This window comes from Atractosteus spatula, chromosome 21, assembly GCF_055471065.1.
Source record: "Atractosteus spatula isolate fAtrSpa1 chromosome 21, fAtrSpa1.hap1, whole genome shotgun sequence".
NCBI lineage: Eukaryota > Metazoa > Chordata > Actinopteri > Semionotiformes > Lepisosteidae > Atractosteus > Atractosteus spatula.
Window position 1 is genome coordinate 2,100,130 of NC_142726.1, and position 133,780 is coordinate 2,233,909.

At 40.0% G+C, this 133,780-nt stretch overlaps 4 protein-coding genes across 6 annotated transcripts; 2 read left to right on the forward strand and 2 right to left on the reverse strand.

Annotated features, from left to right (window-relative positions):
* Positions 1-650: 650 nt before the first annotated feature.
* Positions 651-87,612, reverse strand: cep89 (centrosomal protein 89). 2 transcript variants are annotated; one of them, XM_088939241.1, is made up of 20 exons: positions 87,557-87,612; positions 86,303-86,409; positions 85,430-85,585; positions 84,633-84,831; positions 78,254-78,356; positions 77,597-77,631; positions 75,348-75,396; positions 73,878-73,979; positions 72,189-72,407; positions 70,085-70,224; positions 64,935-64,985; positions 64,097-64,180; positions 63,542-63,645; positions 59,811-59,926; positions 59,333-59,513; positions 58,217-58,384; positions 56,766-56,907; positions 51,892-51,981; positions 20,607-20,776; positions 651-6,016 (listed from the first exon to the last, which is right to left on the reverse strand). In XM_088939241.1, exons 1-20 carry the CDS (start codon positions 87,596-87,598, stop codon positions 5,659-5,661), a joined length of 2,616 nt encoding a protein of 871 aa, XP_088795367.1. In that variant the 5' UTR covers positions 87,599-87,612; the 3' UTR covers positions 651-5,658. The 2 variants fall into 2 exon arrangements, with proteins under 2 accessions (XP_088795367.1, XP_088795368.1); XM_088939242.1 differs by lacking the exons at positions 86,303-86,409; positions 87,557-87,612 and having other exon boundaries at positions 85,175-85,482.
* LOC148816983 (E3 ubiquitin-protein ligase RNF182) lies at positions 33,380-36,123 on the forward strand. The gene has a single exon (XM_088939243.1). The coding sequence runs from the start codon at positions 33,386-33,388 to the stop codon at positions 34,106-34,108; it is 723 nt and encodes a 240-aa protein (XP_088795369.1). The 5' UTR covers positions 33,380-33,385; the 3' UTR covers positions 34,109-36,123.
* Positions 87,613-88,192: 580 nt separating the features above from the next.
* On the forward strand, positions 88,193-91,860 carry faap24 (FA core complex associated protein 24). The gene is made up of 5 exons (XM_088938646.1): positions 88,193-88,310; positions 88,877-88,990; positions 89,836-89,975; positions 90,654-90,806; positions 91,537-91,860. Exons 2-5 carry the CDS (start codon positions 88,891-88,893, stop codon positions 91,795-91,797), a joined length of 654 nt encoding a protein of 217 aa, XP_088794772.1. The 5' UTR covers positions 88,193-88,310; positions 88,877-88,890; the 3' UTR covers positions 91,798-91,860.
* A 3,224-nt stretch (positions 91,861-95,084) lies between these two features.
* rhpn2 (rhophilin, Rho GTPase binding protein 2) lies at positions 95,085-129,115 on the reverse strand. Of its 2 annotated transcripts, none has more exons than XM_088938645.1 (15): positions 128,913-129,115; positions 121,387-121,502; positions 114,452-114,580; positions 109,147-109,222; positions 107,735-107,812; positions 106,947-107,071; positions 106,475-106,641; positions 104,356-104,543; positions 103,650-103,806; positions 103,035-103,154; positions 102,373-102,567; positions 102,019-102,065; positions 100,441-100,587; positions 98,083-98,238; positions 95,085-97,381 (listed from the first exon to the last, which is right to left on the reverse strand). In XM_088938645.1, exons 1-15 carry the CDS (start codon positions 128,979-128,981, stop codon positions 97,127-97,129), a joined length of 2,025 nt encoding a protein of 674 aa, XP_088794771.1. In that variant the 5' UTR covers positions 128,982-129,115; the 3' UTR covers positions 95,085-97,126. The 2 variants fall into 2 exon arrangements, with proteins under 2 accessions (XP_088794771.1, XP_088794770.1); XM_088938644.1 differs by having other exon boundaries at positions 101,989-102,065.
* Between the last annotated feature and the right edge of the window lie 4,665 nt (positions 129,116-133,780).

Below are 133,780 nucleotides of genomic sequence, written 5' to 3' on the forward strand. Positions count from 1 at the left end.
TGTTTTAAGGGACCATATATCCCGTTCCTCTTATTAATCCTGAACAGTCCATGTGCCTCTTTACGGGTCTATGAGCTCTTGCTGCCACAGGCTGTCTCGATAAAGCCGACAGACCTGTGATGGGACTTGAGTCTGCTGAAAGGGGAATCTGTGGCATGCTTACCGCCTTATCATCTGGCAAGAAAACCTTTGCGACATGAGCAGAATATCGTCAAAGGTTGGCAGGTGAGGTCCTGTGTAGCGCCACGTAGTCATAAGTAGACACTCCTGGCCAGATCATAACACTTTGGCCTCCCCAGCAATCCTAGCAGAGAAGCTTGACTCGTGATCTCCCACGGTGGGCTGGGCTATTGACGGACTGAGCTAGACTGTAATGCCTTGCCAGGTTAGAAATTGCTGCCTCGGACCGGGAGTCTGCTTGCGGATGAGTGTCCCAGCACACTGATGGCACAAAGCTGTTGTCTTTGTCTGGCTAAGAGGGGTATAGTGGTTCCTTTCCGTCTTTTCTTTCCTTTCACAAGGCTGGACGTTCAGCAGGTCCCATCACCTGTGCCCAGCCATCTCTCTCAGTAGTGATCTGATTCGTGTTTATGAAAAAGTCATCATCACCCAAGTGAATCACAAATAATACCAAAAATACTTATTCAACATCCGTATATTTTTATATTTTATTTGTCCAGAAACATACATGAGTAAAATGGGTGATACATTCCTTTTAATGCTTGATTGTATGAACTCTTCGTAAAATCAAATCAAAAAAGATTTTTGGCACAAGCTGGTAACTTTGGCTACTCATATCATTTCTTCTTTCCTCTAGGCCTCAAATCAGTGTGCTATTGAAATGAGTCAAAGACGCTTTTTAGGCCTGAAACAGGCCTTGTCCCTCTGTAAGGTAGAACACATACTGTGCAGCACTGTGTATGTCTAAAGGTAGACTCCCCAGCCCATCAGTTAAGAGCACAGCTTGGTTTCTGATAAATGCAGTAGCAGATTGGAAATCATAGACAAAAAAAGGTTGTTGAGTCTCGTACACAGATTTGAAGAACTTGCTAAACCCCACGAGGATGGAAGAAATGACATCGAGGGTGACTGAGTTTCTAAATATGTAGGTTATGGAAGATTGCACAATTAAAATATTTACTAGCAGGTCCCACCTCTTAGTAGTTGTGCTAAAGCGTGATAGAATAGGATATAGTGCAACGTCTTTTTTAAGTTAGAAAAAGTTTATCCAAACCACTAGAAATCAACATATGTTTTGTTTAACTGACACTGTACAGAATTTATATATAAAATCAGTTAAAAAACATGTACTGATTGCTCTCTTGTTTTGTCTTTTGTATTTTACATATTTTTGACAACTGACATTAGTTTTTTTTATTTTATTTGTAAATGTCTTTACAGCATATCACTTGTTGCCTCGTGTGGACAAGCTTCTCTGTGAAAATAAGGTGCCTAACACAAAGCACGTTTCTTGGTTAAATAAATGAATCTTAAATCGAGATGCTGGTTTGTTTCTCCCCTGAGTGTCTATGTATAGTATTTCACTTCTACTGCTTGTAGACAAAAAATAAATCTCATGTGCTGAACCTCTGAAATATAGAAACATCTTCATCAAAGTGGAGGGGTGATGGCATGAACACGCACACAGCTTGCATATAAGTGCTTGTTCATTCCTCAAAATACAAAGGCAAAGAACTAGAAAAACTGAAGTCTTCATAAAAATAGACCAAGCCATTCAAACAAGAAGAATATTTCACACCAGGCTAGGCAGTCTCAGTTCACTTAAGAGAAGTGGGAAATGTCTACACATTCCAGTGGTTTTCATATTTTATTGCACCATGTGCTCCCAAGGACTGCAGTATCATTTTTCATTAACTACGTGTGATTTGTAAAAGACCTTCCTTTTATCATGACTGTGCTTAACAACATCAACATCCGCCTGCTTTCAGAGAGCTGTGTCAAACCACAACCAGTTTTTACATGGCTGTTTAGCTGTTGGCGAAAGAGGCACATAAATGAAGAGATCCCGGAGTCTGAAGTCAGGCCCTTTGCGTCAGTCCTAACGATTACCCTTTTATCCTTTACCGCTCATCTGAAATGCAGTCCTCCAATAATTCCTCCACGATTAGACCTTCATAACCAAGGCAAAATCTGAAACCTATCATTCTCCAACTACCACATCTCACTACGACATGTCTGGGTAGCAATGCCAACAATGACAGGAATTAAGGTAAAAGTATTGCACCTTAACATGTTGGAAGATACCAGAGAACACACTAACTGATGCTAGCATGACTACCAGTTGTAAAACTAACATGTTGTATAGTGAATAGAAAGCAGACAATGGAAACACAAGTCATTTAAAGCATAGACTACAGACCTTCAAAGCTCCTCTAAATGCCTCAGATCAAATATGAAACTCATACTGTATGGAGGGAGAAATGCTCTGTGACACTTTAATGTGAGTAAACTAGCTAGTTGAACAGCTGTTAGAAGCAAACGTATTATTAAATCTACTTGCAGCAATAAACCAGCAACAGATCAGTAAATATGTGAAACAAGATCAGGGGAGTAACTTTGGTAAAATAACTGATGGATGAAATTCATTTTCAAAGTAAAAAAGTGCTTCTTAAATTTAACCTTAAAAAAATAGAACAAAAGATGGTACGATTTGTTTCTTACATTTCAGGGGCCAAAAGTGACTAAGACAAGAAATAAACACTTGGGATTTGATAAGATAATGCAGGCCCTAATTTTACAATATTATTAATTTATTGTCAGGGTGCACAACTATGCAAATCAAGAGAATGTGAACAGAGATCTACATTAGTCACTATTATGTCAGAAAGAGTCAACCTGAAACTTAGCTCACAGTTTCAAATGCCACAAATGTGTGTACATCAAGAAACTTAACACTTGGGTCCATGGAGCAATTAATTGCTGAGGTCTTGTGGAAACCTGGTAATGTTCATCCACGCTCCTTTGAACCACTTCTTCCAATCCAGAATCACGGGGGAGCCAGAGCTCTTCCCAGCAAGCCATCAGCACAAGGCAGGACACACCCTGGACAGGATGCCAGGCCACTGCAGTATACACAGGCATGTACACCAGGACCAGTTTTTCCAGAAGCCAAATAAGCTAAAAGTATTGTTTTTGAACTGTGGAAGGAAACTGGAGCACCTGGAGGAGACCCACGTGAACACAGGAAGAGCATACAGGCTCCACACAGATCGTACCCCAGGTACACTTAATACAACATAAGAATTCTCTTGGTGAATCTTGAGGTGAACATCACTCTGTCAACTGTTTCTTTGTGTTGTTTTTTTGGACACTGTCAGTATTACTACAAATGGGGCACGTTTCCAGCCAGCCAGAAGCCAGAATCTGTTGAGCCAACTTTGAAAGTAACTCCATTATAGTGCAGTAACACTAGAGGTCAGAGTGATATTTTTTTAGTTTATAAAGCTCAGTAAAATAAGATGTTTTTGTAATCGCACAATATTAGCCTTGATCGTATTTATTTTATGTATGTGTTGTAAAAACTGATTTACAGAAAAGCAAATGGCTCAAGACTTAATTTGCAGCAGAGGATAAGGAAAGATTTAACATTCATGTTGTATTAACTGAGTGAACGTGATGCATATCTAATGCATTCATTACGCTACTAACATTATGAATTAGAACATCTCTAAATCCTATTCCACACGTGACTTCTGTTGCATGAATACTTATTATGCAATGTTTTTAAATAATATATTTAGGGTTACATATAATATATAAAAAGAAAACTAGGGCATCTGATTTCTTCAACACTGGACCTATGATGTTAGGGACTGTATCACATATGTATTAATCACAATAACTAAATTAAATTATATTTGGAAATTATTTAATAAATTATTTTAATGAATTCATTTCTTAAGTTATAAATTCTTTGTACTATAAAAATACTTTAATTTGGTAATACACAATAACCTAAAATTTACAGTATCCATGCAGTTTGTTTTACGAGAGCAACATCTTTATGAAACGACACACATTTTCAATAGTGAAACCATTTTGTATGAATGGGTAATCTCACCTAGTGGTAGACTAACCACAGGTGGAATCCAGCTCTGGCCATCTTCTAATGGCTTTATCCCATCCAGTGACACAGGAGCAACAGGCACACGGCAAGACACGCCCTGGATGGGAAGCCAGTCCATCCCAGGGCACACACAGACACATCCGGAATCAAACCAGGGCCAGTTTTCCAGTTTTCCCAGAAAACAATTAACCATCCAGCATGTGTTTGAACTGCGAGAGGAAACCCACATGAACACGGGGACAACAAACTATCTGCACGCAGGGAGCGTCCAAAGAGCTGAACCCAGGGCCACAGTGCTAACTGCTGTGCCCCCTCGAGTGCCACAGATACAACCTGAGGTCTCCCGTGACCACGGTGCACCATGACGAAAAACAGACTGGAAACCCAGCTGTCACCTTGACCACATGACAGCTGCACGTGGTTCTCATTGGTGTTACAACCTTCGCATGTCTGGATTAAAGACAGTCATCTGACCAATAGAAATCTGCTCTCCTTTCAAATCACTTTCGGAAAGGACTTGAAAACAGTGGAGAAGCAGATCTTTAAGGACAAAAGAGAAAGGAGATATCATTCATAATACGAACCCAAAAGATGTAATACATAACAATAAGTGGTTTTAATGACAGAACACTCTTGAAGAGAAGGCTTAATGGCTAAATAGAGGACTCATGTCCCGTACTCATCAAAGGTGAATGGATATAATATGTGGAGGTGCTTTATGGCTGCATATTGTAGTCAGTAGGGCTGAAAAGGCTGGAAAAACTCCTTTTTCCTTGCAGGCTTCAGACAGTTAAGTGAACAGTATGAAGAGCATCGTGGGCTTGAGAGCCTGTTGTGCCTTTTCTCAGCTCGTCTGATGGAGCAGTAATTAAGAGGCAACCCCAGAAACCCGATGAGGCCTCTGTGACTAAGGTGCCAATAGACCACCAGCTCTCAGCTCTATTAGGGAAAATGGCATGCTAAGAGCTGTGATCTGAATTCAGTCATATACTCATTACTGCTTAAATTTATGCAGTTTTATCACAGTAAAATTATTGTGGTATTTTCGGACCTTTATTTTAATTTCAGCCTTCTATGTATTTAACATGCTTTCACTTATTGCAAGGGATCATTGAAATATCGCAGCCTGCCATACTGAAATTGTTTCTAAGAAACACTATAGTACACTGTGGCTCACTCGCGGATCAGGGCAATAAATCACAGTGAAAATACGGTAAAAGCTACAGTACAGGAAACCGTGGCAAATAAAGCAAAACCATGGCAGAAGTGTGAAAGACGAATGGTAAATACTTTGCCATGGCAAGAGCTTGTCACTGGCTTGAGGCTGAGAGACTGGGACTTCCCTGAGCAGCATGTAGCAAAACTGAACTAGGCAAGGACTCCAAAGAAAAAAAAGCAAAGAATCCTCATTGCACGGAATGGAGAACACAAACTTGTCTGCATGAAATATGTTATGTAGGATTAAATTGATTAATTTATGCAAAATAGAGAAAAATGACACCCCATCAGATTCCTAGGGTTTAATTACCCTCTCGCGCTCTGGGGGCACGCGCAGACAGCACACCCATCTTCTAAGAATAGAAGTCCAGCCCGTTCTGCTCGCTCTCATCCGAGGAAGGGCCCTGCTGCGGGTCCGAATCTGATTCAAACATGGGGCTCCGCTGGAGCCCGGACTTGCCACCCCTCTGCGTTGCTGTCAAAGCCGGGGAGGCGGTTTTCCCCAGCTGGGGCTCGGGGGAGCCCCTGCCTTCCCCCTGCTGCTCGGCGGCCGTCCGGGGGCCCCTGGGAGAGCCGAAGCCCAGCGCCTGCAGCCTGGGGCCGCTCGAAGCCGGGGTCCTTCTGGAGAAGCAGCCGAACAAGGCCTCCTTCATTCTGCGGTTCTCTCTGCAGGCCGACTCCCAGACCACCTCCAGCTCACTTTCCACGTCTCTGAGAGGAGCAGCAAAGGGGGGAAGAAACAGAGAAAAAACAAGAAAGTGTAATTTAATTCTCATCTCTCATCTTCCTAGAGCACCTGTCAGATTAATAAATGTCATTTTGTGGCCATAGGCAAAGTAAGTGAACCTGAGAACTCATTGCAGCCAGATACAGAAGTTTGGCCAATCCCAGGCTCCCTGAGACTACACCCTGAGCAAACCTCAGGACAATCAAACTAGTGTCCCAGTAAAGGGTGACTGCGTCTATACTCCTCTGCAATGTAATTAATTACTGCATTAGAAAGCTGTGCTCAGAACCAATTATGCTGGATGAAAATATTCACTGTGCACTGCAAATGCAGTTCCACAAGCAATTTCACATCACAGGAATTTAGGGGTTAAAATATGACAGGAATGGTGTATTATGTAACAAATAATACTAATTCATTATAAACAAATGCTACAAAAATTCTCTGAGTTTGATTAACTCGAAGCATAAAAATAAAAAGCATAATTTTCACAGTAACTGCAATAAATTAAGATACAAGCGAGTGTAATAAGAAATTACATAGCAAACTACAAAAAAGCAAAGATAAACACTTAGAAATGATCACCATGTAATCCCACACATGTTAACAAGCTATGATTTGCATTTAATCATCTTCCTTTTATTTAATCATCAAACCTTGTTTTTTCCCTTGTAAAAATACAATTATCCAACTCATTTCCATATAATATGCATATTCCTTTCACCCTTGCGGATCTCTTTCACAGGTATTGAAAGGAAGAGCCATTAAAAAAGTAATTTCTAAATATTATTATAGTAGAAGCTTTAATGCCTGAGATAAACTATTATATTTAATCAGTTGTTCCTCAGAAACACCCATCATAAAGACACTCCTTTCCTTCTGAGATGTGATTAGCAGACAGAGTAAGGTACAGTAGTAGTAGGTCTGACATTTATGAATATCAATACTCATCTCACCCCCTTAAAAATCACTGTTTTCAGCCCATGATCAACATTAGTTATGATTATCACTGAACCCTGGAGTCCACTAATGAACAAGTAATAGGTTTATTCCCTGCTGAAAAGAGAAAAGAAAAAACACAACGTTTCGGCTGTGAAGCCTTCTTCAGGTGTGAGCACTGGAGTTCACTGTCAGATGTGGCGTTGCCCCCTAATATTCTATAGACCTCACTGATTCACCCACCAGCATCCCGCATTTCTTTATTTCTTTTCAAACTGTAGACTGATTACCCGTGTTCATTTACACCACAGTACACTATGACAGAAGTGAAACGTGCACATTTGTACATCTGGCCTCTGCAAAGCGGTGAAAGTCAAATGCAACAGGATCTGGGATCAGACCTATATAGAGAGCAGACAGTATTGACCATTCTTATTATAGCTATGGACTCATTCCAGCTCAACTGCTGAAGCCAAGGGTGACAACATTAACCTTGCTGGCTTCTTTCACCTCCCACCAGTGTTATTTAAGAAATTCATAGCATCATTAAATAAGCTACTGAGCATCAAAAGACACGTATTACTCTATTAATGCACATACAGTATTTTCTAGAAAAATAAAATATATGGATTTTGAACATTGATTAAATGTTCTTGGGTCCATCCTGTATAACCAATCATGACAGTTCATGACTTACCGTACCATGAGGCACTTGAGTGGCTCTGTTGTATAAGTAGTAAAACTGAGTGAGGTAGGTGAGGAGGTGAATAAACTTCTTCAGCATCAAACGTGATAAAAATCAGAAACACAGAAAGGAACCGATATGACCCACTTGTGAAGAGTTGACGCTTTCGTTCTGGACTGAATCGCCGCACTGTTGCTTGATGTGTGGAGTGTCCACATCCAGCCGTGTCTAACCTGACAGGAGTTGCCAGTGAGCTAGTCGGTCAATGGCAGGGCACGATCTGGGAGACTCTGAGACGTAACACCTTGCCAGGATGGACAGCTGAACGTGCTCCACCTTTATGATTGCGTCCGGACTGCCAGCTCCACTGCGGCAGAAACGACAGCTGCAGTTCAACACTCGTTGCTTATGGGCAAGGGGGCCACACAGTCAGTGTGGAAGCAAAAAAAGATATTGTATTTTTATTTCTGATATAATAACTTTAATTAGTTGCAGCTGTAAGTCACACCATTGTATTAATGTAAACAAAACTTTAACTCTAAGGATGTAGCTTGAAATACTTGAAAGACAAAGGAGGGCAAACCCATACTGAGGACTGTTAGAGTGTGCTGGATATATGCTTGGGCTAATTCAATGGGTGCCACACTGGTGCAGTTGTTAGCATTGCTGTCTTGTGCCTTGCAGCTTGACTTCAATTCCTGCTGTCTGTGTGGAGTCTGTATGCTCTCTCTGTGTTCGCGTGGGTTTCCTTTCACAGTCGAAAGATATACTGCTGGTTAATGGACTTCTGGGAAGATTGGCCCTGGCGTGAGTATGTGTGTATTTGTGTCTGTGGTGCACCTTGCCTTGCTCCCATTGCTTGCCGGGAAAGGCTTTGTCTACCCCATGAACCCGGAATTGGATAAAGTGGCTAGATAATGGCTGGATTTATTAAAATGGCCATGCCATATGATTATTTAAAAACAAAGGCATAAATCCTAAATTCCCGCCGTTCTTACACACAAGGCATTTGGTTCATTTGACATTCCTTAACTTGTTTTACCCTCTGCAGCAGCACGATGTGGCATCAGGTATGGTATCCTCCTCAAGTCCACGCTCAGCTGAAGTAATTCCATATAAAATTGAATGGCGCTGTACAAGTGTATGTGGGAGTTAGATTGTGCTGTTCTGTTGTAAATGCTCCAGTCCCCAGGAAGCACAGCTCTCTCTCTGCCAGCCTTCAGAAGAATGGACAGAGCCCCCCAAGGGAGATGGGATGCCATGTGACTTCTCACAGCTGGAAAACCTCTTTATTTCAAACAGAAATGGCAAAAGGACTCCAGGCCACTATGCCATACAGCCAGAGAAGAAAGGCAGTGGTTGGAGAAAAGTTGACACCTGGGGTGTTAGGAAATCAAAAAGGTGCAATGACACTGAGCTTTACCTTTTCTGCAGTTGACTCAATATTTTCAATGGAATAAGGCCATTGGTAGGAAAGCTGAGACAGTATGACAAGATTCAACAGCAGCTACAATTCACAATTTTTGAAAACTGTCAGAAATAATATTTTGCAAATGATAGCACACGGTATTCAATAAACCAATGCATAAGGTCTACATAAATAATTAAGTACTTCCAAAGTCTTTCCAGTCATCTCCTATTTATAGTCACCTAAGTGCTCCTCTCTCTAACATTAACACTTCCATTACATGTAATTTCTGACCACATCAATGCAACTCCACTACACCAGTGGATGTCTTTGCACTGATTTATTGCCTTTCCCATTTATTTTCCTGGGTATCCTGGTGGATATCTCCAGCAAGCATGCCTGGGTACTGCCTGGGGGCGCGACGTGAATGCTGATCCTTGGACTGACAATGGACTTCCTCAAGGCTCAGTCTTGGCTCCCACTCTATTGCATCCGTACATAAATGACCTCTCTAAAACCACACCCTGAAAGTTTACACATGCTGGTGACTTCCGTCTGGCAACACAATCCTCCAGTTCTGACACCTTGGACCAGGCCCTAAATGAGGATATACAGTATCAAAACAACACCTATCCTATTCACCCTGTTCACCTCTACAACACAAACGGCATGAAGGAGCTCAACATTCAGAACTATTAGAAATTGCAGCACCATCCTTTTTCTAACATACCTTGGAGTGACCCTAGAGAGGACGCTGACCTCCCGGGAGCACTTAAAGAGAACAGCGGCCAAGGTCACATCAACCTGATCTCCACCATTGCTGGTACAACATGGGACACTGCCACTACCAGCCACCCCCCCGCTGTTTGCTTATCTTGGCTCCCCATCCTCTTCTCCACAGGCCTGGTACTGGAGCACGTCAGTCTCTCGAAACTTCAAGTTTGTTTGCTTTTCCTAACAGGGAGTGGAAAAGTCATGCAAACTAGAGTACTAGACTATTATTAAAATGTCATTAAACCTATGTGCTGCGTCAAGTTTCAGTAAAGAAAAAAACAGAGATCGTTATCTTTATTTGCTTAAAGTTTTTGCATCCTGACATAGAATAACTGCATTGCAATTGAGAGCATGGATGAGCTCACGCTTAACTCTCAGTATCGAAACCACATGTAACCCCACATCTGAACCAGAGCCAAGGAAAACACTTCACATCTGTAATGATCTAGCCTCTGTTACCTTGGATTCAAGTATGACTTGGAGCTGGCTCAAGACATACCGGTGTGCTCTCACCTTCAAAGGTAAAAAACAAGTAGCTCTCAAAAATTAAAACAAACTCTGGTGGAAAAATGCCTGGGTGACTGATAAAAAAACACATAAATGTATCGTACAGCATTTTTCACTTCAAAGGATGCTAGAGTGCTTTTCATAGAGGAAGGGAACTATTTCATCCACTGATGCCTCCAGAGCAGATCAGGGGGAAAAGAGGAAAAATCCAATATCAATTGAATTAAGGGGAAAATTTGGAGAAGCCAGACTGAGCAGAAAGGACACCAGGGTTAACACCACTACTCTTACAAACAGCACAACGTGAAATCTTTCATGACAAAGAAGACAGCGACATGGTTTAACATCTCATCGGAATGAGTCCTCCTAAAAAACTGAATTAAAAGATAACAAAAATTATTTTGTGTTATTTTGCTCTCCCAGAAAGAGTCTGACGGAAATCTGCATCTACTAACTAGAATTTTTTAAGTTTGTCACTTCTTAGCTTGCAAAAACATTGCACAAAATGAAAGTCCAGGATCTTTTTAATTAAAAAATCAGAAGTACCTCTGTAGTGAGAACCAAGGTAATCCCCAAAGTCTACATGTTCTAAATACCTCTTGTAAAATCAATTACTTAGGGGGTTTTGCTGCATTTAAACATGTGTGGAGCACAGTGCTGTTCACAGACACTTTGTACTGTTACAACCACATCACCCTATACATGGAACTGAACGCACATCTACAATCAAAGCACAGCAGGAATATTTTTTCTCAGTGGTTTCATCACTGAGTAACCAAACTCACAGTGTAGTAGTTTTTAATTAGCAGCTGTTAATAGAAAATTTATGTAATGCATAAGGCAAAGGAAATTCCTGATTGTGGTAAAAAAAGTCGGCGTATAGGGAAATAAAAAAGATCACACTACACAAGCTCACATTATTTTTTTATTTTTCATACAACTCCTAAATGTGGTCTCATCTCCCAGACCCAAGCTCTTCAAAGTATTTCACAATTGTTCCAGTTTTGTCTTAACAATTGTGATCATGTTTAATTTATATGAGTACTGCCAAAGCTTTTACGTAAGGAAGTTAAGTGGATGAAAATCTTTCAGTGGGAGCAGGCATCTAAGACTCAAAGATATCACCCTCCTAAAAGGGACTGTACCTTGCAAATGTGCAGGAATAAAATATTCTTCTTCCACCTTATTACGATCTAAGGCTTCAAAAGCCACTTCTGCAATGACCTTTTTTCTGAATGCAGAATGCACAACACTGTGTGGCAACCTCTGGATTTTAAGACTCTGTATACACAAAAACGAGTATGGGTCACGTTAGCAAATGGAAGAGAGAATAGCTCATGTTTTTTTTCTTTCATTTTCATCATTGGGCCTTAAATGAGCTGTCAGATTAAGCCTCCCCTCAGAAACAAAGCTGTGATTGCTGCTTCAGGATGTTATTCCTATTCAATAGCTGACTGCATTAAACCCCCCCATTCATCTCTCAATCAGGCCACGTGGCTGATAAGCAATTAGTGACCTGTCAGAACTAGTATGTGATTGTTGTGTGCAATAATAAGTTAAAGACAGCTTGATAGGAAACGGTGGTGCAGGTGTTAAACAAATGGAAGGAAGAGAAAACTGGGAAGACTAGTGCTGCTGAATAATTACAACCCATACCAATCATACTCCTATGGTTACATGTGGGTTCAGACAGCGTCATGGAAAACGTAATTCAAGTTAAACCTTAGTCTGGCACTATGTAATAGGTCTAAGATTTATGGTGGTTTTCCCTGGGCTGACCAAAAAAATGGTCTGTTCTGGATCCAAAGCAGTAGGAGGCTGATATTACACTGTCTCTGTACGGAATGCCAAAGGTCAGGAAAAAAGCTGTTGCCTAGTTTAATCACACCACAAACCACATTGTGTCTCTGCATTTTCACGTGGCTGATAATGACAGGACTGTGAACATCTTCACATCCACCTGAAAACTCTCTGGGTTGAAATATCTGAAAACAGAAAACAGACGGGAAAAAAAAAGCTTTGCAGCCGGTATGGTGAAGTCTGAGGACTAGCTGGGGGAGTCTTTGGTTACATCTACACTTGAAAATCAGACGATACTGAATCTCGAGCTTTAAATTCAGTCTGCCCAGATTCCGCTCAGCCTCACATGATATGAATCTGTGACAAGTGAGGAATTAATCTGAGGGGTGGCTGCCTGCATTTGTGCAAGGCCCCGTCTGATCAGCTCCCAGCCCCCAGCTCAACTCCGCTTTCTTCATCCGAAACCTTCAGGTGCAGAACAAATTCTCTAGACATCAAATGGATGCAAGTGTTTGTTTTTCCTGACTCGAAGTTGTAAATCCTCTGGGGACTGTACACATACTGTGCATACAGTAGTCCACATGGCCCTGTCAGTACTTTCATTTGCAGTTCAATTCCATTGAAAGATCTCTCTACTTCCCTCGGTCAAATCAAATATTAATTTATATTTGTATCTAAAACAAGGCTATTCATTTAGTATATAAAAGGTGTCAAACTGTCATTACTTTTCAATGATATAGCTTTGCAGTTTTACAATCATTCATCCAATTAAGAGACAGTTAAGATGTTGTAGATGATTAACATAAGATGTAGAGGTCCAAAGCTTGAGTTTCTAACCACATTAAAGAAAATGTATCTTATTTAAAATAAGAGCCAATGGGCCAAATATTCTGAGGTGGTGCAAATAAATTAGAGAGCTTAAATTGTGAAAATTGTGGATGTGACCATATAAATGTCATTTTAATTTTTTTTATAAAACATTCACCATTAATCACCGGACACCAACAATGCATTCATAACGTAAATTAATGCCACCAACAATACAGTGCATACCTATTGGGATAATCCACTATAAAAGAAAGGAGCATCTGGATAACCCAGCAGGACAGTGGCTGACTGTGAGACTTGCTGCAGTGGGATGTCTGAACAGTAGTGATGCAGGGATACAGGCACTATTCTTTCCGGAGAGGAAAAGGAAAGTGACTGCTGTTGAGGTATGCCCTTACTGTACAAGGTCCATGACTTCCTTTCACTTCTGAAATACTACCAAGAATTTACAAAAGACTGTCTCCAAATCTGATTTAACTGGAGGTAAGAAATGTTGAGAACAACTCCAAGCTCCTTTGTTTCTTAGCCTTGTCTTTTGTTGCACATTTTTCAAGTTGGGCAGCAGGAAAGCACAAGAAAGCAGGGCCTGTCCTGTGTGAAAACAGGGCTCACTTAATACAACTAGAACATTGAGACATTACTTTGGTATACTGGCTGATATTTTTAAAATAGGAGTTAGTGTTGTATAATAATAAACATAACTAAAAAAAGGCCATTAGAAGAATTCAGCAAGAGTCTTAAAAAAACAATGAGTAGCAAACACAATAATACTTGGAGGACACTTCAACACTCAGCTTTTTATTTCACGTTATGCTGTTAACGTTGAGCTTGAAATGAAATTTGAGAATTGGCTTACGTTCCCAATAATTTAAAATAAAAAGTGAACTACTAAGTTCTTAAAATGTCAATAAAGTATGCCCTTTTCAAGTTACTGTGAGTGACAGGAACAGTACTTCAAATGGTAATGTAATCAAAACTCTAAGAGTGGTACTGTAACATTAAAGGTTTGCCTGAAGCCCAATAAATATTTCAGTATTTACAGTATTAAAATTAAATTGCTTGTTGGAAGGTTACACTGTGGAAGGCCATAGACTACTATAATATTTAAAATATAGCTGCCCAGAATTCCATTATAAAGTATTTGCTTTCTTAGTAAGCTTACAATCCTTATCAGCATGATCTAGCTCTTCCAGATGACTAGATATTCGTCTCCTGAAGACAAGACTTTGCCAGAAAGCTGAGAGACATCTCAAACTGCAACAGGCCAGTAAGGAATCCAGACTCTGCAATCAGAGAATACGGCAGCAGAAGTACCACACTTGTCCTGCGGATCAGTCTGCACACCGTATATTGTGTTCATCATCTGGATGCTGATCTAGCGTGTAACAGGGTGTGCAGGGAGAGGAAGGCTTCCACTGTCAGGATCATGCTTTCAGACTTTGTAAGCGGCATCAAAAAGATTCACTAAAAAATATGTGGAACACAAGAACGTAACCGCACACGTGAGGCTTCCGCAAGCCACCAGCCGCCTGAAGACAGTGTCTGCCTCTTTCACAGTCAACTGCCTGGACATCCAGGGAGATAAGGAGCTGTGCACTCTTAGATGAAAGCTGACTGGTGAAGCTGGACTTACATTAGCAAGCAGGCATTGCCAGGTGGCAAACCAAAAGGAATCACCTTTAAGTGTAAATGTGATTAATAATAATGTCATAGGCTACAGGAGAAGAACATAATTACAAAAGACAGTTCATTGTAGACTTCCTCGCACTGCTTGTGAATTAGACATGAAAATTGCACACACACAGAAAGTTTTTTTTTGAACTTCTAACAAGCACTCGGAGATAATTCTGCAAATACATCAATATATTATGGATACACACAAATATGAATGACAGAACTGGCCCAGGAGAGGAGGAACATCATGTACATGAAGGAAACCGTAACAGAGAACTAGGAGAAACACTTGTAGACTAATGGAATACACCCCAGTGCTCTATTACTTTATGGTCTGTTACATTACCTACAAAGGAGTGCCATGGTGTTTCAAACTGGAATTAGCAATTACACACTACTGTGGAAGCCAGAGATACAGTGCCCAGGGATCTGCTGGTCATGAATACCTCCAGATTCTATAAAGACTAGTACAGAAAATGTAAGCAGATTTTGGTATCTAACAAGTGAAGAATGACTCAGTCTTAATTATTTTAAATCTGCTTTTATATTACATTTCGATGCAGCCTTTTCATTTAGAAATCCCATTACAATTTGCTTTATAGGTTTAATCAATGAAGAACAAACCATATATTTAGAATCATTCTGTGTGACATGACTTGACCTTGTGCTCAGTGTGACATTTTGTCCTGTGGTCCTGTTTGAGGAGTCTGGAGAGACTAAGCAAATGTTCCCTTTCTGTTTCTTTTGACAGGGAGCAGGAGACTCCAGGCTATTTTCAAAAGGGAATAAAGGAAAGGAATGAGCCTTCGGAATGATGACAGTGACCTGTCAAACTGAGGAATGTTGAAACCTTCCTGACCCCTCTCTGCCAGCCCACAAAGCTCTTCCGCTTCAGCCCTCTGGTAAATACCCAGGGGCCCCTCTCAACTCACTATACTAATAAAGGAGGGATTCAGTATTAACTGGGCTTCAATTAGCTGCACGCACCATGTGCTGTTCACGTGCACATCTCTAATACAAGGGGAAGAGCCAGGGCACAGGAGTGCAAGTTACTCGCCTGGCTGTTGTGAAATACCGAATCGTAGCCTCTCCTCATCAGGAAAAAATTTCAAAATAAGACAAGAAAGAAAATAAAAGAGACAAATAAGAGAGAGAATAAAATGCCAGAAATGAGAACTCACAATACTGTAAATGAATGAAATATTAATACAGATTCTTCTACCTGATAAAAAAAACCAAAAAGCCTCCCTGAATTCATAAAAATTTGAAATACATAACTCTGCTCCCTCGCAGCTGTGTTTGAAGCATAACTGAGGTTGACATTCTTGTAACAAACCAAACTAGACAGCTGAGAGAGGGAAAAATGTCTCATGATACTCCATAACTTCAATGCATCCTCAGGTACAAGAAAAAAAGTTGTGGGTTAGCTACTCATGTGTTGTTCAAGAGGTGAGGAAAACTAGGTCATATTTATTTACTACTTTTTACACATCTGACAGATTACCTCCTTACATCCTTCAAATCCTAAATCTGTCTGCTTCCTCTTTAAAAGTCCTTCAAAAATGCAAATTGCACCAATATTCTTTTAAAATGCACCATGGAATGCAGAAGCACACATAGAACATTTTATGTAAGCATTAATATTTAAACTTGTTCTATAGGATGGCTGTTTGACCTTTAAAAACCTAGCGTGATTTTCTTATTATGATTACTTACTGACCTTTTAGATTATCTTTCAACAACGGATAACAGAGGGCAGAAAAACTGAATAGCAAACTAAAACTGAGGTTAAATTACAGCAAACATATAAGGGTTCACAATGAATCTTAAAGGTCAAAATGTAAAATCAGAAATACAAGAAAAGCTGTTATAAACCAGGCTGCATATGTACTAAACCTGGTAATGATTTAAAAACATACTTTGTTCTTTATAGTTTAAAAAGTAACGCACTATTTACAAATATGGCTTAGTCCTTAACTAAATCCCCCGTTATACCACTTTTCTTGCAGTTCATATTTTAAAGAGACATTTACAAACTGTCAAGTCTGGCTTTTTTTCTCAAAAATGTTAAACTGGACCCATGCCATACAGAGTGTGAAGTCCCACTGTTATATAGGAGAGTGCCATATTATCACACATACTAGGACAATGCAGATCAAAGCTTTCCTCTTTCTTTCTGTTCCAAGCCAGCTAAACAAACCTTTGGAGACCGTTTTTCCTTTTCCCTCTCTTTGCGTATACAGTGTTGGCATTTGCTCCAGAGGGCAATTCACACCCAGTGCCATTATCACTCATGCACGGCCAGAAATGCCGGTTTCCTTTTCTGTAGGGGCCAAAAGCAAACGAATACTTCTGGAATACACCCTCTGCTTTGTTTGAAATCGAGCTGAAGAGCAGTCTGAGATAAAATCTTTTGGATCTTTCATTCAAAATCCTCGTCCACCGCAGGAATACCAACCCGGCAGGGGGGTAGAACGTGCTCACCTCGTTTCCAGAGGACCTGCATGCCCTGGAGCAAATGCCTCGGTAAGGGAAAGTGAAGGCTTGGTGGATATTTTGAAATTATTTCTGACCTTCGCAAAAGTTGTTTTAATAAAGTCCTGGACTGATAAGGTCAGATCTGTAATAATTAGAAAATGCTGGCTTTGTGGTTTTTTAAATCTTGTCATTCAGATTAGAAATTCCACATTAAGAAGTGACGTCAAAGGGATGAACTTTCAGAGAGCTTGTCACAGTCATTGCTTTTGTTGTTTTGTCTGCTTGGTGTTGAAATGCAGAACAAACAGGAGGGTTTGAGTCTGCTGATTTTTCCCTTAATTGTAGCAGAGGGAAGGGGGAAAACCAGTCCTGGACCTGGAAAAAACAGTTCAGTAAGTCTTACAGGTCTCCTGACATTACCTGTTTCTAAAGATTTGGAACAATTACTCAATTAGTTATTGGATAATAATTAAGTCATTGATCAATTAAGTAAAGAATATGGTTGACAAGGGATCTTGAGCTCTATGAATTTCTTGGTCACAATTAAACTGTCCCAGGTCTTTAGAAATGGAGAAGTAATGGGTACCCATGGAGTGCCATGCTGCTGCTGTGGTCAGCATTGCTGCCTCACAGTGCAGGGGCCCTGGGTTCAATTCGTGACCTGGGGTGCTGTCTGAGTGGAGTTTGCATGTTCTCCCTGTATCTGCATGGGCTTCCTCCCACAGTCCAAAGACATATTGATAGGTTACGTGGCTTCTGAGAAAATTGGCCACAGTGTGAGTGTGTGACTCTTTCTTGAGGGGTATCAATTTCTTTTCCAAAGGATTTCTAAATCACTTAATTTAAACCTAAGCTGATCACGACTAAATTGTGTTAAGTCTTTATAAATTGAGATTTCATTGTTACCCATAAAGACTCCCGAAGAGGGGTTACTCATAGGGTCAAATTACTCATAGTCTCATAAAAGACTCATGTCCCTGAGATCAGTAGATTTTGTGTATAGACTTTAACAAGGTGGGAACTGAGGACAGAATCTGCAGTTCTTACACTCATGACAGCAGTGTGTCTCAAGTCAGCCAGAACCACACAAGTCTGCTGGACCCTCACTGATTTCTAGTTCCCCTGTGATGTCCTGTGGGTAAATGATGCTTTAATCGGGCAGTGCAACTGGGACAGGTAAGGCTTTGTGTGCTGTTAAAATGAGATTTGGTTCTAATGATAAATAAACTAAGGATATTTTGAAGTTCAAAGCCTGATGATAGAAGTCAATAACATAAAATAAATTAAAAAACATTATTCACAAACAATCTTCAAATTGCCTACAGAGTGCTACAGGCCACATTCTTAAAATGTGCTTCATTAAATCAGAATATTATTTACACAGGGAGAAAACAAAAATGAATGGAATGCAGATTCCAATATAGTGAACAGTATAAGAGGACACCAGTTTCTTGAAGTGTTTCACTTACAATCGAGCCTCTTGAATTTACAATAAAATAAAAAGAATGCAGTGTATTAAAACTAGCTGCAAGAATGCACAGGAGAATGAAAAATAAACATTGCCATAATGAAAAAGCAAACTATAAATACTGCATGGCATTTGAAACAAGCCACCATCAACATGCTGTTACAGACGTTTTTCAGATCTCTTTAGGTATGACACACAGCCACGTCATATGGTACAGAACGGCTGATCTTCAAGTCCATATACTGTAACTGCTGCAAGAACAGACACAGGCTACAGATAAATTACACCTTTCATATTTGACCTTAACCAGTCATCTACTCACACTTGATCTTTACCTTTTTATTAATTAAATGGACTATTGCATCATGCTCCGCATGCTGGTGAAGGAACAAACTTTGGTTTAGCGAAGGTGCAAAACGTCCCTGATTTCCAATCTCTTTCAGATTTAGAGCGACTCGTGTTCCGCCTCTTTTCAGATGTTCTGGGAGCTTGTGAGGCCCTGCCCTCTCGGGTTGTCTCTTACTTTTCCAGAGACACTGTGTATCAGCTGCTGTTTGAGGCTAATGGCACCACGACAGCAATGGCAAGAACTCCCTCCCTGAGCAGCTCAGGGGGGTGGCCTGAGGGAGCTTGCGGTCCCCTTCTTCTGACTTCAGGATGTCGTCTGTCAGTCTGTCAGAGAGCCACCCCTGCTTAGGGGTTTGTCGACTCCTCAGCTCCTGTTTCCTCAGGGTGACAGTACAAGCAGCATCTGCTCCACTCGTTTCGAAAACCACAGGAAACTACAGTAAATGCTTCATGCTGCTTGGGATATTTATTGAGTGGATATTCAGTCAAAATAAAGAGAGTTTCACTGATGTCTGAAAGAAATAGATCACAGTAATAAAACATGCAGGTGCGCTACTGATGCTCGACTCAAGGTGTTTAGGACAGACAGCACTGTTGTCCATCTGTATACGGACTGTGCAGCTGGTAACTCTCTCTGCTGTACCTGCTGCATCGTACATCTTATCTGCGGATGGCACCTGATTTGGATTCTATTCCAATTTTTTCTTCCTCATGTCCTTGAGGATAAAGCAGATGAAAACTGTCAGCTGACAGAGCCTGTTTACAAAACCGGCCTGCACACTTCCAGCCTTTTCACAAACAACACCGCGACTCCATGTCAGAGGCTCTACATTTCCCAACATCACCCTCACAGATATACAGGAGAACCTCTTCTTTTCTTAGAGGGCAAATAAAACCACCACTTAGTGTGCAAAAAAAGGAAGAATTTAAAATACCTGCTAACACTGGACCATAAAACTGGCAAAATCCAAGGTGACAAAGGTGTGTATGTATGACTAAGTGATCTGTTCTGTTTTCAGAACATAAGGATCCTGGAAGAACAATATATATAATGTTTTAAGCCATTACCATCTGTACTGTCTGCTATTTAAACTTGGGGCTATTAAAACAAGATGACTACAAGAAATTCTTATAGGGGAAAAATACAGTACCTTTCTTCCTCAATGGATTAAAGTAAAACAGTGTTTACCCAGGAGCATATTAACTCACAAATTAAACCTCACAAAGGTAAGGAATACCTCCAAATTTAAAAAAAAAGTATAAAATAAAGGACAGCATGAAAAGCAAAAAGAAGCATTTTACATGGGTTTGATGAACGCTTGCGTTTCTAACCAGTTAAGAAGGATCTTGCTATTTTAACCCAGAAAAATTACAGATTTCAGACAAAAGCATGTAAATGCTAACCAGGTCTACAGGTTCTACATTATCTGCACCATACACATACACATACATGTTATTTTCCGGAAAGAACAGTCAATACAAAGACAGGGCCCACTGGAGTGAGGAGAGAGAGCCTCCCGCACGGCTTCGAAACCTGACAGCCAGCAGCAAGCGAGAGGAGAGAGGGCAGAGCGAGAGAGGGAGCGCCCGTCTGCAGCTGTGCAGCTGCCCCCCCCCTTCCACCGGTGGCCTCTAATTGGTTTGTTTTGACTGCGTCTGCCTTACCTCTTCTGCTGCAGCGCTTGGTCCAGCACTTCCTGTCTGTCTCGCAGCAGCCGCTGGAGGTGTCGGATTTCTCTCTGGTAGGAGTCTGCCTTCCCTGCGAAGTCCTCCTCCTGCTCCTGCAGCCGGTGCCCCATGACTCCCAGCCTGGCTGCAGCTTTCTTCTTGTACACCTGTGAGAGCCGGAGAGGGGGGCTGTCAGGCACGGGCACACTGCTGTTTCCTTGCTCCCCGCGCAACATCTGGAATGCGTCTGGGAATCCCTGCATGCCAGGATTCAGGCATGAGTAGGTAAGTGGGCAATCTGTACATTTCTAAGAGGTCTATTTGTTCATATTGCAAAGTATAAAAAATGGTCTTTTGCCTTACAGCACAAGAAAAGAACGCTAAGATCATTTAATTGGATCAGCAGACAAGTTTTTTTCTCTTCTGTGACTTAAGAATGCTAACCATCTGAAAGCAGATTCAATAAAGATTTTTTTTGTTTGACTAACTATCTATATATATGTATTAATATATATCTGAGGAGTTTCAACTAAAAAAATCAAGGAGCTGATTTCAGAAACGGAATGATGCATTGCTTTCCCCTTCCACAGTGAGACATCTGTTGCATGATTAAACCAACATTATCCAATACCTCTCTAAAATCGCTGTTAACCTCTTATCCAGGAGGCTTGGGGTTTAAGTCTATGATATTTAAAAGTTACTGGATTTAAATCTGTACCAGATTCCTCTTGGTACACAACGTAGTTAAATTCTGGTTAACATGATGCTTATTTAAAACACAAGAAAAATCTCTCCGGGGTACTGAATATCTGTAGTGTTAATTAATTTATCCCAAACATCTTCTTCCTCAATTAGAAGCCTTCGACAAAAGGTATAAAGCATCTTCTGAGAGCATGAAAAGTGTGCTTTGCAAAAACTTCAGTTTTAGAATTGTATAGATACATGTCTTTAAAAAACATTTTACATTTAGAAAATTTCTGTGACCTAACAAACGCTCAAACACAAACACATGAATCACTAGAGAGGCTAGAGAATTGTTTTTAAATTGCTGAATCTAGCCTGAAAATGACAGTGGAAAGGTACAGTCCTTTCCTTATATTCAGGATTAAAAAGAAGCATATGGGCACATATCACTTTTCTTCTCTTTCAGTAGGTGGCTTCAAGTACGAAGGCAAATTTAAAGCCAAAGACTGCTCAGCCCCAACCCCTGCAGCGTGTGCACTCAAACTGGCAAAAAAACAAGGTCTGCTTGGCCTCCCAGCCCCCTTGGAAATAGTAACTGACAGAAGCAGGTTGTACTTCAATACAATGCAATACAAACTTTATTTGAAACATTCATTTCTGATTTAATCCAAAGCAGAGGGCAAGGTTTAAAGAAAATGGGATGACTGAAAAATAAACTGATGGGTGATTTTTTAAAACTGCAGACGTTAAACATATTGCTGTTTATTATTTGTTTATTATCAAGTAGAGCACAAATATTTAAGCATATATTCTCTACTTTGAAGGGAATGATTGGGAATATTGTTCATTGTACATTTCATGATACCAGACTAACTGTGCCCTATGACTGGAATTCAACATAAAAGATCTGAATTTCTGAAGCAGTTTGATTCATCAGTGAAATCATGCAGACTCTTTGTAAAACCATACATTTTAATGATAATAATAATCTTAATTATTAAGTCAGAATGTAAAACAGCTATTTACTGTAAGCAAAGGCACTGTTCCAAAATTCAAGAAAATCCTGTTAAAATACAGCAACACCCTGCTCTCTTATCTCAGCTCTCCAACACATTCTCTTTCTCGATATTTATTTATTGCTGGCAGAGCATCACAGTCATGATGTAAGCACATGAACCGAGCACATAATTCCCTGCGGTTACCTGTAACCCGTGCAATTTTCCATTCCCAATATTTATGTATTTGGCTTCAACAATTCTGCTAAAAAGCCCCATTTTCAAAGAGATGCCCAGCAGAAGAGAGGTAAAAAGCAAGTGTTTTTTACAGTGGTGGATGGTAGAAGAATAAGTCTCATATTTAAAAGAAAATCAAAGACAGATTAGAAAGAAAAACTTTTTTATCTTCTTATTTTACAACTGATCCTGTTCTGAGACCCAGAGACATGTGTCTGCCTTAGGCACATGTGTGACCTGCACAACACTACAACAATCCAGCCTTTTGATTTAATTATTTTCCTTTATTCTATTTATGTTAACCGAGAACATATGCTTATTACCAATGATGACCTGAGGCTGCAATTATAAAACAGATGCATTTGCTGGAGTATTTTGTGTGAAATGCCTTACTAATACACACAACAGAGCAGCATCACACCAAGAATTTGAGCCCATGATCCTCTGCTCTGGAGTCCAGAGCATTATTATTGTGCTGTGCACTGGAATGCAGTGTATGGTATGCTATTGATTATCCACAATCCATAGTACCAAACCCCCAAGAAAGAAAGTACAAAATATTAGAAAAAGAAAATGTATTGATGCAGCCAAAATAATTAATTGAGATCAGCCACTTTGCAAGATTACAGAAAAGACAGAACTAACCTTGAAAACAATTTAATGTACTGATTCATAGCCCAAATTCATACTAAGACAGTGACAATATGAAAGGTCACATAAAACTTTTTTTTTGCCTTAAATATTTTTTTTTCTTTTCCAAGGGCATCATACCCATATAAGGGCTGTGCTCATCTCCACTGTATTCTGTCCCAGCGTAAAGATGAGGGAGGTTACCTCTTTTTCTTGGATTATTGTCAAATATTGTCACAGTACTACAAGCTCTAGCTTAGAGTATTAAACGTGAAGCTTGATGACATTCTGTTAAGGTATAGCTCAACATCAGTACTGGGCACCGTATGAAAATGCAAGACTGTCTGATCTCTTGCTTTATGACATGGAAATCACTTAATTTTGTAGATGTTAATGGATAAGAACGTCAGCAGGGCTATGGGCTCATTCGTCAGTCTCAGGGTTCAATTGCAGCTCGAGGTCATAATTCAAATGAGCACAATGGTCTCAGGTTAGCAACCGGCAGGCAGCAAATCGCAGAATCACCTTAATGCTGATCATGACTTGGAAGAAAAGAGAGAGCTTTAAAATTACACTCAGGGATTAATTGGCATTAAATATCAGCGCTGAAGTCAGAGGTTTTCTCTTGGCACCCACAAGGTACTCTGGTACGGCTGCATGTGTGAGCTACTTTATGGCTTCAAGTCCCCCAAAGTCTTCTGCCACTCTTGCCTCAAATATGAAAAAAAGGAGCAGCTGCAATTTAAATGCATCCTCCACTGGCTTGCCTGGTGACGTCTATTAATCTCATTTTAAGGACCTGCACTGGCCTTTCATTCCACTCCGGAGGCCACTTCCACCACCAGCAGATTAATACGTGACTCATAGATCCGTCGCAGATGAAAATCCTGAATACTAATTCTCCTGTGCTTATGCCCACACACAACATCATTACCACCATCGCTCCAAAGAAACATGCAGGTCACTTTCTGTGCTCTTCCCAAACTACATGTCTCTGTTTCTGTCTGATTAGACCCAGAGGACCTGGAAGAATGCTATTTTTTTTATCGGACAAGCAAAACACCTCCATTTCTAAAGTGGTGCAAAGTCTGTGTTTTTCTGATTTTATAAGAAGGAACTCTGTATGTTTGCTGAGCAGTCTTCTTCATGGTTGTGTGTTCTGAGCATGTGAAGACATCAAACCACATTAGTGCAAGTCTTCTGAGAACTCCTATCAGCACAGGCAGTTCCTAACGAGACAATGCAGGGAGATCAAACACACCAGTCCAGAGAAACTCTCAGGGCATTGTTACTGTAGTTGTCAGAATTAGAGAGAAATAAAAAAATCATTTTAATTGTCATGGTTCAACAGTTTGGGAATTATTCAACTTGTAGCCATCTAATTGACAATTATTTTTATTTTTTAGATAAGCTCCTGAGTTTAAAAATAATAAGTAATTAAATTCTGAAACAAAATGTAACAAGATCTTGTCCAAAGTACTGAAAAATGATTGAAGTGTGGTCTGTTTTGTGGAGCTGCACTTCTTGTAAAGGTGTCATGCACCACAGATGGTATGAGAAATTTGGCATATTTTGCTAATAGAGGTCATCATGTTGGAATTCAGTGAAATATTATTATTATTATTATTACTTGTAGTGGTGTTTTTTCCTCCCTTGCACTGATGATATATACAGCTAAATCTTAAGTGGCGTTCAAGATCTGCAGCCTAAAACAAACCTAGTCTTGATCATATATTTTGATTTTGCACCATTAACTCAGACCATTCTCTTAACCATTGCCTTTGGAGATACCCACTGTGGCTCACACTTTGTAGCTGGAATATATGTACAGAATGCCTGAAGTTTAAAGAAAGGCACCTCTAGCACTTTGAAATTCAATGCATTTTAGAAAATAATAAAGATGTTATGCTGAGTATGTAGGAGGACACCTGGGGAAAAGCAGAAGGTATTATCTGAAACAGTTGATGTGATTCATGGTATAATGGAAAGTAGAATCACACATCATAGCAGACTAGTCTGAAGCCTAACATCCTGCCTCAAAGCCATTACCTACACTGGGGTTGAAGGCAGATCAACTACCACCTTCAGCTGAGTTTGTAACGCATGTCTAGACTGTGACAGTCTGGAGCAGGCAATTACAGATCATCATTTCTTTACAATACACTAGCCCAAAGAGGCTTATCTTCTTCTTCACCCCTCTCTTTAAGAAAGCATAGTCAAAATAAATTGCTTTTCCAGCAGGTTTTATTGGTTTGGTTTTACTTCACATTACAGAGATGCTAATTTTCTCATCCCCTCTAGACAGCTTGCTCACTAAAAACTGTCGTAATGACTAGATGAGCACCCATTCCTTTGTCAGGCCCATAGAAATGTGCAAAGTGATTTATTCACCAGTAATAGCACTACAGTACATCAGATGCCTGTGAATGGATAAGAATTGTTACATGATATATATCTTTGAGTGTCTGACCACCATCTGAGCTAAATTTACAGTGTAATACAGTGGGTGGGATTATATTTTGTCTCGGCTTACTGATTACCTTTAGTTTATTTTGACCATTATCACTTTTCTGCAATCTCTTAAACTTCTCTAATGTTAACTAAAATGCTTGCTTATTAAAATCTCTTGGGACATCACAAAGAGGGTCTTTAAAGTTATAAACCTTTACAAGAATGTAAACCTGAAGGATGTAGTCAGATAAATGCAGAAATCTAAAAAATAATTAAAAAATAAATCCGTATGTGTGTTTATGTCATGTTCAACTCTGTTGGAAGCATTTACTCTTCTTAAAAGCATAGTGTTAATTGGAGCATGACCTAGAAGCCATTGCTCAATGTGTTGTGCAATATAGGAAGACAAGAAATCACAAGACTTGTTTTACGTTGCAACTGATTACATATTCAACAAGTCAAGGGTGGAACCCCAGAGATGGACAGAGAAACTGGAGAGAAGCACATTAACTTCAAATTAATTACAGCTTAACAAATCACCTCTGATTACTGTTTCCCTGCTGATCCACATCCCTGCATTATTCCTGTGACGTACATAGAATATAAATCAGGAAATAAACCCAAGTGAGTTCATTTAGAAAATAAAGACATTTCATATGCATCTATGAATCAGACTCTTACAACAATTGTACCTTCCAACATATAGCATCAATGCTAACTGGTAATGGTAATGTTACAAGTTAATGTTTGCCAGGTAATTAAAGGCAGAGGCTTCTTCAGGTTATGTTCATCCACAGGAATACTATTTTTGCACATGAATTAAGAAGGGGGACCATGTACAGTATTTGTTTATGGGGGTGCTTCATGTAGCAAGGGGAATGACATTCTCCCCCAGTCTGCCCCCTGCTTTGTGTTTCTCTCAGGGTGTGTACTTGTATAAATCGATTGCATCTAATAGATCATTCCAGCAGAACAAAAGCCTGGTCTCTCTGTGCAGAGTCTCATATGTGGAGTTGAAAGAAGGCCAAAGTCAAAAGAGCACAGATGATATGCAGGTATATAAAGGGTTAATGGTTCACCACTGTAGTCAGAAAGCAAGCCTTTCAAGCCCTTAAGGACGAGCAACAGTGTATTCAATCATTCTGAGATCCACAGGGAGCCAGTGTGAAGCAGCTAAAAGAGATGATGTATGCTCACGCAGCTTACTTATGGTTGAAATCTAAGCAGCTGAATTTGGAACATTTTGGAACTTGCAAAAACATATTTGGATATGCAAGCATTGCACTACAATAATCAAGCCTGGAAAAGACAAAAGCAGGTAAAAAAGAGGTAAAAGTAAGAGTGCAAAAATGAAGTGCATTATAGGTGGGACTATTGAAGAATAAGCAAGCTGAGTGCCACAGAGTTGGAATGTATATGAACAGTGATGTACGTAGTGTAACTAGAGCGTGTCTGGAGGACTGTTCCATTGCCTGGCAGCAAAGATTCAGGGGGATGAAGGATCGAGTGAGTATGATGGACAGGAGTGGGAGAAGAGTGAGGGAACCGACTCAGAAACAGAAGGAACCTGTTCAGTCTTCCCCTGAAGGTGAACAATATGAGAGAGATAGGATCCTAGAAGGGTCTGAAATAGAATAACAGAGTAAAGACAGGAGAGTTAAAACACCAAATGGTCATGTGACATTAGCCATGAGTTGTCCAGGCTTGCCAGAGTAACGACTCTCCTTGTGTCAAGCAATTATTACCAATCCCAACAAAGATTGTTTCTGTACTATGCCTTCATCTGAACCCAGACTGAAAAGACTTATGCAGCTTATTTTCAGATGTATGGGCTTGTAACTAAACAGCAACAGTTATTCTGCTGCAGAGCTTTTGCCAAAAAGGTAAGATAGCTGTTGGTCAATAATTACTGAGTTGGCTGTTCTCTAAATTCTGCTTTGTTTTAAAAGAAAGGTAATAACCACAAGTATAAGGGTAATACAAAAAATAAAAATATAACAGTCGTGGCATATGGAGAACAGCCCTGCAAAACATTCATTACCTCACAATTGTTTTCTGAAGGGCACCGTCTGCTCTTTAAAGTGCTGTCAAATTTCTCCTGCTGATAATGCCGAACCTCCCCCGTGTTGAATTCGGAGCAGGTCTTCAGGGCCCCAGCTGATGCTGATCCAGCAGACATCGCAGAAATTGCCCATTGTCATGTAAATAAGCCATTAACCTTTATGACGGCACCGAAGAACAAGCACAAATCACTTCACAGTTTACCTAGGAGATGATTCGTCTGGTTTGCATTTAGCATGAAAGAGGCAGCTGTGAGAGGACCAGCTAATGCACTGTGGCACATTAGGAGAATCACTCTCTGAGGGACGGAAGGACCTGATGGCATTTTTATCAGTGCCTGCAGAACGATGACGGAGGGATGTAAAAATACCCACTTCTGAAATTCTGCACATGGGAAAGAATAGAGCAATAGATCTAACCCTTGGAGTCATCCCATATGTTTCAACTCCAGTCATGTACAGTAGATTGAACTACCCAAGGACATATAATATAGTCACCAGATTCATGGCATCACATCAGTACTAATACAAAACAAATGGAATATGTTCTAATTACTAATATGAAAATTACCTGTCAAACCTTTATCCTAGCTAATCTAGGATTTTAAAAAGCACAACAACATGTTGTAAATGATTACACTAATCAATACTCCCTAGCCCTTTTCGAATATTGGGGTAAAGAAAATAAAAAGTTATGGTGGAATCGTAAATGTTAAATAAAGAAATGTGATAATAAGCATTGTATTGGTACAAAGTCTTTTAATCTGATCTGAGAAAATCTATAAAAGATAAAGCAGTTCTGCTGCTCTGTCTATACATGTGAAATATACATTCATTGTGTTCTCAGCATTTGTGAAATACATATATGTGCTTAAATTGAAAACTGTATCCAGTTAAGTACTTTTGGGTTGGGTTTGGGTTTATGTCCAACTTCGGTGATGAAACTGAAAAACAAAATCTTTAGCTATCCACAATCAAACAAAATCTTTAAAAATTGGAAAGGTATTAAGTTAATATGAAAACATCTGAAACCATATCTGACATTGAACACCAAAATAGACTGAGTTTAGACAGATGGATAGATCATATTTTGACAGATTAATCTTTTAATGATCCTTAGAATCAATTTTTTTAAGATATAAAGGGAATTCAGTTATCCCAGCATAAATATCCCTGCTACCCTGTAATATATATGTTTTGAAGGTGATCTTACAAAAGCAGGAGTACACAGCTGGAATAAATTGATTGCATATATTTTTTACTTTTCCTGTGCACCTCATCATTTGTCACACACAGAAAGAAAACCATCTAAAAAACCTCAAGCGTTCTCCCTGTAGTTCAATATACATTTCAATATGATTTAGCAGAGTCCAACAAAACCCGAGAAAGTAAATTTTCTTTCCTTGGCAGACATATTTTGTAGCAGCAGGGAGGTTCTAAGTACATTTAAGTTGGAACACATTCTTTTAAACCTGGCAAGACTTAATAGCCAAAGCAAGTGAAGCATTTTGACCATGAATGTTTTTGGGTATCCATTGGCAGAAGCTAAAATTAAAAAAGAACTGGCAATCTGATTTTGTAGGCATGACTGGTAAGGCATTCTGCAACCTTTCGTAAATGTTATTAAAGTACCTGCATGTTTTTGTTGATGGAGATATCTGTAAATAGAGGCTCCTAATCTTAACAAATAAATTGAAAAATAGTACAGCTACAAACTATATAAATTCCCACATGTCTGCTACACATGATAAAATCATAATCAACCATTTGCAGGCTCTCACAAATTTGATTTCTTTTTTTAATAAATAATGAAAAGACTTGTTTTTCTTACCCATAAGCAAAAAAATGACTGCATTTCACTTTCCAGTTTTGTCCTGAAGATTTTCAAGTAGCTGTCGTCAATAAGTCATTATGATAATTTGATTTATGCACAGCCACCTCAAAAAAATCAAAGGTATGCCTAAGGCAATAAATAAAGAAGCACATCTGACCACAAAACATAGCAGTCAAAAACATCTGTTGACACATTGACAACAAAATCTAAACTCTGAGGCACAGCATCAAACTCTCTGCAAAATATGCTTCTTAAACATATTCAGCCTTTGCAAAGGCAGAAGAACCAATAATCACTCAGGTCATATAAAAAAATCAATGCAGAAATGGGGAAAATAAACCAAAAGTCACACCTGGTTCCAGCCACACCGTGAAACAAAAAGTCATTAATATTTCAGACATATTTCTTTGCTGTGCTTATGTTCAGACACTGCTGGCCAAGTCAAACAACAAAGGTGAGTCTTATTAAATGCAGTCCAGGTGTTTTCATTGAAACAGTGAGATAAATGAAAATTAAAAAAACCCTTGTAGGCAACTGTAGGGAAAACTTAATACATACCCCATCATCTATAGGTGTGATGCTGTGGTTGCATGATCCCAAAGCCCATGTCTTTTTCTCCAATTTGATGAACGTATTTAGTTGCAAGTGGGTGACCTGGGTTTATGTGCTACAGCTTTTCTCCTTAGGAGTTAAGGTTCAACTTTTTGTATGTTTTCTGCCACCTCACCCTAAATGCCAAATGACCCCATTTATAAATAACAAAGGGTTTGATTCAAAACACATCGTTATTAGTATGTTGGCTATTCTGTTTGTACATTGCTTTTTCTGAAGTACCTCATAAAGATCACTGGATGACTGAACCTGTAAAACTGGTTATTATAGGATGTTACTGTAAAAAGCATGCAAATTTCACAAGTAATGTGTTTTAAATTGCAATTGTAACAACAATAGGTCCACACGTACAGTGTACAGTGCAGAGATGTTAATAAATCATAGCTGACTCCAAAAAATACACTAGGAGAAAAAAGCAATTTTCTTCGTCAGTCCCATGCATTTATTTGTGTGTCACAATCAAGAGAATAGCATTAGAGGACAATGATAACACTACACAGTACTGATTTATAGCACATGAAATGCAAAGCTTGAGCTATTCAACAAGATACTGTCATGACAAAGACACCAATTTGAAGACTTCTCAAAATCTTTCATTTGAAAAACGGCTTTCCTATTTATTCTTGTTGGCACTGTTTTTCTACTGTAATACTAAATAAAGTTTGATCTGCCATTTGTTTCAATTCAAAACAATTCAGATTAGGGCACCTCAGAAAATTATTTTCTGCATGTTAATGTGCAGTGTGCATTAGTGTGAATTCACAATTCCAATGATATACGTGTAGTTTAAAAGCCATTGACCTAAAAGCCATTTGCCTTAAACAGTGTCTCTACAAAACATAAAAATTAGATATGTGGAAACCACTGTGGGTTGAATCTATGAAAGTTTTTCAAAAAGGTGGGACTGCTTAAGACCAGTGATTCGATGTCTTTCCTTTATTAGCTAAATCCCAGAACACTCCCAGCTCTTCCTGTCATCATGTACAAATCTGCCTGCCTTCCAAAGACATCGACCACTGGGCCACGTGACATTAGGACAGATTTGAATACCAGCTCGAAAGGTGTGATTTGGAACACCACACACATTGCAAGCCTAAGGAAGGCCTTTTAGAGAATTGCAAGGCTCTCTGGAATTATTGATCAGACCTCTTCTCACGTTCCAGTGACTCTGCAGCCTCTCCTCACAGAGCCCTGCACCAGGGAATTGCACACAGCTTTAGCAGAGAGCACTTGCCCAGGTACTTGAGGACATAAGAGTGCTTTTATTCCCATTCAAGTGGCCACTTGCTTCTGCACTAAACTGCAGTGAAGGGACAACATTTGCATCTCCAGCAGGCATTGAATTACTGATTACTCTTCACCGCAAACATCCTATAGATAAATGAAGCCACCAGCAAATAAAGGCTAGTTTCCAAGGCGTCACATGTGTCCTGTGGCAGAAGAACAACTGAGTTTGCTTTCTATTACGGTATAATTTTTAGGAAAACTTGAAAAGGAATGTGACATGGCTGACAAAGCTCTAACACTCCCTATATAAACACTGCAATATTTTTACACACACTCATACATCCATTTATAATCCTGTCTTATCAAACTGCGCTTTTATAATTCCAATATAGAACACTTTCTTACAGCAACTTTCAATTTTCTACAACAAGTAACCTTTTGGATGGACAAAGCGCTCAATTTTGCAAAAGAATGCGTTTGTCAAAGAACATATTTAGCAGATTCAATCACACTCAATCAATAAATGAGTAATTGTTCATGGGCATGGGCTTTCAGTGGATTGTGTGCAGACGTGAAGGGGTGATGTGTTGTCACATGTAAATGAGCTTGGTGTAATTGTGGGGAGTCTAAATCTACAGCTAATTTTGTGTGTATAAATCACAACTATAATGTAAGAGGCATTTCTGAAAAATCAGACAATAAATTATTATCGTACCGTAAAAAACAAAAACAAGGTTCCTTGCTTCCTTCTACTGATATTCAACTTGCACCGCTCATTTTTTCTATTTCTACATGAAAGTCGGTGTGCTATTGTTCTCAATGTTATCATTGAAGAAACCAATGTTTCAATTTGGACTGAAGTGATAACGGGATTGAAGAAACACACAGAACGATTGACTCATCCATCAATCTAGAAATAATCTTCCCTGTTCTTTTTCGTAGTGCGCGGTTATAAATGTTATCAATCAAATTCCCTCCAACACCCACACATTAGTGGCGTGTTTTCTCTGCTAGGAACCCGATCATGCAGAAAAAGTGTTTATTTCCATTTACAGTGACGGAATGTGAGCCATATTCGAAGCATGCCCCAAGAACAAATAAAAAGATAATGTTACAAAACATTCACAATTGATACAAAGTCAATTTCCATCCTAATCATCATACACAGCAACAAGCATAGTTTTCAGGTTGCTATTTAAAATGCAAGCCTAGCGTATGAGATGTGTTTTACCTTTGGAGACCCAGCGCTTGTCGATTGGGATAATATTCTAAAATCAAGGAAAGGGAGATCTCATCTGATGTAAGAGAGATGACGACCAGAGCTGAAATATGCTATTAAAAATGCACAGTTTTCATCTTAAACATTGACCTTTGATAACGGCCTTCCACGCCTGTCTTCCTTGCATCCCGAAATTCCGCGGCTGCCTTCTCAAAAGAAACGAACAGGCCTAGAACAAGTGCAAAAAACGTTCTTATGTCGTCACGGAGGATACGGAAAACACCCCAAGGTGTGCAAGAGGACTCGAGTTGGGCATGAACCCGTGTGGTTGAGTAAACAGAACCCCGGTCATGGGGAGCAGGCGCTGGAGTTACAACAAGCCGCCCTCCCCGCGGGGCCGAGGAGCTGCTGCCGCTGTGAGGATGGGGGCAGCAGGATCACACAAGACCGCGGGCACCAGACAGGCAGGATTAGTAGCCTGCAGTTACACAGACACGTGATGTTATCAGACTTCTTTTCAGACTATAACAAATAAAATAAGGAAGATCCTGGAGAATCACTTATATTCAAACAGTGATTATTACATGCGTGTGGCACAGCAGCACAGTGGTCAGCGTTGCTGCCTTGCAGCACTGGGGCCCTGGGTTCAATTCTGGACCTGGGGCGCTTTCGGCATGGAGTTTGCATGCTCTCCCTGTGTTCTCATGGGTTTCAAGTTCTCTGGCTTCCTCCCACAGTCCAAAGGCATACTGGTATGCCTTCTTGTCTGCAGCCTCCGCCATTCACATGAATTCTTTTCTTCTTGTTTTACAGAGCATGAAGTAAAAATGAGCTGTTCTCACACGGAACCTGAGGAGAAGCTATCCAATGAGGAACTGGAGTGCAAGATCTGTTACCAGAGGTACAATGCACACAACCGCAAGCCCAAGATCTTAGACTGCCTTCACAGAGTCTGTGCCCGATGCCTGAACAAGATCTTGGACATTGGAGATGGATCCCACTATATCAGCTGTCCCTTTTGCCGTCACGAGACGGAGGTCACGGAGTACGAGGTGGCTGGGCTGCCGGACGACTGCAATATCATGTCAAAACTGGTCACCAGGGACAAGTCCTGGAGCACAGAATGCAAAGAGGTGGTCCTGACACCCAAGAACCTCTCCTCCACCAGCCCATCCCACGGCTCCTCCAATTGCCTGGTTATCACTATCATGGAGGTGCAAAGAGACTCCCCTCGGACACCCAGCAGAAATACTAGCTCGGATTACTATGCAGAGCCAAGCCTGGATTCCATATCAGTCACTTCTCACAGCCACACAGACCAGGACCTCTTCTCCAAGCTCTGTAACCATGTGCCAAGGATATTGGTTTGGCTGCTAGGGTTCTTCTACTTTGGATCCCTGCCACTTGGGATTTACTTGCTGGTGATTCAGAAAGTGACTCTTGGGATCGTGTGTGTCAGTCTGGTGCCTTCCAGCCTGACTGTGTGCCTGGTGTATGGGTTCTGCCAGTGTCTGTGCCAAGGGATATGTGACTGCTCCTCCAGGAGCTGACCGGCACCAACTGATAGATCCTACCAGCCCTAGGCTGTCCCTCACCAAGACATGTGCAGTGATCACTGGCATCCTGCACTACTTAAAAACACTTCAATCAGTGGTATTAAAATCAACTAAAAGGTCTTTCTAATTGTGTGGTCCATAATGTTTTTGTTCACTTGCTACAAAACGTTAAAAAATCTTAGACAAATGGCACTGTTAATTTATATTAGATCACAATGCAGAACCTCGATTTGAAACACTGATAGGTCCTTAAAATTGGGGAGTGAGGAGGTGATTAAATGCACTTTATTTGAATTCAATAATATTACTTGTGAGAAGATGGGTATTGCATTGCATATACCATGTTTTTGTCACTTATCACAAGACAATGTGACTAGATATGATTTCCAACACCAGGATGCAGCTCTTGGTTTCTTTTAAGTGACTATATTTACAGTTTCTGAGCAAGATCTAAGCCTAGTAAAACCTCAAACCTAGCTTACTTTCTGTAACATGGATCAAAACTACACACTGTAGTTAACACTTGAAATAAACTGGGAAGTTATTTTTTTATTCTTGTTTTCCTCATTTATAAAATGCATATGCTCTGAATTTAAAGTGAGAAAGGTCCCTGTTACAAAACAGACTATCTACAACAATCCATACATTCATAAGAATGCTGTACATGTGTAAACGGCCTACAAATTGCATCCTGGCTGATATTTTAAAAACAAATCTGTTCCATGTCAAATTTCACATCCCATTGATATTCTAAAGGAATTTAATTTATAAACAGAAAAAATTAAATCAGTGAAATTGCAAAGCACTACCAATCCATATAGTAAGCTTCTTTTATTAAGCAGAAGGCAAATGTTTGTCAGCTTCAAAATTAAATGAATTACACTGCTGAGCCAGTAAATGTGCTCGGCACAACAAACACAGCCTGTTCTCATGCAAAAGGAACTTTCATACTCTTAAGTCATTGGATGATCCTAATGGGTAGTATTTTTTAAGTGAAAAATTCAATCTGGTGCAAGACTTTAAAGATATGATTACCTACATAAAGGCAAACAGATGTTACACAGCAAAGACGGCAGGCAACTGCTTTGTTTTACATTGTCAAAAATTGAATTGACTTTCAACACATATCTGACTAAATGAAGACAAACTCAAGACTGCTAATGCTAACTCTTTTTGTGATGGCAGTTGGATCACTCTGTTGCATGTACAGTATGTAATATGCTAATGATTGCATCACTTTAGAACTACCAGCAGTCTTTAGAATTATTCATGGCATCATTAGAGGATTAAAAGGAATCATTAAAATGAAGTAATCTATGACATATAGTGAGAAAATGTACTGCTAAATAATATTTTTACAGTATCACTGTGACATTCACATATTATACAAAAATCTGTAATTTCTTTTTAGAATTCATGGTTATCACATTATGATTGGGTGGAAGGCTATAGGTAGTTACTTTTGTAAGCAGATATCTACACATCAAAGGAGTGCAAAATAAATTGAAAAGGCATAACATCAAGTTTGACAATACAGTGCATTCTTAGTAAATATTTGTAAAGGATTATGAGTCAAAAACTAAGATAGAGTGATGAATAAAACCCACAATTTGGATCCTTTTCTTGACTGGTTATTCTTCAGTGACACTTCAAATTAACTGCCGCTGATTAAAAGTGATTGCATCTTGAAAATGTGAATAATGAATTCATTAGGAAGTCTTAATGACAGACTTGCAATCATATGATTTGAATATAAATTTTAATTTCAGAATCATTTGGGTAGAACTAATTTTAACTTTTGAGGTCTTCTCAATGGAAACTGTATACATCTAAAAAAACATTTCTCTTATCTGCTGGTAGAAACCTAATAAATCACACACAGTGACAAACAACTGCTACTCTTCTGTCATTTCACAGAATACGAATTTGTAACATACTGTAACGCACTTGTTGCATTATACAATAGCTGTACAATACATATCGTACAATATAATACTAATTGTATTGAATCAAGCAAGTGTTCTGTGGTATTGTTTTATATTTTGGGTTTGGTTGCTATTAGTCATACTGACAACATAATAGCTTCTAAAAAGGATATTCCAAAGTGGAAAGCACATCACGTTTTGCATTAGTGGGTAAAGTCAGCACCCCTGGTTTAAGGTTACTATGTTATGGGCTAAGACACTGTGATTGTTGAGTTTGTTTTCCTAGAGGAACTTCATAATTCAAGCGCAACTCAGCAGCTTGAGCTCAACTTTCTTTAGCCCACTGAAACATGTTTAAAAGTCATGGTGTAGATAGGTGAAAGCATGTCACCCTGCTTCTTTGGGGTCAGTTCTCGATTCTAGTTTATTAATCTTATTGTCACTTGGTGAAAAAAAAGCTCTGTTCACTTTTTCTTGAAGACATAATATGCATGGTAAATACAATTCAAAATGAAAGAAAAGAGAACCATTTCAATCTGTACAGTCAGAAACTGGATCTTTGAAGTTTATACACAGTCAATTAAAGAACATCTCTAACAACCTCTGCACTTCACACATAAAGAGTAACTTCTCTGGTTCTTAAATACTGAGCTTGGTTAGAATAACTCACTTCTTAGACAATACAGATAAAAACTCATAAAAACCTTTCAACTTGTGCTAAGCTACAACTTATGAAATATTATATTTATTAAATATCTAAAATAATCTTTCCTTAAGGAAGACAATTCTCCAGTAACGTATTTTCAAAAGTATACTTTAAAAGCAACTTGATAATGTATCATGGTATCATGGTTTATACATTATAATATATACTTTATTATATTTTTACATATATTAATATACATGATATGGCTTTGCAATGACGTCTGTCTGACACAGGAATCGAACACCTAAAAAGTTATTATATTTAATAAGAGCAGTGTATAGAGTATCTATCATTTACAATCTTTGAGGAAGCACTGGTCTGTCAGTATGAGCAGTTGGTTTTGATGGGAGGTTATGGATGTTCTCAGTTTACTACAAGTTCAAACTATTTTTAAAACCCTCATTCCGGTCTTTACAAGGGATTCCAATCTCCACCCTTGAAAAGAAACAGGTCTCCCTTTATTGAGTTTGTTTATTAAAACAGTTTAAAACAAGTTTTTTTTTCTTGCAAAAGATATTAAGTTGAATGTGTAGCACTTTCTTTCTAGCAAATAGACACCATTTAATTTGAAAACGAGTACACTTAAATCTGGAAATCATTTAATCCATACAGTGAATAATATTTATAGTTTTTGAATATTCCAGGCAATCATCTGTATAGATCTTTATCTTTAAATTAAACAATCCACTTGATCATTGTTACTTTCCTACAGTATGTATATATAATTTTTAGATCCTCGGGAATACAGGTGCTTGGAAAAGATACCTCTAACCCTCCACAGGGAGCCTGGACACTCCGGTCTGCAGTGTCAGTTTATAGAATGCATTCAGTGACGCTTGTGTTCCAGTGCACAATGATGTTGCTGCATTACACATTTAGAAGAGATGTCAATCCCACTCAGTGTGTTCACTGGAAATCTCAATTAAGCTTGCAGGTGCCTTTCTGGTTTAAACACTGCTCTCGCAGACTGTCTGTCAAGAAGCTTCTGTGCAGCATGGATTAACAAAATTGAAGGCGACATCCAGCTGATTTATTAAATCATGTGTTTCCTGGTTCCCAAGTGTAGAAAATATGATATCATTGAATTCAACAAATATGACAAAGAAGCGAACACCTCCTGGGAAGAATGGCAGGTGTTTTAAAGAGCTAGTGATTTTGTTTACTAGATTTTTTTTATCATGAGCTCTCTTATTTTTAGTAATTAAGACTTATGTATCTGCTGGAGTTTGTTATTTTTATTTGTGAACAGAATCACATCTGTCACAAGATAGATAAGATTATGGTCTTGAATTCTCCATCCCTGTTCATGGATTCTCCTGTCCAGGAGGTCTTATAGATCATCCCTAAATGACTTGTTTGTAAAGAATGGGAACATCAGGTATTGATCAATTAAGCAAATAATTTGTTCAATTAAGGAAACACAGTTCCTTGAGAAGTATTGAACTTTGTTTTCCAAATGATTGAAAAAATGACTTAATTTAACAAAATACCTGCTTGATTGATGCTAATTAAATGGCTGCAAGTCTTCAGAAATAAAGAACTAAATGATTACTTAGAAAAATAACACTGGACGGATGCTCCCCAGAACCGAGACTAGAGACACCTGCAAATCTAGAGTTATAACCTCAGCCTCAAACCTGTACATATCAGTTTATTGTGCCAATTGGTATTTTTAAATTTAGTCAACAACAAGTGAATTTGGGTTCATACCTTTTTCAAAACAAAAGTTAATTTGTAATTAAGTTTATGAAGTATATTTCAATATTACAATCAATGTCTTAAAAGAATAGCACCACATGATGCATATTTAAGGCATGCTGAATAGATCAAATGCAACTAATACAATTTTAAGATTCTTTTTCAGCTTTTCAGCACTCTAGTTTGGCACAAACTATTCCATCTCACCTTTCACTACAATCATCCCCTCTACCTGTCCCCACTCCGAACTCCTACCATCTGAGAATTACAAAATTAGAACAACTTCAGCAATGCAACTTTGAAGTGTCACAAATGTTAAAATCTGTTAAATATACAGCATTAAAATCTAATTTTTCAAAGCAGCCATTAATCTAAATTTTCAGAATTTCATCACCATATCACCCTGCAACTCACAACTGGCAGCCCACTGAAGCTCAGCAGGTGTGAGCCTGGTCAGTACCTGGATGGGAGACTCCTGGGAAAAACTCAGGATGCTGCTGGAAGAGGTGTTAGTGGGGCCAGTAGGGGACGCTCACCCTGCGGTCTGTGTGGATCCTAATGTCCCAGTATAGTGACGGGGACACTGTACTGCAAAAAGGCACTGTCCTTTATATGAGAAGGAGGTCCTGACTCTCTTTGGTCATTAAAAATCCCAGGGCGTTTCTCGAAAAGAGTAGGGGTGTTACCCTGGTGTCCTGGCCAAATTTCCCATTGGCCCTTACCAATCATGGCCTCCTAATAATCCCCATCTCTGAACTGGCTTCATCAACTCTGTTCTCCTCCTCACTGAGGGCTGGTGTGTGTGGAGCGTACTGGCGCACTATAGCTGTTGTCATCCAGGTGGGGCTGCACACTGGTGGTGGTGGAGGGGAGTCCCCATTACCTGTAAAGCGCTTTGAGTGGAGTGTCAAGAAAAGTGCTATATAAGTGTAAGCAATAATTATTAATGGCCCATTCCTCAGCAGCCTCTGCTGACCCTTTCATAAAACTACGCTTCATGTGTCAGCACCAGCTACCAGACATGGCCACCAACCACATTTTGGAAAACATTCTTTTGTGTATGGTCAAAAGATCACAATCAGAGGACTTTGCCTAACCCTGTAATAAAGAAAAAAGGACAGTGTTAACTCTGTTAAATTACCTAAACCTCACTGGGGAAGTATAACTATTTCAGAAGCTACTGTTTTGTTATACTGCATATGGAATGTGCAGTCTAGAATTCATCTGGCAGTGACTCATCCCAAAATATTTTATTGTTGCATTCCCAGCAGAAGAATCATGCAAGACTATAAGGTCATGTCAGAGTTAATTAGAGATGGAGCCTTTTATGCCTCAGAAGCAGTAACCCAAAGGAATAAACAATTATGTAAACTGCAGAATCCAATTTCTCCATGCAGCCCTAGAGGAAATGGGTGAGGGATATTTTTTCCAAATTCTACACTTCTTCTAACTGTGAAGAGAGAAGTGTTTGTCTTGAAAAACAGCAGCCTTAATAATGGAAATAATGAGGTGGATCAACTAGGGAATAATGAACAGAGGGAAATGTGAAATGGCAAAATTTCTAATTTTTCCTACATGGTTTTAAAAATAAAATGACACTGCTCTCTGGGCTGAACTCATCTGACAGCTATATGCAGTAGAACTGGAGTTACTGACCCAACAGGCAGCAATCTTCCCCGTGGACAGAAATTCTAAACTAAATCCCTAGAAGGGGGCAGAAGACACGGTCTTCTCAGAGATCCCCTCTTCTGGGTGACCTGTTAGATTTTCTAAATACTTGTAGCAATGAAAAAGTCCATGATATTTGAGGAAAGGTTATGGATGCTAACACATCTTAAATGTTTCAGTTTGTCTTACCTATAATTTTCCCCTCTGGGTTAACTTTCTCTGTCAATTCCTCACTTCAGCCCCTTATCTGACATGAAGTGTGTTACACATATGCCAACCCTGATGGTATTTCATTTTGCCCCATCAGTAGGAGAAGTGCTAGCTGTAAAGCAATACGTTTTTTAATATTTCATATTTCACTCTGGATTAAAATAGACCTGCTAAAACATTTATTCTCCAGTCGCCAAACATAAAGGCTTAAAGTGAATCAATAACAATGACTGACTGGGGGCGTGAGGGTAGATGAGGTTTACTATATGTCTGTTGCCTGTGCCATCGATATCAATGAGCATTCCGATGTCTGGGGCTAGAAGCCAACAGATATGTGTTCTTCAGCTCTTTATGCAAGTTTTTATTGTAAAGCTTTTTTCTCATCACTAAACTGCGTGGCGTTGTATACCATCAGTTTGGCTCAGTATGCTGGAACCTAAACGGTGGGCAAAAGCCATCACTTCACTGACAAATGGATGAGCCAACAGACAGCCTGCTGTGTCCTTGGCAATGGAAAGGCTGGCAATTGCAAGATTTCAGAGCAAAGCAGTGAGGGGTTTGTTAGCAGGGGTCTGAAAATTAGGATCTCTCTGCGTTCTTAGGAAATGAAAGATCTCTGATCAGAAAAGAGAATGCTACCAGGTGGTATGCCCCCTGAAAGCTGTTTATAACCTATGGAAAACAGATTGCCTTATGTCATTCAAGGACAAGCGCTCAAAGTGTTAGCCAAAATAGAAAAAAAAATCTTTACAGCTTAGAATAAAGATGCTTAACAACATTGCACTTAGCTTTGCTTCTCCTAGATCCATCACAGATGAATTATGATCCATGAACTACAGATGTATTTTAGTAAAACAATTCAGGCATTGGAGATTTCACAGGCAATCCCTAGCCAAGGTTTGCTGTAGGGTGGAATGAGATCTATGCGTGGTGTGCTGTACTGAGGCTGGCGTTCTCAGGGATGTTACTGGACTCTTGGAGATATCTTTCTGGTCCCCTGCTAGGTGATGGGAGATTAGGCAGATTAGTGGTTTAGTACACACTCATCAGGTAGCTTCACTTCACCAGGGGAGCAAGCAATGGATTCCTTACATTGCCTAGTGCTGAGCAGCACACACGGTTGTTTCTTGCACACTGCTAATGTTCTTAAAACGAGTTCGAAAATGTCTGAGATATGTACCTACACTAAGTATACAGCTAAGTTTGGACAAGGCTTCTGAATATGTTAGCACCTCAGCAAAGACCATTTTCCAAGAATATAGCAAAATCTTTTTTGTAAGGTGAAGAGACCTGACCCAGGTAACTTCATTTTGAATGAGAACGCATTCGAAGTCCCAGGGCAGCAGCAGGTGTGGCCACCACTGGAAGCAAGCTGCACATCTTTGAAAAATGTTTTTCTGGAAGGCGGGATTCTTTTCATTTCCTCTCATGGAGCCTAGATGAGCATGTGGCTGTTCATGGTTGATCAGTCCAGGTGTTTAGGGAATGTTCTCACATGAGAATATGCAAGCGGGGAGGACAGTAAGCGAGGTCTCAGAACAATGCAGCACCATGCAGACAGACTTTCAGAAGTGGAGTTCTGTGGAAACTAGGCATTTTTGGCCAGAGCATCACACCTGGACCTCCCCCATTGACCTCGAAGTGTCCTGACTCATGGTCTCCAAGACAGTGGCCTATCACTGACAGACTGTTTGCCTGTATCATCTTGCAAGATTAGAAATTGCTGACTGGGAACACGCCACAAAGCAAAAAACTCCCAGAGTTAACAGATTTAGTGATTATTCATCATCAAAGTCACTCAAGTGCATCATAGTCAGACAAGAATGATCAATCATTCATCAATAGAGTGATAAGTTTATTTTGATGCTCAGTATATTTGGACCAGGTGATAATGAAAGCTGAATAAATTAATCAGTTAGCTCAGCTCCTAATACAGATTTTATTTAGAAAATGTAGCATAGAGCTTTTGGGAAGAATATGGTGCTCATTAATAAAGCTGCTGGTTTTCACTTATACATTTTTTAGGTTTATTATTCTTCCAAGATGAGAGGATTAATTTGCACATAAGAATCGTCCCTGCTCCCCATCCAGAAACTCTTGTACTGCTAGAAACCACAGTCCCTCAGCACAGAAGCCATTTTCTGCCTTTATCTACAGAGAAAGTGAATGCAACATCCCTTATCTCTAATTAGACACCCAGAGACTGTGAAAAGAAGGAGTCCCAAATGTCAGGTGCGGGAGGGCTCTTATCTGGGCGATCAGTGCAATTAAAACTAACAAAATATGTGCAAGAACATCTTGCAGTGTTAAGTTAGCTGCTTTTAAGAAACATCCTAATCTCCTCAAAAGGCATAAGGAAATAACCTTCCCGCCTGAGGTTTTCGACTCATGCATTATGTATAAAAGGAAAGATGATTTGAGCTTTGTAGATTATTATGGGATTATCAGGCAAAACACATTTTAGATTTAATATTCATCTGTGTGGTAATAAAATACTCCCAAAGTATTGTGAGAATTTAAGAATAATGAACAACTCTTTTCAACCAGCAGGACTGCTAACGATTCAAACTCTTTCAAATCATAACACCAGAGAGTCAGCATAAGTCAGTCATAGGTCTCACATCAGTTACATCCAAGGTGCAAGATTCATTTTAGCTACATTCAGCTATAACTGGGTTCGTATGATACTAGTATTGTATACAGTATAAGATACGTTTTTTTCTGTTGGTATCTTTCATATTGTGTATCTTAACTTTATTGCTATGCTGAGCAGGAAGCTGACTTATCTAGAAGTCTGTTCCCTGATAAATTCCTCACAAAACATATCTTGTACTAGATAAAATCATCCTATAGATGTTTCTTTCATGTCCATTGGAAGAGGACCTGAAGCAAACTAACAGCAAATAAAAGAAAGGAGCAGCTTCACAATATATTAACACTTTTCCTTTTTTAATTTTTTTTGTCTCCAGTCTCATTTGTAACTTGCATTGTGTCCTTCTCTGCAGAATCTTAATGATACAGGTTTGTCTTTTTGGATCACAGTTTCCCATTCCTGCTAATTATCTTCTCAACATTATTCAAAGAGGAAAAAAGATGAAAAAAACAGAAAACAGATGAGAAAAACAGGAATTGAAACATACTGATTCTCATTACTGTGCCATGCTAATGTGCTTTCGGCTGAATTTCTTTTACATATGTATCGAAAATCAAATTACATTTCTCTCTCTATTTTACATGCTTGTTTTTAGAAAAAGTAAATATTTTTGGCATAATTTTTTACTCACTCAGCATTCACAACTGACCATAATGTGTGACTTCTGAATGTTGCATATTGAGAGAGTTAATATACTGTAGATAGGCGATGAGGTGATTAAACCTGTTGAGTGTCAATCCTGGTGAAAATCTAGAAATGAGAATTCTCAAGCAGTGGACTCAAATGCTCTTTAGCAAGGAATCAAGGTTTTCTGAAGACCGTGGTAGTGGACATTCACGAGTATGGCACAGTAATTGTTTTGTGCAACAGACTTGTCAATGGTCAGCAAATGACAATGCAGAGTGTGACAGTCTCGGACAGAGTGTCTAGTCACTACAGATCCCAAACTGTCAACCTGACTGCATGGAGCTACAATAATCAAGTCCCTCAGGCAATAACAACTTTCATGTGAGATAAGAATGTGACCGTTATGGGGTGGATACTCAACTCATCAGACTTCAGCTCCATTGAACATATATGGGTGGAGTCAGGATACCATATGACATCTTTGGCTCTGAGACCAGTGAACAGGCACATGGTTGTTCAGGCTCCATGAGAGGAATAGAACTGAATTAAACCTGGTGCAAAGCATTTTTCAAAGACATGCAGCTTGTATAGCTTTCTGTGGGCATAGGCATTTCTAGCCTGTGACTTTCACAGCAGACCCTGTATCAATCACTTCTGATGATGATGTTAATGACTATAATGAATTTTCCTACATAATGGTTGTTAAATTAACTGTCAGTAGAGAGGCTACAAAATGATATTGCAATTTCCCACCAATTCCATTCCAGTTTCTAAACCGCTTAATCCAGTACAGGGTCATGGAGTGAGCCAGAGCCTAATCCAGCAACCAACGGGCGTAAGGCAGGATACACCCTGGATGGGACATCAGTCCACCACAATTGTACTGCTAATATCCTTCAGAATTTGTTATAGTTAGAAAATTCCTTTGATGCACAGTATATAACACTATCACACTTGGAGATAATGATATTTACAGCTCTTTCAGAAAGAAGGTGGTGAAAAATTGTTGCTGCATGGTGATAAGTTCTTTAAGCACAGGAAATGCTTGACCATCCTGTTCAGAGTAACAATCCCTCGAGCTATTCCACTTGACTATTTTTACAAAGACCTCAAAACCTAGTTTTTACCAGAACAGTTGCTGAGAGTTTTGCAATCAATATGAAAGAGGAAGCAACAAAAAAGTATAATGGATACAAAATAGCAAGATTTAGCAGACAGAAACAGCGACAAAACATACAAAAAATGATAAATAGGATTCTATAAACACCCTTACCTAATCTAATATCTTTGTAATAATTCATTGAATTATTCAATGCTGTTATATGACAGTCAGGTAATTTTGCTTAGGACAGGTGTGATGTCGCTCACAATCTCTCAAAAGAAAAGTCAGCTCATGCAGTATGTATGAGCGAGTTTTAGCCTTTTCCCTTCAAAACTCCAATTAAACATGCCAGCTAATCACATCACAGCTAGAGAGTGATTAAAACAGGATTCTAATTGATCTCCTGTTAACTCCTCTCAATTAAGATGAAGTAATGACTCAATTGATTGGGGAACAGTGTTTCTTTGATTTATTCTCTCAGAGGAAGACACGAAGCTGGGAGAATTCATTTAGTGAACAGCCTTTTTTTCTCATTTAAGACTCAGACAAGGGACTGCCTTATAAGATTTTCTAAAGTTCATATTTAATCATTTGTAAGCAGAAAATATATATGACTGCAGCTAAGTGTCTCCTGACATGTCTATCTTAATTCTAATGCACAAGTATGATTACACTGTCTTTATAATCCTACCTGATGTGGGACTTGTAATATACCAATATAAGTTTGGAATATATCACACACTTGTTATATGTCCAAGACAAAAGTACATACAGTATGATCCCATTATTTAAAAAAGGTTAATTATTTTGAGAAGAAAAATAAATCAATGTTAATATGATACATGCAAGTCCACTTTCACATTATCCCAAAACTGGCTGTGCAATTTTAATTGCATGAAGGGTGACAGAATTGGATTCTCAAATGTTAACAAAAGGCAAAATCTTGCAAAATAGACATCACTATGAGGCAAGCTTTAGCACTAATGAAGTGGTAATGTGTCAAACGTTAGGATGATGAATTTTACAACCTGATACCATTAAATTTATTAACCTTGTTTATGAGCTGTACAACAAATTATTCCAAGGCTGATCAGTGATTAAGTACTAATTGTAACATCTTATTCTTCTTAAAATGAAACATATATTTCCCGATTAACTTTTTGACTAGATCATTTCACACTGTGCTAACCCTACAGTATACCCAGTATAAAAAGATTCAGATTTTATCCCAAAGGACTACACACATTAAAGTTTTCCATGAAGTCCTTAAGCTAATCAGAAATTTTGTTTCCTATTTTTAGCAGCTCAGATTTTCTTTGAACATAATAAAACCCCAGTTCATACCAAAGTGCTCTCTTATTTAATTTATTCTCACTTTACCGATTAAAAACACCTTCCTCTCTCTGTGCACTATTATCCTGGCTTAAGAGAAGATTTCTATGAATAGAATTCAAATTGCATTTAGTTTTGAGGAAAGGCTTGCAGCCCACGGCCTTACAGGAAAACATCAAGTGACATTCATGTACGAAAGGGTAATGGATTTCGTGTCCTTGTTTATGTTTCTTCAGTAGTGAACATGTGGAAGTCTATGCCTTCCAGATATAGAAATGAGGTAAAATAACTTTAATAACTGGATAAAAAAGGTAAACAGCTTTTCATCAGATAGACTGATGCTGATCAGGATTTGTGCATTGATTTTTTTTTGCTCATTTATTCTTATTGCATATTTCTGGGTCATATTATCAAAACCAAACAGTGTTGTAGTAACAGGACTCATAGTGTACAAAATTGCTGTTACAGTGATACCACTTCCCCAGTATCTCAGGAACATTCAAATACCCAGCAGCAACGTAGCAGGCTTTTACTGTAGCAGGGTCAAAATCAAGGAATCCCACTGCATAAGGTAAAGTTCGACATTAGTAATTAATTGTAAACCATAAATAAAATCTATAATGTTTCACAAGTTGCAAAATTGAAATGCATGTAGCTATGTAAATACGTTAATTGGTGACTTGTAGTGTTGCTTCAAATGGATTTTACATAGTTACTGTTCTGCAAAAATAATATTCTTCTGCATGTTTAAGTGGCTGTCTTCTCTATAAGCCATACACAGTTTGACCTGTCCTTCACTAGTGTCACCTTGTAACAATCTCACAAGGCCCAAAGGCAGAACAAGGGATTTACTGTGGTGCACAGACAGAAAAACCAAAGTCCATAACTCATTTAGCAAAACCTAAAAATTCATTTAAAAATTGTCAGAGAATGTCCATGATGTATTGTATTATTAAAAAGCAGGCTTTAGGTGTTTCCACAGTAGGACGAAAGACATAAAAAATATGTACAATCCAGGTAATTAAATTGTATTAAAAAAAGGCAAACTGGTTCTGAAAATTGTGGAACTGCTTCTAGAAAATGGTTTCATTGATATTTCATTGAGGTGATATCACATTCCTTTGAAGATTAATATTAATAGGTAATATGTTTTTATCTCATTGTGAATTTATTCAGATTTAGCGCTAGCTTCAGCATAAAGATTTACTGCTTGTGGCATTGCGATTCTATGACCATTTCTGAATGTTCACCCCAGAGAAGTCCATACAACACATCTGAAGACTGCAGGGATCCATTTGGGACACAGTAGTGCGTCTGCACAGAACAGCCTCCAGCCATTTTTCATTGTAGTCTTACATGTGGGGAACAAGCATTATAAAGGGGAAATAAACCACTGGATGAAATCATCAAGAGGGTATAAATAATAAGCACATCCATATATCCACAGCTGGCATTGCTGAATAATATCCAACATGTTGTATAACATCAACTACACAATCTAAACCTAACCTAAACAGATTTTAGAGATGTGATTCTTTGGAGATTTAAATAAAATTGTGGTTTCTGACTGCAATTACCTCACTGTATTTACTGAATTACTGTAGCTCATTTCAGTTATGATTAATTCCTTACTAACTAATTACCAAGAACATTTTTATCATTTAAATCAAACAGGATTTGTGAAGAAATCACTTGGTCAGGAAGCTTTAATCATGTTTAACAGAAGTAATTGGATTTGTACCATCATTTGCTTTTGGAGTAGGCTCAGGTAACTCCATTCTCCTACTGCATCACAGCTGAAACCAGCCCTTAGAGCTACCAACTTAAACAAAAGCCTAAAAAAACAATCAAATTTTTTTGCAAGTGTCAGTTTAAGGAGATTGAGAAGTGTTTGATTATGAGGTGAGGGGCATGGTGGCGCAGTGGTTAGCATTGCATTTACTATACAGAAGAAAGAGAGCTCACTAGCAAGCTTCAGTCATAACAGCAGTGTTTTTTAAAAATGTGAAACTGAATTAAATGTGGGCCTGTTCTGCCCCAGTAGTTGTGTGATAAAATCTGATTTTAAAACAACATTAACTGAAAGCCATGTAGAGACATACAAAAAGATCAATTAATAATAAATCATTTAAAGACCCATATGCACAAATCAATTTTTTTCTTTCGTATTTTTATACAGCTGTCTTTTTCCATGGAGATACACTTAATAGGCTGCATCTCAACACGAGCCAAGATGAAGGTCACTCTTCACTAAAGCTAGGGCACATTTGCTCTAAGAGCTTCAGATTTAATTATGTTAAGTTTAATTTCTGATGCTAATCTTTCCAGAGATTTCTTGATTATATTATCAGAACATATACTGTAGCACCCGCAGTGCCCATCACGCCAATTCTTTTAAAAATGAAACAGATCAAGAAGACATCAGAAGCAGTATGCAGTATTTTTAAACTAGTCTTCATATCTCCTGTTGTATTAAATCAACAAGCGAGAATTTCCAACAGCTAATTAAATTAAATGAATGAGAATAACATGCTGCACTCAAATCGTTTGTAACTGGGTATTAATCCCTAAATCTCACAATGACATTTTTGTCCTACACACATACTGTACATAAAAAGACTTGACATAAGTAGACAGATCCCTCCAAAGATTCAAACAGGTAGCTGCAGAATAAGTGACAGTCACATCTCTAGCTAGAAGGTTAACTGCAAACCATAGGAAGTTTCAGTCCACATGCAAACATTCACTATATACACACAGCTCTATACTATGAATAACTGTAAATCAGGCGCTGTGGAGAGGGGAAGGCTCAAGACAGTCATGCCACCCCCAGAACACTGCTGGATTCCCACCTGGCTGAAAAACTAAAGCCCGCAAGGAGCAAACTCCAGAAATGTAATTATAACTGTCCCACAAAAGGATGGATTAGCCCTCCAAACCTGGCACGAGCACTGTCAAAAACCCTTGATTACAGTATTTTATTCGCTCATGTTAACAATGAGGGAAAATTGTAGCAGTCCCCTCTAAGGAGTGTAATGTTATATATTTTAACAAAGTAGTGCATTCAAATTGTCTGTCTTCTCTTATAACATATTGTATACTGTAGCATCACAGAAGGCCATTACAGGTAAAATGTTCAAGATGCACTGTGTGAAGGGCTAGGGCTGTAATTTGGCCAGTAAGCCAGTGGCTGGGTTTGTCTAAATTTGTTCACAGACTGCGCCTTTCAGCAGCTGCAGTCTGGCAAGCTGTTGAATGCTGGCAGTCCCTAGGAACAATGTTTTTCAACAGCATTTCTGTCAAGAACTGGAAAGATGCAGACACTCAGAATCCGAAGATTTAAAACCCTAGACTTGTGAATTTAGTATGAAAACTAAAACACGACAATTTACATAAACAGCTTGTAAAATGAGATTGCACTGTAAAATCAATTTCCCCCAAATATTTTCTCACGTTTCAACATACTGTAAACAAATCATTAGTGTAAATTACACAGATGTCTGGCCTGCAGCACAGCGTGATTAAATTGTGCCAAACCTCCTTATGTGAACCTGTAGAAACCAAGAGATTCGAGCCTGAGGTGTCCGTTCGCCAAGCCAAGCTTTATTGTATTCATACAAGGAACCACAATAAGGACTGTTGTTATAGTAGTTCAAAGGGGTGTTAATATACACTTTTCTCTACACCCCCCCCCTTCTGTCTTTGAGGTACTTTCTCAAGAAACTCAAGGACTCAGGGAGCAATTAAAACATTCCTTCCTTTTCAGGGAGTTTGGTACAGAAGGTGGGAGTTTAGTACAGAGAGGGAGAAGCATCTGTGCTCAAACAAGCATGAACGTTAGAGTTTAGCATCTGAATTCAGCATGAGTTCACAGCTCCTACCACTATATAGGTACAGAGATTCTGCTAGCGGACTCCATCAAACCTGATGAATATTAAACTACTAGAGCACTTGAAAGGGACACTGAATAGTGGAGGTTGTTAGTTTAGGTGATGCATTTATCCAAGATGATTAACACTTAAGGGTGGTACAGATGGGAATTAACACTGCTGTCTTACAGCTCTTGGGCTCTGGGTTAGCTCCCCTGTGTGGGGTTTGTTATGTGTGTGCTCTCTGCATGTCCATGTTGCGATCTCCGGTTGTTATGGTTTCCACATACAGTCCAAACACATTCTGGGGTTTCTGAATTGCCCCCTATATGAGTGCGTGAACGAATGTGTGCTCTGCACTGGGTTGGTATCCCATCCAGGATGTAGATCTTGCCCCTGCAGCTTACCATGAGCTCTTAGCACACAGCCATGACTGACAATGGATGGATGGCCTCACGCAATGCTTATACACAACAGTGGAATATCACAAACTCACAGATAACTGTAAAAGATAACTGTAAACCTTTGCATAGCATCCATTAATCAGAAGTTTCCAGTTCAAGAATGCAAGAGTTCAGTCTCTTCATTTGTTCTCTTTGTTTTATTCAAAAACTTCCATTAAGAAACCTACTATTCTCTAACAGAGGAATTTGTACAGCTTAATTGTACAGCTTAGCAAACACTGTTGTTTTTTTGCCAAAAATACTGAAAACATTTAAACTGTAAATATGAAACCGACTCACAATAAATGGTGTCCTATGTTTTCTTAATGGGTTCATCTCTATTCCAGACTGTCAGCTCCTTGTCAGTTTAACAGATAAGACTATCAAATTTAATTGCATTTAAGACAATAGTGTCAAGTGAGTCAGCCACTTAAGCTTTCCTGCATGTGAATCTGGATTACCAAACAAGGATTAGCTTTATCACACCAAAATCTGATTTTCTGATTTATCAGGATAAAAATACTTGAACATTATCCCAAAGCCTATTTTTCAGTTAACAATATAGAGAAGTGGACAGAATGTACAGTAAAAAACACTTCCGTTCAACACCCTATTCTCGACCTGTTCCAGCCACCACTGGCATGTTATGATAACAGAAGGATGCTTTTAAGATGTTTGCGGGACAGAAGTTTGTGGAGAAAGACAAGACAGACTGTAAGACAGTAAATGTGTGCATCAGACAAAATACCAGATTAAGAATGCAAACCCTGGTGATAATTAAATAAGGTGACACTTTAAGATAAGTAAATAATACATATGTTCTATTAAAGATTAATTTACTATAAACATAGGTTCTGCAGAAAGTTAATAAAGCATCTACAGACACACTGTTCACATTAACCCAAACCATAACCTATACCTCCCTCAATTTACAGTAATTATTGATTCCTTGAGTGTTTTAATTATCCTCATGCATGCCAAAGGGGAATTGGCATGTTATAAGACAGCAGAGCTTTAGAAAACAACTTTTTAGCACAAACCTAAATCTGTTTAAGTAGAACTCGGTACAAAAAAACTAACTACTCAACAATAATGCAATTTCTTCACAGACACATCAAAGAAATAGTCTTGGACAGAGCTTTCACAGCTTTCTTCCCACAAAGCTCAAACAGCTACAAACATGCAGACCGTTCCTAGAAAATGTTGACTTTCTCTTTATTGTAAAATGTACTCGATTCAATTATTTTGAACTGCCAACCAAAGTAGTTTTCCTGGACTGGGATTGTTGCCTGTACACCTTGGCATCACCTCTGGTCAATCACAAAATAATGTCTCCCCAGGCTGACATTACACACTCGCGATCAATATCAGGTAAACTCTGTCAGGCAGCTATTGTCTCCAGAGCTTCTTAAATTAGGTTATTTATCATATCAGCTGCAAATATCTCCCAGGCTACTTAATTCATGTCAGGACATTACAAAGTCATCAGCGGATTTGAATCAAAATGGACTGCAGCTTACTACTGGTCTGTGAAGCAGACTTACCCTGACTTTTTCTTGCATCTTTCCCAGTCGAACTGTGCCCTCTATAATCCGGTTCAACACGCCATTCTTGTCCTGCTCCAGAGTGGATGCCTGTGACAGAAAGGGCAGAGGAAGGGTTACGGACCTGGGAGTTGAGGGTAAAGTGGAAAAAGAAATGAAAAGACAAAGGGTTAACAGGGTAAACATCATCCTTCTTCATACCTGCTGATATCACAACATGACATGGCTCCCTAGACGGTGCTCACTAAAGTATATTATTATGGTTCTTCCATCTATTTTCTAACGGCATTATCCAGTGCAGGGTCTCAGGGGAGCCAGAACCTGACCTGACAAGCAATAGGCACAAGGCCGGATCCAGCCTGGATGGGACACCAGGGCCAGTTTTCCCAGAAGCCAACTAACCCTTTAATCTCTTTGATCTTTTGAAGCGTTTTTGGTATCAATTTCTGGTATTGTCTCAGATCTCAGATTTGTAAATCTCTGTATATAGTAGTTTAAATAGTACATGTAGTACATTTGTTTAAATTATTGGAATAAATATGTCTGTCCTGTTAAGCTTACCATTTAATAAATACCTAATTACCAAAGTTTACAAGAGAAGTAATGAACATGTGCTATACTGTAAATAACACTTGGTATTTTTCTACTCTAAGGTTGGCAATTATGCAATTTTATGCAGATTTTTAATTTAAAGCAATTTTATTAATTGAATTTGACTTGAGCTTGTGGTCAGGGAAAGCTACAGTACATTTTATTAACTGTTTTGATCTTGTGTTCCCATTTCTACAGCAGCTGTTACGACTTAGTTATGCCAAAATATATTTTTCTGGTTTTAAATTACTGCCATTAGATCTAAAATTTTAACCATGGAAACAGTGGCTATTTCACCTAGGTTCAGTGATAACCTTTGTTTTGTTCACACTCTGTTTTGTAATTTTCAGAAAGCAGAAGCTAGAAGTTCAAAGAGACAAATGTGCTTTTTCTCTGGGTTTTCTACCTAAGTCACTGTTCCTTGAATACTGATGTGAAGACTGCAGCCATTAAGCAGGCCCTTTGGAGACCATTAGAGAAGAAGGGAATCAGATACCTAGACGCTATCAGCAGACCAAACAGGCCCATTTCCAGCAGCTAAAAGAAAGAATCAGGCGATGCAGGCAATGAGGACACAGTAAAGAATTGAAATGAATTATTTCATTTTTCCAGCTATTTCCTCAGTGTCTTCACTGATATAAGGTAAGCCCTTCTGAGTTAAATAATACAAAACAGGATTATACCTTGATCCAACCACCTCCCTAATAAAGTAAATTAAATAAAGTAATTGATTGATTATCTAGTTTTACCAAAGTCCTCAAAAAGGAATGGAATTTTTAATTCCAGCATATTGGCTATCCCTTTGACATATGAAGATAAAGAAAAGCAAGATGATATCAATTTTACACATGTCACTGACTTGAAGGTAAACAAAAATCAAAGGGAAACACGTAACTTTTTATCCTTGTGCCTGTATTTTAGTTTTTAGATGTTCATTTGACTCTCCAGCAAAGAGCCCTGACATGACATTAATGGACTACACCATCACCTGGGAGCAATGCAAGAACAATACATATTCAGCTGAAGGCTGCCCTGCAGCCTAGCCTCAACAAAGCGCTGCACAAGGCATGCCCTTGAAAAACACATACCCCAAAACTTTACTTTTGTAGCATAGCTACCCAGCCCCCCACCTTAGAAGACCTGGATCATTTAGAGAAACCTACCCTGAGCACTGATCCAAGAAAGACCATAAAAACATCCATCACTGTATTGGGATAAAGTTCTTTTAAGTCTAAGTCTTCTCATGAAGACCAATCAGTAACTCCTGCTCAGGACCTGAGGTCTGTAGAAGGGTGTCTACTCCTGCTGCTCTAAAGTATCTCTCTTGTCATCATGCTCCACAGCAGGAAGAGGATTTACTGCTGGGAGGTACAGAGCCAAATTACCCAGTCACAATGGGAATCACAATGGGAATCTTAAATTAATTCTTATTTTTCTTTGTTCTCAGGCAGCTGAAACAAAATCAGGATATTACTGAGACAAGTAATGAATGTCAATAAAAATAATGACACAATTTGTCATGAACTAATAAGTTTCATGTACACTTGCCAAACTAATGTTTTCTTTTTTTATATGTTTTTCAAATATTACATTCATAGTTAAAATCCTCAGACTCATACTTTGAACTTAACCTGGTTTAGAGTTTTCCTCTTCAAACATTCATAAAATGTTCAGGTTCTATCAAATATAAACATCACGTATATATATAGAATATACTAGCATATAATATCATGTATCAGGCCAAGTTCTAACTAAAATGGAAAGATGAATTTTTAGGGGGTATTTGTGACACACAACCTAAATGGAGTTTAAAGGTAACAGTCCAAAGCCTTCTGCATCTTGCATTAATACGTGAACATCTGATACTGCAGATCAGACCCGTCTCTCTTAGATCATCCACAAGCTACCAACATCCACTTCACCAGACACACTTCTTCCTCACAAGCAGGCACAGATTCTACATTTTCTAAAACAGGACATTGAAGAAATCTAGATAACTAGTAGAGTTACCGTATAAATCAAGAACACCTTCCAATCTACAAATCCTCCAGTAATATGTTATCAAGAAAAACGGGTCTTGTCTTGAGGCTTGTAAAAGAGAAGCTTCTACATAAAACAATGACTAGCAGCCTGTATTTGACGCTGTGAGCAGTTTTCTAAAGACCCAAAAGAACATTTTCCAATGTTTCTGTAATAAGCAACCTCGTGAAAATTATATAGCCGTGACTCACACAGCCAGAAGGCTTTAAAATTGACAATTGTAGTAAATGTGCTAGAAAAGGCAATAAAAAGCTATGGAAAGGAGGTGAAATGGCGATATTATGAAAGGTGTATAGAAAATGCCTTTCCACTTTAAATGTTTAATTGCATTACCTCTTGAACCTTCAATTACAGTAATTGCTGATTGAGTTAAATTCTGATTAAATGTGAAGCTGAAAAAAGCTTACAGACTATACTTTCACAGTATTATAAACTGCAAGGAAGCTGTATGCAATTTTTATTCAATAAACTAAAGTTTATTGTTTCTGCAGTTTTTCAAGGAACACTACATCTAACCTGAGAAATTTAAAACAATTAAGTCAGGATCTTGCTTAGAAAAAAAATTGAGTAGGAGTAGTGTCCATGTTGAAAAAGCATTTAGTTGAATATCTTTCAATGTACAAATGCAAAAGCATATGAGTACAAAGTCATCACTGATTGTACTGCCACTCCCTTTCATAACAACACCCTCACATATCACCAATGTTTTTTTCTCTTGAATAGTTCTGCACCAATGTACAGGCATCTGTTTTCATGCTGCCTGCTTTATGATAGCAAAGCAACTGATCTCCGGTTTCAACACCTCCCCAGAACTGTTTCCTTTTCATGACAACACTGAGCGAGCCACATGAGGGATAGTCATTTTCTGGGGGGCTTGCAAATCATTTCAAGTGTTAAAATAATCTAAATAATTCCAATTTTTTTCAGAAAAAAAAAGCTTCTGATGCGAAATGATCATATTTTTCTTTCATTGATTTTTCTTTGGCATAAGATACGAGTATTTTTTATAAAGTCCAGGTACCAGACCCTATAAACACTCTTTTATAAAGGGTTGCAACTTGTGTGCTCTGTCAACTAATATGATTTCCTTCACAGGCTAAAGAAGATTAATGTTACTTTAAATGTAACAAAAAACAATGAAAGCTCTTACTTTCTTCCATTATATTTTCACTCAAAATAAGAGCCACCACAAATGTGTTGCAAGCAAAATGTGTCAGAAAGACTGATGAAATGCCACTGGATGCATTGCTGGGGAACATAAATTGGGATCTATCTGCCTCATCAATTGAGATCTTACCAGCCATATATTAGATTAACTCCCAGGTAGGCAGAGGGCAATTTATTTCTGAAGTGGCAGCAAATCCACATTTTTCTATCAAAAACCAGAAAACAAAACACAAAAGTAAATAAAATTGGGCTTGGAGAAGCAAATAAATAATTTCCCATGTTTGTTTGCCTCTGTCAAAGCTTTTCTTTTCACAGTCAAAACTGATGAGCTTGCTTTGTTCTTGTTTTTGTGTGTGACATCATATCAGAATGATCTAAAAATCTATTTGATCGCAGAATGTCCTGTGGCTCTCATCACAGTTGATGAAGCCTGATGGGTTTCCAATGTTGGAACTATCCTTCACCTACAGTGTGTGTGATTAATACAGGGTAGGCGCCTGGGTATATTGCAAGAGAGGGATAACATAATTTGATAACGGGCACTTGTGCAAAAATCCAGGGAATTCCCCTCACTCATTTTCTTTCTTGGGGGGGAGCTGGGGGGATGGCCAAAAGGGGGATTAATTCTTCATTTCGGGAGGGGTAAAGGGTACTCCCACAAACCTTTTCCTTTTTAAAGGGAGGAGATCCATCTAGTTATCTTTAACCCCCAGCAAACCGTCAGATGTTCAAACTGGGACAAGGTCCCTTAAAGCTTCCCAAAGCACAGAGCACTGCTAGTACCACAGCATATCATGGCAGTTCTAGGATATAACACCACAATGTATACGGATTTCCAAATTTGCAGGAAATTTCCAGTTAAAACGAACATGTTAACAGTATAAAGTAACTCTCCCATTGGTAACTGGTACTTTAGACCAATAATAATGAGAGAATTAAGTAACGAGAAGCCCACGGAAAGCACAACAATTCGGCACAGTGTGTGGGTGGTCAGTGAAATTGCCTCTTCTGCCACTTTGCTCCACCTTGCCTGTGCACTGTGGATGTGCGCATTGGGAGAGGTGTGTGTAAAGTACCATGTGCATGAGCTGGTCTCTCTCCTGGGTGGTTCGCTCCGCTAGGGAGATGATGCTGGCCAGGTATTGGTTTGCTGCCAGCTCTCTGTCCATGGCATCCTCAACCTGCTGCTTCAACAGCCTGATCTTCTTCTGTGCTTTCCTGAAGAAGAAGGAGACAAGATCTTTGGAAGTTGGTTTCTGCCAGGTATATCAGTCTTTTAAGGGTCTGCTGAGGATTCAGGATTACAGAGGATCAGTTCCCAGGGACTGGACTCAAGAAGATCATGTACTGTTGTGCCTAGTGGAAGCAGAAGTATGTTTTAAAGGGGAACTTCAGTTCCAGTTTCTCAGACTGGATATTACACCTCGGGAACAAAATAAATTAATTGACGGTATCACAAAATTTGACAAACTCTGAATTAAGCACAAAATCATTGACTTTGTGAAGGTAATGTATGGTCGCCAAGCGGTCGCAAACTGCTGGTCTCATCATGACCATGATTTTACGTTGACGTTTTACTTTCACTGCGGTTTGAAATGCACTCATCAATGCCGATTCTTTCTTAACCCCCGAAATATAAAAATACTGTTGCAGTTCCTCTTTAAGCACACATAGCTACTGAAGATTAAAGATGTAGGAAAAACGTCATTTGTGCATCAAACAGTCCTTCACAAAGAATTAATTTGCTCAATTCAAGTATGTGATGCTCTGGAGATTTACCTTCTGTTCATGTCTCCCAGTTGGGCACAGTTGAATGCTTTGGTAGATGAATAATTAAAATAGTACTGTATATCTGGTCTAATTAATCCATACATTTTCTAACTGCTTCTTTAAATTCAGGGTTGTGGGGGAGCTGGAGCGTACCCCAGCAAGCAATGGGCACAAGGTGGAATACACCCTGGACAGGATACCAGTCTATCAAGGGCAGACAGACAATAACACGCACACACACATTCATACCGGGGCCAATTTTCCAAGCAGCCAATTAACCCGCCAGCATTTGGACTGTGGGGTGAAACAGGATCACCCAGAGGAAACCCATATGAACATGGGAAGAACATGCAAACTCCACACAGAACCCCCCCCCAGGTCCGGAACTGCACCCAGGGAAGAACTGAACCACTACCTGAACACCACTAACTGAGCATGTCTACATTGTGTGAGGCTCTACCATACATTCCACAATGTTGACATGTCTGGGGAAAAAGAAGGAAACGGGAACGCCCACAGATAACCCATGTAAATACGGGAGAATATGCAAACTCCACATATTAGACACCCATCTGAAACTGAACTCTGGCCCCAAAAGCTGTGAGGCAGTCATGCTAATAGCCAAACCCCATGCCTCATAAGAGCCTTATAAATTTAAAATTCTGTTCCCATATTTTTCACAGTTACATCTTCAAGGCACATTTTTGTATCAAACATAACGTGTTATAAAACAGTACTTGTAAGGGTTGGTTAGTACCTGTTGGATTTCTGTGATATTTCAAGCTCTGCCTCTAAGGTCTTTTTTTCAGCACTAAGGCTCTTATTTTCCAAAAGCAAGGTTTTCTTCTCTGCTTGGAGGGATGCAATTGGACCCATCAGCTCTTCAGTTTCGGCCTTCTTCTTCTCTTCCTCTTGTTGTAATTGTCTTAAATAAGATGTCAAAAATGCCACAGTTTAATCACTGTGATTTTGATGTCTCGAAACATTATCTGTGTCTGGAAAATGGATTGTAAACCATAATAACAATTATATTGCAATATCAAAACACTATGAATAACTCAGAAAGTCACACAAATCTTTCCATGTGACCTATAACGTTGTGTTTTAGCAGTGGGAATTATATAAGTGAGAAATCAGTACCATGATAGCATGATGCCCTATCTATATTGCAGGATTCCATGGGATATACAAAAATAAGCTTCCTGGATCAGCTGATTATAGATAGCTTGTCAGCTTACTGAAGTGAAGCTTGATTTAAGTGACTCCCACTGTCCACAGGTAAATACGTCAGTGAAGCAGATTCTCAAAGTGTCAAAATTATAGTTGGAAAGATAGAATTGTATCGTGGAACAAAAATGAAAAGGCTTATTATAGGCTTAATTTTTATTATAAAATTATCTGCAAAAATGCAGCCATTAGAGGTTTGAAACCATAAATCTATATATAATGCTCACCCTACACTGTGAGATGACTATCTTCTATGAGTTAGTATTTACAGTCCAGTGAATCTTTCAAAATGTCTTCTGATACAGTGTTATGTGAGCAGAAAATCTTAAAATGAAAAATTGGTTGTAAACTGCTACACTACTTTTTTAAAACTTGCTTGATTTTAAAATCAACAATGATAAAATTTCTCGTTTCTAAAGAAAAAAAAAGATAAGAAAAAATATTACAGTATCAAATATAACAGATTAAAAACAAAGGCGCGTCTTTCAGGAATAACTGATTTCATTAATACAGATATATCATGAATAGATATCTTCAGATACATTAAATGTTGAATAGACATATAGTAAACCTGGGGAAAAAGCAATAAATTAAACTCCGTGTTAACCAAAAGCATTCATGATCTCTAGGGGACAGAAAACTGTACTTTTTGAGTTTGTTAATGGCGGTGGAGTGCTCCTCCCAGCTCACTGCAGTGTCCAGGTTGCTGCGGGCTTCCCTGTGTTGGGCCTGCAACGCTTGGAGCTGCTTGTCTGACTTGAACAGCTCTTCCTGCAGCCTCTGCTTCTCTGACTCCAACAACATTAGCTCTTTGGTCAGTCTGGACACTGCGGAGACAGAGCAAGTCATTTCAACAGTATGGTCTTTATACTGCATGCTTGCTACCTCCTTAGCAGCAAATTGTTGACTTCTAGAAGTGAGATACATATTGCTCCTTTCATCACAAGAGCAAAAAAAACAACTAATTTTTTGGACTCAATTTCTTTGCGTTTAAGAACAGTGCTCAGACAAAGTAAATCTCTGGCTTCTTTGACAGTGCAGCATTTTTTTATCTTAAAACGTAAATTGATATAATTAAAATGGAGATCACTGGAGTGAAAAAGAGAAAAAAACAGCAATCATGCCTTCGTTAATGTGGAGATTGTGGGTTTCCTTGGCTTTAGCCTGCTGTATGTCAAGCTGTTCCATCAGCACTTGATTTTCCTCCAGTACCAATTTTGCCTGATCTTGCAGCTGATGCCTGAAATACATAGACAGCAAAAACAGGGGGTGCTATTGTACTTGCAGAAGCACAGGAACAGGGCACAAAAAGATCTGGAGCAGGAGATAACACTCTGGTCTTGTTTGGTTATCCTTGAGCTTCATGATTCTGTGCTATGTATGTATTTCACAATCAATAAATGATAAAGGGAAAGTTTAAACAAGCTTCACATCATGAGTAATAACATTTCATTTTCCATATCCTGATGAGTATAGGTGTTGAGTGTGATTATGTGAGATTAGAAAATAATAAAAACCTTCTAAGATATCTTCTTTAAGGATCAGTCCTTGAGACCCACAACAAATATTGGGTTCCGTAAGTTTCTCATGACTTCATTCATGTAAATTGTTAGTTCAACTGAATCTGTTCAAGGTTGTGTTCATCTTGTGATGCCATGAGGGGTGTAATCCTCGAAGGAGGGTACTTTCCCCGAAGTGTCATCCAGTTTACCAATAGGTTTGCTTGTACCAGGATGGCAACGAGAGATTGCCAGCACTCACAATGGCATTGGCCTTGGAAGGAACAGCTGTGTGCCCTGTTCCAGCCTGTATAAATAAACTACTCAGCTGGTAGAAAGAGTATCTGCTATCTAGGGAGGAAATGCAGGGTGAGAAAAGACTGCTGAACCAAGGATGCAAAGGGATTGCTCCTGCATCTGTGCAAACCAAAGACTGGAGGGGAAGCTGACTTGTGGAACAAACATTGCTAAGGCCAAGGGCTGTGAGTATGGAACAGCCATTCCTTTCTATTTTTCTTCCAAAATGGCTTTTCGGAATATTAAAGAAGACAACTAAACACACCGGTAGCAGAGTAGCTGTCCAGTGTTTAGTTAGGGAAACAAAGTCAGTTAGGACCGCAAATAAAAGGTAGGTTAATTTTATTTCTTGTTTATAAATAAACACTATCAAATTGTCAGCCTTTCTCTGGGTGTGGCTGTGTGCAGACTCATCTATTTCTCACGGCCATGTGATGATTGTGCCCCATGCGGCATCACAAGCTAATGAATTTGAAGACTTCTTTAGAACTAGAATGCATAGTGGGGTGTAGTAAAAAAACATTAGAATTATTTTAAAAATTGGACTAATTAAATAACCATTAACTTAAATGGAACAAAATTCAAAAACACAATGTTGCTTGTTCAGGAAATGAGTGTGCAGCTTCTACTCCAAGGTAACTGTGAGAAAGGTGACTTACACAAAGCAAATTTGCACTGCTCAATACTCTGAGGTCCACTGGAGAAATACTGTACACTTCAAAATGTGCCTTACTTACATACTTTCCCACAACACATCCTTATTCTCATCCAAATCCTCAGCACTGAGGAATCTTGGTGGAAAACTGTCTTTGTAAAAATAGATGTAACTTAAAAAGTTACCTAAGCCAAAAACAGATTTAAAGATATGGAAAGGATATGGAAAAAGAAAGAAATTAAATAAAAAACAATGACATGAACTACCCAATCTGAATACATATTAGAGCCACCTGAGCAGTAAGCAGCACTCAAGCTACTTCAAATTGTGTGCCTTCACTGAGCAACATCAAATTCAATAAGTACAAAAAAGATAAGGCAGAAGCAAAAACAGCTTCTAAAAGGCTCAGCGTGAGCATTAAGATGGATTTAGATGGCAATCAGTCAGCTTTTAATCAAGAGTAAGGACATTCAATTTGGAGGAAAAGTAGTGAATTATGCAATATATACTAATTTTAATGCACAGAGCTGGAATGCATGTTAACCATTTTTTTCTTCCCAAAGCTTTATTCATTCACTGCCTATTAAGCAATTGAAATTACTGAATTACCGTGATAATGCATTTTTACAAATATAATTTTATTTTAATTTTTATTATTTTCCATGATAATTTTTAAGCTCTAGTGTTTTTAGCAAATCAAAAGGAATGTTGAAAACAAATCCTGAAGCATAAGGAACAAACTGAAATGGAATAGTTTGTTTTGCACTAAGATTTCCTGTGGACATTTTCTTACCAACTTGCTGACATTTATGGGCTTCACTTTGGTCACATTCGTAACACACAATGCATAAAAATGTAGTACATGAGTGCCGTTATAAAAATGAATGATTCTTTCCCCATTATGGAGAGCTACAAGTTCCGCAGCAGGTTTTACATTTGCATGGGTTTGGGCCACAGCAACAGAAATCTAATTCTCAGAAGAAGTAAAGGGCTGACAGGTAATCAGAAAAGGCTATGAATGACGATGACATCTCTAAACATTTGCAACTACAGCTGTTCCTATTGGCATAGTGACATTAATAAGAGTGGAAATAGAAGAATTATGCAACAGCCTAAACGTAGTTTGGCTTCTTGAATTTGAATAAAATATTTCAAAAGGATTAAGACAGGGTAAATGAGGAAGACAGTGTTATATTTACAGATATTACTAGCTAGAAGTTATTTTGCTATGGTTGATGGTAAGGCAAGGGCAGTACAAGTGGGTTCTTTCTGAACTGAATGCAAAGAATGTAGTACAAACCTACAATCACTTCCATTGACAGTGTAAATTACACTTTAATTAAAAAGGGCATACAGAATACATTAAAGAAATATTAAATGCTATGTAAATCAAAGTAAGTTCAATCAAGTTATTATAATATTTCAATGAAATTTTTGCTACTGTATATTATTAAATTAGTTCAAAGTTTCACTTTCTGAACACATACTGATTACCTTAACTGAACAGAATACTTAAAGAAACATTGCTTTTTGGTATGTGTCTAAGCATTATAATACATTTTTGCAGGCACTGGTCCAATAGAATAGAACACATAAAAATGTTGTAATGTGTAAACATTGTCATGTCTACTCCCTGCAATTCCAAAGCATTTTGGGTACCATTGTACAGACGACATATCACAGTATTCAAATAACAACTAGTAACACTATAAGATAAGATAAGATCACTTTATTGGCCATATACAATTTTCCTGTATTAGGAATTTGTTTTTACACAGACTCCAACTTACTCTCCATGAGACACACAGACAGGGAGAGAAGTTTGTGGTCAGCCATTTATATGGCGCCCCTGGAGCAGTTGGGGTTAAGGGCCTTGCTCAGGGGCTCAATGGAGTAGGATTCCTCTGCTGGCCACGGGATACGAACCGGCAACAGCCACAGGCGCAGATCCTTAGCCACAGAGCCACCGCACCATCCTATATACTATTTACTATAACTATATGCTAAGTTACTTGAAACGGCGGGTGCTAATAAGCATGTAATAATTTCAGGGAGGGTATTACATATTGTAAGCATGACTAGGCTTGATATTCCTAGCTAGCTGAACTATTTGATTTTAGTTTCCTTATAAACTTTAGTGCCTAAATAGTATAGTAAAAAATGATCAAGATCATTTTCTTAGGACCACCTAGTGTGGCCTAAAGCCCACCAGTGGATCCAGTGGGACCTGAAGATCTTGCAAAGCCTTAAACCGTGATGGAGGAAAATGATACTAAAAGTCAGAGTTCAATCCTGAATCCTTTCTTACAAGAGCACTTTTAGTGGACACATTGTTGAAAGCTGTTGCGCACATCACCCTTACACTTACACCGCACGCTGTCTTGTGCCGAGACAAAGCACTCACCACTCGCGCCGGCTGACTGGGTCACTTCTCTCAAGCTGCTGGTGGAGCTCCTCATTCTCTCTCACCACCTCTCCCACACGTGTGCTGAAGGTCTTCAGCTCCTCCTGGTTGACCAAAACAGACCCGTGCAAAGCTTTTCAGGCTATTGGTTCTGTAACGGGGCTGCCGGTAGGGAAGTTGTTTCCATTCATTGCAAGACTACTGATCTCATGCATCAGCTGCCACCCATAATGATGAACAACAGAAAACAAAGGCAGCATGTTCTTGACTATAGTTATTAATCATGAAATGTTAACTGAAGTCTAGAAGTCTCACTAAAACTAAAAATAGCTCAACATTTTCAAACAGCAGGGCATAACAGATGCTTCTCAACCTTCAGCACCTACGGACATTTATTTGATAACTTTATAGGTACATAGTTAGATACACATGCAGATTTCGCTTTTACTACTGTTTTAAAATATGGGAAGCTCAGATTATTTAATTCAGTATTTAGGAATAATACAATTATGAGAATTAAAAGAAGTCTGTTCATTCTCATGAAATAACACTTACCTCACAAACACGCAGGAGCTCGTCTTTCTCACTCAGACGGTCTTCGTATGCCAAAAGTAAAGGAGATAAATATTTCATGTCCAGCTAAAAAAAATGTTAAAATAAAGATGTTATATTTTTCCAAAGATATTTCAAATTTAAGAATAGCCGAGTGCACGATCATGTATAACTCTTTTTATGATGATTAGAAACAACAGATATCAACACCTGCAGTTGAATAACATGCATGTGATAACAGTTACTGAAAACTGTATAGGGAGGATTATTTTATTTCACACATTTTTATCTTTATTTGTATTTGTACAGCAGACTCCAATATGATCTATATACACACAGACTGCCTTGGGCAGTCCAACAATGGTGACAGCAAGGAAACTCAGAATATTCTGTGTATAACTCCATGTCTAATTTACCACTAAGCTCTCTTTCACTGTCGCAGAGGTGTTTTTTTAGTAAAATGTTATTAATAACATTTGGCAGGGTGTGGGTTTTTCCTGTGATTGATTCTACAGTTATGTTGATCTAGTGATGTGATTTGATTTGATTAAAAAAGATAACTTTGCAAGAAATCAAGAGATTATCGATCTTCCATATACCTGTCAAATATTTTTTTTCCTTTAGACTATAGATTACTCCTGTCTATATAAATCACATATCTTCTAAACAACTACAACCAAAAAAGAAATTGGAGTCTTTCCTATTTTGACAATTGCACCTCTTTTCACCTCTGCAAAATGTAAGAAGCCACAGATAAATGCTGTTGAGAATATTAATTCCTCAGGGTGATGTGTTGCTATTTTTTCAACACATATCATATACTTCTGTATTCAGGTCTTACCAGCCAGGGAGGGGGCGGTCCTTTCATTGGCAAGGCATTGATCTTGGGGCACTGGATTTAAAAGAGAAGAACATGGGTTTAGGCAGATTCCAAAGGGTATGTTGTGGCATATCCACTATGAAGTGCAGCATTATCGCAGGCACGTTAATGAGCTTCACATTAGACATGACATTATTCCGAAAGAAAGGTAACCACAGATAATCTTTCCTTTAGTGCCTTCTCTGTTTTCAGCCTTAACTCCTTTGACACTGTCTGTTGAGTGTCAGAGTTATGAAAGCAGAAGGAAGAAAAAGACCTCCGTGTAAGACTCAGAATCACAGCACGCAGTCATGTTGATGAAAAAATCCTCTTGATCTGTAACTTAAAAAACTAATAATACTCGTTCTTTTCCCCCATTCACACCATTACGACACTAAATTCCTGAGTGAAAACCTCCATAAAAAATCATTTCTAAAGCAGTTTTTTTTCCCCACCATCCCATAACCTCACACATTTCAATAACAGTTCATTAGTGCTGACCGAAGAGACATGTAAATACTGCAATTTCGGTTTCTCCACTGCTCCAGGTTATCCAAAGAGAACTTAAAGTGTCTGTCATTTGGGTAAGCCATTTCAATATTTAGTAATCCACTCCACACACACACGTTTCGAAAACATTTACCGTTTACATTTTCATGCAAGAAAGGGTTGTACAAATCAAAAGTTTACTTATGATTAGCATTCTCCAAAATGCTTACAGTAATTACAGTTTAGTGCCTAATACATTGAAGAATATGCAAAATTAGTGAAAGAACATTGTACATTGATTTGGCGCCAGTCACAGTCAAGCATAGCCATTTGTTGTCAATCTGTTTTTCCAAAAAATGTGTTTGTGTATCTCTAGCCACAGACGGACCTGCTTGGTCTCTCTCAGCTAACCAATATACTGGGCAATGTTACCCTCACATTGTTAGTTTTTTGACAGTTTTTGAAAAGTGGAGGAACAAGTTTTTTGATATTATGCTCTATTTAAAATCGATTTTTCCATCTGTTTTTAACTCTTTATTTTTGCACAATTAGTATTGGTCACAGCCCCTTTTCAGAACTTTTAATTTTTCACACAACAGTGAAATCTCTAGCAAAACTAAACTAATGCATGACCCCTTATAAAATAAAATAAATCTGTACAGTGGCAGATTTAATTATCCCGAAGGCATTATGTGAAAACCTTCACAAGAAAACGACATCACTGACACTCTTGATCTCATTAGGATTTGACGGGCTCCTTAAAAGAAGTAAGACGTTTTAAACCAAAGGTGAGGAGACTGCCATCCTCTTTTTCCACCCCTTTAAATACACATTTGATTTCCAAGGGAAGTGGCCTAGATCAGGGCCACTTAAAAAAAACAAAGATCAAAACATAACCCTCTGGGGACTGCCTTCTGAGGTTTCCTGCCACAAAGAATTAACACGAGGACCAGTGGTTCCACAGTGGAACAATCTTCCTCCTCTCTGGAAATAGTGCAAAGAATGGAGTCACAATTACAGTCCAATAAACCCGACTGGGTTCACCAAGAATAGATGGCTTGACAACGGAAAGAGAAATCTTCAAATGTAAGATGTCAGCTGTTTGCTGTCAGAATATATTTTCTTCTGCTTTTGCCTACTGTACCGATATAGTTTATATTCTGTGGTTCCATGTTTTGTAAAAAGTGAAAGTCACAGGTTTTCAGTAATTTTGCAGTATCTGTCCAGTGCAATAGCAGTATGTTGTATTCAAGCCGTTTCATTATTAATTTTTATAATGAAAAAAACAAATGTTCTGCTCTGACTAGACTGAAAAATAAGACTAATGCTCTCATAGCTTGCATATTTCATGTTTTTTTTCTATGAAAATCATGAGTTCTACTTTAAAATTAAAAATATCCCATCTGCAGCAAGTCTGAAGGTCACACCTCTCACGACCTTTCACTACTGATACCCAGTTTGAATGTCAAATGCTAGGTTTTCAAAGCCTTAGGAAATTATGTCTGGTTTCTCTAATAGCTTGAAAACTATTGAATGTGTTTTGGACCCATTGGTTTTTATATAGTTGATAATATAGCAGGGTTGACTTGAAAGGTTTGTTTGTCTTCAATATACAGTTTCTATCATATATTGGACATTTATCAGTTATATTATAAATGTACTTTCTTGGAACAAAAAAAAAATATATAACCTCAAAATTCTCCTGAATGAAGCTTTCATGAAATAACTTATAAAAAATATAGACTTCTGGGAAGAACTGTCTGATTTTTGAATGTGTGTTTGTCTCTATCTGTGTGCTCTGTCTCTATCCAGGTGTACCCCGTCTGAAGCCCATTGTTTGCCAGATTAGACCCCCGCTCCTTTGGGACCTCGTATCGGATAATGGTTAGAGAATGGATGGATAGATATGCAAACTATAAGTGTCTATTACACATTTGCAGGTTTACACTTGATAACAAAAAGATCAAAATTAAGAGAAGTCCTGCTTGACTTCTAGCATCTTAATGACTCCATAATATCCAGCATGAGACTTGGGGGATCGCAGCTGGTTTGCTGGGTTAAAAAGTTCAATGGTTTATACCAGCCTCCCATGATTCTTATAAGTGCTCAGCATTGCGATCTAAACCATGAGACACATTCTGCAGCCAGGAAACAAAAGCCGAAAGCACAATATGCACTTTGCTTTACAGTACACAGACTCTTCTAGAAGTTCTTTCACAGACACAAAGAAATGACTTATGTGGCTCCAGTAGCTCTAAAGCTTACTGTCATGCAATAGCTGACCTCCTTGAGAGAAAAATGAATAAACTGAGAGCTGACAAAGCAGTTTTTATGAATACCAATCCCTTACTGTTTAGGAGAGTAATCTGACAAGACAGTGATCTAATTGCTCTGATCCAACTTTCTTTCAAATTGCCATTTCTGCCTTCCTGAGAAACAGAAATTCTGAACACATCACCTTTTGTAACTGGCTCCACACTAGTAACCCATGTAGCAAAGATGCAAGGCTCACACACACCAAACACGAAACAAAAAGACTTCAGATCAGCCTTCACATGGAAGATGCTAACAACGGGAACTGCAGTGGAGTCAAGACTGTTCAAATCCATGAAAAGCCTGAAGTAATTGCACTCTTGAGAAAACCCATGATTATTCAGGCAAGTTTACTAGGAGTTAAAAAATTGACACTGGAGGGTCTGTAAAATGAATTCTGTGGTGATTAGATGTCAGGTTTCTCTAGTTACGCAATCAACTGGAAATTACCATTTGAATTAAAAGCAGTGATGCGTGTGATTGGAACTAATAAGTAAAAACGGAAAATTGGCTTTATTTATTTGAAGAATTCTTTATGCTTCTGACCTGTTTCTTTCCATTTGTCTAACAGAGTTATGGCTAATGAAAACAGAAATCATCCAGCTGGTCTTCAGTTTTGAGTGTTAATTACTTCAATCAGTGTTATTCTAACCCCTTTAGGAAATCACAGTGTGAAAAAAGATATAAATGTTTAGGGCAACTGTAGGCCACACCACATACCTTTTATAGGCAGAAAAAAAATAATTGAGGTAAGGTAATCTAAATATTTTGTACATATGTGAAACAAAAGTTATTTAGATTAGATGTTAAAAACAAACATTTGAAGGAGATAGACTTTATATGTCTATAATTTACCATGAAACATAATGTAAAAAGATTACAATACAGAAAAGCCCACATTTTGAAACTATTTGTTTCAGGGCAAACAGATCTTTTGTTAATTTTCAGACTTTTAGATGACATGAAACTCAGAGAGCCTGAAATTTGGAAAGCACGGGATACAGTTTAGAAATTGTTGTAATCACATTAAACACATTAATCACATTAAACATAATCAACAATACCACTGAACTGTGACAATGATAAAATAACTAAGAAACAGGAATCCAACTGTAGTAATATTAGTTTTAATAAAAAAACTATCTAAAACTGAAAAAAAAATCTAAGGAGAGTTTTTATGGTATTATGGTATTTTATGGAAAAATGTGTGCCCTGGTTAATTTCAGTTTGGATTCACATAGAAAAAAACATCAGCCCCTTTTCTGAAGTTAATGCTGCTTTGAAATTATAATGTGAGCTGAACTATCATCTATAATGCATTAAACACCACTGCAAGATGAAAGCTGAAAGCAGAATTTCATTAAGGTTTTGTCAGTTAATATTTCTTTGCAGCCCCAGTCAGACAACTCAAGAGCACAAAGCCAGGTTGTCTCAGTGCTTGATAACAAGAAAGAAATTAACTTCAAATTCCCCTGCTCCATGGAGTCATTTACTTTCAGTCTTTTACTGTAATTACACTTTACAATCTTACTCCCAAAATCTTCAAGTCATTAGGAAATCAGAGTCTCAGAAATAGATAAAGCGACAGACATCCTTAATTTTGGTATTTGAATAAGTCATGGCTGTCTGTAAGCTTGTAAAGGGCGGCTACCTTAAAGCAATTATCACGGTATTAAAATGCCAAAACGTAATGTTCCCAGTTTCAGGGCATTTTAAATGCAAAATAACTTCACCTCTAATATAGGGACCACTGTTGTGAACTTCGTTCTTCAAAACGTAAACCTGAACACTAGTAACCTGTTAATTCAATCCACCCAACCATTTTCTATTACTTCTTCCAGTTCAGGGATGCTGGGGATCCAGAGCCTAACCTGGGAAGCAATGGGCGCAAGGCAGGGTACCCCCTGGACAAGACACCAGTGCATCACAGGACAGACACACACACACTCACACCAGGGCCCGTTGTCCCAGAAGCCAATGAACCTACTAGTATGTTGACTGGTCAGGTATGGAACTGAACCCTTGGCCCCAGCACTGTAAGGCAGTGATGCTAATCACTGCATCACCATGGCACCCACAAAAATGCCAGCTCATTTTTTTGGGTGGCTGCGATTCAAAAACATTCCGCTATTTAAACTGAAGTATTTGTTTATATGGTTTTTACAATTAAAAACAGACCATAACTTTACAGGTTGATCCGAGTGGAAGAGCATTATTGAACAGCTCATCAAACACTCACTCACAAAGCACACAATGGAACGAAACCTATTTTTACCACATTTTAGTTGCTTTTTATCTCCACCTCTTTTAAATCAATGGAGATTTTTTACCTCGGCTTTGGACAGCGGTCTGAACTTTGCCTGATAGCGACTCAGCTCCACATTCAGCCGATGGACAGTCATTTTCAGCCCATCATTTTCATCAACCAGCTCCTGGGCCTGTTGTCTGAGAGACAGCAGTTCAGCCATTTCTGGAAAAAACAAGTCGCACCAGAAGACCATCAGAATCCCAGAGCTGGTTCTGGGTCAACATGTTAAAAAACAACTATGTAGAAGGACACAGCTGGTGTACAAGAGGAAAGAGATTCTAATGGTTTAAACAACTTTCTACATTCTCATATTATTATCTGAAATTCTCACAGGATGCCACCATGTTTTTGTAAATTATATATATACACATTTTTATGATCTCTTTGGTTGTATGCAGGGCGTAATGTAATGGACAAGATAAGATTGCTATCTCTGTTATCAGTCTTTTTATAGACAATAAATTTGAATGAACTTCTGAGCATCTCAGTTTGAGGAATATTAAACTCGACATATTTCAAAGATCCAAGCTAAACTACAAAAGCAGAAGAAGGACACCCAGAGGGGTTGGCAAATCACTGCCTTTATTTACAGGCCTCCAACCACTTCTGCCTTAGTTTTGGGATGAATAATGTCACACTGAGCACCAAAATAAACATCAATCTATTCACACACGTTTTGATTAAATGTTCTGGGGGGCGTTTTTTTTAATAAACTGATCATTTATTACAAACTAAGACACACTTGAGTGATTTTGACGCCAGAAGGAAAAGCACAGACAAGCTCCCACATGTTGGCCTTATCCAGAGAAGGATGTGTTTAGTGTGTTGGAGGCTGGACTAAACCTGTGCACTGTTGATCAATAGGTGTTCATGGCCAGCAATTCTTTACCTGGCAAGATGTTTCAACCAAACACAGTCCATCAATCGTATAATCTGAGAGACCACAAGGTTTGGCACCTCACCAAGATCAATGGGGAGGTCAAAATGTGATGGCCTGGCCAGGAGTGTCTAGTTGTTGCAGAACTCCACTTGCAGTGATTGATGGCAAACCGACAGGCTGGCTCTACATTGATGAAGGCCTGGGACCATTCCAGACATCCTCACACTGCTCAATAACAGCGATTGACATGCTGTGGCTGCCCTACCTGCCCGACCTGAGACCAGCAGGATATTTGTCTGATGAGCTGGGAGCATGAGAGATACCTACAGACCAGTGAACAGGCACGTGTGTGCCCAGGGTTTTGGAAGGAATGGGAAGAAACCCACAGCATCTGCAGCCTCATGCACAGCCCGAGGCAGAGATGTACAGCCGATATTGCTTCCAGCAGGGGCAGCACACGAGCAGCCTGTCACACAGATGACCCACCCTGTGGGTCATGATTAATGATGATTAATGTAAATCAGGACACTGGTGCAGCTGCAGGGGCTCACCTGATGCAAGCTACACCAAGATCCACCTTAGAGGACACTCCTACATCTACAAGTATGGTCCCATTATTAATAAAAAATTTTAATTTTCTGTGAGTCACTCGTATTTATGCCACTAATGTTGAATGTCTGAAACTTTCCTAAAACTCTCTTGTAATTTGCTCAGTGCTAAAGTTTTTTTTTTAAGAATCTGATTAAGGTCTGGGTTAGAACTGGAGGTGTATGGATGGAAAATTTAATTAAAACTTAATTAACTTATTTAAGTAAGACTTAGATGAATGACTGTGCAAATGTCTGTGGGAAATATATTGATTGTGGTATTTAAATAGGCTAATTACAAAATAAAGACAGGAGGCATAAACTGAAGTCTCTGTCAGTTTTCAAAATATTTGCACCGGGGCCTACAATTGTCAAATTCCACTACTGAATCAGAATAAGGAACCGTGCCTTTTTCGTGTCTGCTCAGTAAAATGTCAGTGAGCCGCAAAAAAAAAGAAGACTGGTCTTTTCCTGATTTTAAGTTGGAGCTGGAGAATTTACTGGAGATGTAAGTGGTGTTTTTTTCTGATGCTCAGTATATCAGTGGACGAAGACTGTGCAGAAGCCTGAAGTCGAAGCATGAAGTGAACAGTTACGGACGGGGAACAGGCAGGTGCAGGACCCCAGCCTGACGGGGGGCTCGCAGGCAAGGCTCCCACCTTGCCGGGGGCTCTTCTCGCGCGCCACCCGCAGCTTCCTGTTGTGCTGCTTCAGCTGCTCCAGCGCGAGCTGCGCCGCCTGCAGCCCCTCGCCCCGCTCCTGACACTGCCGCGCCAGGGCCTGCTTCTCCGCAGCCAGAGCCTGGTTCTGCGCCTTCACCTCTCTCAGCTTCTCCTTGTGCAGCTCCAGGGCTTCTCTGTACGCCTCCTCAACCAGCTCTATAGACCGCCCAGCACAGCACAGCACAGCACAGCCCAGCACAAGCAAAGGCACAACACAACACAACACAACAAAGGATTGGCAGGATAAGAGCAAAGGTGCACATTCAACATTAAAGGACTTAAACTACTAAAGTGACGATATATTAATAATGTGGTCAAAAACATCTAGTAGGCTCATTCTCATCCTTCCACAGTTCAGCTTTGCAGCATTGAGTAAAGATCTTATGGTAGAATCTCCTGTAGTACTGTATTATTGTTTTTTAGAAGTCATTCAGTTTCATAAAACAAAGCATCTTATGCAGTCTAATGTTTTTGCACATCTTTGCTTTAAACACCCTTTGCAAACTGAATATAAAACGAAACGCATATTAAAACACAAAAATATACAGTTCATATAATTATTTGCCCATTATAAAAGGTTTTGATAGAGAGGTTGAACACAAGTGGTCCAAGAGTAAGAACTGATTTTTTATCTCAAATAAAATTACCAAGGGGAGGAAAACCTAGTATATTTGACAGGCACAGGTAACATTGCAAGATACGCAACAATGAACAACCTGTTTGTTGATGACCTCACAACGCAGATACTCTCCGTGAACAGATGACTTCATGGAGAAAGCATCCACTGTTGTCAGTCTCAGTGTAATTGTGTAACAACTTTAACACATTTTATTTTAAATATGGGCAAACAAGAAAGAACTTGACTATTTAGACATCAACAAATAAATGCATGCTTTAGTATGGCAGGGAATAACAAATACAATCAGACTAATGGATTATCCTATATAGCATGGGAGTTCTTCTGCTACGTTAAATTAAGTATTTCAAGTTCAATTTTCTCTTATGTTATAGAACCTCAAAGAAATAAAAATATTGAAATGATAAGATGATCAACTTTCCTTGGAAAGGGGTGAGTTAGAAAAAACAGTTCAATGGATTAATAAATAAATTGACAGCTAACTTTAATAATATTTAGATTGTGTAATGTCATTTGGTACTTCTGTTTTTTGATCAGATGTTGTTCTACATGCTAACTACCATAGGAACGAAGCCTTACATTTCAAACTGAAAATGCTTACCTATGGTGATTGATATTAGGATTGATGATACAGCCTAATACTAGAACATTCCCAATATAAAGCAATTCCATAAGCTCAGTTCAGTATAAGATGTAGATTAATTTTACATGATTAAATCTTGTTCCGTTTCAATATGTGCTTCACATAAATGTAATAAATCTGAGTTACATTTTTCATTACAAAATACCAGGTCCTGCGTGGTTTGTAGTTGAGCTTAGATTCTGCGCCCAGTAATAGCCCAAAAGCCCCTCTTGCAATCATGTCTCTAATCAGCAGAAGAACCCTTACAGCATCAGAAAATTGGCTAAGCTCAGGCACTAATGAGAGGAGTAAAACAGACAAGCATCACTGCATGATGCAGTGCTTGACCAAAAGGCACGTATCTAACCTGATCTGTTGTCCTTCATTAAATTCTTCTTTAATAATGTTTGCTTCTTGGGAGAATTGGGACCTGTCCTAGGTGTTTCTACACTCAAGTCATCGGTTAAATCTGGAAAATGAAAAAAAGTTTTAAAAGGTCCTGGAGATGCATTTTGGATTAGGGACTGCAAATGAGGCATTCTAAATGCATAGTAAGCAACCTAATAACACTATTTTACATATGAGAACAATCTGAGTTTTGTTAAGATGTTATTAACCATTAGTAGGCATCAGTCTTGGCTAGAATTTTCAGAATTCACATGGAATTTGCAAGCCCTAACCTAAAATGTTACTGAAATGTAATATTAAGAAAAACATCTAGAAATTCTGTAAATATCTATAAATGTTGGTGAGGACGTCTGTGAAAAGAAATTTGCACTGATACAATAAATATCTGCCAGACATCTGATTTCTGCTGAGAAATATTTATGAATTATGGATATTTTGATGGTCTTCTTAATATAATGAATTAACCCAAACATTATTTTTCCCAAAGTTACTAACTTACAGGAATTAGGTAGTAAACTATGCATCAACATCTGGTATTCTTGAGTCACTAAGAACAGGAACTCAGATTCAGATCTCATCTAAAGGACAGAGCGTATCGGATATTATGTTCTTGAACAGGTAACACAGTTATTTGAGAAGCTTGGGAGTGATCCAGGAATCTCCCAGTAACATGCCCTGTATCACCAAACTTCATACAAAAATGGCTATATTACAAAATCTGTTCTGTGAAAAAAGGTTTTAAGAGGTCAAAGATTTTGAGGTGAAGATCAGACTGAAAGAAAAAGCGGACAGTTTAGGAACCATGGGTAGTGGCCTTGCCCTGGGCTCTAATTGAGGGCAAAGTCAGCTCACAATATTGCCAAAAAAGTTTCTATAGGTTTTAAGAGTTTCTACAGTTTGTTTCAGAGTTGCTAACAGCATTTTTAGTTTCTACACCTGGATTAAAAGAATCATAAATGCTCTTGAAACAAATTACTTACACGCAAAGACATTTTCACTCATGTTTTCAGGAACGTAGGCCAATTCAGAAAACATTTATAATTATTCAGAAAATCCAATACTTTATATCAATAACAGGAAGAAAACCACCCAGCATTGAACATAAACACAAGCAACAGTTATGATAATTTCTTCAATTTTCTCTTATTGTGATTGTAACTCATTTCATAACTTATTGATTTAATTTGTTTTTAGAGCAAACAGAGCAAAATGTCCTTGGGAATAGTGAAATTAGAAACAAGCTTTACAAATTTATTATGAATAAGATATACTTCATAAATGCAGCTCTATGGAGTTTTTAAAGCCTTAAATGTTTACAGTGAAGTGTTGTGAGGAATATAAAAACCAGATCATACTGAAAATACAGCAGATTAATACCATTGTTATCATCACAGATTAGGCCAAGACAATGAACAAAGAAGGTCAGTACCTGGAGATGGAGTTGTCCTGTGAGCCTGTTCCATTTTTGGCATAGTTGCCTTAAAAAGAGAGGGATAATAGAGAAAATATATGGAACTAACAAACAGAAATCCACTTCAAAGTAGCAAGGACTGTTCAAGTCAATCAAATGAATCCCGACATTACATCCTGAAAACCATTCCATCAGACATATCCCCATCACTTCCAAGAGCCATATGCTGTTTTTCTCATCATTCATTACACTGCATCTTAAAATCCCTCAGCTTGATTAGCCCCGCACTCTTCTGTCTCTCTAGGAGAGGGGCCCCAGCAGGGCTTTGTGTCCTCTGGCTTTGCTCGAACATGAGCAGTCAATTAAACAATTAACATGATTATTTTCTCAATTGGACATATGGGATTTTCTTAAGGTATTTTACAGTTCATTACACAAGACATTCACGACATTTAAGGTACAGTCACTTATAGAAGTTCAAGCAGGGAGCTGCGTCAGCATGCGTAGGCTGCAAAGGAACAAGTAAAGGTTCATTCCCTGCTGAAAAGAGAAGAAAAGAAACACAACGTTTCAGCTGTGGAGCCTTCTTCACACCTTTAGTGTCTCTTTAGTGTCTCCTGTAGATCACCTCTGGGTTACAAGTGTAACACAATGTGACCGAGAACATGACTGGAAAAAAAACCAGAGGGCAGCAGAGCCTCCAGGAACTGCGTCTGAGAGCCCTGCCCTAGGATGTCTAGCTGTCTCATATAGTAGTGTAGGTCTACAGAGAGAATATCACTTGACTAAAGACTATTAAATCATAATTTAGCTGTCCATAGCAAATTAACTGTATTTGATGTGAAAATTAGGATTGCAGATTATGTAACATAAATTAATAAAGTTTATTCTGCACATTACAAAACATGATGGTTGTTTTACTACAAAATGGATGACTATATCCATTTTGTATATAGCCTGGGTTGGAAAAACAGCAACTTAAAAAAACAGCTCAGATTCCATTAATTACACAGGAGGAACTGTGAGACGAAGCTGAATTTAGAGACGATGGTAGAGCTCGGTAATAGAGTTTAAGCTTTCTACTGGGAACGGTCAAAATTAAAAAAATAAGCTACTAAGAAGGAAGACGAATTCACTCAACCATCCCAATTCAGGCTGCCACCTTAAAGCTTTCACACTATCTAATGAGAAGGGTAATGAACCACCACAGGTGAAAAATATTCTTCGATAAAAAAAAGCAGTTTACAAGTGTTTCTGCGGTCGATCACTAAAAGACGTGTACAGATATCCTTTGCTAAAACTGCAGGCATTTCATGCTCATTATGTGAAATGAGTACATTTAACACTTTAGGCTGACTTTTTATTGCATTGTATTGAATGCAAGTGGAATTTCACAATCATCTATTTAAGATGACCATTAAAAAAATCTGTGAAAGTTAAGAAATAACACAAGCCCTATTTGTGGAAACTGAAAGTAAGACCAAAGAAAAATATCTAAAAACTGTTTATATTACATTCTGTTATGGTAGGTTGAAAAGGGGTAGATGTAAATGCTTTTTCATTTAGGGGAAATTAAGTAACCATTTTTATGTTTAGACGGTGATTTAATTAAAATTGAGCTTCAGTAACAGGTCAGTGTTAGTCTTGATGGTCAACTCGGCATTTTCTCTCCCAGAAACCTTTTTTACTTTTATAAATTTCAGAGTCATGAAGAGGCAAGCTGAAGGCTGCTGGTCTGCATTGCTTGTTGGGTATTGCCTTTAGGCTGCTTGAGAAACCAACCGGCTGACTTGTGGGCAAGACAGTGTTAAGAGCACAATTTCTCATTTGGACATCAATCTGCCCATTAGCGGAAGGCAACAACACTATAAATAGTCCAACTAAAACATTTAAAACTTCAAATCAGTTGCTCAGCAGGGGATGAATCAAGCTGCAGCATGTGCTGGAAAATCATTTCGGCTTTTTCTCGCCTCCAGTCTTTCGGTCTCTCAAGGGGCTCACTGTTTCATAAATAAGAATACAGCACATTGCAAAGCTCCTCAAAGATGAATTACTTCAAGCAACGTATAAAAACGCCCATGTAAAAGAGCCAGTTGTGCAATCAAGCATATCACTCTTCCCTACATCATGGCATTCATAATAAATAAGACTTTAGAAAAACTGAGAAACTGGATTTTTTTTTTTAAAAAGCAATTATGTTTCAAATTGACCCGATCCCAACAAATATCATGGATTTCAGTAGGAAAAAAATATTTTAAATCCCTTACCTTCTGAACTGCCCTCTCTTGAACTGTAATGTTCTCTGAAATAAGAAAATGATTTAGAATGATCTTAATTCTTTCACACAAACATTTCTTTTTGGATCATTTCAGAATTAACACCTAGTAAAACCTGTAGAAACACTTTGCAGACAGACATAGAATGTTTAATTTATGACTACACAGTCTACAGCCCTTGGTAATAGTTAAGGGTACCCTAATACAAGGAAGCAAAGCTAAAATAATTACTTGTTTCTATTGTTATTTATTTATGACGCCTGTATTTCTAGGCATTGCCAATCATGTTCAAGGACTGTTGGAAATTCAATAATAGTACCAATATTGCTAGTAATGCTAAGCCAGTGTGAGCTGAAGGACAATTATTTCATAATGAATATAATTAATATGGGATTACTTAGCAAATTTCCTTGTGGAGGTGATGGTCTTTTCAAAGCCCCTGTGATTATCAGACAGCGTATCATCAGGTAAAGATATACAGTACTCATTAAGGCAATAATGCACTTCTGCAAGGATCTGGACCACAGTTCTATAACTAACTGAATAGCTGATCTCAACCTCAATAACATTTTAAACAGGCCTGAGTGACCGAGCCATAACAAAAATGTGTGTTCAACAGCGATTCCAGCTGTGCAGCTTTGCACTGACCTTCTGTCGGTTTAGGCTGTGGCTCACTTAGGAAACCGGCAGACAACACCCCAACAGCAGAGCAGTCCGTCGTGCTGCTTCTCTCGGACGTGGGGGGAGCCTTCTGGAGAGCAACAGGAAAATGGAAGCTTGAGAACTTGATCATGAGCTTAAAGATTCATTTAGACCACAGTGACCACAGTGTGTTGTTGAAGGAGCAGTTTTTATCAACAGACATTTTTTCCAGTTATATATTGTTGCAGATTCAACTTTATATCTTTCCTGCTAAAGAGGCTATAAGAAACAAAACTGACATACAGGTATATCAGATTTACAGAGGTCCAACAGAAATAAAGCTTCAGATCTGTGCTCCAAACAGCTGTGGCAATACCTGTATCCATCTAATTTTTAGCCACTAGTCTTTTCAGCAGTAATTTGTGATGAAGAGTCAATATAGAAAGTAATCTGACAACAAAGCAAGAACATCACATGGGAAACTAATATATTAAAATGAAATGTAATATTTTCTAACGTTCTCTTATCGCAATTGGTCAGAAGGCAGAAGAACATTCCCCAAAACTTTTTGGTGAATCCAGTGGAGACTAGAGCTTCTGGTCTAATCTTGTTTTACAAGTCTTAATCTTGACATTTCATTTCTAACCATTTGTCTTTTAGAAATTAATTTATTCATAAAGTAGATGTGCAATTCATTGTTTCTCATGCTCTCTCTAACAGCACTTGAAGACGTGCCCCATTTTAATTATGTTTTGCTGCATCACTCCATCTGCCTCTTGGCAGTAATGTATAAACAACCCTATTCTTCCTGACACACTCTAAAACAACATAATGAATAAATGGTAGCAGTCAGACACTGCATCAAGCAACATATGTACTCACTTCACAAATGCCAATACCTCTTCTTATTTTGTAATTTAGAATCTCGTTGGCTTTTAATTGCAATTACCAGAAAAAAATCTTCGAATCAAAACTGATCTTAGTTAACACTGCGTACAATAATCATAATAAATATAAGCAGCAGTATACTTTTGCAAAGGAAAATGAGCCAAAAGATGCAGATGATATTAAACATCATTTAAAGCAAAGGTAGTTCCAGTATAGGGAAAACATTTCAATTCAGAATAAAACTATGTTAGCATCTCTAAATTCTCCAACACATACTTTTATGCCAAAGAACAACCTGCATTGAAAGAAATAAGATTTTTTTTACTGTTAAAAGACTGTTTCCATTTACAGTGCTGAATATTTCATATGATTTCATATGGTTTTGGTGCAACTAACATTCTTCTGTTGAAGATTCACTAAAGCAGAACAGAAAATACAGGCAATGAAGATTATACCACACTTTCTCCACCTTCTGAAAAGCATCATAAGTGTATTGTGAAAGGCTGAAACATTCTCCAGTAGGCCTTACAACACCAGTGCTCCGAGTAACACTTGTAATAAATTCTTCCTAACAAAGTAAATATTATCATCATAGCTAATCTTTGGCAAGATGGATGCAGGGATTAGAGAACTGCACAATCCCATCAAAACAGAAGGGAGTTTAATTGTTTAAAGAGCAGATCCTAGGAAAGCAATAACACTGGTATTCGAGCTAAAGACCATAAGGTCACAAATAACTGGAAGGCATATGGTCCATGACTTGACTGGTAAAGGGTAGCCTTCACTGAAAAAAACAACAACTTTACACAAGTGAAAACTACTGCTTTTTCTTTACTAGACAGAGCAAATACTTCACAGAATGTCTTTTGTGATCAATGTTAAAGGCAATCCTAAACCAATCTGTAAAAAAATTGATTTCTTCTTATGTGCAAAACATGAAAGATAAACACTTATTACATGGCTGATCAATGTAAGCTAAGCTCCTATCCACTGTTCATGTCACTGAGTGTATGTGACACACATACTGTTGCTATTCTTTTCCACATTTTTTTCCCACAAGAGCCTTCCACATTTTTAAAGAAGGAAAAGGTGGTCAAATCTTACTACTTACTGCTAATGAGTTACATCTGTATTTGGAAATGGTGGTTCCAAAAAAAGGCAGTGATCATTAAAACAGTTTTAACACCGCTTAGTACATCCATATTACACAATTCAATGGCAAAACTATTTATAGATCATGCATTGTTTCAGAGAAGAAAAAAATAATACCAACTCTAATCCTTCCATCCATTTTCTAACCAATACAGGGTCACAGGGGAGCCAGAGCCTATCCCAGCAAAGCAGGAAACATCCTGCACAGGCTTCCAGTCCATCTCAGGGCACCAACTCCAGTCATTTAATACTGAGAACAATTATCAATGGAGGACACTTGCTTGCCTTTTATTAATTGCTTTTCATCCCAAAGGACACAAGAGAAGACTCACAGGAGCGATGCTCAGCAGGGATTATACATGTACATCAGCAGCCCCACTATACAGCAGCTTAGGCAGAGAAGTGAGAAGTGCTTCACCAATGGGCGAACAGGTACAGAGTGAGAATTAACCAGAGGGCTAGAGGATAAAGCACCCCTGCTGTTCTGAGACGTGTCACAGGACCTTGGTTTAAGGTCTCCTCTGAAGGATGGAGCCTCCTGCAGCACTGTGCGCCCCATCACCATACCAGGACAATGGCTTCTGGAATTTCTGATCGGAAGAAAAGAGTGCCACAACAGCAGCGACCTAAGGCTTCTTTGATGAGATTATTCTTTTTAAAGACCGGGTTAAAGACAAATAATCTAGTCTGGAAATGACTAAGGCATTTCCAGACTGATAAACTGCACCACCACAAAAGGCGGGATTTGTCACATAAAATGTAAACAGCAAAAACCGACCTTTTATCCATTTGAAACATATCACAAAAAAACAAAGAACAGATTTGTCGTCAATCAACAAATCTCATAACACCACAATAATAAGATTATGTCCCAATCATTCTGCTTTATATTCATATAAAACATACACACAGAATTTAATTTGCAAAGAAAGCCTATGTATAATAAAAAGCAGAAGTCAATTTCACATGTGGGGATACGCTTGCTGTCACAATACGAGTTCCAATTAGCTGTATGGATGCAGACGTTATTTTCAACAGGCACCTATTCCCAGTCATTCGCAACCTGAACATGTGGTGTATACTTTTATAATTGCCTAGCTTTGCGTGCACGTACTGTACATGGTCTCCTTGGAAATACAAAGTCTAATAATAGCACATCTCTAACTCTAGGAAGGTTAAGGAAGCTACCTTGGAAACCTCCTGACACTGGTCAATCAGCAAACAGAAGCCACCCTAGTTAGAACTATGTCAATTGTTATGTTTCTATGTATAGAGTAATGTTTGTTAAAATATCGCATACTATGCAGTAGAACAGTTGTATGTCACATCAGGGAAAAATCCTGTGTGAAATCTGACACGTGACAAATACAAATTGATCTGTATCTAAGTCTGTATAGTTTGGTCATTTCTTCTGACACACAAGACCAATTTTGTTTATGATGGTGGATACTTAGTTTTGCAACTGTACACGTTCACTAAGCAATGGCTGAAGCTTCATCCGAGTTAGTAGATGTGCAGACTTTGTGTAACTAACTGAACATGTACAAGTAAATTCACGTATGCAACAGCACTGAAAGAAATCCCAGGGATTAATGAATGAGAACTTTTTCAGAAGAATCAGTCCCAAAGAAAAGAACGATGGTGTGGCGGTCCTTGGTGCCTTCTTTGTGCCCTGTACGTGCCCTGTACGTGCCCTGTACGTGCCCTGTACGTGCCCTGTACGTGCCCTGTACGTGCCCTGTCTAGGTCTGTGCATGGTCTTGCTAGGTGCACCACTTTCCTCCCACCTTCCACAGAAATGCTGGCTAGGTTTATCTGCATCTCTAAAAAGTATATAAATGGCTGACCCTGCGCTCTGACCCCAAGCTTCTTTCTCCCTGTTTGTGTGCCTGTGTGTCTCATGGAGAGCAAGCTGGGGTATGCGAAAAGACAAATTCCTAATGCAAGAAATTGTATATGGCCAATAAAGTGATCTAATCTAATCTAATCTCACACCCTTTCCTTCTGGGATAATTTTGGGGGTTGTCACAAACGTTACCAGGTATAAGTGACTTTAGGACAAAGGATGGCTCCATCACAAGATTGGAGAAATTACTGTTCTGTTGGGCTGAATGTCCATGACACAGGAAAAGGAATTATCAACCCTGCCCACTGTTGTTAAATGACAAGCAAGGAAATTAAATAAATGCAGTTCAGTGCAATCTGTATTAACCACTCAGGATATTTTACCATCCAAATACATGCAGAGGTTAATTCTCTGCTGGGGATTCCCACCAATAATGATATCTATAGTTGCTAAATTTTGAGGTCATCTATTTCAAAAAAGGTGAAGGAGGAGACTCAACTTGTTTTCCAAAATGTTGTATTAATCCACCCAAAGACAGGCACAAGTCCTTTCAATATTTCCTTAGAAACGCCTCTAAATTACAGGAATGCAATAACCACCTGTCAGAGACAAAGGCTGCTTTGTTATGGTTAATACACAAGTCAAGCTCCTTACTGCAGGTGTAATTTTGAGTTCTCATACCATAAATGTTTTTAAAGTAGTTTTTGCAAAACCTTTCGCGTCATTTTAATTTTATTTGCATTCATCTAAACTTAAAACATTATGCTACTTTTTATTAATACTTATCAAATTAATTTCTGCAGTTCTGCATTATATAACCATCTATTGGGCTACTCCCTGAAGATCTGTATTCAGCTAAGTTTCTAAATTATCAGCTGTATTCACTCCCATATTAATAAACCTTGCAAATTATACAAGCAATGAAGAAAATTAAATAAATTTGATTGGTACCTTAAAGCCTGCAAAAGCTTTAAAACACTGAGTAGAGCATTCTCAAACAATAAGATCTGCTGCATTATATCAGTCACACCTAGAGACATGCATCCTGCTAGAACATAACATCACAAAAGAGCCATATTTCAGGTTATTTTTTTGCCAAAATATTGAAGGTGTAGCGCCACCTTTTGGTTAATGAAAGAATCCACCTAAGGGCATTTAAGAATTAATGTGAAATTAAGATATCTCACTCTCAAATAATCAGGCTTAAATTTAGGAAGTTCGATTCTTATCATATTCTGACACAAAATAAGAAAAATATGCATAAGCAATGAAAAGGAATAAACAGAACCTACAATACAGGTAGGATAATAATGAACATTAAAATAAATGTTGCTTACAACTGTAACAATTTCACTAAATAATTATCAGCAAAAAGCTTTATGTAACAGGTGCACTTATTTGTTGTTGAACAGACATGAGATGAGGAAGCTGATCAACGGGGTAGATCGACAGAGGGGTTTTCTGTGAAAGTCACAGGCTAGTAGCAACATGTGAGACCCCTGGCAGAGGTCACACAAGCTGCACATATGTGACACTTGCTGTGCACCAGGTTGGAGATGCTGTCTTGTTGAATTCTGTCCCATTGCTCTCATGAGTCTGGGCCAGCTGGTTCCTCTTCACTGCTTTCTGAGCCCTAGGTGCCGCAAAAATGTCTCAGCTAATCCCACAAATTATCAATGGGGCTCAGCCTGGCAGGTAGGACATCCACAACACAACTGACATGTTCTCATCTCACAAGAAAGCCACAAAGGGACACAAGCGACAAAAGGATATGTACTGTCCTGTTTTAATGTTATCATGTCAGGAGAAGCCCATAGGAAGGGTAGCAGATGAGGTCCCAGGACTTGATCAAAATAGAGCCAGGCAGTCAGGCTGCAATCAATCACTTCAGCTGAAATCTGTATTGACAAATCACTACAGCCATGAACACTGCACTTGATCACCACCATCACTTTGTCTACTCTGCACAAGAACTAGTGCATCATCCTGCTTGTCTGCAACACTCGCTGACACCCATCCACCAGGATGGTCTACAAAAAACATGACTCTTCTGTAAAGACGCCACTGCCTTTGAGTCCATCTGAGGTGCTGATCCAACACAGCAGTAACACAAAGCCATTGGTGGCACTGCTGTGTTGACAAAGGCAAAAAAAAAATGACAAAGTAAAACAAAGGCAAAGCTGATCTTTTGATAAATGAGTAAACTGGTTTGCTTCTGTGTTTTTCTTGTTTTGCACCTGGCTTGTCATTAAACTGGTGAAATCACCACATCATCTGAGCTTCATCAGCTCTGAGTTAATATACTGCTTATGCAACAGGCAAAGTCACTTGAGTACATCGCGGTCAGCCATCACTGATGAATTAATCGAAAAGTTACTCAAACATTCAAGCAACATCCAAAACTCTTGATGTTTCAAACGTTACAAACACTTTATTAATAAAGTTAAAAAAAATAATAAGTTCATTCTGAGTCTCAGTATACAAATAAAATGGAAATACCTTTTTGAGCGGAACAGCATAAACAGCATCTTGAATTGGGCTCTTATCCTCCATTTCTATAGAGTGGTACACATGTCCTTCATCAGAGTCTAAAAGCACCTCATTTTCTGCATTTTCCTCTTCTTCTTCATAGTCTTCATCTGTGTGTGTGGGAGAGGGCAAGCGGGGTCTACCATCCATTGACTCATTCCACCTGTTACTAAGGACAGTATGGCAACAACACAATGTTATAAAAACCATGTCCTTCAAAATCTGCACTTACTGTAAAACGATGTATATCATCAAATCATAATTCAGACATTAAATGATGATTCAGTAATGTGTGTACATTTATATAGTTAAAGGTATAATGAAACAAACAGCTTGTCATGGTTAACAGATTAAATACATGAACCTGTTTAGGAATTTACAGCCCAAGCTCTGCTGGGCACATTTTCATTAAACATCACCTTAACAAGTTGAGAAACGCGTACAAAGCTGCTCTGTCTCATGTGTCTGCCGTATTTTAATGTTGTTGGAAAATAGAGAAATGCAAATTCTACCTTTAAAATAAACTAATGTTCACTTCCACAGATAAAATATGACCACCTAATATCCCAATCCGCAAAAAAAATAAAATAAAAAAGCAGGTCGTCCATTTCTTCTTTTGCCTCAGTATTGTCCAGATGGGTTTATATCAAGGCACAATTTTCTAGTGCCACAACAGGACAAACAACAAGAATCAACACCGATTAGATCAGTATTTTCAGTAAAGTGTGAGTTCCATCGTTCTGGTTAGCAGAGGGCGACTTTGTTACCCCGTCAGCTCAGCAGTAGTGGCGTAGGGGTCCACGGTGCTCCTGTTCTCGGAGTAGGAGCAGTCACTCTCCGAGTAGGATCTCTGCCGGAGAGGCGGAATGGCCACTGTGCGCCCTGTTAGTGTTGAAGCCAAAATGGCAGCTGCCAGAGCAGACCTAAAAATGGATTCAAATGAGCGACAAACACAGAGGGTTGTGTCAAAGAGCATAGATAAGCTTCTTAGAAATCAAACCAATCATAAGCTAATTTTAGAACTAGTACAATAGTGTGCTCAGACACATTGTGCACTAGAATTCAAAGAACCTTAGGCCCTGAACCTTCTGTGACAATGAGGATTCTGAGGATGCTTAGATTGAGCCAGGACATGTTTCGTGAGGGGATGTTGAGCTGGGACAGTTTGCCTCACTCATGATCCAGACTGAAACGACAACATATTTTTTCTACATCCATTAGAGTCTTCTGCCCTTCTGTTTTGAATCAGCCACTGAAAACCTAATTTTGACCATGTAAGGTGAAACCTTCAGACATGATTTCTCCTGTTATTTAGTGACTGGATATTTAAATATCCAGATGAGTGCCATTGGATAATGACTTTCCAGGAAAAGAATCGGCCTTTTAAAATAATTCACAAGCTGACCTTTAAACATTTAACATTCCAAATTGTTTGTGTACAATTAATACAATAAAACAAAACCGGACAGCCACAATCACTGTGAAACGTAAGGATGACATAATGAACTGCTTTTACTGTCTATTATTTTGGGAAACTTACATGAATTGCAAAGCCTCAGTGGTAATGAAAACTAAGTGGAAACAGGACAGCATTTAAATACACAACAAACAAAAAAAGTGATAAATCGTCAAACAGATACCTGGGTCTTTCTGGAGAGGGGTATGGACTGCGAGGGGGAGGGGTACGGGGGACTGCAGGTCTAGGACCAATAGTGGCAGCAGGGATCAAGCCATGAGCTATGTGTTTCTAAACAGACCATGAAGAACAGTGTTAGAGACAGGCAGATGAACACAAGGCTGAAATCAAAACAAAATAATGCCATCAAAGCAAATGAGTTGGACATTAGGGGAATGAGGAGTGATCAGGGTGTGAGTTAGTGTAATCAGGTGTGAACCAACTACTTCTAAGGCAAAGCATCTGCATCTACATCTACATTGCGAATTCACACTTCTCCCATCTGGGAGACACCTCTGTGCCCCCGGGTGTAAAACGAACAGACTCAGGAAATCTTTCATTCCCACTGCAATTACACTCTTCAAAAATGCAAAGTAACTACCTTGTCTCTTGTTTCTGATCTCCTGTAACACTACTGGATTCACTTCCCTTTTGGTGATGTTTATTTGTCAATGTGTTGTGTTTAACTGTTCCGTAAAACAAATTTCCCCTAGGGGACAATAAAGCTTGAATGAATAAGACCCTTAAGCCAACAAATGTTATTCGGTCTCTTGCTGTTCAATAGGTACAGTACACTACTGTTTGTAGACCATCCGAGCCAGACGAAAAGTAATTTTCTGTGCTTGTATGTGTAAGCAGCACAAAAATGCATATCTAAAACAACACTGATTCCAATTTTTACATACACAAAAATTAAGATAACATGTTCATACGTGTAACCTGCATGTTTACACCACTAAACACTGCTCATCGCCATCTTCTGACCAGTATATTAGCCCGAGCTATAAGAACCGATAACGAGAGGCCAGAGGAATGATTCCGACATCACAATCAAATCAGCCGATTCAATCTAGAAATTTACGACCAAATATCTCATCCTTCCCCCTCACAACCGTAGTAAATCAGACAATGAAACGACACGAGATACTAAACTCTTGGATATTCAGAAAAATCTAAGAGAATTGTAACCAAATATGCATCGAAAGCGTCACTGTGTTGCAAACGGTTCATCATCTACATGTGTTACAACAGTACAAACAGCGAAGAAAATCCTCTGAAACGCCACGTAGAAAAATAATGGAGTAATTCACGACAGACTAATTAAAAAAACAACAACATGTGTACAGGAAAGTCAAAGAAAAAAAATGAGAAAAAGCGTTGCGTAATGACGAAATCTTTGAAACAAAATTGTACATTCGGATTCAGGTACACTACTTACAAATGCCATTTTGTCGCTTCTCCTAAAGCTAAATTTTGACATATTTGCTAAGTTAACTACTACAAGGCTTGGGGCCGAAATTTCGCCTTAGCTAGTTCTTCTGTTTGCAGAATAGTCGGAGGAGAACAATCAGATGGAATTAAAGATTTTGCTAGCAGCAACAAATTATAAAATGAATAAAAACAAGTAACTTCTAAGGAATAACAGTTCAACATCGCTGTAACTAGACGCTTTCTCGCTCCACACCACCCTCTTGCAACACTCAACGTGATTGGCTGGGGGCACTTCAAGGGCCCAATCAGAGCTCAGTTTTAATCCTCTTAGCAACGCCGTCCGTTTCTGGCCTCGGCATTTTCTGCTTTGAAACGACAGAGATCGTCTTTGATTGGCTAAACCTGCTCTTCCAATAATAGGTCAAAGCGTCTGTCGACTATTTTATTTCTTTAAAGGGGGGGAAAATACACAAAAGGGCATGGAGTTTAGAAAGAATTCAAAGCTGTGTAAGAGAAATGAGTAAATGCTTTAATAGTACCGAATTACATGCAAGTCTGATTTCATAACTGTATTGAACAATTCACTTTTGATGTTTCTCGGGGGAGCTCATATCCACGCTGCTGTTTCCGGGCGGGTTCAGCCAAACAAGTGTTTTTTTTTACTTCGGGGTTTCTGAAGCTCCTACTGTACGTCAACAAGCTGCCGTATTTACCCACGTTTACACGGTTCAAACGAAGATCGTGAAGGGACGTTGTAAAAGGTGATGTAGCGTAAGACATCCGTGCTCGGAGCTGGGAAGGGACCCGTCTCGCAAGTTATTCAGGATGAATTACTCAGTTTCCGCTTTGGCGAAGTATAACTCTAGCACATTGAGCTTTTTCAGACATTTTGTATAAGGATTGTGACATTTTGTGTAAGGGATGTGTGATAATATAGTTATTGTGGGTCCACACTGAATGATTAGTATTTTCAACGAGCGCAGTTATACACTAAGGAATGCATGCATTGTTTTGACCGAGCAGACACAGAAATCCCTGAGGATTTTGTATTGGGGACATGAACCCCTCGATACAGAATCTAGGATATGTGCCTTAATTTCTTGAGGATTTCCTCAGCATTTAGCTGTGTTAGCTGGAGGTTTAAAGCGAGTCTTCGCGTACTAAGGCAGCTAAAACGCCACTTCCCACATCCACCAGTTTGAAGGATCTCGCCTTGCAGATATGATTGCATGATCTGAAAGAGCGGGCAGTGGGAGATTCAGACACACGCATTAGTGTATCGTTGCCTTTGGTAGCGTGTTAAGTGTCGTGTCGCGTTGGTTTGTAGGGAGAAGGGGCCTGATGGAGGGCACTCCAGTGCGGATAGGAGCAGCGCCCCCCTACGGCCATGTGATCGTCAACGAGAGGTGGAGGGGCTCTGCCATCGTGCAGGGCTTTCAGGGTGAGCCGCACAAAACTACGCCGTGCACGTTTTTAGCTGTATAATATCTGTCTTTTAGTTTTACGTGCATTCTGCCCAGTCCGTAAAAAATAAAGTTGATGGCCATCCTCATAACTTCCGGTGTCAGCAGAAGCCACCAGACCGCTTTTAAGCGCTTCCAGATTTTGCCGTTAGAGGGTCTCCTTGATCTTCGTGCACTCCTTGCTTCTGTGCAGTAAAAGTTAAAACAACTCGTTATGGGGTTAAAAAGCATAGAATATCAGACATTAGCAATGTAAATCTGCATTTCACTATACATTACGTCCATTTTCCTTTCCTGCAAGGGGCTGACGTGATTGTTGGGTTTCAGTTGGTGGGAAGACGCATTTCTTACACTTAGACGCTTTGGTTAACTATCATGATTTGTCCAAAGTCTTAATTTCAACTTGAAGTTCCTAAGGATTACATGCATAGAACTGTCTAGTGGTCAGGGCTTTGGTCCATATGCCAGGGGGTCAAGGGTTCGAGGCTGGGTGGTGTGCTGCTGTTGTTTTCACCCAGAAGAGCTGTAGAACTGGGCCCTCTGTAGGTCATCATGACAGCGCCTTAAGGGCTGAAGAAAGCTGTTCAGTAGGTCCAGTTCTGCTACGAATGTGATTCCATTAATGTTACCTGAACATTTTAATAGAGTTTTTCACGAACCTTGGGGAGGGATGACAAAATCCAAGTTCAGTCAGCCTCAGCGGTCAGTAATCCATAATAACTTCTGATGACATCTCCTCGCCTAAAACAGTATTATAAATACTATTCATAATCCACTTCTCTCCTTTGCTGACGTCTTTTTTTTTTTTTGTCGTTGTGTTCAGGAAAGTTGAAAGCAATCTTTGAAGAGGGGCTGGGCCTGGTGGACTTCCACCTGTCTGACCACAGCTGTGTGCTGTACGTTTCCGAAAGTGGCCTGGTGGCAGGAAATGGCTACAGGAGGAAACTTGTCCAGTTTAGAAAAGTAAGGGGACGCCCAAGAGCTTGCATGTGATTTCTCTTCTTTCTCATTCAAGTGAAAAGTGTAGCTCCCGCTGTGTGAGGACTCCTCTCTCTAGTGATTGTAGAATGCCCTCTGTGACACGTGTTCTACTGCAATCAAGTACAAATACTAAATCAACCTGGAGTATTTGAAGCTAAGGTCTTGTTTCAATAAACCCCACAACGGGAAATAAAATATGTTATATTTTCAATAATACAATTTACAGTTGTACACAGTACCAAGTTTACGTAATATCAGCAGGGTTTTGTCTAAGTGGGCTTCTTGCATACGTTCGGCAGAAGAGGAGGCGAAGTCTGTTGGATTCGAGAGCTGGTGAAGGTCAACCACAAAGTCTGTGGAGATCTGATGTGACCAAGACTCACCTGTGCTAAGCCTTCAAGTCAATAAGTTTCAGCAGCACTCCCTTCAAAGCTACACTGGGCTGCCAGAAAAGGGTTATTCAAAGCAGTCGATAGACAGAAGTGTGCAAGTAATTAACAAGTTAATATACTCCTTACTTTTCCAACTAAAATCAGCTTACAGGCACACTGTTATTGCCATAAAGACAAGACATTTTTTATTTGACGTTTCTGTCAGCTGGAGAGTTGGGGAATTGCAGCTGGATGTTGATTGCCTGTTCTGTGTTCTGGTTTCTTCAAGGCCAGCAAGCTTGACGGGATTATAGTTGTGGAGAAGACGAGGCTGAGTGAGCAGTATTTCCCAGACGTTCAGAAGTTCGTGGTGTTCGAACTGGGGCTGACCTTGCTTCCTGTTGCCAGCCAGTCTGAAGCCTCCCAGCTCATTGCCCAGCTTGTAAGTTCTAATCTTTGCTAATAAGGTGAGCCGAGGCTTTAGCATACAGTGGCCCTGAATGGTGAGACTGGACTACACTGGGTTCATTTTTTAGGCTTTGTTAAGCAGGCCAGTCCCAGCGAGGAGATTATGATAATTCTTGCAGTGCAGACTGATCTAAATAAGGAAAGTATGTTCGTGTAACTGTGTGCCAAGTGTCACGGGAGCATGTAAAAACTGGAGCGCATTGTTGAGGCTCAGCCTTTTGTGTGTGACATGGAATACTTGAAGGTGTTTGACTGCATGCAGTGGTGTGTATTTGGACCTGACTGGAGTTCTTAACATTTGTGACAAAATACTTTCACTTGTGCATGGCGTGGTGTCATAGCATAGAGTTACTGCTTCACACCTCTTGGATCCTTAGTTTGATTCTGGCCTGGTGCACTTTCTGTATGGATTGTCCATGATCTCTAGTCAAGCTTAATCTGTCCTCTCTGTATGAGTGTGTGTGCGTGTCATGTAATGAATTGTCATTCTTAGGTGTTTCCTGCCTTGTGCCCACTGTCAGCTGAGTATAATCACTGCGAACCTGTATTGACCTACGTGGCTACTGAAAATATCTAGATGCTTTTGCTTGCCCAGCATAACCAGTAGATTTAAACATGGATTTAATGAATTAAGAGTGAATGGAATTAATAACGAATCCCAGTGCAGCTGAGTTCTGACTGACATTGGGATGTGTCCCCTGTAGGTCCACGATGAGAGTAAGGAGGAGAGTCGGAACCCTTTCCTGAGGAAGAAGGGTGCCAAGCTGTCCGAGCCTGTGGTCCTGGCCTTGGTTCAGCAGATCCCTGGAGTGGGCAGAGTGAAAGCTCTGGCCCTGCTCAGACACTTCCCCAGCATTTACCAGCTGAGCAACGCCACGGCGCAGCAGCTGGAGGCCGTCGTGGGAGCAGCGACGGCGCAGAGCGTCCGGGGGTTTTTCCACACAAGCCTGGCTCCTCCCCGGTGACGGCGAAACACGGTCTTCCTTGTCTCTTGTGAAGAGGTGTCAGTGCCACAGATGCTGGGTCAGATCTGGGGTTTATACTGCTGCCCCCGAGACACCCTGAACCCCCGAGCTACATAGCTGAGCGAGAATCGAGTCTGAAAGACGGCTTCCTGGGGGGCTCTGCCAGTGACACGCCATGTAGGGATTATTCTACACTCCGGCCTGTATTCGCTGTGTGTCCTGGACCCTGTGTGCAGCTGTCCAGGCTGGCCTGGGTCGGCAGTATCTTGAATGCCAGAACTGTGAAGGACAGTACTCTGGGGTTTTCCACTAAGAGCACGCAGATGAAACACACTGGCTGGTGTAACGTTTGTAACGGTTTCCTCACTAGAAAAGAATGAGCAGGAATGGGGAGCAACACATTATTTTTTAAAATGGGGATGTTCATAAAATGCTGAGATAACAAACTGTTTCCTTTTTTTCTTTTTATTTTGATATTTTCCTTTTAAGAATCAAAAATAAAAAACTTTTTTTTTACACATCTGCATGGCTTTCAGCAACTTATTCTAACTGTGTGGAAAATATATACTATATATTAGCATAAATTAGCTTTAAACAGAATTGTTTATCAAATGCAAGTCTGGTTTTCTTCCCAATTCCTTGTGCCCAGCTTCCTGCTTGTCCTGTTATAAATGAAATGTATCTAACTTTTGAAAATGCTATATATTCATCAGTCACCTCAAAACAGCTATGAGTGGAACTGGATATGGGCATGAGTCTACTGTTAAATATGAGTTTGGAAAGGAGCAGTCTACTGTAGCAGAACATCCTTCAGGCTAGAAAAGCTTGAAAAGCCTGATCCTTCAAGCTAGAAAGGAGAAATCAAATAATCTTGGGAGCGATTTAAAATACATTGCGTTTCAAAGGCCCCGGCAGTCCTCTTTTATTTTAGATTTACATGACGGTCTTTGCGTGAGACCGACGCAGCAGGACAATATGCACTGAAAAAAGAAGGTTTAAAAAAGTTTCATCCATTTTAATCCACGATCAGGTAGGACAAGGTTAATGAGAAAAATGTGAAGGCTCTCTGGCGAGTCAGGATCACATTTCAAGCAGTCTCCCCTGTAGGCTTTTTGGGCAGCTATGAGGCAAGAGAGCATGTCATCAGGGCCGTAGGCTGACCTGCCACCCTGCTTCCTCTACCGGAATGAAGGTTCGTATTTCAGAGATTCCTTACCGTGAAGATCAAAGAAAGGGTATGCTTTTAATCATCTCTTGACAACCAACTCAGGAATGAATGCAGAGGTGAGAAAGGTGTTGATCAACTCGTTCCACACACATTTCAGTCTATATTTGTTGTACTTGCGTGCCCTTTCACCTTCTGTCAGTTGTGTCAGTAGGCAAGAAGGTCAAATGACGTGCACCTTTTTCTCCTTAAGTAGTACCTGCAGAATGAATCCTAAGTTTAGGAAAACAAATACATAATAAAATGAAATCCACACCGATAGTAATGTTAGCATTTGTTTTGGGTGATTACAGCCTTAGAGGTTTTCTGTCTTTTTCTGGGTGGCAGTGCTCTTGCTTTTGTTAGATGCAGCATTTCCTGACGTAGCATATTCACTGCAGGGTTATTCGTGCAGAAGCCTAGCCCTCCCACACAGCCAAGTAAGCAGTAATTCTGCGCAGCCCAGGTAGAATCAAGAAAAAGTGAACGAAAAGAAGTCTTTAAAAAAGATCAGTGTTTATTGAATTTAAGAAGATGATCTGAAAATAAACCTCAACAGTAATAAATGATTCAAGTTGAAACAAGATTCCGATTAAGCTATGTCTGTAATGCTTCAATACTACAGCTTTATATGTCATCACTTAAGACTATTGTACACTGTACATCCTTAAATACAGTGTTCCTTCTAGTTTTTGAATCTGGAAAACATATTTTAATTGCTGATTGACAGCAACTCCATACCAGAGCAGATACACAGTCCGGCTCATTAAGCATCTTCAGTAACTGGCTTTTAATCTAGAAAAAGACAACCTGAAGGTCTTCTTTATCAGTGGAGGAAGTGAAAGACAGCAATAAGGCAGATGGGGGAATTACCTGGCATTTGCTAACTATCCTCTCTCCACAATGTGAGCTACAGTCAACAGCTTTCAGAAACTTATACAAAGTCATGAGAGTCACCTTTCGGTAAAGAAATCCCTCCCCACAAGAGAGGCACAGTGAGCAACAGAGGGAGTTTTGATACCTCTGTCAGCCTTGTCTCCAAGATGCGTCTCCACAGAGACTGAACTGCTGAGAGTGCCAGATGTACAAAGGTTTCCCAGGAAAATCTGATGACTGATGTGTTTTTTTCTAGATTACCACACCCTGCCAGTGTCGGACAAGATGAGCAAGAACACTTATCTCCATCCCCTCCCTTACCAGTTACCAGCAGTAATTAGTTATATTTCTGAGTGTTAGGGCCTGATTCTACCTAACCAAGGATCACTGAAAATGAACACAAACCGGAAATGATTCAGAATAAAATACTGTCTCTAACCTAACCAGAAAGAGTGAGTGATTGAAGTACAGTCTGTGCTACTTCATGAGCTAAAAGAATGGCATTCTCCAAGCCACAGTTCCAAACACTGTCAGTTAGATTTTCCCAGTTCTTCACCAAAGTTTTCCCTTTGGCCTTGGAGATTACAGTGCATTTAGAAAGAGCAACGTCAGTCCTCCGTGTGGTGCAAACCCTGCTGCTTGCAATGGGAGATTTGCAGAGTGGAAGTCAGGAATTAGGGTATCTATCCTAGGTGGATACATTTTTAACTGACAGTTTGTTGTCGTAGAACATTCACAGACAAGAAGTATCACCAATTGCAAATCCTAAAACTAAGATTCACTACAAAATCTTTTGCACCTTGTCCTGCTTTAGGCTTTTCTACTCGATATTTAAGCATTGCCCGTCCGTAGTTCGTACCCCAAAAGGCTTTGATCTGGTAGTGAAAATCATAAAAATGTAACCTTTTCTCCATTTGTTTCCCTGTTAACAATACATTTACTTATTTCTATGATTCATTTAACAAATGTTTGCGTTGTGGGAGTTGACACAACATCATGGACAAGCCTAATAATGCTTTATGAAAATCAAGTTAATGTTTTTTTCTCTTGAGTCACGATGATAACCTGCAATGGTTATGAATCTTTGCTGTAACGTTGCCTTTACAAGAAAATAAAAATGAATGGTGAAGGGGGCACATCCTGCATCGGGACCCCAGTCATTGCATTAATTCCACACAGTACACTCTGATAAAACTAGTGTCAGACGTGTGAGGTTTTTTCTCATTATTTATTCAAATTCCAGTTTGCAGTTACAGGTTTTCTTGTGATTTAGTATATCTAGTGAAGAATTCTAAGCATTAACACCCTTTTTTAGTTACTTAGAAGATTATGTACAGTCCCATCATCTCCGACTGAGGCACTGAACCTATTAAACACCAAACCCCAAGTTCTTGGGGAAGTGAGGACAGCGAGTAAAGAAACCTCCTGCCCGTCTCTACAATTCCATGCACAGGTATCACCTCGGAGATAACAAAAAAAGCAACCACAATACGGCTTCATCTGAAGAACAGCAATCTTTCATTATTTTCTCCTGTTTCATAGGATTCTCCTATGGTAGGCAGGCATCCATTAACAAGAAGCCCCAGCAACACCACAGTCTGTACAAGCACTGCCTTAAGGCTTCTCATACCTAATTTAATTTATTCTATGTATGATAAGCAGAATCGTGGAACGCAATAAAAAGAAAACAAAAAAATAACACCTAAAATGTAAATTAAGAACAGCAGTTACATGTGACTGAGGAAATTTGGTTTTTTTTCATCCATGTTTTCAGTTGAGCATCAGGAATATTATTGTCTTTACTCTTCTGCGTGTTCTATTGCAAACATCCAAACCTTTTCATTTCAGACATGAACACTTATTAAAGGGTAACTGGCAACTTTAAAAAAATGGCAGGTGGAGATTGTCAGCTTCTTTCTTTAGAATTTCCACAGAGAGATTTAAAAAACCCCAAACAATAAAATAGCTATTGTACAGCACAAAGAATCATTCATTACATGCAAAGTACAAATCAATGAAACAGACAATACACAAATAACTACTTAAAAGTGAATGTAGTAAATATGAATATATTTTTTCTCATTTTTGTTGTATATAAAATTATTTGAGTATCAAATGGTGTAAATTATTATCTACCTTGTAGACAGAGAAATATTCTTTAACACTTTCTGAAGTGTTAGCAAATGGTAAGAGTCTGGTCATATGAAATACAATAATGGTAAAAAACTGTGGACATTTTATCATTATGTTCACAGTAGCCCTGCCCCTCGCTGTGACTGACATTACCCCTGGGGTCATCAGAAATATCCAAAGGCAGGTATGACCATGCTTATTAAACAGCTAGAGATGATACTTCAGTAAATTTAAACAAAATCCTTCAAAATAAGCAGCAGGATACACTTGGAGTGTATAGGTCCTAGAAACAGCGAGAAGTTTCTCTCCCTCTCTACCTAGAAGTAAGATCCCTTCAGCTTAACTGTTGTCTGTCACTTTGAACTTTGGTGTGTTGCACCACAGCATATACAGTATCTCGAGAAATTCTGTTTCAAATGTACGAAACTGCTGAAATAGAAACAACCATCACAATCAGTTTTCTTCCAATTGCTTTCTGTTACCCACTTTTTCCCGATTCTAAAATGGAAAAGCTTATTTACAGTAAGTTTCACCTTTCACTTCCAGCTGCCCACCACAGATCACTGCTACCTCTGTGAGGCCTGGTGTCCCACTTCTCCCTGTTGGAACCTTCTCACAGAACGGCTGTTATTTCCCTTCAGTTCCTTCAGCGCAGGAGCTGGCACAAGGCTACACAACACACCTCGTTCCGGCTTTCCATTTCGAGCACAAGCAATGCCTGGAAGAGGTACCGCTCCTCCCCCTCTATCACACACCGAGGGAAAAGACAGTCACGGCCGTCCTCCACACAAACATAGGAATGTATATGGGACTACGAGTGCGAGAACATCAAGTAGCACGGTCTAGGAAAACCTAAACCCAAACTGTCCTTGGGTGCACTTCAAACGAGACTCGGGAGCGCCGTATTAATACGCCAGAATGACAGCAGCATTTGTTAAAACAAAACAAGAAGTAAAAAAAAAAATAGTACTGACATTTTAAAACACTAATAATAATGTGCAAGGTATAGTTTTCATCCAATACAATTGTATACATATATACACACAAAACCCTTGTTCTGCAGTATAAAGGTTCCGAGCAGGAACAGGTCTCTGTCCAGTGTCTGGGCGGCAGGTCCTAGTACAGTGCGCTGGTACTGTGGGGGTTGGGCAGGGGCGCGGACAGCCTGCTTCTGGGCAGGGTGTCTGAGTAGTCAGCATTGGGCAGGCTAAGGGTGCTGGCACTCTTCTGCTTGTTCTTCACCCCCCAGCTGAGGAAGGACATCTTCTTGGTGACCTTCCGGGCCTTTGTGATCTTGTCATCGTCCATGGCCAGGCAGATCATGGAGTAGGTCTTGGGCAGGCCTCCGGAGAAGGTAGCGCTCTTGTTGGGCTGAGGAGGAGAAACCGAGGGGAAAAAAAACTAAAACAAAGGCTAAAACCGGCTTAAGCACAGACCAGAAGTGGAATTAAACTGAGGCTCCGAGGGAAAATTCCTTGATTTCCCAGCTTCCCTGCATAATGAAAATCCTTCTGTAAAATTATTTTACAGATTATTTTTCAATAAAATGTCCATACTTAAAAGGGCAGTATGAACAAAAGCCAAGAATTCCATTTATCCCCACTTCTGAAGAAACCCAATGACTGACACTATACTGTAAAAAGGCGCTGTCCATTGGATAAAACCGAGGTCCTGACTCTCTGTGGTCATTAAAAATCCCAGGGCGTTTCTCGAAAAGAGTGTGTGGGGGGGGGGGGTGTTACCTTGGTGTCCTGGCCAAATTTCCCCCTGGCCTTTACCAATCATGGCCACCTAATAATCCCCATCTCTGAACTGGCTTCATCACTCTGCTCTCCTCCCCCCTGAGAGCTGGTGTGTGGGGAGCGGACTGGTGCATCATCCAGGAGGGGCTGCACACTGGTGATGGTGGAGGGGATCCCCATTACCTGTAATGCGCTTTGAGTGGAGTGTCCAGAAAAGCACTATACAAGTGTAAGGTATGATTCATTATTATTGTGGAGAACATGATGATCTCTAAGAATGTATCTTTTTGAGGAGGCTTCTTTTAAAGAGCAAATGAGCCCATTCCTTACCATGCAGGGGCTGTTGTCCATCATGCTCACAACTCTGATGTCACATCCCCCTTCATCCACATCCTTCAGCAGCTTCATGACCTCACTGACTCCCATCCACTTGCAGTCCGTGTCCCTGATGGACACAATGTAGTCTCCTTCCTTCAGGCCCTCAACCTGCGCAGACAAGGTCAGAGGACTGTTAGCTCGTGAGGAACAGAGAAGTGCACAAGCACGTGGCTTCATACCGGTCCCTGGTCAATCAAAAGAACCATAGTACTTAGTGCAACAGGTGCAGCCCTGCAGACGGTAAATAGACATTGGTCACCCCATGAGACAGACGGTGCATCATATTGTATGTGTAAAACATTACATTACACATCACAGCCAAGATTTTGCTGGGTTGCAGCTTGGCCTTAATGTTCTAAAGAAGATTAGCCAGGCTAAAACTGCATAGTTTGTTTTTTAATTCACCATGCTTTCAAAGGGTCACACTTTGAAGTTACTTTGAAGTCGTATTACTGTGTTATTTGAAGTCACATGACCTCACTGTTTCTCCTAGCATTTTTCTGCTGCTGTGGGAATTCGTGTCTAACCTTTTGTGTTTAGTGATGCTACACTATAACTCTTCACAGTTTAACACTTTTTTTAATGTTGTATGGATTCTTCTTAGTTTTACTGTGACAGAATTGTATTCATAATCAGGACTGTTACTCCTGGATGCACCATCAAACACATAGCTAGGGAGCCAAGCAATGAAGGTGCTGCGTGGATTATTTTTCATAATATACTATTTTCAATTCCCTCTCAATTCCAGAAGCCTGCAGAAAACAAGCACAATGTGAAGGCCTCTGGATGGCTGTATCAGGGGGAGAGCTATGCCAAACGGGGTTTGTAAAACAATCCAATGACGTTTTCTCTGAAAACAACCTGCAAGGAACGGATAGATATAAACAGACAAGGCCAGGCTTCTTCTCCAACCAAGAAGCTGCCTTAAAAAACATGGTTGTCATGAGTCAATAAAATGTTAAGTGTGCTTAATGCTTGAATATCTGTGTTTTGCATGTGTGGGGAATTATATTCCAGCCTGGTAAAGCTGACCGGTTTCATGATTTTGCATCCATATACTGTACCTCTGCCATGTCCTACCAGAATTAGCCTGTGACCCTGTACTGAGTGCCGACAGGGTAAAGGCTAGAAGACACATACTGTAGGACCCCTTATGTGCCTAAATCTCCCTGCCAAAATCTTCTTGCAACTACTTAGAAAGTGCAAGCAGTCTTATTATATGATTACGGTTATTCTGCCATCACATTAAAGAACCACAAATGCTGTATCTAAATCTGGCCTTGCCCATGATAAGGGATATGTCATCCTGACCGCTGCTGGCAGCTGTATTTATTCATGCGTTTACTCTCTGACAGCACAAGGGAAAAGAGGAAAAACTGAAAGCTACAGACGTCTGCCTGCGGTCTTTCCAAAACTACAAGAATCAAGATGCAAGATGTACAAGAATGAACCGGAGAGACTGCTGTTTCAGTTTCCATTTGAGAGTTTGTCAACATCAGCACTTCTTCACTTCTGACAAAACATTTCACCTCTTTTTTTTCTTTCCTCTTTTTTTTCAGGCAAAAAAAAGCCGGTCAAACAAATGTTGTCTGGTAACTCATAATTAAAGAGTTCACCCACAGCGTAAGCACTTGAGTACAGCCATTATATAATCTTGGTAATCCCTCTTTACATGAAGCCTGTTGGTTTTAATTAGGACCCGCTCTTTGTTGCTAGCATTATAATGAGCATTCTCACAAAAAAACAGGAGTACAGTTCTCAGAAGTTTAATTAAATTAGCAAAAGAAGGGGAACTTGTGTTTCTCCCCAGACAGCCTTACAAGGTACCCTTGTGCACTTGCACATATGACCCATGGTCTTAGTTTTAAGATCACTTTAAAGTTCAGCTTTATACCCCAAGAATTGCAAGTAAAGCTGAATGCTGTTAACAGGAGCGGGATTCTGTTTGTTAAATAGTTTTCTCAGAAGTCAGTGCAGGAAGCAATTGAGTTCCACAGGGAAGCAGCTACTGAAAATATAAGTCACCACTGCAGTAAAGTGACTGCAGATACACTGCTTTCACCATCCTTTCACTATTTCACTATTTCGTTAAGAAAATACTCGTTGGAAAAGTTGTAAAATTAATAGTTTTGAAGCTTTTAAATTACAGAATAGTCTTATGGGTCCTATTTTACAAAGAAACAGGTGCTTATATCCCCACAGGAAGCAGAAGGAATGTAAGCACCTAAGTGTTTTGACATGTGGGCCCTGTGACCCGAGTTGCTCAGGGGGTGTTTCTGTGCGCTGCTCTTCAGACAGAAGGGTACTCACAGCCGCAGGGCTCAGGCTGTCCAGGGACTGGACCTGCACTGGTGAAACCCCCTTGAGCGTGAAGCCCAGATCGCCATCCTCTGCGCGCAGGCGGACTGTCCGAGGGGCTGTCCATCTCTGCTTGGCTGAAAACAGTGACAGGGGGCCCTGGAAACCAGAGACAGTTGTCAGCACAGCTGACATCACACAAACTCAAACAAGAAATCTCGGGCATGTATGGCCTTGGAGTAGCTTCAGGGAACTGGGAAAGAATGACTCCAGAGCTCACTCATCTCACCTACAGCTACACCTACAGTACATGACTCTTTTATCACGGCACCTTCCACATTAGCAATGCCGAGGTAAATACATATTAAATATTAAAAACAGGGCAGTGAAGGGTTTAATAACAATTGCAAAAGTGAAACATCCATTCCTGGAAAGAAGTAGCTTTTTTTTCCATTTTTATAAATAGAAATGGAACACACCTGCACATTGTTTCATAACTGAGGATGCAGAAAAGCTGATCATGCATAAACTATTAAACTGTAATTACAAAGTTCACTTCCTTTTGTGGTGTTTTGTCAGCTAAATTCAGAATCTGTTCAGGTGGACAAACACAAACAAACAAGCCCGAAGGACCTGACACAGTGTGGGTTTACCTTCACACTGAATGTCTCCACAATCCCATCACTCTATTTATAGACAGAGTATTTTAACTATGAGCATTACTGCAGCATATGTCACAGTTTGTAGCCTTTCTTGCCCCAAAGATTGAAAAGTAAATAAAAATCAAAAGATAACACATTATCATTCATTTAAAGCATTCTTGGTTATGTAAACTCTACTCCATAAGTCTGCAAGAGAATGTGGCATGAATCTGATCCCCGAGCTAGATGGATTTTGCTGCATTTTGAAATAATGCTAAAGGTTTAAAGGTTTTGAAGCAAAAATATTTATTACAGCGCATTCTTCCAAACGTGCAAAAAAAGGTGTTTATGAGCCCAGTTGGTTTTGTGGATCACACAGTCAAGAGAACCAAATACTGCAGGACGCTCCTCTCAGAAACACTGGAGAATTACATTAGGGATGGAAACAACTCAAGAAAGAAAGCATCTGACAGCTTTAAGACATTAAGACTTAAAGCTGTCCTCCTCCTTTAAGACATCTTTAGAACCAAAGTAAACATCTGTTAATTGAATTGAAAAATATTTTTATGATCTCAAAGAATGTATTTATCATAAATGTGGCATGGTTTTGTGCCAGGTACGTTGGGATCTGCCCAACAATACTTAGAAGAGACCAATATTTTTCAACTATTAACAGGTGAAACAGTCATGCCTTCCACATTCCATACCAAGTGAACATCAAGATAAATTTAGTTGGTTAATATTGTTAGTAGTGCACCACTTAAAGAACGTATGATTTGCCGTTTTAAAAAACAACACCAAAGTTTTCAGTAGTGTGTTTTATGTAATTGAAATAATTCAGTGTTGTTTTCCAATAAAGCACTTAACCAGTTGTAGGTAAAAGAGCCCTGTTATTTGTAGGAATTAGTAACCCACATACCAGCTTTTGGAAAAAGTCTTTGACTTTCACCTTTGTAGAAAAGGGCACGACAATTTCAGCTCTCTGCTCTGTTTTTGCTGAGGATGAAAAACAAATAATATTATAAATATAGTACAGCTCTTCAAGAACGGGCACCACACGATCAACAAAATACAACACTCTAAAAATGAAACTTAAACGATGGCGAAGACTATCATGTCATCTACCTACAGTGAACACACAAAAGCAAATTGATAATAAACATAAATATTAGACAGAAGCCTTGTCGTGGCCCTGCCAGGAAAAAGAAACGCTGTCCACGTAGTGAACCCTTCACGAATCCGCACACAGCGCTGCACACGCACGAGCGCAGGAGCCCTTGCGGGCGCCTCAGTTCACACTCACAGATGATGTCAGGCGCCTCCATGTAGTCCACGAAGTCATCCCCGGTCTCGTAGGCGGAGTACTTGTCGGCCGAGCGCCGGTGGCTGACCTGCAGGATCTCGTGCAGGATGTCCAGCTTCTTCAGGTGCCGACACAGGCCATGGACCCGCAGGGCCTCCTCGTGCCCCATGACGGCCTTCCGGAGGTGCGCTTTCCCTGGGGAGAGGACACAGGTACCGCTGTCACAGTGCTGTAAGGCTGTCGTTCACTAAAACAAGTACAACACCTTGAATTTACACACCTTCACGGCTGGACTGGTCATTATTATAATAATAATTCCTTACACTTATATCGTGCTTTTCTGGATACTGCACTCCAGGGGGAATCCCACCGCCACCACCAATGTGCAGCCCCCACCTGGATGATGCGACTGAATTGCTGATTGTTGTCTGCTACGCACACACAATTGGGAACATTTGTGTTGAGCTTTTTTTTCCTTTTTAACACAAACTCAGCCCAGTGCAGTTTGGAGGAAGGGCGTGTGAACCTCTGGCAGCACCTCACGCCCTTCGGCGCTCAAAACACGCGCCGGGACACTGGAGCACTGCGGCCCAAGACCACAAGCACAGACCCCAGAGATACATCACATGCTTGCGGTGATGTCCGAATCGCTGGAGATTTACCTAGGAACGTGCGTTCATCTTTGCTTTTGAGGATGTCGAGAGGCAAGCGTCCCTCAGGCATGCTGTCATAGAGCTGGGATAAGGCCTTCTCCTGCCGGTCCTCATCATCGTTTGGGCCCACTGAGCACACAGACACACAACAGAGACAGGCATCAGCTAATCCATCTTTAAACTGAGAGATCGTGGTATCACCTGACACACACACTGAAGGAGATGCACATGAAAAGGCAGAGATGCACTTTTTATCCTTCAGGACAAAGCCTGTTATTTTTTTCTTTTTAAAGATGTTACAGTTAACATGCTTGAAGCAGATTAGTTCTTTCAGTCTGGTTTATTAGAGACCGGTTATAAGCCCCTAAAAAACTGACTCAATGTGTAACAGAACGAACTGCTCATTATTTCCTAGCAGTTTCATCTCAGTTGATTAAAAAAAAATATTACATGGGGAAAGAATAAAGCTTTTCATGTATTTTGCAACACTACTGAAATTGCCATGATGGAAGGGAGCAGGACTGGTCTTTGGAGCAAACAGGTTTGTCATGGCAAGACTGCTGCGCAGCTCGAAACCACACACCAGAAGGACGAGGGTGAGTAAGACGATGCTGTGGTGCTTACGTCTATGATCAAGCAGCGCGGTGGCCACAAAGTAATGGGCCAGGCCGCGGTAGTGGCTCATCTTCACCTGCACCATGGTCGACCAGAAGAAGGGCACGTTGTCCTTGACTGGACTCTGAGTCATCGCCTGGAGCACAAGACCGTAATCTTCTGCCACCTGCGAGAGCAACGGACAGGTTACAGCCCCGAGAGAGGATCAGAGGAGAAAAACACGGCAATTTAACAGCACCGTCAGACTGAACCAACAGGCCAAAAAACTGCTCTGTTCCATTCTGCCGTAACATAAAATAATCCTCATTCTCAAGGTCAGAAGCAAGCTTACACAGCAAGATTCGTTTACAAAGATCAGATGATGCTTTGGAAGCTGGACTGTTTTTCTTATACTGAACCATACACTGAAAATTGAGGGACATCAAAAAACTGTTATTATTTATTATTTATTATTATTAGTTTAAAAAACTTGACAATGCAGGTGACTATATACATAGACTAAGTACATAAAATTCTGCATAGAGAACATAATTTAGGTCAGTGTGCATCACAAATGTGAAAACCTATCACATGTAGGTTCACTAACTCATCTGAGCTCTGTCACTGATGGGGGTAAATGCTCTTTCCTGATGTACTATCAACTAGAACAGCAGCAGTGCTCGTTGGTGTAGCTGGGGCTGTACCCAAGATGATCTCAGTCACTGGCTCTCCATACCTTGGCAACCTCCTGTGCCATTCTCAAGAGGGAGAAGTACTCGTTTCTGATGCCAGGGAGGGCGGTCTTCTCAAAGACGCACTCCTGAGCCTGGGCCAGCATCATCTTCTTCAGCACGCCGAGCATGGCAGGGCTCATGTCGTAGCTGGGAGTGTGGGTGAAGGTCTCCTTCAGGTGACCGAGGACTCCTGAGGGGGTGACACGTACGTTAGAAAGGTTACGGAGCACAGGAGGCCAATCTGCCCATTTAGCCCATTCGGTAAGTTGCAGCTAATTGATCCAAAAAAAACTGAAAGAAACCATGGTGTCAGTTTCAACAACATAGCAAGGCAGCTTGGCCCATACTCCTACAACCCTTTGGGTAAAGAAAGACCTCCCGCTATCAGTTTTAAATGCACTTCTGCATTGTTTCCACATGCGTCCTCTGGTTCTTGTTTCGCTGTCCTTTCTGAAGAAATCCTCTGGCTGGTATTTGTCAGGATTCTGAAGACTGGGATCAGGTTCCTTCGGAGTCGTCTCTGTTCTGGACTACAAAGGCTCAGTTCTTTCAGACTCTCAGTGTAGCTCAGTCCCTTCAGCCCCGGAATTCTTTCTGCTGGATCCTCCCTTTACTGATTCCAGCACAGCAATATCTTTAATGTAACATGGTGAACGAAACTGTACAAAAATATTCTGACTGAGGCCTTCAGTGTGCATTATACAATTTAACATGACATCCATGGATTTAAATTCTATTATTTTAACCATACAGTAGTTTATCCTAGCAAATTTCCACCTTTTTAATTGCTTTCCTGCGTTGTCTGACATGTCAACATAAACGGCCAAGTCTGTCAGCACGTCGGGCTCAGTTCACACAGTGGAAACAGAGGAGGCTGGATTCCACCCAGTCTTACAAGTTGGGGATAAAGCCTGTTGACACATGGGCCACTTCTTCTGCATTCACTGAATTCCTTATTAATCAGAAGCATAAAATGCTAAAATCAAGGAAGGCAACACCAGGAACACTGTCCCAACAAGGAAAGCACCACCTGTGCAGTTCCTGATTGTTTAGATGCCAAACTAAATACTTAAAGCGCATGCAAATCTAAAGTTTTATTGGATTTTACCCGCAATGTAACCTTTATCATTATTTTATTGACTTTATTTACTTATTACTTAGAAACATTACTTGCTTTCTGTGAAACCTTTAATGTTTACCTCTGCTTTGTCTTAATGCTGATTGAACAAAGCAAAGGATTATAGTGGACCTCTAGGCCTGACTTTTGTTGTACAGTTTGATAATGACTGCTGTTATTTTAGCCATTAACTTCAAAGCTGGATCTAAAACATCTTTTCAGATAACAGGATGTAATGAAATTCCTTGTTAACGGGGAACAAAGTCAATACTGTCTGCATGAACCTGATACCAGTGTGTTTTGCATAGACTGTTTCTCATGCACAACAACTTTGCATGAGTAAAGACAGTAGGAAACAAAGTGCGACCTTCCTTATTCATCACATGAAGACAAACCAAACCTTCCTTATTCCCCTAGTTTTATTGGAACCAGTAGAGCAAGTTGCTCCAACCATTAGTCTAGTTTCAGCACAGTGAAAATCTGCGTTATCAAGGTATTGTTACATAGAAAGTAGTGTCTTATTGTTTGAAGCTGTGGGGGGTCCCATTTGTGGCTATGAGGTATCTAAAATCCAATCAACTAACCCACAAAGAAATCAATCTGAAACAAAGGACACCTGCTGATTGCATTCATTGTTAATAGTGAGTACTGCATATAAATATAAAAGTCAGTGACAAACTACTAAAATGCATTTGCATTTGAACAAAAGAACAAAGCCAACATCATTTACCAAAAGGTGGCATTTCATTAACTATTAACCTTAAATCCCCCTCACTTCCTCATCTGTAAATAGGACTGTGCTTGTATTCAGCTATTGGTGGCCCAGAGCGGTGTAACACAATAAGAGATAGCTCAAGAATACAATAAGAGGAAATGAGAAGACACAGAATAAATGAAATTCTAATTAGCATTTCCAAGATTTATAGATTATCTTAACTGCGAAATCTTGTTTCATGTTGAGTAAAGGGAGTTACTTGAGCTTGAGCTTTAAGCTTTGAGCGTACCTGCGGCTTTCTGAAAGGCATCAATGGTGTCCTCCAGGCCGGTCCTGGTCTGGCGGTCACAGCGCGTGCCTATCTGAGTGTAGAGCGCTGCGATGTTGAAGAGGACGCTGGCCTTCTCCAGGGAGATGTTCTGCTGGCACACCGGCACTCCGGTGAAAGAGTCATACCTGCCAGGAGGCACGGCTGAGGTCAAGTCAAGCTTCCGATGGCTTCAGCCAAGAACATGGCTTGAACTGTGCTCCATCAGGAACTGATAAACTAGATCTAACTTCTAGTAAACCCACTGGAGGTACATTCTTGTGAATACTATGTTACCCAAATCCCTAATAATGATACCCCAAAAAAAAACACAAAAACTACAAATCATTTTTTTTAGGCTTGTCAAGTATATATGCACCTGTGTGTAACCATTTCTCACAAGTGAAAGCTTAAGAGAGTAAATGTAATCACAAAGCAATAAAGACCAGAATACCATGTGAAAAATATTCCCATCTGTCGGCTAGGTGGGAAAAATCTGTTTTCCACAAACGAGAGCTGGCTGAAGTAGCTGGAGAGCAACTCAACTCCAGTCTCACTCCTGCTGGGGGTGCGGCAGGCCTGCGGACACCAAGAGACACCGTCAGGGTCAATTCCGAAGGACACAAAAGAACACCCATCAGCCATTGTCTAACCGCTTCATCTAATACAGGGTCAAGGGTGGAGCCGGAGCCTATCCCAGCAAGCATCGGGCACAAGGCAGGATACACCCCGGGCAGGACACCAGTGCACTGCAGGGCACACACACACACTCACACCAGGGTCAATTTTCCCAGAAGTCAAGACTTCCAGCAGGTCTTGGAATATGGAAGGAAACCAGAGCAACTAAAGGAAATCCGTGGAACACCTGGAGAACGTGCAAACTCCATGCAGGGCTTCGGCGCCGTGACACTGCGCCACTGTGCCGCACATATGAGAACGCCAGAAAGGTTATCCAGCCTATTTATTAGTTAGTATAATTGATCCTAGGATCTCATCCATTCAGACAAACGAAAAGTATAGAAAATACACAGAATATGTATGTGCATACATATATTAAATATATGATAGAATCTTCCAACTATTTTAATCCAGTTATGATACTATGTAAAATGATGAAGTAGGCTCTGGCTCCTCAGCAACCCTGTATTAGATGAAGCAGTTAGAAAATGGGTGGATGGATAAACTCACGAGGAACATTTAAGAATAAAAACAAAACTGTCAGGACTTGAATTGCAACCTCACCTGGCGCAGATCCATAAGGTCTGCAATTTCCTCTTCGTATTTTGAGCCATCTTCACTGTAATGTTCCAAAATGAAGTCCTGTAATGGCAAACAGAAAGGTTACCACATGGAATGAGCTGGCAGGAGCAGACCTGCACGTTAGAAGTGCTGCAACAATAACCTGAAACATCTGAGAAATGGAGTTGATTACAGAACTTTGGCAGGAAGGTCAGACTGTAGTCCTGCTCACGTGTGTTCTCCTAAGTGTGTAGATATTCCCTGCCTCCCTTTGCACATCTGTCTTGCACCCCTCCCACTGCCCCATCTCCACCCTTGCAGCAGCTCCCTGGCTCATTCCTCATGGAAGTGATGGGGGGGGGGGGTCGGTCACTCTCATCCTTACAGTTAGCCTGCTGGACCCCCAGCTAGATGAGTCACGCCAAACAACCTCTCACACAGTTTGTCACGGTATCGGACTTATTAAGGATCTGACCCAACTACTGAAAATGTTTTTTGCAACAGAGGCAGACTGCTGTGCTAATAACGTGTTGCTCCAGTTTGTGCTTTAATGCCTCACTCTGCTCTCTGATCTGGAATGTAGGACTAGACGCCCAGACAGTCTTTAAATTAACTGGAAGCTCAAGTCTTGTGCAAGTCACTGCCAAGCATTTCTGCAGCACATGCGGGAAAGCTCTCACAGCAGAGCCGTCAGCAATGGAGGAGGAAACCTGATACCTTATCATTAGACCCAGCATAATGATGGCCTTAACTATGGCAAACCTAGCCTGCAATTGTCTTTTATAAAGGGTGTAAATCAAGGAGATACGCAAGACAAGGTATGACGATAAGAAATAAACACAACACTACTGACAACCTCTATATTACTGAGCTTTCAAAAGAAAAGGCTTCTGCATAGATAATGCATTTGGGCAGCTGTAATTCTAACAAGAAATAAATAATACTTTGGTTTTGGATGGATTTTTAAAGCATGGCCTGCTTCTGAACAACATAGATAGATAGATGATAGATAGATACTTTATTGATCCCGTGAGGGAAATTGCAGTGCAACAGCAGCTTAACACACACAACACAGCCACAGTGTAACGAATTATATAATAATAGTACAATACATACAATACAATACAAGAGTTACTCACAGTCCGGACGCACAAGAACAAACTAGAACAGAACAGTACACAGAAAATCGTATCACACTCATATCACACATATGAATATAAATATAGATGTAACTATAGATATAAATATAAATGTATTGCACAGGTCCCTGGCATATATTGCACAAAAAGTGGTTGTAAATGGGAAAAAGAAAAAGAAAAAGAAAGAGAACAGATAGCATAGCATAGAGAGATGTATTTATGGCCAACCGTGGCTGACACTGTCATCTCAAGGGTAAACTCACAGCAGTCCCATACCTTGAAAGGAACAGAGAAGTCCACTTCTTTGGTCTCCTTCAGTCCCAGTGGGATGAGAGGAATGCTGGACGTCTCTCTGATCACATAGAAAAAAAGATAACATAAATCAACACAGGTTAAAGGATTGATGAAGCTGGAAGCATGCAAGCTGTGCGGATTTTCATAGGTAAGGCAGAGCAATATCAACGTATGCTTATTTACAAAAGTAACTCATTTTTTGTTAGGCAGGGATTCGTTTCATACTGTAACGCAACGGGGGCTCAGGCGGGCGCCCTTGCCGCATCAGGCCGGCCCCACACTGTCCGGGGCTCGAACCCGGGACTTCCGCGTCTCTCTGCAGCGACCTAGCCCCATGAGCTAAAGAGAGATCTCTCTACAGCCCAGTAGCTGTAGTCCTGCTATCACAGGGAAGGGCGGTGACGTCACCTGCTCTGGTACGCCGGCTCTTACACAGAGCCTGTCGGCCGTAAGCGTTACAATACATTTGGTCTTGATCAGACCTTTACCTGAAGAAATATTATAATTCACACAATGGTTGTTTATCCACCCTCAGTTAAGGTGAAGCCATTATGGTTTTGGAAACTGTGACACAAGAGAGACACAGCTGTGTTTTGCTCCTAACCACATGGCACCAGTTCCTCTAGCTCATTTGTTTTGACTTACAACAAAATATCTCAACACCCGTCCGCGGTCAGACTTCTTAAAGAACCATGAGCATAAATCCAACCACACAAATCAATTCGTTTGTGTGTTCTTTAGGACAGGGACAAATACAAAAAATAAAGAGCACCATGCAGGATATATCAATATTATAAAAATTGAAAATCTACCATAAAGGTTTCCTTGGCAGTGCTGCTTGTTGTGAGTACCTACAAATTTCCATATTATAAGCAATGGTCTCAAGTTTGCTTTTACGGTTTCAAGCTTTGATACAGGGTGAGATTTCACACAGGATTATAAGGTTTGCTGTGGGACAGGGTTTCACTGACACGTAACAGAAAAAAACATTGCAGAGCACTGACTTGATGAAAAACACATAAACTGGAACTTGCTGTCCGATGCTTAACAAGTGCAGTTTCTTATCTGGTGTGAAAGGATATTGTCAGGACTGGGCACACTGGAGCAGATTCCAGGAAAGAAGGCACATCTGGACTTCGTTCTCATCCTCGGCTTCTGAAGTTTAGTATATCTCTCCCCCATCTCTTTGACAGAAGCTAAATGGGGAGCTGCTGGATCAGCAATGTTTGGAGTATCTGTGAACCACTGTTTATCCAGTTGTCAGTCTTGTGAAGACCTTTCAACTCTTAAATCCCCACAATTTATTCCACTTTGGAACACAACTGTTGTGTCCTCGTAATGGGCCTTCATCATTGTTTATCCATCCGTTTTTAACCACTTTATCCAATGCAGGTTCACAAGGGAGCCGGAGCCACAAGGCAGGTTACACCCTGGATGGGACACCAGTCTATCGCAAAGCACACACACAGATAACCACACACTCACACTTGGGTCAATTTTCCTAGAAGCCAATAACCTACCTAGTTTTTCTTTTGACTGTGGGAGGAAACCAGAACACCTCAAGGAAACCAGTGTAGACACAGGAAGAACATGCAAACTCCACACAGACAGCACCCCAGGAATTGAACCCAGGGCCCCAACACTGCGAGGCAGCAATGCTGACCACTTCACCACCGTGACACCTTGGTCAATGTTTATTAAAGAAACAAGTCAACAGCTCACTTTACTCTTCTGAAAGACTCAAAAACAAGGATTCCTTTGTGTTACATATGTTGCTCCCTCCCAAACACAGATTGACATGTAATATCCTGGGGTTCCTGCTGGCAAGTGCTCAAGAATCTCTGCTGCCACACCTCTGATCGTATGTCGGGAGGAAAGGGGAAAGACTCTTTTATCAGTAAGACAAATATGGAGGTGAGAACTGACACCAAACCCAAATCCAATTTGCAATAACCAAATGTTAGTAACCCCAAGAGGTGACACAGCTGGCCAGGGGCCATAGAACTTTGGTGGCTGCCCCAAAGTGGACAACAATAGTGGGAATCGTGGGAACAATAGACGACACTTTGACACTAACTTTGATCTTATTCATCAGTGAATACAATCACAATCTACAGAGCTGTAGATGGGTTATCTAAAGGTGAACCTTTTGTCACCTGCTGCATAAAAAAAGTGAGTTAGTGTTACCAGGAGCTAAAAGATTTCTATGACAAGAAAGCCTTCATGGAATTTGCACTAACTAACTAAAGTTTTCAGTTCTGGATGAATTCTGTACCATTATGCTAATGTATCATATCAGCATGTTATTAATTAAGCTTTTGTTTTTAGTCAGCATTTTAATGTTATACTAGGCGACAGGTTTTATATTTTTAAGAGAGTTTAGATTTCAGATTTGTTTTCAAGGATTCAAAGATTGTAAAGAAACATTCTGCTATGATTCTGTGTAAAAATGAAATGCCTCATCATGTACAGCACCTGCTTAACATTTCCAATATACGTGAATCAAGGTGCAGTTCCACCGTGCACTCCTGTCACAGAGAATAGCCTGTTGTAGTATTTATTCAGACAAGCCTTAACTTGTTCCTTGGCTATCCTGGCTGTAGCTGTCCAGTCCAGGGGAACACAGTCTACAGATACCAGGGCTCTGCCTGTCAGATGACAACATGACATAGGTACGCACTGAAATTACAGGACAGTCCTCAGTCTTGTGCAATATGGGAATGTGCTCATGTGTGAATTTAGTAGGAGGAGAAAAGGGGGGGAAGAAATTGGATGCATTGGAACGAGATGAATATTTTCAGATTACTCCTCTGTAAGGAAATCCTTGGATAAAAACTTGAAGTAGTCCAGATATTATTAAAGAAATATCTTAACTGCTCAGTAAATATTTTAAAAAAGTACATTACTGTGAGTACATACTCACAAGATGAAAGGTGTAGTTTGGTCCTTAAGACAAAATTAATATTGGACCCCAAGAAGTCAGCCACAGTGCTGACTGAAGTGACTTTCACAGTTATAAGCTACGTGCGTAACATTAGTAACACAACTTACTGTTTAACATTTACAGGAATAATATTAAAAAGCCATCAGTTGCAGTGATCTATGCAGTGTGTGTAGTTACCATGTAAAACATACATTTCCTCTTAAGAGCAATTTCCAACTGCTCTTTTATTTTTGAATATTTTTGCAATGTTATCTATTACAGAAGTAACTCGTAACTGGAATGCACTGCTTCTTAAAAGTCACTTTTCCTGGCACCCTGGTCTTCTATGGGCAAAGTCTCCCTGAAAGTGCAAATCACTTCTGAAGGCACTTCCACTGCCGTCGTTAGCCTGTGTTGTTGTACAGCGATGTTATGGCCCCAGTATTTATAAGACTGTTGATAAAAACAAATAGATGTGAACTGTTCCAAGAACAGACTGCTGCAGTCTGCTTGTGATCCTCTAAGTAAGTGGGTGTCTCAGGAGATGTGAAGACTTGGTGATTTGGGTGTCTCTTTTGTAAATTGATGGCTTGAATAAAGGGTTGTGGAGAGAAATGGGGCTGAGTCACATATTTGCAGGCAAATGCCATTGACTATTCTCACAAATACCCAGAGAGGCAGAGAGAACGTATGGGAAAGTGACCCAGGCCATGCCAGATGGACAGGAGTGGTAAAACAGACCAATGGATTGTGCTCAGTGAACGTGCACAAGGCTTGTCTCTTGGCGGCAGGAGTGGCGAGCACGGGCTCTGGCGGGGGTGAGGATGAGTCAGCCAACCTGGAGCTCCCACAACAGGAGGAGTCAGACCGACAAGCCAGCGCGCTGCCAGGCTACTGGTGCTCCTTCACTGAACGTCACGGCCACTTCGTTTACAGCTTTAATCACTCTTTTCATTGCGGTTGCCGTTGGAAACCCGGCGTGCTTTCACAGAGCGTGACCTTGAATACAGATGGGCCGTCTGAATTGCAGCTTGAAGGACAGGCTTTGGCACTGCCTTCCTGGTGCCATTTGGACAGGGAAATTGCTGGTTTCCTCTTGTGAATATCATGTTTAAATGATGCCGTAAAAACAGATTAACATTAACAGTGCCAGTAGGCACCCTGAAACAGGAGCCTGTTTCTAATCTCTTTCAGTGTTATCAGTTGCTTTCATGCAGTATATTTCACAAATTCAAGACTTTACTTAATGTTTTTACTTGCAAATTAATGTTAATTAAAAAAGTAGTTAAAACACAGACCTTGTTTGAAATATGAACTCCAGGAATAAAACTTAAAAGATTTGCTCAGTCCCATAAAAAAAAAACATCTAGAAAGCTGCCAGTCACACATAAATTATATAATAGTATTATCAATCAAAATGCCCAGCTCCAAAATCTAACAAAATTGTTCTATATCTAAACAAAAAATACACTCTTCCAGCTTATAGAAAACACAGAACTTTCTTTCACACTTAGATGTTTTAACAGCACAAGAGTGCATGTACTCTTGTACAAAACATTGTGTTTACTCTAGGCATAGAAGAAACAGGTGCGACCAGTGGCAGAATCCTGCTCAGCTTTACCAAGTGTGCTCGCTGAGGTGAGCTGGACACCTGAACCTCCTAAAGCTGAGAAACACATGAACTGTGATCCAACACCTTCAACAGAGAAAACCAGTCCTTCCTGTTCTGCACATTCTTTCAGCAAGAGCAGCAACACATTTGCCTCATGGCTTGTCAATGTGCCAAGGCTTGGAGCCTCATTTTGCAGCATGCCAACTTCATGATAGGGCATCCCAGTACAATACCTAGGTTTTACATTTAACATTTAATTAAGGCTGCAATTTATTAAGATTATTATTATTAAAGGTCTCACAATCCATCATAAATCCAAGATTTTAAGAACCAATCCTGAAATTAATTTGTGCTTTCTGACTTGTTTCATGTCAGATATGACTCTGACTTTGCCCTAAAACACAGAAATTCTATAGAAAAGGTTCCTGCCATGAGGCTTTTGTTTTACCAAAAATAATGTATGTTCTTAAGTACAGGGAAAGGATTACAGTAAAGTGCAAAACTGACATGGCACTCAAGGCTACGTGCCTGCAGGCTCTCCTAACCACTTGAAACCTGTCAACAGTGCTCCACACAGTTTCTGCAACCCTCTGTCCTGCAGCTGCATGGAGGCACTCGAGCCGGGATATTTCAATCATCCCAAACCCTCTCAATTTTGTGTGAAGGAAGGCGTCTGCTGCTTCACCGCAGTGTCTCCCTGCGGGACTGCGCAGAGGACGGGTGGGACACAGCCAGGGCAGCGGGGGACTCACTGCACGTTCTGGTAGACCTCCACGGAGCTGTTGAGGCCTTCCAGCTTCTCCATGAGCAGCTGCAGGTTGGAGTTCACGTAGCTCAGCTCCAGCACCACCATCTCCCGCACTTTGTTGTTGGTGGTTGCCCTGGAAACAAAGCGAAAGAAAGAGAACAAAAATGTGAGGCTTTGAATGGGATGGGCCTGCCTCTGGAGAAGAGCCCTGCCAACGCCAAGGAAGGCAGGAGGAAGCTGTAGGATAAGCAGCTCTTGCTTCTCGGGTTCTTGTAGCAGATAATGAGAATGAACGCGCTGCCTCCCCATCGAAATAGGCTTCATATTCTCCCCTCTGTCTGTCATCTGATTTAATGCCACCACAAGTTAGGAAACTTTTAATTTCTCGTACAGTTTCTGTATGGGCACAGTATGTTAATGCTTTGAGTTTCATTTTGTGATAAAGGGTATGAAATTACACAAGAAGGAATATATTTCATAAAGAGAGCACAGGGTAAGGAGGTACTTGTGCAATGAGATTTGCTGATGTGTTGAATATCCAATAAGTGTACACAATTTAAGGAATAACAGTTAATTTTTCTCTTTAAAAGCATAATTATTTACAAGAGAATCATCACAAGCAACCAACAGATCCATTTTAAATGAGTTTGAAATAAGGTGTGTGTTGTGCGGTACAAGCTTATCTGTTTTGGAAATCAGATATGCTGTGAGCCAGATGTGTGCTGAGCACAGACAATTCAAGGTTTAGAATTTCTGTTAAACCGGAACATAACTGAAATTTTAATACCTGTTTCTTTAAAAATCAGCTGTTCCCATGAGAAACAGGAGATACTGTAGAAAGACATTCAGAATGGCAGAATGTCACTGAGTTCTCTCTACTGACAAGGCACCCGGAACCAAAAGGACAGGAATTAAGCACATACTTCAGAAAGTACCAAGAAGTAGGCTCAATTTCTAACAGGCTCATTAATAAATCACACTAGATCGGTGCTCTCCTGAGAAATGTCCTCCTTAATGAGAGTATTTTACTTGGATTCCTTCCCTTCTCATCAAACGATTGCTTCTGGAAAGATCTTGGGTGCAAGATGGAAGAACTGAATCCTTACTGAACCATTCGTGTGGGACCTCAACAGAACTTTATCCCCTGGGTAAAGCTGCAGAGTCCTCTATATAATTGTATACCCGTTTCATTTTTCTTTAGTACAAATTAAGAGCAACATTGTGAATGCCAGACAGGCTTGGTCACGCCTGAGTGCTCTGCTTGCACAGAACCACTAACCCAGAGAAATCACGCAGCATCACAGAGGGTAGCGGCTCTTACGTCACAGACTAAGCCACTAAACTGGCCTTTGTTAGGGAAGAACCAGAGGCAAACTCACACTTGTTTTGACAACTCGATGATTTAACCATCACCTTAGTTTATCTACTGGCAGCCAGTCTGTAACAGAATCCCAAGCACAGCAACCTAAAATTTCAAACACCTGTTGGAAGCTGTCAAAACCAACCTACCACAGTTCATAGTTCACAATGGCCAGAGCAGGCACCAGCCCAGCAGGCACTCTTCATTAAAGGGGGGGCCGCAGTAACCATGTTAGCCCACTAACTCACTACCAGAATCACGCCTGCTCTTCACCTTAATTCGGGGTTGACCAAACAACTGAATTCACAAACCTCATTGTTGCCATCCTCTGCCGGGCAAATCAGCTAAACGTGGTCAACACTGACATGAATCACTGCACTGCACATTTGTGCAAATTTTCATCTGAAATGACTGAAACATTTGCTTCCCTATCTTAACCCATATCTGAAGCAGAAAGCACTCTCGTTCCCTTGTCCATTCTGTTTTCATAGAATTCCTGATGGGGAGGGGAAAAAAGCATAACCAGGTGCAGGATTTGATAGGCTTCGGAGTCTTTACTGGATTTTTTCCCATTAAAATGCAGTTTCATGACAACACCCTGAAAGAACAAGGCACAGAAACCAATAAATCAAAAGTAAACGTCTTCCACTGCTTTAACTATACATCTCCCTAGGTAACTACCTTGTCAAGTCAAATAAACAACTGCCTGCCGGCCCGGGATTTCAAAATTTAGCTAAGTCCCAGCCAGCTAGATCCTTGAAATAAATGCCAGTCTTCAAATGGTATGTCTCCTAATCTCAAGGTCAACATTTTCCTGAACTCTCGCTCTCATGCGGTTTGCTTGAGGTTTTTGCTAAACATCTGTTGGACGATGTGCTCGGCGGATCTAGCTCTGTCAGGAGACTGGAGCACAACGGAGCACTGGAAGAGCAGGGAACGTCCCTGCCGCTATCCAACCCAATCAGGTGGCAGCAGGTCCTGAAACTTCTCTGAGAGCCAACTTTCAGCCACAAATAAAAATTTAACCTTTATTTATTTGCTTAGCAGACGCCTTTATTTCCAGCCGCTTGCAATGTACAGAAAGCTTATGTTAAGGAACAACAGATATGAGTCCAACAAAGTCAACATCAATTCAATTCCTAAAATGTCAGTGAGCCTAGCAGAAGGTTTAGTTTTCAGTGAAGCACCAGAGGCTAGGGACAAACAACACCATCACCGTGAACAGTGGGGAAAAGCAGTTAACAAATGTGCTCATTTTTTCTCTGTGTGCGTAACTTTTTATTTTTTCCTGGACTTATTTTTGTCCACCATGACCCTGTGCTGTATCCTTGACTGACTAGAATATGGAGTATAGCAGAGTAAAAGAACATCAAAGGTTACAATCCCAGAGCATGAAAGAATGGAGACAGCCCTAAACAGATCAGCCTACCTTCCTTATAGATAGATACTTTATTGATCCCGTGAGGGAAATTGCAGAATTATGATTGTAATTAAAAATAGACCACATTTCATTTCAGGGACATCACAGGCCTGTCATTTGTTACAGGGAGTGACTCTTCAGTCATGTTTTGTTTGCCAGCTGAAAAACCAGTACAGTACAGCAGTTTCCTTTGTGTTCACCAGGGGTCCTAAAAGAGTAGTGGAAAAGTCCAGCACACCTGCTGAAACACAGCATTTGACTCTTAAGGCGTAGGACAGAAGTCCCATATCTCCCTGCTACTGAGTATCAAGGCCACCTTTGTTTTTCGTCCACTTCAAACTAATCAGAACAAAATCGAAGAAGTGCAATCATAAAGCAGGACCAGAAATCTAAGCACAGCAGTGCAAAGAGACATTCTGAATTCAAAGCATCTGCACAGCTCCCTGAATAACAGATAAGCTACTTTGGGCTTCATAATGTACCGAAGTTCTGATGTTTGGTAATTCTGATACACCTTTACATTACCCAGATGCAAATAAAACATAATTTTAACAATGTAATTGTCAGCAGTCCTTAGTTTATAACCTGTTTGCTGATATTAAACATATGCTTTCTATAAAGCCTGTCAGAGCTGCGAAATATGGTAAGGAATGCAAAGGGCTTTGAAGCCTGAAAGCTAAGTGTTCCAAAGTCAGCGATATGTTAATCAAACGCAGATAAAACATCATCACTCCTGCTCTGTTCTTCAGGAAGGTTTGTGTGCTCATACCAATGGTGTGATAAAACTTGCATGCCAAATATATGTTCAAAACTTTATGCCGGTACAGTAATGCTGCTGGGAGATGAAACTGTATTTTTTTTGGGAGGGGGGAAAGAAGAGTATTTATCATCAAATCTGATGCTAAAAGTTCATAAGAATAAAAAAAGAAACCCTTTGTACTGTAACATAATTTTTGCAGGTTCTGCATGCTTAACTGTGTGCTATTTTACATTTTGTCATTGTAGATACATATTCTACACATTTAAAATTCCAGCACCTAAATAAGAAAAAGTATTTCAACACTATAAAACGGTTTATGGAAGACTGACAATAAAGCTTTGCTCTCCTGATTTTGCAAGTGCATTTAAAGGAAGGTGCAGCCAGCGTACACAAACAGACATTCTCATTTCTTTCTCGGAGCCGGACGAATTTTTCAGGGCAGATCGCTCAACTTGAATAACAGGTTCAGTGGGATTACTGTAACTATTTCTTTCCATAGGAACAGTGAGACAACAAATGCATTATCTGATCATCATGGGCAATACCACCAGCATTAAGACCAGATCTGAGAAGACCAGATCAGTACTGCGATGGGACACCTCCAAGGAAACCACACTGCTGCTGTAAGAGGTAATGGGAGACCAGTAGGTGGCGCTCTTTCCTCTGGATCCCAGTATGAAACAGGGCACAGTGTGCTGTTGGAGGTACTGTCCTTCAGATAAAGGCAAGATTTTGTAAATTTCTAGGGGGTGTAGTGGGTGTCCACTCTGGGCTTGCACAATCTGTCCTACTTAAATTTCCCTCTCAATTTAATTATTGAAGTAACTTCTCCATCTTGAAGGCAGCACCTCAGGAATGACACAAGCCCCCTTCCTGCCTGAGAAATGTGATTTGGGGTCAAATTTCACACACAATTGCAAGCAGTTGCTATTTTCTCTGAAACAGGTCACTGACATGAAAAAAAAAACATGACGTCAATTCGCTGACAAGAAGGTGCCTCCACTGGGAATTGGAGCAATTAACACATTTATATGTGACCGTGAGAAATGTAAAGAACCACTGTCTGAAAGTTGTCTCTGTGTGTGAATGTTTATTAAAAAACTCTTGTACATAGCTATACAATATACTACCTGGATGGGAGACTCCTGGGAAAAACTAAGGCTGCTGCTGGAAGAGTTGTTAGTGGGGCCAGTAGGGGGCGCTCACCCTGGGGTCTGTGTGGGTCCTAATACCCCAGTATAGTGACGGGGACACTATACTGTAAAAAGGTGCCATACTTTGGACGAGACGTAAAATCAAGGTTCTGACTCTCTGTGGTCATTAAAAATTCCAGGATGTTTCTCGTCCTAGCCAAATTTCCCCCTGGCCTTTACCAATCATGGCCTCCTAATAACCCCCATCTCTGAACTGGCTTCATCACTCTGCTCTCCTCCCCCCTGAGAGCTGGTGTGTGGGGAGCGTACTGGTGCACTCTGGCTACAGTCGCATCATCCAGGTGGAGCTGCAGAAAATAATAATAATAATAATAATAATAATAATAATAATAATGTGCCACAGCAATGGCCCAATCAGCTAAGGTCCTGCAGCTAATTTGCTAGTAAGTCACATGGCTTTGTGTATATTAGATTAACGGAGACCACTGAGACTTATACTTTGGAGAAGCAGCAGCAGACAACTAGAAGCCCGGAGCTCTGAGGCCCTCACCCGTGTTCGAAGTGCATGACGGAAGGCTGTGGGTTCCAAGCCCAGCTGAAGCCCTGCTGTAGTAAACTTAAACAAGGCTCTTTACCCACTTGCGCAGTTTTGTAACTATTGGTGACATACACACATTTGTCATATACTGACCTAAAATAAATAGGTGTGTGCAATACATACTTCAGCAAACATTCAGAAACCAGCACGATAAGTATGACTTATTTTACTCAACGTAATGAAACCAAAAAATGTCAATATGATGGGTGTTACTTCCAAGATTAACACTGGAGGCCTAAACAAACTTAACTTATGTGTTCTTTTGGTAGTGTTCCCTAGAGACATGGGCTTCTCAGAAACTATGGATAAAGAGAGCTGGCTTCTTTTAACCCTGCTCTGTGAATTAATATAAGTTTTGATAACCTAAGTCTCCAAGGGGTATACTATACCAAGTAACAATGGAAGCATTTATGCCATTTAAAGACTACAAAGAATCTGCTGTAAAATTATACTTCTGAAGAGATCCTCTTCAAATAAAAATATAACAAATACAAAATGAATGGAGTATACCTACTTTGACTTTTAATTATTCACTTTGACGTGAACTTTGCATTGCTTTTGCACAATTTTTACAATTTCCAAAATCAGACATTTGAATCAGACCCAGTAGAATCATTCACTTTGGTCCTTCTAAATAAATCATCTTCTGCAGAAACACGTTTCTGATCACAGCCAAGGAACAATGAGGCTGAATCGATATTCGTGGTTTTTATGCTCTGCAGTCTTTGTGCTCCAAGAACACATTTGCAACATCTCCACCACGAATATCACCACCCCTCCTGATGAACGGTGCCTGAGGGGTGAAGGAGCAGCCTCAGATGTGAGACGCATGTCTGAAACCCGGAACACATTCATCTCATCTCCCACAATCGAGGAGCTCGAGGGCAAAAAAAGACTTCCCACGAGTGTTTAAAATTGTCCAGGGAGCCCAGAGTGCTGTTTTGAACAAGAACAAAAAATGCATTTTTCTGGCCCAGCCTGAGAAACAGACTGGAGTTGGAGGACTAAACCTAACACAGTGCTATTTACAGGAGGCATTGTGTGAAAACAAAGGTGGATTCTTCCCTTCCTTCAGAAAGTACCCTTTCTTGTGAAAACAGACAATGCAGTTACAGTTTGAACTCCCTCCTGACAGAATGCAGCAACACCACCATAGAGTAGAGTGAGATTCTGAAATCTTGCATGTTTTTTAAATGGCTCTCTTGGGTCACTTTGACACTGACCCATCCTTGAGTAGAAGCTGCTTATTCCTGGGAAGAGTGGCAGCAATGCTGGGCCCTGCACCCTGGACAGGAGGCACCCCAGAGACAAACCCAGGGTCTTAAAGGTCTGTGAGAGATCCCTGCCACTTCGCTGCCCTTCAATATGACATCTTCTACAGAAACGAGATGTTGCAGTTCTTGCACCAAAGAGTCCAAGTATGAAAACACAGTCCACAGTACACATTCTACTCTGCACTTTTCAACACGATTAGGGGTCCAAGAAGCCTTTCCAGCCAACACCCCTGCCCAGGAAACAAGGCACTTGGGTGGCCATGGGGTACTCTTCTGCACGTGCAAACCGTGTTGTACATGCTCGGAAAAACCCACAACATTTTTGTCCCAGGTTAGCGCGGAGCCCTGGGCACACGCTGAGAGATGGACATACCTCAGGAGGTTTTCTGCTCCGGCCCTCATTCTCATCTCCTTGATGATCTGCTGGTTCAAGACGGCTCTCTTGTTCTGTAGCTTACTGCGCCCAGTCTGGGCAAAGGGGTTACAGCCCTGTGAAGACAGAACGCAAACCATGAGTTTTTAAAATCCTCAAAGTCAACCCAGCAGGCTTCTTTGCTGAACACTGAAACCGGAACCAGGGGACACGGGTGGAGCTACGTGGAAGTGCATTTAAACCACAGATAAGGAAGCTTTTCTTTACACAAAGGATTGTGGGAGTATGGAACAAGCTACCCAAGCATGTGATTAAAGCCTATATCAATAATAAGGCACTAGATGAGACTCCAGGATGCATTAGTTTCAAATTGGGCAAGATGAGCCACATGCCCTACTTCTCGAATAGTTTGTAACTTGCCTTATGTGCTCAGGTGAACTGATTTCACTACTGCTGCGGTGAATCTTATATGGGCAGGCCTAAACCAGTAACTCCCTTGACACACTAACCAAGCCTTTTCATTGTAATTTCAGGTTATATAATAAATATAATGCAATTACCTTAATACTTATTAATAGGTTATTAATAAGAATACCTATTAATAGTATTAATACCTTTAATACTACAAATCTATAATTCATAAATGTCATGTATTGTGTTCTAATGTCTTATATTCCGTTAATACAATTGAAGTGTAATAATGAGTTTAATATATTTTAGTATATACACAATAATAAAGCCTGTTTAAGCAAATGGGTTTTGAAATGTGGATTCTGAGTCCCAGGTGCACATCTGTGATGGCCTGTGGGCTGGCCATGGGGACAAGAGGCCAGCAATGAAAACAGGAGACAGGTGACAGACCCGCGTGTTGCAGTATCCTGCAAGGCTCATAAAAGCTCACGTCCATCACTGTAACGCCTGCTGAGACAGAGCGATCCTGTGTGAACTGTTTCTCTTCCCCCTCTTTCTCGACACATCCCTGCTGTGCTCATACCTGTCAGATGAGTCTCTGTGCTTATGTCAATAAAAAATGGAGATAATGTCACTTCCTTATCCAGTCGTCTTAGTTTACTTTTAACCCTTTTTACTCTGAAAAACTTCATGGCATACAGTACGTAATGTGTGAGTTATACAGTGTATTAGAGGATTATTTATTTTCCCCCCAAACATGTAGCAAATTATAAAAACAGAACCAAACCAACAGAAGCCATAAAGTGTATTTTCAATGGTCTTTATGTATAAAAGTTATTATAGCCGTGGATTTTACAGTGAAGTGTTAAAACAACTTACAGTCATAGTGGCTAGAAACAAGAGTATCTTCAGTCTCTCTCACAAAATAAAATAATCGTGGTGTACAAAGTGGTGAAAACAGGGCTTTTTAAAAACACAGAACTGGGAAGCACTGTAGTAAGTTTATGTAAAATTGTGGCCACGTTAGGAGAGTGACTAACTTGGTACAGCCTCCTTTGGATAAAGATGCCTGTCTGTGGGACCCCCTCACCCCTCATTTGTGTGCTCAGCGTGTGAAAAGACATTAAGCAGGCTCCACAATCTGATAAAGGAAATGACACCAGAGATGGCAGCTTCACAATGAAGTTCATCCACGCCCCTGTCTGCTCTGATACCCACGTTGTGTAAACACACAGTAACAAACATTAAATAATTGTGCGATAATAAAGAAGGTGAAGTGCATGAGTCATCCATCACTTCTCAGTAGGAGATAAAAAGAAATTTCCAGAATGTTCTGGTATAATTCAGCATTTGGGACATTTTACTAACAATGACAAAACACATTTATTTGACTAAATATTTAGACTTCCATTCCCATGGATCTGATTTCTTAGAAGAAGAAAAACCCCATTTAAGAGGCTTTTTTTTTGGTGGATATGCTCTGCTATGTACTTATATATGAATTTCTGCTTTTCCCTTTTAACAAGAAATTTTGAAAGACTAATTAAAAACTGGAAGAAGGGCAGAGATCGTAAATAGCAAACTTCCACTGGCATCAATACACAGCAGCTGCTTGCTAATATACCCTCACAGACAACATAACTAGATGAAGCAATATGTGTGACTATATCTGCCACCAGATGACTAATGTCGAAAAAACGTTCCATGCGATCATATTTAATTCATAAGAATTAATAAGACGCACATGAAGGCACCTGCAATTATGTGACGAGAAGTGAAAAGCCAGTTGAGGAGGGTGCGTGCATGTGTGTGAAGATCAGGGCTGACATGTGTTGAGTCAGAACAATTCCAAGAGCACACAAACACTCAGACATACTGTTTAACACAGAAGCTAAGAAGTGTTAGTTGGAGGAACAAGCCAGTTCAGATCTTGTCGTGGTTAATCAGTGTCAGGAAAGAAGAAAACAAACAATGCAAAAAGGAAATAGGCACAGAGCCCTTTGTCCTACCCTTGTTGACTACTGTAGGCTACTGCTTCATATCAATGCCTGATTCAATACTTTTCTACAGCAAAGTATACTATTATAGTATACCGCTGTAGGTGAAGGAACACAGCTTTTTCTGTCTTGCACAGAGCAAACTATGAGGGGACCAGATTCAAGTTCTCAAACCCCCAAGGCACCAACAAATTCAATCCAGTGGCAATCATAATCAGCAGCGAAACTTGAAAGCATTTAAAACCAAGAACAGGGTGGGCTTCTTTACCCAAAGGGTAGTGGGAGTGTGGAACGAGCTACTCAACCATGCTGTTTTGAAGCTGATACAGCCTGACTTCCTTTGATAAACAGCTGAGATCCTTGGATCAATCAACTGCTAACTACCAAATGGGCTAAATGTGCCAAAATGGCCTCTTTTTATCACTTTTCTAATAGTCTGTGCAGGTAGCAATCCACTCTGTATGTAGCTGGTCTGCCTGCAGCAACTTACTGCGCTTTCACATTACCTTGGACACATCTTAATTTAACTTTGTTATTGTGAAAAGACAGTTTATTGTTGAACTCAAACTGTGAACTGAGATAATGAAAGGCATTAATGGATCTCCTCAGGCAATTAACATGTTTCAGTAAAACTCTAATGTCTAATGTGATGGCTATTGGTGACAAACAGGTTTGGACTTAACTGGTTATTAACAAAACAGTAACAACTGAAAGGGTTAAAAAAATAGTGATGAGTGAACCACTATGAACACCAGACCCTGCGTGTCTTAGAACTGTAATACTTCTGTCTGAGTACATGAGTGCTGTACTGTACTTATCTTAAAGCCACAAAGAAATTAGCATCATCTCATTTTGGCTTTACACAGCTTTCAGCCAGACCGAATGACATACTGTACACATAAAGAGTAGAAAGCAGTTTGTCCCTTTTAAATGAAAAGTTTACTACATTCTTAGCAATGAATGTTCCACTGTTATCAGAGAAAATAATCCATTAGCCATTACACTCCAAAGACTAATGCACACTACAGACTCCTGGCACATCCTGCGCCCGAGAGATTTTTTTGTAAGCACTCTGAGCAAGAACAAAGTCAGCCAGGGCCGAGGTAGGGAGCAATTAACACTAATAAGCAAAAGTCATGTCTGAAGGCCAATTAAAACCAGACAAAAATTCAAAAATAAAGATGTTACACTGCCCCAAACCTGTTAACAAGGGATTGGTGGTGTGCATTATACCCCTTCAGCTAGTGGAAAGCTGGCTTCAGTTAGAACAGACACACAAACTTTGCTTTAAAGGAAAAGGAAAAGAGAATCTGGCTTGTAAAACTTTAAATACCTGGCAAATCCTGTGCACACAGCAACTATAAACACCAGATGACTACATGAAAGAAACACACCAGAATGGCACACTCTCTACTGCACTGTATAAAAAATAATAATTACTCAGTGGTAAACCTCCTACTGGGCTTTTGCCCTTCCACTAATTTTTCAGTTCCTGTGCAATTCACCAGAAGAGGCCGAGTTTGTTGTACTTGCATGTCTTTCTCTCAGGAGAGCAGTAATAAGGACTGCGCTGCAGCTCTCCGGCAGACTGCAGAACTCAGCCCACCTCCCTGCAGCCACTGCAGATGTTGTCAATTTGTGTTGCGGCTTCATGCTGAGGAGGCGCTGGGCCGAGTCTGCTGTACGTCAGCGTCTGGAGAGCTGTGTGTGTGTGAGGGCAAAGCAAGAGGAGCCGCGTGGACGTTCAGCCCTGTTCACCGGCATCCGAACGAGACCAGTGGAGACAGTGAGGGGCGGAGGGGGGCTGGAGGAATCAGAAGAGCGACCGCATCGCACCGCACAATCCGTCATCCCAGACCAAATCAGTCTGGGTCGCAACGAGCACATTCGTCCGCTTCAAGATCAGAGTTGCGCAACACGGCTGTGGCATTTCGGAGAAAAGGCAAAAAAAAAAAGCAGGCAGATTTCAGCTTCCCACGTTCAAACGGGAAACATATGGATTGTTTCCCCAAGCCCTGAATCCTTCATGGATACAGAATTTAAAAAGATGACACGCAAGTCCCCTAACAAGCAGCAGTTATGTACAACTCAGTCTGCTGGGTTTTCACCTGGATGTGCACCCGGCACCAGTACTTGTGTCTCTTCTGATGGTGCCTCTTGCTGTAAAGCACACAAGGTGCCATCAGTGCTCTTCTGGGTCAGCTCTGCTCCTATCAGGCCTGGAACAGTTACTGGTACAGGAAGTGGAGAAGGCCTAATGCCAGACACAGTTCACATACAGTGTGCAGGTATGGAACAAAAGACCCTTTCTCTGCTCTAAAAAACACACTGGACAAAGCCATGTTGTGCTGCAGGAACAGAAGAATAACCCAAGCGGAACTCTGGCTCTAACAAATCCTCCTCAGTCCCCGTAACATTACCTGTAAAACCCTTCTTCTGCAGTATTGCTAATTAAAAGGCACTGTTGCAATTTAGTATGTCTGTAGTATGCCGAAAGGTCAATTCCCAAGCAACTTCTTCGAGCATGCTACATTGATGAGAAGGCCATTTTTACGACAGCATTAAGTGGCATTAGTTTTTATAAAGAAGTCTGAGTAGGGAGCTGCATCAGCATGCGTAGGCTGCAAAGGAACAGGTAAAGGTTTATTCCTGCTGAAATGAAAAGAAAAGAGACACAATATTTTCGTGGTTTAGCCTTCTTCGGGTGTTTGGCTTCTTCAGGTGTTTGGCTTCACATTGTGTCTCTTTTCTTTTCATTTCGGCATGGAATTAACATTTTTCTATTTGTTTTTTTACGTACGGGAAGGCTGTACAGTTTTCAAAAATCACAATAATATGCCTGCAGTTTCCGGTTATTCCAGTTTCACACTTTGCACTTTTGAGAATGGTGGAGTGTCCTGAGGTTCTGTACTACCTCAAGGCAGCACCCTTACAGTGGAGGCAGAGTGTGTTCTGTATGGGCCACCCAAAGACAACACACAAGTAAAACTGAATCTAAAGCTAGAGCTAATATTTTGTCAGTTTAATTTAAATGGACTCAATACATAATACCTTTTAATTTTTTAGCACGTTGGGCAACTCAGATCCAGAAGAATTAGTTTGATAGTGGAACAGAATGTTATTGTTGTGTTAAACCAGGAACAGTACAATACTGCTTTCTTTAAAAAAACTTCCGTGAGATCACGCAGTGAAGCCATATGGAATTCAGCAAAACACCACCAAGTTTGCAGAAATATTCAATACTGTGAAAACGTTTCTGACAGAGCCTTGATCGGAAAATTAAGAGCTACCCTACGCCCTAAAATAGATGTGAGCACATGATTCTCCTCAGAAAATATGAAACCGTCTTTTCTCTTCTTGGATCTGGACTTCTTAAAAAGATAAGCGCCGTTTAATAATTCCGGTCGTGTCTTTCATGTACTGCATGTAATCTCTGTGGAATTTGGAAAGCAAAAAAAAAAACCTGTGGAATCTAAAATCCATAATTCTCTATGTCAGTTCTTCCTATCCGGCATGTTCTTTCTGAAATACTCCTGCGCCCTTGCCCTGTCAATCCCCGATATCCGTCAGCATTCCGTAAATACTTCATTAGTAACCCAGATTTTGTAATCACTGGGAGAAATATGCGCACTAACTATTGCTTACAAACCGCCAAGCGGAACAGGTGCCACTCCGCCCTAAAACTGTAATACACCTCGACTGTGACCCGCTACTCAACTGGGCCGAGGCGCTCTGAATGCGCCTGAAGCTGAACGCGTACAATGGGGTCAGATCGATGTTCCGAAGTTTGTTCAGCGATATTCCTTCAGAACAGGCTGTCCCACACTTTAGTTCCTAAGTCATAAAACCTGCCCAGCCACCTTCTTTCTCCAAATGCTCAGGGCTACAGTACAAGCCAGCCATACTGTTGTTAGGTTACTGTGAAATGCGCCAACAGGCCGATCCCAGAATTTTTTTAACCCATTCAACATCACATGCTTGCAAAAAAATAAATAATATCCATCTTTGTTTGAATTCTTCTAGTGAAATATCTGCACATTCATTTCATGCTTTATGTCAAGAAAAAAGCACTTTGATGATTATAATGAAATTATAACTGTATGAATTCATAACTAGAATAACTATTATTGAGAAGAATCACAGCAGCGGGAACCACCAATCCACATCAAGGAAAGTGTGCGTGGTGATTTCAATTAACTTTTCCACCCTCTCTTTATGAAACTAAACTTCTGAGGCGTCCTTTCAACACCCTGGGTACACCGACCGCACTGCCAAACTAGAGGACAAACCGCGACAGGTGGCGCACGTACACGCGTCGCCCGCCAGCTGAGTTTCAGTGAACTCCCACTGCGAAGGACGGCTCAGAAGAAAAGGGGCCAAGCCAGTCACTCAAGGAATCCCGAATATGCCGTTTCTTGGGGCGCGTCATGCCTCTGAAAGAGCGACGCACCTTGCGAGACCGAGGAGCGCGGCGAACCACGCCCTGCGAGCGGGGACCGGATCGTGCGCCACAGGTGCACCGACTCCTGCAGCGCGGCGGCCGGGGGCGCAGGTGGACATTTCTAGCAAAACTGCCCTTGGAGGGGACGTGACATCACCAAAATACGAACCGAACTGAGGATGCTTTTCTTTTCCACATTTCAGTACATGGAGTGGCACAGGATTGCCACCGTTTTATTATGTTTATAACGAATACATCTTAACCCATCTTAACGCACTATTAATATTGGAACAGTATTAATAATAACATAACACAGGATTAAAACAATAAACCTCAACATTTGGTCTCATGTATACATATCGCTGTTGTGACTCCTAGGTCATGGAGAAAAGTTGTCCGTAAGGACACAGAAGTGTAAGGTGACCCAAGTTTAGAACAAGAGTACAATCGGACTTGCTTCGTGGTCTGTGGAAAGGGAGAGGGCTGGATTTATCCACTGTCCTAACGGCAATCCACAAATCAACCGCAATTAAATGAACAAAGTCAAGATTTCGAAAGCAAACTGCGACGCTGTCTCTCCTTTCCGATAGCCGTCTTGCCGCCCGCGACAGAAACTGGACGGGACGTGAAGAGGAATAAAAACTTTTATAAAGAGTTTCTCGACAGTTTTGGCTCACCTTTTTAAAACAGCCATCGTCACCAGCCTGGTTGTCCTTGCACCCGTTGGGTAGAATAGTATCCGTCATTCTGCAGCTCCAGCAGCAGCAGCAACAACAAAAATGATATTCTTCAAATAAGACCTGTCCTGTAGCTGAGAGCCTGTCACTCAACAGGTGCGACTTTCTCCGCTGGTCTCTCTCTCTCCTGTTCGCTCAGTGACAGCTCTGCTGCTTGCAATCTGTATTTCCACTCCTCTGGCAGAAGCCCCGCCCCCGAGTGGATGACGACATCTGTCCCGCTGAGTTTGCCTGGGTGGGAACCCGAGATGTTTGTTTGAAGACTTCGGGCTTAGCAACACCTTGCTCTGCAACTGACGTGGCGGCTGAGGGCTCACTATTAACCTGCGGAAGTGAGAAGCCAGGCCTCAGGCCACTGTGGGTGTGTGACTTCATCCTAAAGCACCCCTGCGTGCTGTTCATCTCTAACTGGAGTGTCGAGAGTAGCGGTTTATGAGCGACGAGGCTGCACACTCTGTGCTCCGCCTGGGAAAGATGCGCAACTACTACGTAGGAAAATAAAAAAATGTTTTTGCTCCTCCTTCACTTTCGTTCGGGGGGTACGTCCGCTAGCACTGCACCCTCACAATCTGAGGGGTTCATTCTCTACCTGCTGGGCGTGGCTGTCTGTGTGGAGCTTGCACGTTGCCTCCATAGTCAGGTGGTTTTATAGCAGGTGTGCTGGTGATACGTTTTTTTCACTTTCAATCCCCCCTTGTCCCAGAGTGGGGTGAGGTGGGGTTCAGGTTGATTTAATAATTGAGGGGGTTTGGTCCCAGTTACAACCAGTACTGACCACAAGAAGGAAACGAGCACGATCAGCCAAATAGCTTCCTCTCACTCATGTCCGCTTCGCAGAGCTGTCTCCCAGTGTAATACAACCAGTATCTAAAAGTGATTTACCAACATGAAGGAGACGCAGTTATTGAAAGGTGAAATACAGTGAGAGAGATAAATGGTCATCAAATACACCACCCAGAGATATTCTTTATTTCCTCTCTGTTTTAACAGCCTTTAAATTCCTTTTTTTCCTGCCGTTTAGACCTCGGGTATGGTGTCAGAAAAACAGTTCTCAGAAGTAAAACATTGAATGGTAGGCATCATGGGTGCATTGCGTGTTTAAGAGTTTGTGTTTCTACCTGCTGACTAGGCAACACTGGGTATGATGACGGAGGCGCCTGCTGCTGCCAGATTACATGTTTATTTATGTCTTGGCAGGCAGGGACACCCCACGTTGAGGACTGGAAGAGCACACATACTGTACTTTAAACAAATAATGGATATGTTAAAAAAATCTCAAATGATTTTTTCAAATATTGAATGTAACCTTTAGATACAGAATATAGAATTACAAACAATGCATGTAAAATTAATTTAAAAGAATGTTTGTGTAGATAATTGGAGTATAAGCACTATTACGGCTCTCACTATAGAAGGCTCCATGGCCGAAACGTTGTGTTTTCTTTTCAGCAGGGAATAAACCTGTTACTTGTTCCTAAGCACTATTAAGGTCTGTTGCTTTGTGTGTTGGTCAGTGATTAGGTTAAGAAAATGTCAGACTACAATGTAAAATATTGCAGTTTAATCAGCTGACAAATGTAACATTTTTTCACAGCTCATCCTGATGTAAGAGAGGGAGAAGGTCTATTTTAATTGTCCTTTTTGATTGAATTGGGTATAATTAGTGTTGGTTCAATTACGTTATCCTCAGTGATTATGAGCATTGTCCTTAGCTTAGTCAGCAGTTGATTCACAATGAAGTTTAATCTTCATCCATTAGTGTTCTCTAATCTTTCATGCAAGATACCGCTCACCAAAATTCTTTCTTCTTTCTGTGGCTTTTTAAACAGATAACTTTTTTATCTCAAAAATACGACTTTAGTGTTTAAATGGTCCAGGCTGTTGCCAAGCAAAGCATCCCAATAAAGGTGCACAGGTTACCAGATACTTAAACTAATCAATACTGCCCTGTCCTGTTTCCTCAGACAGTTAAGGAGGATTCTGGTGATCCAGAATGATTAACTATCAAAGGAATAACAGAAAGAAAAGATTACAATAAATACCCTTCAGATGGAAGGTGTTAAAAACCCCTGTGATTTCAAACACTCGCCTCTGGTCCTGCAGACTGCCCAGAGAATGTTTTTTCTCAGTACTTTGGTGTGGGTGACAGTGGCTTTGGAGACTCAAAGAATCTGTACTAGGACCACTGCTTTTCCAAATTTATATCAGTGCTATAAATAACCTATATATAACCTACTCAGCCATGCTGCTGAAACCCATAACCTGGCTTCTCCCAACAGAAGCTTGAGATCCTTTAATCAATTATCTACAAACTACCAAATGTGCTCATTTATGACTGTCCTTATGTTCAAACGGTGACAAAGCTTCTCACCCAATACCTGTTCATACAGTATGTTTCCCAGATTTCCCTAGGAAGAGACTGCTTTGGACTAAAAAAATTAGACCAGTGCAACTTGTGTTTCTTCTTAATGTGGTCTCTGTGGTCATATATCCCCCTATACTGTTCATTTTTGTGCTAGCCTCCCTATTCAAAATTTGACATTAGAAATAGAAATTTTATTTGGAAAAATAACAAAAACAACATATTGAAAATCCCAGCTGTACGTTCATGCTTTGTATTTTGTATAAGCCCTCTGTATTAGCAAACAGTTGCAAGACAATCAGCGATTTGGTAGCATAGCAACAGAAGAACATATCTGAAGTGTCATTTGTGTGACATTCTGGGAACAATTACTCAGGGTCTTTTTCTACATTGAGTGAGTCTAGCCAGGCTCTTCCTATCTTTACATGACATTATCAATAAATATTATCTTTAAATTGTCTTCTTTGCATTCACACTGGGTTTCTTATCACCAACAATTAGGAAAAAATGTAATTAAGAATTAGTGATTAGGTCCATATCATAGAACATCATATTTAAAATCTTATCAGGAATAAAAAGCACACAGATTGTGGTTGTCTGACTCATAAATCAAAAAAGACAGGTCTACTCATGAACATTGTTGATCCAGTTAAACACTAAAAATGAATGAATTTGGTAACAGGCTAAAAGGCTAACAGGTTATTATTGGACCAAGAGAAACATTCATAATACAATTCAAAACCTGGCACGTCATAAGAATCCCTTTTGTAAAATCACACATAACAGAATTAAAGTTTGTGTAAGGTGGTAGCTTCAAATCTCAGGTAAGGCACTACTTCAGTGTCCTTGGACAAGCTGTTTTACCTAAATTATGCCAGTGAAATACCTTGCTGTATAGATGGGTGCAAATGTAAGTTGCTTTGGATGTAAGTGTCAACCTCATACATTGCTGTAAAAATTCAGGTTTGCCCAGTACCTCAGATATATAGTTTTAAATCTATGGTGTTTGTAGAGTAGGTAACTTATATAAACTTTATGTCTGGGTCATGCTTTAATTGGAAAACAACATAGTCTCCCAGACAGTTTTTTTAACTGGGGGTGACTGGGATTCATTTCTCAGATGATTTATAAACTCTTTTTGTTACGTATGAGCTTCCCACTAGGATCAAGACCAGTTATCCAGACGACGAGACATTAAACCACAGCCCCAGCAGGATTACCCTGCAGCCAGACTGCTGTTTTAAAGCTGGTCACTGAGTGCTGCAATGGGGTCAGCGCAGACAAAGCCTCCAGTATGGGAACAAATAACAGACCACGTCTCGCTAATGCACTGCTGTCTGCTCCAAAACTCACTGAGCGATTCCCCCGTCACCCCTCAGAATTATTCTGTCCTCTCCAGGGCAAAATAAGGAGAGAGGGGGAGCTGGGAAGCAGGCCAGGAGGCCAGGTACTTCCGTGCTTGTTTCTAGTTTTCGAGTTCCTCAGCTGAAGGTGAACTGCCAGCAATGCCGGATTTTTACAAACCTGGCAGCTAGAATGAAAGGGAGCTCAGCTGCCTAATAAAAGAGACATTTTTAGAAGTATAAGGTAGCCTGTGTGCAGTTTGTATTCTAGCAAATTGGCTTATGAAGGTTTCCTCCCTGTAGCAGCATTGCAAAGGTGATGGTGCTGAAATTAAACTCGTGATGGATGGAAGCTAGGAACCTTGGCTTTAATTTTGACTCTGGGATGTAATTTGAAGCGCATGTAAGGGAAACTTCTATTGGTACCTTTCTTCCACCTGTGTAACGTTGCTTTATTAAGACTCTTATTCCGCCTGTCTGATGCCGATATATCAGTACATGCCTTCTGCTCATCAAGACGGGGCTACTACAACACCTTACTTACTTCCAGTTGTCCTGAACTCGGTCTGTGTGTAAACTCAAATCACTCCTGCATCAGCACACAAATTGCACAGGTTGGCAAGGAAACTCAGAGTGAGCTTTAAGGCTCCACACAGGGAGTGATCAGACCCTTCTCACTCTGGTGAAGATCGGGCTCCACACAGTGCAGTTAGAAGACCTTCGCACCTTCAGTGTGTGTGTCTGTGTGTGTCCCGTGATGGACTGGTGTCCTGTCCAGGGTGTGCCCTGCCTTGCAGTCGCTGATGGTGGAGATTGGCTTCAGCTCTCCTGCATTGGATAAAGTGGTTAGAAAAAAGATGGATGAATGATATATGTGATATTATACAATGCTACGAGTTTCTTGAACTCATAAACGCATTTCAAAAATAGGATTATTATGAAACGGCGCTAACTGTATTGACTGAGGTACTGTACTGTATTGTACAGTACTACACAATAAGTTAAAAATGATCAACACAGCTGCTTCTAAATAAGCAGAAAGGTTTGGCGTATTAATTGCAGTTCCCCGCAGAATTAAGAAGTGTGGAATATCTCCCAGTTCT

What these genes read in the sequence shown, in the direction of transcription:
- rhpn2 (XM_088938644.1), bottom strand. Translation starts at nt 128,981, where the DNA reads ATGACGGATACTATTCTACCCAACGGGTGCAAGGACAACCAGGCTGGT. An exon ending in TGCCTTTCAGAAAGCCGCAG is followed by an intron (nt 104,544 to 106,474) that starts GTACGCTCAAAG and finishes TCACCCCCTCAG; the next exon opens with GAGTCCTCGGTCACCTGAAG. An exon ending in AAGACTTTTTCCAAAAGCTG is followed by an intron (nt 100,588 to 101,988) that starts GTATGTGGGTTA and finishes TCTGGTTTCCAG; the next exon opens with GGCCCCCTGTCACTGTTTTC.
- LOC148816983 (XM_088939243.1), top strand. Translation starts at nt 33,386, where the DNA reads ATGAGCTGTTCTCACACGGAACCTGAGGAGAAGCTATCCAATGAGGAA.
- cep89 (XM_088939241.1), bottom strand. Translation starts at nt 87,598, where the DNA reads ATGTCAAAATTTAGCTTTAGGAGAAGCGACAAAATGGCATTT. An exon ending in ACTACTGCTGAGCTGACGGG is followed by an intron (nt 84,832 to 85,429) that starts GTAACAAAGTCG and finishes TACTGTCCTTAG; the next exon opens with TAACAGGTGGAATGAGTCAA. An exon ending in GAGACCAGCTCATGCACATG is followed by an intron (nt 51,982 to 56,765) that starts GTACTTTACACA and finishes TTTCTGTCACAG; the next exon opens with GCATCCACTCTGGAGCAGGA.
- faap24 (XM_088938646.1), top strand. Translation starts at nt 88,891, where the DNA reads ATGGAGGGCACTCCAGTGCGGATAGGAGCAGCGCCCCCCTACGGCCAT. An exon ending in CATCGTGCAGGGCTTTCAGG is followed by an intron (nt 88,991 to 89,835) that starts GTGAGCCGCACA and finishes CGTTGTGTTCAG; the next exon opens with GAAAGTTGAAAGCAATCTTT. An exon ending in AACTTGTCCAGTTTAGAAAA is followed by an intron (nt 89,976 to 90,653) that starts GTAAGGGGACGC and finishes GGTTTCTTCAAG; the next exon opens with GCCAGCAAGCTTGACGGGAT.